At 45.9% G+C, this 144179-nt stretch overlaps 1 protein-coding gene across 2 annotated transcripts; it reads right to left on the bottom strand.

The window, feature by feature from the left end:
* Positions 1-71849: 71849 nt before the first annotated feature.
* LOC143171941 (uncharacterized protein KIAA1958-like) lies at positions 71850-117018 on the bottom strand. 2 transcript variants are annotated; one of them, XM_076361128.1, is made up of 4 exons: positions 115848-117018; positions 91583-91603; positions 88957-88974; positions 71850-72969 (listed from the first exon to the last, which is right to left on the bottom strand). In XM_076361128.1, exons 1-4 carry the CDS (start codon positions 117016-117018, stop codon positions 71924-71926), a joined length of 2256 nt encoding a protein of 751 aa, XP_076217243.1. In that variant the 3' UTR covers positions 71850-71923. The 2 variants fall into 2 exon arrangements, with proteins under 2 accessions (XP_076217243.1, XP_076217241.1); XM_076361126.1 differs by lacking the exons at positions 88957-88974; positions 91583-91603.
* Between the last annotated feature and the right edge of the window lie 27161 nt (positions 117019-144179).

Here is a 144179-nt window from a genome sequence, read left to right on the forward strand (position 1 = left end):
AACACACCCACAGGTCAAGAAGACCCTTGCCCAGGTGAAGACCCTTCCCCTGCACAAGCGTAGTAACAGAAGAGAATGACATAACCGATATTATAATTATATGTAAATCATTAACCAATCATTGTAATTGGGAGTGTACTACCTTATAATTTTTGTGTATAAATGTAATGGTGATCTAGCCATAGGTGTGCTTGATTTGTGGAATTCCACCTTGCACCCGGTGCCGTAATAAAGAATGCCTGCTTTCTAAAACTCCAAATTGAGTCTTAGACAGTTCATCATCTGCCGATTTACGGTAACAGCCTGATTACCTTGTATAAACAATGCATGCCTTACAATGACTATGCCCTTGAAGAAGAACTAGAAGACTGATAAAAGGGGAACATCCTGCCCTAGAAGGCGTCAGAGGCTAGATGATTGCCAAAAAAACAAGAAATCAGCAAAAAACTGCAGTAACTAGGGGAAAGGTAAAGGCGTCAGGGGGAGATCACAACCACCAACTCAGTTCAAGACTGGAAAGACTTGCCCCCCCACACACCTGCAAGTAGCATGCGTGCTAATTTACATGGCAAGCAAGGCTAATTTGAACACAACTAACCAATGAGCATGAACTTAGGCGGGCTTTTACTAATCATGTAACAATATAAATACGCTGTAGTTCTTTTGTGTGGTGTGCTAGCTTTGTGGAATTACCACCTAGCATCCATCTTTGCGCAAACATGAGCTAAATAAATATCTTGGCTCTGTGTGTAAGATTGGCTTATTGCACACCGGGTACCGGACCTCGTTTGTGGGACAACAATGCCACCAACTTTGCCAACTGGCTCAGCTTTTGGCTGTGGTGGGGCCATTGTGGAGCTGGCTGGAACCAGCTGTATCCGGTACAGGGCAGCCTCTGCTACCAAAACCTTGCCGCATACATCCAAGACAGAGGCTCATATAAACAACTTCCTTTATAACCAATTTGCATTATTATATTTCAGCTGAACGATAGGTAAAGTCCAGGTTTTTCTGCTTACAGAAACCAGATGGTTTTAAAGCAAAACATTAATCACAGTTATTCTACAGTGACAGTGCATATTTAAAGAATGCATCTTTGCTTTCTTTTTTAAATATTTATTGTAGTAGACAACTGTTAGTGACCCTCAGGAGCCATTCAGAGAGTCAGATTCAGAATCCAAACTTGGTGAGGAAAGCAAATGTCTGTTCTGATAGGTCCCCTGAAAATAGTGAATGATCCTATAAGGGCATCATCAGTGAGGGAAGGAAAGGTAGGGCCAATTCAAGAATTAAGTAAATAAGTGGGTGTTGTTTTGGGAGTTCTTTCTGAAATTAAACATGCTTATTTGGTTTGTGACCCACCAGAGTATAAGGTTATTTCATGGTATCTTTAAATGGTTCTGAAATGTCTTATGTCTGTTTAGTAATCTATTAGACAGCACAGATGCCCAAATACTATGCATTATCCCCCTGCTAAGACATTCTTGATTATTATGTTTTTATTTAGGAGGAAAAGGTTATTATACTCTCATTCTTATCATCAAGAACATTTAATAGTTAGATTTAATCCCTTATGTCTAGACTAGAAGGCCTGTCAGTTGACAGTGTATCTCAAATTCTTGACTATGTTCTAAGGACCCAACACTGGCAACAGCTATGAAGGAATGAGAGGGTTGGGAGTGAGGTAGGAGGAAGCATAAAAAGATTTTAATGTTAGGAGATTGCAAAGTTTAATGCCCTTACCGAGGTGAATGATAATATTCATTCAACTATTCAGCTGTTACTGAGAATTATTCAACTTTTTCTGACTGGTATTTGCCTTTAGGGAAGCACATCTTTTCTTTCCCCCTTCTCCTTTCCTTCTCCATGCTGCTTTGGATATGGAAGGAATGGGTGTGGTGCTTCCTCTAATGTACATTAGTCTGCTAAGCACCACATGAAGGATTTAGGAACTAGTAATTTATCAAGTCAGATAGATACGGAAAACTTAAGCAACATGGGTGATGTCAGTTTCCCCAAGAGATACTGTTGCAGTTCTGTCATCAGCTTAAGAAATATGCAAGAGAAGGAGTAAGTAAATTGGTGGAAAAAGATTCATCTCCATGGCAATATGTTGATATTTTCTGCTTGTACAATTTGTTTTTGAATAGCCTACTAAGACTACCTGCTCATATTTAAAAAGAAAAAAAATCACATTATGAATTAATCTGGGCAGCGTTTTGCTGAGTGATTGAACAATTGTCTTGTTGTCTTGTTTTTTTTGTTATTCTGCTTGAAAATCATGCTTCTAGGCTGTAGTCTTCACTAGAGTAAATAATGTTACCAAAAACATACTATTTAAATTGTGTGGTGGGTGCCAAAAGTTAGATGTTAAAACCTGAGTGGGAAACTGTAAACATTTGTTATGCAAATGGATTTGGCTTCAATTAGGCAAGCATAAGTTTGGCTTTACCAAAGTGATTTCCTGAATGAGATATCTTTAGGAAATAGTAAATTCCACGTTTTTTGCATTACTTTTCTATGAAAGGCGCTTTTATTTTATAGCAAGAGATGTGCTCAGCAGGGGTACAACCTGAGTCACCATGGTCTTCACCATGGGCTGCAGGGGAATCTCTGCTCTGGCACCTGGGGCACCTGCTCCCCCTCCTTCTTCACTGACCTTGGTGTCTGCATAGCTGTTTCTCTCACATATTCTCACTCCTCTCTCCCAGATGCTGTTGCGCAGCGGGTTTTACCCCTTCTTAAATATGTTATCACAGAGGCACCACCAATGTCACTGATTGGCTCAGCTTTGGCCAGCGGTGGGTCTGTCTGTCTTGGAGCCAGCTGGAACTGGCTCTGTCCGACATCGGGGCAGCTTCTGGTGTCTTCTCTCAGAAGCCACCCCTGCAGCCCCCCCCCCCAACCTTGCAATGTAAACCCAATACAAACTGACAGAAGCCATGAAAAGTCAACCATACAAAGTTGATCCAACCAGCCACCCGCATTAGAACCAGTGCCACTAGAAAAGCACATAAGGAATTGGTAACTGGAGATTCCTTACTGAGAGGCACTGAAGCACCCATTTGCCTACCAGGAGCTTACATTCATAGAATCATAGAATCATAGAATCATTAAGGTTGGAAAAGACCTCTAAGATCATCGAGTCCAACCGTCAACCCAACACCACCATGCCCACTAAACCATGTCCCTAAGCGCCTCATCTACACGTCTTTTAAATACCTCCAGGGATGGGGACTCCACCACTTCCCTGGGCAGCCTGTTCCAATGTTTCACCACTCTTTCAGTAAAGAAATTTTTCCTCACATCCAATCTAAACCTCCCCTGGCGCAACTTGAGGCCATTTCCTCTCGTCCTATCGCTAGTTACTTGGGAGAAGAGACCGACACCCACCTCGCTACAACCTCCTTTCAGGTAGTTGTAGAGAGCGATGAGGTCTCCCCTCAGCCTCCTCTTCTCCAGGCTAAACAGTCCCAGTTCCCTCAGCCGCTCCTCATAAGACTTGTTCTCCAGACCCCTCACCAGCCTCGTTGCCCTTCTCTGGACACGCTCCAGCACCTCAACATCCTTCTTGTAGTGAGGGGCCCAAAACTGAACACAGTATTCGAGGTGCGGCCTCACCAGTGCCGAGTACAGGGGCACGATCACTTCCCTACTCCTGCTGGCCACACTATTTCTGATACAGGCCAGGATGCCATTGGCCTTCTTGGCCGCCTGGGTACGCTGCCGGCTCATGTTCAGCCGGCTGTCAACCAGCACCCCCAGGTCCTTTTCCGACAGGCAGCTTTCCAGCCACTCTTCCCCAAGCCTGTAGCGCTGCATGGGGTTGTTGTGGCCGAAGTGCAGGACCCGGCACTTGGCCTTGTTGAATCTCATACAGTTGGCCTCGGCCCATCGATCCAGCCTGTCCAGGTCCCTCTGCAGAGCCTTCCTACCCTCGAGCAGATCAACACTCCCGCCCAACTTGGCGTCACCTGCAAACTTCCTGAGGGTGCACTCGATCCCCTCATCCACATCATTGATAAAGATATTGAACAAGACCGGCCCCAAAACTGAGCCCTGGGGAACACTGCTCGTGACCGGCCGCCAACTGGATTGAACTCCATTCACCACAACTCTCTGGGCCCGGCCATCCAGCCAGTTTTTTACCCAGCAAAGAGTATACCTGTCTAAGCCGTGAGCCACCAGCTTCTCTAGGAGAATGCTGTGGGAGATGGTGTCAAAGGCCTTGCTGAAGTCCAGGTAGACCACATCCACAGCCTTTCCCTCATCCACTAGGCGGGTCACCTGGTCATAGAAGGAGATCAGGTTGGTCAAGCAGGACCTGCCTCTCATGAACCCGTGCTGGCTGGGCCTGATGCCCTGGTTGTCCCGCTCATGCCTTGTGAGCGCCCTCAAGATGAACCGCTCCATAATCTTCCCCAGCACCGAGGTCAGGCTGACAGGCCTGTAGTTCCCCGGATCCTCCTTCCGGCCCTTCTTGTAGATGGGCGTCACATTGGCAAGCCTCCAGTTGTCTGGGACCTCCCCCGTTAACCAGGACTGCTGATAAATGATGGAGAGCGGCTTGGCAAGCTCCTCCGCCAGCTCCCTCAGCACTCTCGGGTGGATCCCATCCGGCCCCATAGACTTGTGAGTGTCCAGGTGGCATAGCAGGTCATTGACTGCTTCCTCTTGGATTATGGGGGGTTTATCCTGCTCGCTGTCCCTATCTTCCAGCTCAGGGGGCTACTGAAAGGCTGCCAAGCCTGGTGAACCCTATAGATTATCATATGCTCCTACTATTCCACGTAGGGTCTAATGATACTGCAACGAGGCAACAAAACCATCAAAAGAGACTATATGTCCCTTAGAGCAATGTTAAAAGGATCTGGAGCACAGGTGGTTTCTATCTTCCCAGTCAGAAGAAGGGGTTCAGGAAGGAGGAGGAGGAGAATTGTTAAAAAATTGTTAAAAGGTAAAGGATACTTCATAACCAGAGCCTGGATAGCATCAAATCACCTGCATATTGCACAAACCCCCACAAACCTGCAGTAAAATAAAGTCAGTAAGACTGTAAGGTTATGTGCTCAAAGTCGGGAAAAGCAGGATTTAAAGTAGTCTGTGGCTATGATTAAAGGCAGTATCATAATTAATAACAGGAGAACTCATTACCTTTGCAGTATATCTCCAATATTGAAGAAGCTCTTCTGATACAGTTCAGGTGTGGGAAAAAAGCAAGCTTAAAGTATGATATCATATCTCCATGGGACATGAGTCATCACAAGAATTAAGACCTTTTGAATTACTTAACATCCTGCCTTGCCATTGGAGCTAAGAACAGAACTGATAGAAGCAGGCAAACTACTACTATGTTTTCAGCAACAGAGCAGACTGAAATAGTAGATTTTACAAATACTTGCTAACAGGAGAGGAGTAGTGCATCCTCAGTTCTGTTTGAGGTTCCAGAGGAATGTATTCCACATAACACAGTACTTTCTACCCAGTCTTCAACTCTTCTGTTCTTTTCCCTCTAATTTATTCTCTGTCTTCCTACCATCTTTGTCATGACAATTTCTTTCACTATTCACAGTATCCATGTCCAGTTTCCATATTTCCTTTCCAAACTGTTCCTTATTTCCATTTTGCCTGGCCACTCTCAATTTATCTCATGTCCTCATTACTTCTTTTTCTCTTCCTGACCTGCACTCATCGCAAATGGCCCTCGTTTACTGTCTCTTCTTCTAAATATCTGTGCTCCATGGTTTGATTTCTAATTCAGCTAAGCCCAGCTCTTTCCATATGCTTCAGATCCTTATAAGCTCTTTCTCTTATTCTTTATCACATTGGATCCCAATCTTCCTGTTTTTCAGTTCAAGGGTTGTTTCACCTTTTCCACTGCTCATCACCTAATCCTTTTTCACCCACTAATTTCCAACTTCTCCTATGTCCCGTTCACCATTTTCCCCCTGCCCAGTTTCCATCTCAGTCCCCTCCTCCCTAGGCCCCTTATCAACACTTCCAGTTCTTGCATTTTCACTTCAACATCCAATTCAAGCAGTTTCTGCCATACTGTTGGAGTACATCAAGACATCAAGGAAGCACAGAAGAAGTCTTCTTTATTGTATATAGTTTCCAACCAATTCCCACTATGCAGCAGATTACAAATTAAATTGTAAGGGAAGTCCTGCCAAAATCTGGGCTTAAACACATTCAGCATGGGCAAAAATCTTCATCACTTCCAGAGTTCTAGTAATAATCTCTTATAATTAAAGATTTTCAAGAGCACATACATCATAAAAGGGGCTTGTGCTACCAGCACTCAAGTTCCTGGAACTTCTCAAAGAAAAGTTGCCAGAATTCCTTCTAACAAGAACAAAATAATGTACTTTTGTCCATTCTTGTTTTCTGAAAAAAACAGGCATTTTCCTCATAATTACATTTAGACTGAGGCACACATCTCACCTGGAAAGCTTAAGTTCAAATGATTAACATTCAGCAAAGTTTAAAGCAACAGGGAACTGAAAACAGGCTCTTACAGTGAAAATGTCAGACACCCTCAATAGTTAGTGCAACTAGTCTCACCTTCATGTGAGATCATGTATTTTGCTTTTTACTTTTAGACCAAGATTCTGTATGTTGGAAATAAAACATAATTCACAGAACTACCAAGATTTGAGCATATCATCTGAACCCACTGTAAAAGCCATGCAGAGATGTTGTATGTTCTCTCCTGAATGCATTATATCTCAGTTTTCCAGAAACATTTTGCTTGTCTGGAAATAGTGTTTTTCATGGACAATATATAAGGCTGGTGTCCTTTGTGTCTTTTATGCCACATCCTCTGCTGTTCAAAAGAATGGAAGCTGACACTGAACTCTCAAGGCCAAATAGTGCCTTATTTAGATTAACTGAATCTCTGGTATTCTTTTACAAAAATATAAAGATGGGAATGGCATAGTTTTTTAAAAACAGTACAAGGGAAAGAAATAGCACCACCTTACCAGTCTCATTCCTTCTTATCTCTGACAACATGTGCAAGAGGGTGCACCATAGTATCAGAGAAATGGAAGGTGATTATTGTATTAAGACTATTTATACCGTGGAGAGCAGAAAAAGATATCATAATAAGCTGCTAATGGATTGTCTTTTGGATTACCAAGGTCTGTAAGCTCAACTTAAAACCCCTGCCATCAGGCCTGCCCCTTGGCAAGTTTAATATATCATGACTGTTTGCTATGAGAAAAGCCTGTCAAAGCAAAAGGCCTTCACTACTAAATTCCTATAATTTATGATAAACATCATCTTGCCAAAGTATCCTTGAAAATAAAGAGTTCTAGCAAACAGAGCCAAAAGAAGTGAAAACATATTCGCCATTTTCATCTTTCTTGTATTTTGCAATATGCTCTGGCAGCACCTGACTTCCTACCATTATAAGGATTTGATCTGACAAGGTACTACATGCTTTGGTCCCAATCAAGGAAATCACTTTCCCATTAACTCCAAATGTAAACACATGTTCAAGCTATGTATAAAATCAAAGCTCTCAGTTTTTGGCAAAAATCAAAGTCCAAATGTCAGTTTTCCTCTGAGATTATAAGTAATGTCCTGTGAATAACAACAGCCTGATTTTCAGAATGGATCAAACAGTAGTTCATGTTAACACAAATGAGAGCTATAGTTCCAAGCTCCTTTAGTAATGTGGAAATAAAGAACAAGAAAATAAAATCAAAGCTGGAGAATTAGACAATGTACATAATGAATAAGAGAGAAGTCTTTGCTTTTCAAAAAACGTGAGTTCTAGATCAATGACATTCTATTAATGACTACAGTATTCCGCAGTCTTATGTTTATTTTTATTAATTTAAAGTAGTTTCCCAGAATCACATTAAAAAAAAATAAATTCAGAGTTACTTCTTTAAATAGATTCTGTTCTTCCATATATTCTCAATGAGAATCCATCAGAATAATTCTCTGAATAGAAACAAGATTTTTGATGCATGCAAAATACAAGTTTATTATTTGCTGTATCTGGATTTATTTTCATTGCAAGCAATAGTCATCAAAGATTAATTTAAATGCAAAACTCCCATGGACTTAAATGTCTTGTATTTCTGAACACTTAAATCTCAAGAAAGTAAAGTACTGTCTCCTTCCAGATGATGTGGCAATTACAGAAAATTCAGAAGTCAGGTTCTGCCCCTTTTTTCCCCAAAACAAATTATGAGTACTATCCTATCAACTAGAAATCTAAAACGCCATGCTGCTGCTGTTAGAAATATTTTGGGTTGTGATCATGTGGAAACAGAACAGAACTTCTCACGCTAATGGAAACAAACACTATAAATCAAACACTTAAATCCATATAGCAGTCTTCAAATTAATCAGATAGTATTAAGTACATTTTTATTGCAAGATTTCTCATCTCTAAGAAAATATAGTAGAATTTAGTAGGGAGAAAACAAATAAGGTTCTATACTGTTATTCTGAACATCTATAGATTTACAGAAAATGTAACATTGTATGAATTTTTGAACCACTTATACAAGAATATTTAAATCTGCTATAAAATTGCTGAAATACTAGAAAAATATAATAGAATTTTTCCAAAGAGAGCTTCAAGTTGCTTCATGAGGAAAACATTACTGTATAGATGCTCTATCAACTTAAGCATCATCAACTTAAGGCTGCTCAAGTGTAGTCAGAATTCATTGCATTTTCAATCTATTCTGTTTGCCAAAGTGTTAAAATATGGAACAAATCAATATTAGTGTTACCAGTTTTTTTATATGAGGTGATTTTTTGAACTAGACAGAATTATAGAGAAAATTCCAGAGACAGATGAAGCTTTTATAAAAAGTGATTCTTGGGGGTAAAGACAGGTGAATTAATATCTTGGAGAACAGATCTGAGCCTTGTACTAATTCAGGCTTACACCTCTATCATGAGATATTATAGCAGCAATCTCAAAATAGTTATCAGGTACTATTTTAGATCATTTATATACTATAAAATTATGCATATCATTTAGAAAAGTGCCAAAACATATATTTTCTATCATTTTCTGATCCTCAAGGATGCCAGAAGACAAATCAAGGTAATTTGTATTGTCTCTTTTGTATTAGCAATGGACTGCTGAACTCAATGCTTTTACCATGCTATGATTTCATAGAATCATAGAATCATAGAATCATTGAGGTTGGAAAAGACCTCTAAGATCGAGTCCAACCGTCAACCCAACACCACCATGTCCACTAAACCATGTCCCTAAGTGCCTCATCTACTCGTCTTTTAAATACCTCCAGGGATGGGGACTCCACCACTTCCCTGGGCAGCCTGTTCCAATGTTTCACCACTCTTTCAGTAAAGAAATTTTTCCTCACATCCAATCTAAACCTCCCCTGGTGCAACTTGAGGCCATTTCCTCTCGTCCTATCGCTAGTTACTTGGGAGAAGAGACCGACACCCACCTCGCTACAACCTCCTTTCAGGTAGTTGTAGAGAGCGATGAGGTCTCCCCTCAGCCGCCTCTTCTCCAGGCTAAACAGTCCCAGTTCCCTCAGCCGCTCCTCATAAGACTTGTTCTCCAGACCCTTCACCAGCTTCGTTGCCCTTCTCTGGACACGCTCCAGCACCTCAATGTCCTTCTTGTAGTGAGGGGCCCAAAACTGAACACAGTAGTCGAGGTGCAGCCTCACCAGGGCCGAGTACAGGGGCACGATCACTTCCCTACTCCTGCTGGCCACACTATTTCTGATACAGGCCAGGATGCCATTGGCCTTCTTGGCCACCTGGGCACACTGCCGGCTCATGTTCAGCCGGCTGTCGACCAGCACCCCCAGGTCCTTCTCTGCTGGGCAGCTTTCCAGCCACTCTTCCCCAAGCCTGTAGCGCTGCATGGGGTTGTTGTGACCCAAGTGCAGGACCCGGCACTTGGCCTTGTTGAATCTCATACAATTGGCCTCGGCCCATCGATCCAGCCTGTCCAGGTCCCTCTGCAGAACCTTCCTACCCTCGAGCAGATCAACACTCCCGCCCAACTTGGTGTCGTCTGCAAACTTACTGAGGGTGCACTCAATCCCCTCATCCAGATCATCGATAAAGATATTAAAGATATTAAACAAGACCGGCCCCCAGTACTGAGCCCTGGGGAACACTGCTCGTGACCGGCCGCCAACTGGATTGAACTCCATTCACCACAACTCTCTGGGCCCGGCCGTCCAGCCAGTTTTTACACCTGTCTAAGCCATGAGTCGCCAGCTTCTCTAGGAGAATGCTGTGGGAGACGGTGTCAAAGGCCTTGCTGAAGTCCAGGTAGACCACATCCACAGCCTTTCCCTCATCCACTAGGCGGGTCACCTGGTCATAGAAGGAGATCAGGTTGGTCAAGCAGGACCTGCCTTTCATGAATCCGTGCTGGCTGGGCCGGATCCCCTGGTTGTCCCGCTCATGCCTTGTGAGCGCCCTCAAGATGAACCGCTCCATAATCTTCCCCGGCACCGAGGTCAGGCTGACAGGCCTGTAGTTCCCCGATCCTCCTTCCAGCCCTTCTTGTAGATGGGCGTCACATTGGCAAGCCTCCAGTTGTCTGGGACCTCCCCCGTTAACCAGGACTGCTGATAAATGATGGAGAGCGGCTTGGCGAGCACCTCCGCCAGCTCCCTCAGCACTCTCGGGTGGATCCCATCCGGCCCCATAGACTTGTGAGCGTCCAGGTGGCATAGCAGGTCGTTAACTGCTTCCTCTTGGATTACGGGGGGTTCATCCTGCTCGCCGTCCCTGTCTTCCAGCTCAGTGGGCCGAGTACCCTGAGGATAACTGGTCTGCCTGTTAAAGACTGAGGCAAATAAGGCATTGAGTACCTCAGCCTTTTCCTCATCCTCAGTGACAGTGTTCCCCCCTGCATCCAATAAAGGATGGAGATTTTCCTTGGCTCTCTTCTTGTCATTAATATATTTGTAAAAACTTTTTTTGTTGTCTTTAACAACAGCGGCCAGATTTATGCTCTAGTATCTATTGATTACCAGTGCATAAACCCACTGAAATTAGAAATGTTCTTTAAAATTTTAATTTAACTAAGGGTCTTATTTCCCAAATAACTTCTCCTACTGTTTAAAGAAAAAAGGTGAAATTGAACAAAACAGCTTGATTTTCATGAATTAGGCTGAATTTCCAAGTTGCACAGATAGGACATTTTCAGCTTTTTTTCCCCCTGATTGTTTAATTGCAAATTCGGCAATACAATTCATAAACAGCACTGAAAGATGATAAAGACAGAAACCACAACTTCATTTTCACTTTGAACTTCAGAGAGTAGAGCTGGAAGGACTTATTAAGCTGGCAATCTTCCATACAGATTTCACTGTATTTACTCAAGATTCTGAGATAAAACTGCCAGAACAGAGTTTCTTCCTTTGCTCTTTGAAACTTCATATTATGTTGAGTCCCTTCATGAGGAAGACTGTGGTATATAATATTTGATGCTCAGAAATTTATCTCTATAAACACAAATTTATACAAGTGACTGTAGTTCCTGGAAAGGGATCAAATCATATGCAGTAAAGTAGCAAAAGCACTTCCTGATGTTTTATTAAGACTCAGTAGTAGAATAAGAGCAATTGGTTCAGAACTGTATTCCGAGGATGCATCTCCCACCAGCTGAAAAGTCCTCCATTGTTTTTTATTCGACAAGAAGATCAAAACCCAATTTTAAACTGATTCTAAAAAAATGAACTACGATCACATTTTAACACATTATAATGTTGGATCACCCTGGTTCTGTCTATCTGGATTTCAACATTAAATTTCTTGGGTTAGCAAAAACAACAATATCCTTCCTTCCTCCCACCTTAAAAAAAATGCTGTCACTTAAAAACAACCACCATGTGAAAAACCCTTTTGGGAGGGAGGAATTCTGGTAAAATTTAGGTCAACATTTCATCTTGATTCAATCTGAAATCTTTTCCCAGGATATGAAACTAACTACCTCTCTTCTTCTATTGAACAAACTCACAAAGAGCCTAATTGTAAAAATATTATCTTTTAAACTTTTTTAGTGACTCAGAATGGACTGAATTCCACTCTTTAGTATGTAATATATGACTCCCATTGAGGTAATGAGCATGCATACCCAAGAAAATGTTAACGAAAATGTTGGTGAAAGAAATGGTTTATAGGATTTACAACACTAGTGCATTTCATCCTTTACCGAAGCCCAAAAGAGTCTTTAGGATCATTGTCATTTCTGCTAAATCACTTCTACTGACAATACCAAATGAACACATTAGGAAACTCCCTCACCCCCATCCCCCCAGCTTTGGGCAGGAAAAACAATTTGTCTTCCTGCACATTTTAACTTACCTAACTTGGTATTTCTTAGCTGAAAGTAAGGCATGCAAGTAGAAAATGGCAATCCATTCCTTCCTGACTGTTGCCTAATCCTAGCTGTGGCCAAGCTACCTGATCTCTCACTGTTGGATAGTTTCCTTCACTAGACAACAGGGTTCTACTTCTCTGCATGCAGCTGTCTGAGCAACCCCATGTCTGGCTCATACCTGTAGAGACTATGCAGAAAAAGACCCAAGTATCTGAAGATTTTGAAGGGACCTGAAACTCACCCAAAGGATTAGGATCTTCATAACATGCATGTACATTCGTTTATTTTATAAAATGAAACAGAAAATAGCATCCAAACTTTACAAGAAAGGGGTTAGCTAGCAAATAAACTAGGGTTCAACACCTTCTTTTAGCCTGAGGGCATTTAGTCCTTTCTCAGCTTCTTAGAAAGCCCTCTGATCATTAGGTTACAGACAAGAGAGATGAATGTAGGAGTAGGGATCAGAACCAAGAACATCTTTCCAGGAGTGTGCTAGCCATTGGGCTGCAAAGCTATCTGCCCAGAGAGCATAAGGGGAAACACTGATCTTGCATTTTCTGCTGCAGAGTGGTAAAACACTAGAGATTAGAAAGTGTGTCTAGCCAGAATAGCCAATAGGGGTGGAGGAGAGGGAACATGACTGCAAACCCCTCTGGCTGAGGAAAGAACTGAACTGATAGCTCAAGTTCCTGGAGAAATTTTCAAATGTAAACACCCCAACACATAAAATTATGAGCCCTTTGAAAAAAAACAGCAGGTAGGCTAATTTCAGGATAAAATGTCAGGACACCGACAGCAGAGAAACCTTATGTCAGATCCAACAGTGGAGTAGTTTGCTTGGGGAAAGTCTGACTGATTTTGAACCTAAATTTGTTCAGAACAGAACCAAAGATCATTTCCTCCTTCTCCCCAACCTATTATTTTTATGTCTTAAGTCATTCATGAAAGAGAAATATATGAAGCATAAAACGATAGGAAGAAACAGGGAAGCAATCACACTAATTTCATGGTAAATTGAGTAGTATCATAAATGCTTTAATTTCATGCCTTCACACTTGAACTAACAAGTCATCAGTAATGCAAGATGATCTGAGAAGACAAAGAAAGTGCAAAGTGGTGAAAAGGAAACTTTCAGGCTTAACCCTTTTGGATAAAATATGGACTAGATCACTAAAGTGACTACAGTGGGTTGACTTTGGCTAATCACCAGGTGCCCACGAAGCCCCTCTTCAACAGGACAGGGGGAGAAAATATAATGAAAAGCTACGTGGGTTGAGATAAGGACAAGGAGATCATTCAGCAATTACCGTCACAGGCAAAACAGATTCGCCTTGGGGAAGATTAATTTAATTTATTGCCAATTAAACAGAGTAGGATAATGAGAAATAAGAACAAATCTAAAAGCACCTTCCTCCCACTCCTCCCTTCTTCCCAGGCTCAAGTTCACTTGAAACTCTTCTACCTCCTTCCCCCGAGCGGCACAAGGGGATGGGGAATGGGGGTTGCGGTCAGTTCATAACAGTTTATCTCTGCCACTCGTTCCTCCTCACGCTCTTCCCCTGCTCCAGCATGGGGTCCTTTGCACTGGATACAGTCATTAATTAACTTCTCCAATGCAGGTCCTTCGAACAAGCTGCAGTTCTTCAAGAAATTTTCCAGCATGTGTCCTTTCCATGGGGTGCAGTCCTTCAGGAATGGACTGCACCAGCGTGGGTCCCCCACAGGCCACAGTTCCTGCCAGAAGCCTGCTCCTATGTAGGCTCTCCACAGGCTGCAGCTTCCTTCAGGGCACACCCACCTGCTCTGGCATGGGGTCCTCCACGGGTTGCAGGGTGGATATCTGCTCCACCATGGACCTCCATGGGCTGCAGGGGGACGACGTGTTTCACCATGGTGTCCTGGTTTCGGCAGGGATAGAGTTAATTTCCTTCCTAGTAGCTGGTACAATGCTGTGTTTTGGATTTAGGATGAGAACAATGTTGATAACGCACTGATGTTTTAGTTGTTGCTAGGTAATGCTTACACTAGCCAAGGACTTTTCAGCTTCCCATGCTCTACCGACTGAGAAGGCTGCAGGTGCACAAGAAGCTGGGAGGGGGCACAGCCAAACTGGCCAAAGGGACATTCCATACCATGTGACGTCATGCTCAGTACATAAACTGGGGAAAGCTGGCCGGGGGGACCGCTGCTCAGGGACTGGCTGGGCATCGGTCAGCGGGTGGTGAGCAATTGTACTGTGCATCACTTGTTTTGTGTATTATTATTATTATTATTATTATATTATTATCATCATCATTTTATTTCAATTATTAAACTGTTTTTATCTCAACCCATGAGTTTTTCTCACTTGTGCTCTTCCAATTCTCTCCCCCATCCCACTGGGGTCAGGGGGGAGTGAGCGAGCGGCTGCGTGGTACTCAGCTGCCGACTGAGGTTAAACCATGACAGTCCTTTTTGGCGCCCAACGTGGGGCTCGAAGGGTTTGAGATAACAACAGATTAACCGGAGTGTATTAAAGAACTTATATCGGTTAACAGTTGTGGGTCACAATGTTGGTTTCTCTGTTCTCGATATTGATTTGTATAATCTGCATCGTGCTCGTTTTTTTGCTGTACATGTTAAAGATTGGTGTTGGTTTTTGCAGTTTGCTGTGGTCTGCAGTGAATAGTAATGTCTCGCTTGTGAGGTTTGTTTTTAGAACATTGACCTTGACGATAGTGTGGTATGTAAGTTTCGCAATGAAGCCGTTACTGTACCACGGAGACCATTTTGTGGAGACAACTAGCAATTACAGTGACTTTTCTGAGAGTTTTTTTACGGAGGAAATACAGAATGGCAGTGTCACTACCTTCTTCTATGATGTTTCCTCCTTCATTACAGTAATTTTTCAGTATTTTGAACATCCTTGGGTAGTTAAGATACTTCTATTAATACTTCTTGGGAATATTGTTTTGGTTTTGTCTAAAGTTGGTAAGCAATTTAAGAATATCATCCAGACATCTGCCTCAAGGCTGGATAGTTATGAGTGGCAGGGTGTGTGGGATAGGATTGGCAAGTACCTAGGCCAATGGGCACCCCCAGTGTTTTGGAACTTCACCCCTGAGCAAGTGCAGAATCCTGAAAAGTTAGTAGAACATTTGGACAAAGTATGCTGTCACCCTGGCAACTCCAGAGAGATGCAGCTCATTGCAACGTGCTGGGGCCTGGCCCATGCCTACCGAGCCCTGTTCAACACCATTCAGTACCCTCAAAGGGAAGAGAAGGTCTCTGGATCTGGCGGTAAAACGATACGCACTGCTGCCACTCAGACCCCGGCGACACGCCCTGCGGCCACTCAGACCCCAGTGACACGCCCTGTGGCTGAACCAAAGAACCAGCCTGTGCCGGTATCAGTCGCCCCTGTACACAAGAAGAAATCTTGGAAGCAGAAGTCGGCTCGTTTAGTAAGGGAGGAAGAAACTTCTTCTAGAAGGGAGCCGGAGGAAGAACTGTACGAGGCTGACTACCCTGGAGAAGGGTATCCAGTTTCTGAGAGAATTAGCTGTGCTGGAGGTGATTTATGATGACCTGAACAATGAACAACTATCCAAAGATCCAGATGAAGTCAAGTGCACACATCCCATGTGGCGGAAGTTTATAAGGAGCTCACCATCGTCATACGCCAATTCATTGGCAGTGATAACCTGGAAAGATGGAGAGGAACAAACAGTGGATGAATTGGCTGGTCAACTCCGGCAATATGAGGAAAGTCTCTCTTCCTCCCTCGTCTCGGCTGTGGAGAAACTGTCCCGGGAGATCCAGCAACTCAGAGAGGATAGGTCCTACTCCTCACCTGTATGGACCATTATCTCGGCTATTAGGAATCAGCGTTCTTTTGCTCAAGAGAGAGAATATAAAGGGTACACACCACGGGGCACCCTATGGTTTTACCTGCATGACCACGGAGAGGACATGAGGAAGTGGGATGGGAAACCTACCTCAGCCCTAGGGGCACGGGTACGTGAATTGCAAGGGAAAACAATCACAGAAAGGGGGTTCTTCCAGGAAAATTGCTGCTCCAGTTTCCAGCGGGCAGTTCCCCAGACAGAGTAGAAAGGCTGATCTTAGTTCCAATCTTAATAAAGGGACTTCTGATTTGCATTTACAAGAAGAGAGTAATGGATACTATGATGAGGATTAGAGGGGCCCTGCCTCCAGCCAGGGGGAGGAAAGGGACAACCGGGTTTACTGGACTGTGTGGATTCGGTAGCCTGCCACATCAGACCCACAGGAGTATAAGGCACTAGTGGACAACGGTGCACAATGTACCTTAATGCCATCATGTTACAAAGGGGCAGAACCCATCTGTATTTCTGGGGTGACGGGGGGATCCCAACAGCTAACTGTATTGGAGGCTGAAGTGAGCCTAACTGGGAATGGGTGGCAGAAGCACCCCATTGTGACTGGCCCATATGCTCCGTGCATCCTTGGCATAGACTACCTCAGGAGAGGGTATTTCAAGGACCCAAAAGGGTACCGGTGGGCTTCTGGTATAGCTGCCTTGGAGATGGAGGAAATTAAACAGCTGTCCACCTTGCCTGGTCTCTCGGAGGACCCCTCTGTTGTGGGGTTGCTGAAGGTCGAATACCAACAGGTGCCAATCGCTACCACCACGGTGCACCGGCGGCAATATCGCACCAACCGAGACTCCCTGATTCCCATTCATGAGCTGATTCGTCGACTGGAAAGCCAAGAAGTGGTCAGCAAGACCCGCTCACCCTTTAACAGTCCCATATGGCCAGTGCGGAAGTCTAATGGAGAGTGGAGACTGACAGTAGACTATCGTGGCCTAAATGAAGTCACGCCACCGCTGAGTGCTGCTGTGCCGGACATGCTAGAACTTCAATACGAACTGGAGTCAAAGGCAGCCAAGTGGTATGCCACAATTGATATTGCTAATGCATTTTTCTCAATCCTTTTGGCAGCAGAGTGCAGGCCACAGCTTGCTTTCACTTGGAGGGGTGTCCAGTACACCTGGAACCGACTGCCCCAGGGGTGGAAACACAGCCCCACCATTTGCCATGGACTGATCCAGACTGCACTGGAAGAGGGTGAGGCTCCAGAAAACCTGCAATATATCGATGACATCATCGTGTGGGGCAACACAGCAGGAGAATTTTTTGAAAAAGGGAAGAAAACAGTCCAAATCCTGCTGAAGGCCGGTTTTGCCATAAAACAAAGTAAGGTCAAGGGACCTGCGCAGGAGATCCAGTTTTTAGGAATAAAAAATGCAAGATGGACGTCGACAGATGCCAATGGATGTGATCAACAAAATAACAGCCATGTCTCCACCAACTAGCAAAAAGGAAACACAAGCTTTCTTAGGCATCGTGGGTTTCTGTAGAATGCATATTCCAAATTACAGTCTGATCGTAAACCCTCTCTATCAAGTGACCCGGAAGAAGAACAATTTCAAATGGGGCCCTGAGCAACGACAAGCCTTTGAACAAATTAAAGAGGAGATAGTTCATGCAGTAGCCCTGGGACCAGTCCGGGCAGGGCAAGAGGTAAAAAATGTGCTCTACGCCACAGCCGGGGAGAATGGCCCTACCTGGAGCCTCTGGCAGAAAGCACCAGGGGAGACTCGAGGTCGACCCCTAGGGTTTTGGAGTCGGGGATACAGAGGATCCGAGGCCCGCTATACTCCAACTGAAAAAGAGATATTGGCATCATATGAAGGGGTTCGAGCTGCTTCGGAAGTGATTGGCACTGAAGCACAGCTCCACCTGGCACCCCGACTGCCGGTGCTGGGCTGGATGTTCAGAGGGAGGGTCCCCTGTACACATCATGCAACTGATGCTATGTGGAGTAAGTGGGTCGCACTGATCACACAACGGGCTCGAATAGGAAACCCCAGTCGCCCAGGAATCCTGGAAGTGATCATGGATTGGACAGAGGGCAAAGATTTTGGAATATCGCCAGAGGAGGAGGTGACGTGTGCTGAGGAGGCCCCAATGTATAATGAACTACCAGAAAATGAGAAGCAATATGCCCTGTTCACTGATGGGTCCTGTCGTCTTGTGGTAAAGCATCGGAGGTGGAAAGATGCTGTATGGAGTCCTATGCGACAAGTTGTAGAAACTGCTAAAGGAGAAGGTGAATCAAGCCAATTTGCCGGAGTAAAGGCCATCCAGCTGGCTTTAGACATTGCTGACCGAGAAAAGTGGCCAGCGCTCTGTCTCTATACTGACTCATGGATGGTGGCAAATGCCCTGTGGGGGTGGTTGCAGCAATGGAAGCGGAGCAACTGGCAGCGCAGAGGCAAACCCATCTGGGCTGCCGCATTGTGGCAAGATATTGCTGCCCGGGTGGAGAACCTGGTTGTAAAAGTCCATCACGTAGATGCTCACGTACCCAAGAGTCGGGGCACTGAAGAACATCAAAACAACCAGCAGGTGGATCAGGCTGCTAAGATTGAAGTGGCTCAGGTGGATCTGGACTGGCAACATAAGGGTGAATTATTTATAGCTCGGTGGGCCCATGACACCTCAGGGTGCCATCAAGGAAGAGATGCAACATACAGATGGGCTCGTGATCGAGGGGTGGACTTGACCATGGACACTATTGCGCAGGTTATCCATGAATGCGAAACACGTGCTGCAATCAAGCAAGCCAAGCAGTTAAAGCCCCTCTGGTATGGAGGACGATGGCTGAAATACAAATATGGGGAGGCCTGGCAGATCGATTATATATCACACTCCCACAAACCAAAAGCGCCATGTGCTTACAATGGTGGAAGCAACCACCAGATGGCTGGAAACATATCCCGTGCCCCATGCCACTGCCCGGAACACTATCCTGGGCCTTGAAAAGCAAGTCCTATGGCGACATGGCACCCCAGAAAGAATTGAGTCAGACAACGGGACTCATTTCTGAAACAACCTCATAGACACCTGGGCCAAAGAGCATGGCATTGAGTGGGTATATCACATCCCCTATCATGCACCAGCCTCCAGGAAAATTGAACGATACAATGGACTGTTAAAGACTACACTGAGAGCAATGGGTGGTGGGACATCCAAACATTGGGATACACATTTAGCAAAGGCCCCCTGGTTAGTCAACACTCGGGGATCTGCCAATCGAGCTGGCCCTGCCCAGTCAAAACTTTTATGTACTGTAGATGGGAATAAAGTTCCTGTAGTGCACATAAAAAATATGCTGGGGAAGACAGTCTGGATTATTCCTGCCTTGGGCAAAGGCAAACCCATCCGTGGGATTGCTTTTGCTCAAGGACCTGGGTGCACTTGGTGGGTGATGCGGAAGGATGGGGCAGTCCGATGTGTACCTCAAGGGAGTTTGATTTTTTGGGTGAGAATAGCCAATGATCTGAATTATGTGATGTGAAGTACTACATAATATTATATGCCATACTAATGATATTACAATAAGAATCACCCAGACTAATGAAGAATAACTTCAATGGAACCAAGCAAAGCACAGTGATGATGGTACCAGAACTGACTTCAACATGAAACAATCCAACACCACATGCCATCTCCATCTTTCCTGCCCTGGATGATTATTACGACAGATGGAGCCCAAGTCATGGACTAAATGAACTAAATTAATAGTTTAGAGGGATGGCCCATAGACTAACTGAATGATATCTGTGTATATATATATATCAAAAGACAGGAAAAGGGGTGGTGATTAATGGAAATGTATTGGAAAGTGGGGGACCTGGGCATGACGTAGATGGTATAGAATAAGGGGTGGATACTGTCCTGATTTCGGCTGGGATAGAGTTATTTTTCTTCCAAGTAGCTGGTACAGTGCTGTGTTTTGGATTTAGTATGAGAATAATGTTGGTAACGCACCAATGTTTTAGTTGTTGCTAGGTAATGCCTACACTAGCCAAGGACTTTTTAGTCTCCCATGCTGTACCGACTGAGAAGGCTGGAGGTGCACAAGAAGCTGGGAGGGGGCACAGCCAAACTGGCCAAAGAAACATTCCATACCATGTGACGTCATGCTCAGTACATAAACTGGGGAAAGCTAGCCGGGGGTGGCCGCTGCTCGGGGACTGGCTGGGCATCGGTCAGCGGGTGGTGAGCAATTGTACTGTGCATCACTTGCTTTGTGTATTGTCCTTATTATTATTATTACATTATTATTATTATTTCAATTATTAAACTGTTTTTATCTCAACCCACGAGTTTTTCTCACTTGTGCTCTTCCAATTCTCTCCCCCATCCCACCGGGGATGTCAGATGGGAATGCTGAACTTCCTTATAACAAGCTGTGGTTAGTGCTTTTTAATACCTGTGTCCTGCTCACAGTTAGCACTACAAATCTGAAATGAATTGTATACATATATGGAGAAGCAGTGAGAGCCTCTAACTATTTTACAGATAGCAGGACTGTAAAGCATAGTGGCCATAAACAATGTAGTTCCCACACAATCTTCTTGCGCTGGAAAGTTTCTATTACATGATAAGATAATCCTCATGAATCTCATTTGCTTTCAGCTACATCATAAAAAAAAATATTTCCAGGAAAGAGAAGAAAAAAACTGAATGCCATACTTAGATTAAAAAAAAACCCCAACAAACTAAAGACTTCATATAGTCCCTATTTACAGGTGTACTGCCCCACTGAATTCAGCAATGTTGCTGACTCTGGGGTGGCATATTGTATAGCTCAATGAAAAGATAAAGGAATCCAGACATTCTTGCTGTATATTTCTAATTAAACAAGACCACCACCAAATAAATAATGGCTTAAAAGAACTATGTCTAAGGACATTGTTATCACACCAGCATCTTAAAGGACCAAGTAAGCTCTGCTGTGCAAACACAACTGAGTACAGAACCTGACCAATCTATTTACCTGGTCATGTTCTAATTGCTCTTATAGTAACCATCTGCAACCTATAACTGAGGAACTGCAATACAAAAATAAACTTCTAATAGTGAATACTTAAAGGCCATTCAGAAATGCATATCAGAAGCAGAAATATTTCTTAATAAGCCGTCTGACAGAAGTTAATTGAATGATCCGAGGTTGTAAAGCACAAAAAGGTCAGCATATTCATAATTTGATCAAACATTTCTTTGACTGCCTGGTATTCCATCTTTACCTCACCAGCTTGTGCCTCTATCTGTTGCCTAAAGAGAATGGGATGATGGGTCAAAACAAGTTCTCAGTTAAACCCCTGCAATCCCATTGACCTCATGCGCTTGGCATTGTATGGGTATAACTGAGAACAGAATATGATCCATTATATGCTGCACACCAAAAAGGTCAGAATCCAGCTCAGGATTATGGAAATTAAGCCAAGCAAAGGTGAATAAGCAACAAGGCTTTAATGCTTTTCTTTTATTTAGAAAAAAAAAAAAAGCTAGCATGAATGAATGTTCATCTTCTGGCAAGTCTAGGATAAAACTTACTTCTAAAGATATATGCTGCTTTCTCTCTTTTATAGATTTCATGTTCATAGTGAACACATTTGTAGTGCTAAAATTGAGAAATTTTAAACCCATTTGTCACAAAAAGTTAAAGACAAAGGAATTTGGAAGATAATTCTGTATTTACCAATGTGTCACTAACTTTTTTTTGTGAACTAATGTATTACATACAAGCTAGGATTTTTTCACTGAACAAGGGTATATCAGACATACAGGATGTAATCTGAAAAAGTCTCTGGGCCAGCTGCATGCCAAAGTCAACATTCAAACATAAAATTGACATCAGCATTAGTTTTCAAAGGACAACTTGTATATTTTAATGTGGCTTGACTTTTATTTAAAATGACAATACAAGCCACTACTAAAACATTTGGTGGTGCAACTTTCAATTAATGAACATACAGGGCAGGTACATTGGAACTTTCTCATTTTCATTTTTATTTTAACTGCTGAAAGAGACTGGGGAGCAAGGGGAGCAGAAAAGTTTGAATTATTCCCCACATCTATGTTCCAGTAGCCACTGAATGAAAAAAACACAAAAACTGACAAGTTTCAGTTTTCCTTGAAGAACACTCTTTGTATTTGAAGGGAGGAGTTGAATACATTAAACAGACACTGGCCATGTCTATACAACACAATGCAGTACAGTTGAACCACAATGCAGCACATCTGAAGCACAATACAAAAGTCCTGAAACTAGCTTGAAATACATTTCCATGCCTGCTAAGAAGCATTAGCTTGAAACCACTTTTTGCCAAAAGTGTTTTGGCAAAGGTATGATTCCATTCAGGTAAATGAGTTCTTGACAGAATAAATCAGACATGTAGAGAAAAGCTTTTAAAGATAGCTTGAAGGTCCGAGTACTGGCTTTCACTTAGTTATAGAAGACGTTCTCCAACTTGGGAGTAGAAGGCAACAGTTAAGCAACAAGAAGCTGAATACTTCAAATTGAAGGGTACTTTGACATTAGGAAAAAAGTAATGTTAGGCAATGCCAGAAAACACTAATTCCAGAAACAAGCCAAACTTATTTGACAGTTTTAACTGACATGTTGGAGATTAGATACATCTTGGAGTATTAGGCCTTATTCTTTGCATGAGTGATTAAAGCAATATTTGACTCTGTTCAAAGACCAGAGAATCGCCTAAGTTGTTTCCTGCTTCAAAACTCCCCTAGAAGAATGAGGAGAATTCAAAAAGACTAGATACCTTGTTGTACTATCAAAAACTAGGTGGTATAAACACTGTCCACAATGCTCCACAATGACAAACTGATAGGAAAAGTGCTGAAAGGATCCTCCCTCTTATATATGAATGTGACAGAGTACACTAGTGGTGCTGTACTAGCGGTACAGCATTTAATTTGCTTTTACTGGCAGCTTGGCATCTCATCGCAGGCACCATCTTCTTCCTCAGGTCTCCTGTTCTAAAATGTTAACACTAATAAAATTCACAGCTTACCTTTAATTGATTTTCCTAATTTCTCTATGCTGATATGGTAATAGGGAACTATTCACATCTACTATGCATACTGACACTGTGTTCACCACGGTCAGTGTCAGAACTGCCTTTCACAAATAGAGGAAGAGAGAAAGTGACAATTGTTAATAAATTTCCTGGACAGATTTATCTTACCTGTTGATACTTTGAGAAAAAACTAAATCCTCATACTTTAAAATCCAACTGTGTCTGTGGGACATGACCAATTTGCATTAAATCATGAAGTCTTAGTCCAACTAGAAGACAATAATCACAATTTGTGTTTATGAAAATTGGTAAAGTCATTTGGTTTATTAGTGCTGTGGTTTAATCTCAGTCGGCAACTAAGCACCACGCAGCCGCTCGCTCACTCCCCCCCGACCCCGGTGGGATGGGGGAGAGAATTGGAAGAGCACAAGTGAGAAAAAAAACTCGTGGGTTGAGATAAAAAACAGTTTAATAATTGAAATAAAATGATAATAATAATAATAAAATGATAATACTAATAATACACAAAACAAGTGATGCACAGTACAATTGCTCACCACCCGCCGACCGATGCCCAGCCAGTCCCCGAGCAGCGGCCCCCCCGGCCAGCTTTCCCCAGTTTATGTACTGAGCATGACGTCACATGGTATAGAATGTCCCTTTGGCCAGTTTGGCTGTGCCCCCCTCCCAGCTTCTTGTGCACCTGCAGCCTTCTCAGTCGGTAGAGCATGGGAAGCTGAAAAGTCCTTGGCTAGTGTAAGCATTACCTAGCAACAACTAAAACATCGGTGCGTTATCAACTTTGTTCTCATCCTAAATCCAAAACACTGTACCAGCTACTAGAAAGGAAATTAACTCTATCCCTGCCGAAACCAGGACAATTAGTAACAAATGTTTAAGAATTCAGGCTTCTCAAAGACCCTTCTGTATTCTCTCTAGGAGGGTTTCAGTTTGTGCTGCCACTGTGCCTTAAAGAAAAACTGCATGAATCATATACAATACTATAGTATTCCTGACTTGTGTCCCACTTGAAAACCTGAGTGCTTTCTTACACTCAATATTTTGCACTCAAGCTTTTTCTTTTTCATGTGGAGATTCTCACATATAAAGTTTAAATCAGCTCAATACAAAGGCAAAGTGTTTCTATTAAACAAGTGATCAGGCTCTCTAATGAACCATGGTCTTCACCATAAATTCAACATTACCACACAGTAAAGCCCAGTGTACAACAGTTATTTCCTACATCACATATAAGGAAAAAATATGCTGTATCAAGTCATGCTGTGAAATGGCAATTATTACCAATTATTAATTCCTTAATATAAGTCATGGTATGTATCTAATAATTGTGCCATGGTGGTAATCTATGAAATATTTAAAAATCTTTATAAAATCTTAATTATAAGAAAAGAAGAATTACAAGAAAACAGCAAACATCTAAATGGAGACATTCCCCCTCAGATAACTCCATCTCTCAGAGCACCTCAAAACTGAGGAAACCACAGTGAACCTTTTTGATAGGCCTCGCATCCTAAATTAAATTTCTTCTTAATCAAATTGAAATGAAGCTTTGTTTTGATTTGTTATTTTGTTTAATCCATCTAGCCAATTCCCAATTAATAAATATCAATCAATAAAGATATAAATAATATTTTAAATTTAATGGGTCTTTCTGCTGTCAATAGTTTACTATCAAAAGTGTTGTAACAAAAGTGTGGCAGGAGATACAAATAGCTGTTCTCCTTGAGTTCAAGTGCACAAGGAGATCTGAGAAATCAGTAAGCATTTTCTTTCAAATTATTTTCAATGTTATTCCAAACAGTGTTGGGAAAGGGAAAAAAATCCTTATAAATTTGAGGGAAAAAATGGATTGATGGTGTCTTTTTACATGTTACTATTACCACTAGCCTGATGCAAGGGAGGGCAAAACATTCTGGCACCTTGTTCTAATAAATCTTCTTCAGATTTCTCCTGGACATGGTACACTGCCATTTAGAAACTTGGAAGGGAGGAAGTCCAAGTGCAACATCTTCAAAAGACTGTGGCTTTAGTGAAAATATAAGCGAACGAACTTGCTTGAGTACAAATAAGAAATTAATTCCTGGACCAAAGAGCTACAACATTAGCTTAACCTTAACACCAGCTGTGCTTGTCCAGAAGTCTGAAGACTTTTGTTTTGTTTTAATGTATGAGATCAAAAAGACCCAGTAGGTGGAAGCAATATCTCAAATAGCTTTGCTTCTAGTGTAAAATAATTACTTTCAGTGTTAGATGTTTCTAGGTTTAGCATCTTTGGGAATTGCTTATCACCTTGTAGGACTGGATCAAAAAGGATTACAGTGATTAAGGAAAGACATGTTTGATCAGTATATAGTAGAGTAATTCTTAGAGGGACATAGTGTAAGTAAATAAAATGAAATACCATTCCCACTGTACACTGAAAAACAGATATTCTTTTTTTTCCCTTTCCCAATATCACCTTATTTTATGGCCTTTGAGTCTTTTGCAGCTTGCCACAGTCATAAACATAGCAACTGGATAGATATTGCCCAGGGTGGGGATTTCCAGTTTGGAGGACAGTTAAAACTGCTGCTTTTGATCCTCTTCAGACTTTCCTGGGGTCTCATTTCCATTTTGAGGAATAGCAGGAGAGCCTCTTCGGCTTTCTCTCTGTAGAATAATGAATACTCAGTGATCTCTGCCTCCTTTTTGCAGTCTAGCAGAGATGTAATGGGATTTCAGTAAGTACCTCCTTATCTGCCCTCTGACCATAAGGCTATAGTAAACAGAAATGTAAAAGTGGGGGGAAGGGAGGGAAGACTTGTATAAGAGGAGTTTATTGATGCTGACTGTATGATCACAAATTGTCTTGTCATCAGAGGCTGACCACAGAAAATGTGGATTCCTCCAAATTCTGGGATATTTGGGAGGTAATGTTTAGATGTTCAGTTATTCTCACATCACGTACTCTAAAAAAGGGAGATGCAGTGAATACACTGCTTAGCATAGTATGGCCTATAAATTTCATTTACCATTTTCTTCCTTTGGTTTTGTGTTGGGGTGAATACATTTACTAAGATACATTTGGTTTTAAGTATATGCATGAAAGAGGGGATACTAACTTTATATTGGTATAGCTATTTGCAAAATATATCATAGAATCATAGAATCATAGAATAGTTTGGGTTGGAAGGGACCTTAAAGATCATCCAGTTCCAACCCCCCTGCCATGGGCAGGGACACCTTCCACTAGACCAGGTTTCTCAAAGCCCCATCCAACCTGGCCTTGAACACTTCCAGGGATGGGGCATCTACAACCTCTCTGGGCAACCTGTTCCAGTGTCTCACCACCCTCAGCGTAAAAAATTTCTTCCTTATATCTAGTCCAAATCTACCCTCTTTCAGTTTAAAACCATTACCCCTTGTCCTGTCACTACATGCCCTTGTAAAAAGTCCCTCTCCAGCTTTCTTGTAGGCCCCCTTCAGGTACTGGAAGGCCGCTATAAGGTCTCCCCTGAGCTTTCTCTTCTCCAAGCTGAACAACCCCAACTCCCTCAGCCTTTCCTCATAGGAGAGGTGCTCCAGCCCTCTGATCATCTTTGTGGCCCTCCTCTGGAGTTGCTCCAACAGGTCTATGTCTTTCTTATACTGGGGGCCCCAGAGCTGGATGCAGTACTCCAGGTGGGGTCTCACCAGAGTAGAGGGGGAGAATCACCTCCCTCGACCTGCTAGCCACGCTTCTTTTGATGCAGCCCAGGATACAATTGGCCTTCTGGGCTGCAAGCGCACATTGCTGGGTCATGTTGAGCTTCGCATCAACCAACACCCCCAAGTCCTTCTCCTCAGGGTTGCTCTCAATCCATTTTCCGCCCAGCCTGTATTCGTGCTTGGGATTGCCCCGACCCAGGTGCAGGACCTTGCACTTGGCCTTGTTGAACTTCATGAGGTTCGCACGGGCCCAACTCTCAAGCCTGTCAAGGTCCCTCTGGATAGCATCCCTTCCCTCCAGCATGTCGACCGCACCACACAGCTTGGTGTTGTCGACAAACTTGCTGAGGGTGCACTCAATCCCACTGTCCATGTCCCCGACAAAGATGTTAAACAGCGTCGGTCCCAATATCGAACCCTGAGGAACGCCACTCATCACTGGTCTCCACCCGGACATCGAGCAGTTGACCACAATTCTTTGAGTGTGACCATCCAGCCAATTCCTTATCCACCGAGTGGTCCATCCATCAAATCCATGTCTCTCCAATTTAGAGACAAGGATGTCGTGCAGGACAATGTCAAATGTGTTGCACAAATCCAGATAAATGATGTCAGTTGCTCTTCCCTTATACACCAACGCTGTAACCCCACCGCAGAAGGCCACCAAATTTGTCAGGCACAATTTGCCCTTCGTGAAGCCATATTGGCTGTCACCAATCACCTCCTTATGTTCTGTGTGCCTTAGCATAGTTTCCAGGAGGATCTGCTCCATGATCTTGCCGGACACAGAGGTGAGACTGACTGGCCTGTAGTTCCCCGGGTCTTCCTTTTTTTCCTTTTTGAAAATGGGGGTTATGTTTCCCCTTTTCCAGCGTCGTGGTTTAACCCCAGTAGGCAACCAAGCACCACACAGCCACTTGCTCACCATCCCCGCTGCTCTGGTGGGATGGGGGAGAGAATAGGAAGAGCAAAAGTAAGAAAAATCGTGGGTTGAGATAAGAATAGTTTAATACTTGCAATAAAATAAAATAATAATAATAAATTGTAATGAAATGGAAAACAACAAAAGAGAGAGAGAGAGGAACAAAACCCAGGAAAAACAAGTGATTCAACCGCTCACCACCTACTGACCGATGCCCAGCCAGTCCCCGAGCAGTGATCACTGTCCCCCAGCCAACTCCTCCCAGTTTATATACTGAGCATGATGTCATATGGTATGGAATATCCCTTTGGCCAGTTTGGATCACCTATCCTGGCTATGGTCCCTCCCAGCTTCTTGTGCACCTCCAGCCTTCTCAGTCGGTAGAGCATGGGAAGCTGAAAAGTCCATGAATAGTGTAAGCACTACTTAGCAACAACTAAAACATCGGTGTGTTATCAACATTATGCTCACCCTAAATCCAAAACACAGCACTATACCAGCTACTAGGAAGAAAATTAACTCTATGCCAGCTGGAACCAGGACAGTATCCACCCCTTATTCTATACCATCTATGTCATGCCCAGGTCTCCACACTTTCCAATACATTCCCATTAATCACCACCCCTTTTCCTGTCTTTTGATATATACACACAGATATCATTCCCTTAGTCTATGGGCCATCCCTCTAAAATGGGCATGAGGAAAAATTTATTTACTGAAAGAGTGGTCAAACATTGGAACAGGCTGCCCAGGGAAGTGGTTGAGTCCCCATCCCTGGAAGTATTTAAAAGACGTGTAGATGAGGCGCTTAGGGACATGGTTTAGTGGGCATGGTGGTGTTGGGTTGACGGTTGGACTCGATGATCTTAGAGGTCTTTTCCAACCTTAATGATTCTATGATTCTATGTTCGTTGAGTTCATTTAGTCCATGACTTTGGGCTCCATCTGTCATAACAGTCCTTCAGGGCAGGAGACATGGTGTGTGGTGTTGGATTGTTGCATGCTGAAGTTAGTTCTGGTCCCATCACCGCCACACTTGTCCGGTTCTATCATCACTGCACTTTGCTCATTTTCATCAAAGTTCATTCTTCATTAATCTGGGTGATTCTTACTGTAATACCATTGATATGGCATATAGCCACCACAGAAGTGATTATATAAATTATTACATAGCAATTAACATCATACAGTTCAAATCATGGGCTATTCTCACCCAAAATCAAATCCCCTTGAGGTACACATTGGACTTCCCCATCCTCCCGCATCACCCACCAAGTGCAACCAGGCCCTTGAGCAAAAGCAATCCCACGGATGGGTTTGCCTTTGCCCAAGGCAGGAATAACCCAGACTGTCTTCCCCAACATATTTTTTATGTGCACTACAGGGACTTTATTCCCTTCTACATTACGTAAAAGTTCTGACTGGGCAGGGCCTGCTCGATTGGCAGATCCCCGAGTGTTGACTAACCAGGGGGCCTTTGCTAAATGCGTATCCCAATGTTTGAATGTCCCGCCACCCATTGCTCTCAGTGTAGTCTTTAACAGTCCATTGTATCGTTCAATTTTCCCAGAAGCTGGTGCATGACAGCGAATGTGATATACCCACTCAATGCCGTGCTCTTTGGCCCAGGTGTCTATGAGGTTGTTTCGGAAATGAGTCCCATTGTCTGACTCAATTCTTTCTGGGGTGCCATGTCGCCATAGGACTTGCTTTTCAAGGCCCAGGAGAGTGTTCCGGGCAGTGGCATGGGGCACGGGATATGTTTCCAGCCATCTGGTGGTTGCCGCCACCATTGTAAGCACATGGTGCTTGCCTTGGTGAGTTTGTGGGAGTGTGATATAATCAATCATAGAATCATAGAATCATAGAATCATAGAACCATAGAATCATTAAGGTTGGAAGAGACCTCTAAGATCATCGAGTCCAACCGTCAACCCAACACCACCATGCCCACTAAACCATGTCCCTAGGCGCCTCATCTACACGTCTTTTAAATACTTCCAGGGATGGGGACTCAACCACTTCCCTGGGCAGCCTGTTCCAATGTTTAACCACTCTTTCAGTAAAGAAATTTTTCCTCACGTCCAATCTAAACCTCCCCTGGCGCCACTTGAGGCCATTTCCTCTCGTCCTATCGCTAGTTACTTGGGAGAAGAGACCGACACCCACCTCACTACAACCTCCTTTCAGGTAGTTGTAGAGAGCGACGAATCAATATGCCAGGCCTCCCCATATTTTTATTTCAGCTATCGTCCTCCATACCAGAGGGGTTTTAACCGCTTGGCTTGCTTGATTGCAGCACGTGTTTCGCATTCATGGATAACCTGCGCAATAGTGTCCATGGTCAAGTCCACCCCTCGATCACGAGCCCATCTGTATGTTGCATCTCTTCCTTGATGGCACCCTGAGGTGTCATGGGCCCACCGAGCTATAAATAATTCACCCTTATGTTGCCAGTCCAGATCCACCTGAGCCACTTCAATCTTAGCAGCCTGACCCACCTGCTGGTTGTTTTGATGTTCTTCAGGGGCCCGACTCTTGGGTCCGTGAGCATCTACGTGACGGACTTTTACAACCAGGTTCTCCACCCGGGCAGCAATATCTTGCCACAATGCGGCAGCCCAGATGGGTTTGCCTCTGCGCTGCCAGTTGCTCTGCTTCCGTTGCTGCAACCATCCCCACAGGGCATTTGCCACCATCCATGAGTCAGTATAGAGATAGAGCACTGGCCACTTTTCTCGGTCAGCAATGTCTAAAGCCAGCTGGATGGCCTTTACTCCGGCAAATTGGCTTGATTCACCTTCTCCTTCAGCAGTTTCTGCAACTTGTCGCATAGGACTCCATACAGCATCTTTCCACCTCCGATGCTTTCCCACAAGACGACAGGACCCATCAGTGAACAGGGCATATTGCTTCTCATTTTCTGGTAGTTCATTATACAGTGGGGCCTCCTCAGCACGCGTCACCTCCTCCTCTGGCAATATTCCAAAATCTTTGCCCTCTGGCCAATCCATGATCACTTCCAGGATTCCTGGGCGACTGGGGTTTCCTATTCGAGCCCGTTGTGTGATCAGTGCGACCCACTTACTCCACATAGCATCAGTTGCATGATGTGTACAGGGGACCCTCCCTCTGAACATCCAGCCCAGCACCAGCAGTCAGGGTGCCAGGAGGAGCTGTGCTTCAGTGCCAATCACTTCCGAAGCAGCTCGAACCCCTTCATATGATGCCAATATCTCTTTTTCAGTTGGAGTATAGCGGGCCTCGGATCCTCTGTATCCCCGACTCCAAACCCCTAGGGGTCGACCTCGAGTCGCAGCTCTGTCAGGGACAGGGATTGGGTGGTTACCATCTCATTTATCGGTTCTGCCTCTGGTCTTGTTCTCGTGATGGCCCTGGTTCATCTTCATCCCTTACTGAAGGAGTTGACTTTCTTGTGTATTTCTTCTTGTGTATATGGACCACTGATACCGGCATGGGTTGGTTCTCCGGTTCAGCCACAATACCTGTCGCCGGGGTTTGAGTAGCCGCAGTGCCTGTCACCAGGGTTTGAGTAGCCACGCTGCTTATCGTAGAGATTCATCTCTGGATGGTGTTCTCAAATAATTGGTTAACCTTAAACAAGACCTGAACCACTTTCAGGAGACAGAGCAATAGGACCATGCCGGTTTGAACATCCCAAGGATATTCAAAATTCTCAGGAGCTGTTGCAACTAGCCTGGAGGAGAAGGGGAAGATGAAGGAGCGGGGGAAAGTGTCCCCCATTGTCTTCCCCATAAATTGGCTCTCAGAGGGGAAAAGGTAAAGAGTGTAATTATTAATAGTTTCCGAAAAGTGACTACCAAGGTATGGAGATGATGGCAATACTGAGTACAAATACAAAGTAGAAATACAAAAATTAAATCTCATGACCAAAAATTTTATCACATCATAAACCAGCAGTGTTACACAGTGCAGCAAAATGATATCCTTGATCCAGCTCCCAGAGGTGATAGACAGCAAACCAGGGAACATATACAGCAAGCAAGGTGTTACATAACACAACTTTGAGAGGAAGTGTGACAACGTTGAGAGTAAATTAATCAACATTGTGACCAGCGACTGTTAAACCAATATGATGAATGCTTAAAATAAATTTGCCTTAACACGGTCTGGTCAGATGTGTCGTTATCTCAACCCTTTGTGCTGCATGTTGGGCGCGAAAAGGACTGTTGTGGTTTAACCCGGCAGGCAGCTAAACACCACACAGCTGTTTGCTCACTCCCGCCCTCACCCCCAGTGGGATGGGGGAGAGAATCGGAAAAAAAAAAGTAAAATTATTTGGTTGAGAAAAAGACAGTTTAATAGGACAGAAAAGGAAGGGGAAATAATAATAATAATAATGATAAAAGAATATACAGAACAAGTGATGCACGATGCAATTACTCACCACCCGCCGACCAATGCCCAGCCAGTTCCCGAGCAGCGGTCACCCCTCCCCCGGCTAACTCCCCCCAAGTTTATATACTGAGCATGACGTCATATGGTACGGAATATCCCTTTGGCCAGTTTGGGTCAGCTGTCCTGGCTGTGCCCCCTCCCAGCTTCTTGCTGGCAGGGCATGAGAAGCTGAAAAGTCCTTGACTAGTGTAAGCACTACTTAGCAACAACTAAAACATCAGTGTGTTATCAACATTAATCTCATCCTAAATCCAAAACAGCACTGTACCAGCTACTCGGAAGAAAATTAACTCTATCCCAGCCGAAACCAGGACAGTGGGGTTCCTATTCGAGCCCGTTGTGTGATCAGTGCGACCCACTTACTCCACATAGCATCAGTTGCATGATGTGTACAGGGGACCCTCCCTCTGAACATCCAGCCCAGCACCGGCAGTCGGGGTGCCAGGTGGAGCTGTGCTTCAGTGCCGATCACTTCCGAAGCAGCTCGAACCCCTTCATATGCTGCCAATATCTCTTTTTCAGTTGGAGTATAGCGGGCCTTGGATCCTCTGTATCCCCGACTCCAAACCCCTAGGGGTCGACCTCGAGTCTCCCCTGGTGCTTTCTGCCAGAGGCTCCAGGTAGGGCCATTCTCCCCGGCTGCGGTGTAGAGCACATTTTTTACATCTTGCCCTGCCCGGACTGGTCCCAGGGCTATTGCATGAACTATCTCCTCTTTAATTTGTTCAAAGGCTTGTCGTTGCTCAGGGCCCCGTTTGAAATCGTTCTTCTTTCGGGTCACTTGATAGAGAGGGTTTACGATCAGACTGTAATTTGGAATGTGCATTCTCCAGAAACCCACGATGCCTAAGAAAGCTTGTGTTTCCTTTTTGCTAGTTGGTGGAGACATGGCTGTTATTTTATTGATCACATCCATTGGGATCTGACGATGTCCATCTTGCCATTTTATTCCTAAAAACTGGATCTCCTGTGCAGGTCCCTTGACCTTACTTTGTTTTATGGCAAATCCGGCCTTCAGCAGGATTTGGACTGTTTTCTTCCCTTTTTCAAAAACTTCCCCTGCTGTGTTGCCCCACACAATGATGTCATCGATGTATAGCAGGTGTTCTGGAGCCTCACCCTCTTCCAGTGCAGTCTGGATCAGTCCATGGCAAACGGTGGGGCTGTGTTTCCACCCCTGGGGCAGTCGGTTCCAGGTGTACTGGACGCCCCTCCAAGTGAAAGCAAACTGTGGCCTGCACTCTGCTGCCAAAGGGATTGAGAAAAATGCATTAGCGATATCAATTGTGGCATACCACTTGGCTGCCTTTGACTCCAGTTCACATTGGAGCTCTAACATGTCTGGCACAGCAGCACTCAGCGGTGGCGTGACTTCATTTAGGCCACGATAGTCTACTGTTAGTCTCCACTCTCCATTAGACTTCCGCACTGGCCATATGGGACTGTTAAAGGGTGAGCGAGTCTTGCTGATCACTCCTTGGCTTTCTAGTCAACGAATTTTTAATTTCCTCAGTCTCCAAGGCAGCTATACCAGAAGCCCACCGGTACCCTTTTGGGTCCTTGAAATACCCTCTCCTGAGGTAGTCTATGCCAAGGATGCACGGAGCATCTGGGCCAGTCACAATGGGGTGCTTCTGCCACCCATTCCCAGTTAGGCTCACTTCAGCCTCCAATACAGTTAGCTGTTGGGATCCCCCCATCACCCCAGAAATACAGATGGGTTCTGCCCCTTTGTAACATGATGGCATTAAGGTACACTGTGCACCGTTGTCCACTAGTGCCTTATACTCCTGTGGGTCTGATGTGGCAGGCTACCGAATCCACACAGTCCAGTAAACCCGGTTGTCCCTTTCCTCCCCCTGGCTGGAGGCAGGGCCCCTCTAATCCTCATCATAGTATCCATTACTCTCTTCTTGTAAATGCAAATCAGAAGTCCCTTTATTAAGATTGGAACTAAGATCAGCCTTTCTACTCTGTCTGGGGAACTGCCCGCTGGAAACTGGAGCAGCAATTTTCCTGGGAGAACCCCTTTCTGTGATTGTTTTCCCTTGCAATTCACGTACCCGTGCCCCTAGGGCTGAGGTAGGTTTCCCATCCCACTTCCTCATGTCCTCTCCGTGGTCATGCAGGTAAAACCATAGGGTGCCCCGTGGTGTGTACCCTTTATATTCTCTCTCTTGAGCAAAAGAACGCTGATTCCTAATAGCCAAGATACTGGTCCATACAGGTGAGGAGTAGGACCTATCCTCTCTGAGTTGCTGGATCTCCCGGGACAGTTTCTCCACAGCTGAGACAAGGGAGGAAGAGAGACTTTCCTCGTATTGCCGGAGTTGACTAGCCAATTCATCCACTGTTTGTTCCTCTCCGTCTTTCCAGGTCATCACTGCCAATGAATAGGCATATGATAATGGTGCGCTCCATACAAACTTCCGCCACATGGGTCGTGTGCACTTGACTTCATCTGGATCTTTGGATATCTGCTCATTGTCCAGGTCACCATAAATCACCTCCAGCACAGCTAATTCTCTCAGAAACTGGATACCCTTCTCCATGGTGATCCACTTGCCTGGGCGACATATAACATCTTCCTTGAAGGGATAGCTTTCCTTCATGCCTGACAGGAGTCGCCTCCAGAGGCTGAGGACTCGTGTCCCTTTTCCAATTGCTTTGTCAATGCCCCCTTCCCTAGAAAGGGATCCCAGCTGCTTTGCTTCTTTATCCTCTAATTCCAGGCTACTGGCCCCATTATCGCAACATCAGAGCAGCCATGTTATAACGTGGTCGCCTGGGCAACAACTGAAATCTTTTCACATGTCTCGCAGATTATTCAGGGTTAGGGATCGGGTGGTTACCGCCTCCTTTTTGAGTTCTGTCTCATCCTCCTCCTGTTCTCATGATGGCCCTGCTTTGGAGTAGTCTGCCTCGTCCACTTCTTCCTTTAGCAGGGGAAGAGTTTCTTCCCTTACTAAATGAGCTGACTTTCGCTTCCAACTTTTCTTCTTGTGTATAGGGGGTGACTGATACCGGCACGGGTTGGTTCTCTGGTTCAGCTGCAGTGCCTGTTGCGGGGGTTGGCATAGCTGCAGTGCCTCTCATGGGAGTTGGAATAACCACAGTGCCTGCCACCGGGGTTGGAGTAGCTGCAATGCCTGTTGCGGGGCTTGGAGTAACCGCAGTGCCTGACGCTGGGGTTGGAATAGCTGCAATGCCTGTCACGGGCGTTGGAGTAGCCGCAGTGCCTGACGCTGGGGTTGGAGTAGCTGCAATGCCTGTCACGGGCGTTGGAGTAGCCGCAGTGCTTGTCACTTTTTGTCAGAGCCAGAGACCTTCTCTTCCCTTTGAGGGTACTGAATAGTGCTGAACAGGGCTCAGTAAGCATGGGCCAGGCTCCAACACGTTGCAGTGATTTGTGTCTCTCTGGAATTGCCAGGGTGACAGCATACTTTGTCCAAATACTTTACTAGTTTTTCAGGATTCTGCACTTGTTCAAGGGTGAAGTTCCAAAACACTGGGGGTGCCCACTGTCCTAGGTACTTGCCCATACTATCCCACACACCCTGCCACTCATAACTATCCAGCCTCGGGGCAGATCTCTGGGTGGTATTCTTAAATAGTTGTTTAACCTTGAACAAGACCTGAAACACATTCAGGAGACGTGGAAATAGGAACATGCCACTTTGAACATCCCAAGGATATTCAAAATTCTCAAGAGCTATTGTAACTAGCCTGGAGGAGAAGGGGAAGGTGAAGGAGCGGGGGAAAGTGTCCCCCATTGTCTTCCCCATAAATTGGCTTTCCGAGGAGAAAAGGTAAAGAGTATAATTATTAAGTTTCTAAGACATGGTTCCCGAAGTACGGAGATGATGGCAATGCTGAGTACAAATACCAGATTAGTCTCACAACCAGTAATTTTATCATATCATAAGCCAGTGTGACACAGTACAGCAAAATCATAAACTTAATCCAGCCCTCAGAGGTGATAAACAGCACAACAGGGAACATATACAGCAAGTGAGGTGTTACATAACACAACTCTGAGAACAAGCACAACAACTCTAAGAGCAAATAAATCAACATTGTGACCAGCGACTATTAACCTAATATAATGAATGCTTATAAAAAATTTGTTTTAACATGCTCTGGTCAGATCTGTGGTTATCTCAACCCTTTGAGCCCCACATTGGGCGTCACAAAGGACGGTTGTGGTTTAACCCAGCAAGCAGCTAAAAACCACACAGCCGTTCGCTCACTCCCCCCCACAGTGAGATGGGGGAGAAAATCGGAAAAAAAAGTAAAACTCGTGGGTTGAGATAAAGACAATTTAATAGGACAGAAAAGAAAGGGAAAATAATAATAATAATAATAATAATGATGATAAAAGAATATACAAAACAAGTGATGCACAATGCAATTGCTCACCACCCACTGCCCAACGCCCAGCCAGTTCCCGAGCAGCAGACCCCCCGGCCAGCTTTTCCCCTAGTTTATGCATATGAGCATGATGTCATATGATATGGAATATCCCTTTGGACAGTTTGGGACAGGTGTCCCAGCCGTGTCCCCTCCCAGCTTCTTGTGCACTCCCAGCCTACTCGCTGGTGGAGCAGTGTGAGAAGCAGGAAAAGTCCTTGACTTAGTGTAAGCACTGCTCAGCAGTAGCTAAAACATCAGTGTGTTATCAACATTATTCTCATCCTAAATCCAAAACACAGCACTATACCAGCTACTAGGAAGGAAATTAACTCTATCCCAGCCAAAACCAGGATACATGCTTAAGCTAATTAGTTTTACTTAACAGAATTGTAGTTCCCTATGCAGAAGTGTGTGGATAAAAGACTATAACAACCTTATTGTTTTTCTAGCCTGTATAGCTCAAAACAATGAAATATCTTAATTGTGCATTATTATTTAGATGTTAAAAAATGATGATTTTATATGACTTAAACTTATCCCGTGTTCTCTCTTACCCGTTTCATGTCTGTTTCCACAAGGTACATTTGCTTGCTTTGTATTCAGACTAGTTTCTTAGAGTAGGGGCTACTGCATTGAATAAACCAGGGATTCATTGAATGTTATAATACTAAACAATACTTATTATTAATAACAACAAGCATATCTCAGAAAAATGTTCAAGGAAAGCCAAAACTCTGGTGCTATTGCCAGGGTTTTGGCTTTCGTGATCATGGGATGCTCTCTGATGACTATAACCTGATAAGGAGAGATGGGTTCCACCTGACTAGAAAAGGCAAAGGAACCTTTGCCAACAGGCTAGCAAACTTGGTGAAGCGAGCTTTAAACTGACAAGCCTAGGGGATGGGGTCCATAGTGGTGACACCTGTGAAGTTGAAAGCAACAGTGTAAAAAGCCAAGCCAATCAGAGCAGCAATGAATGCTCCTTAGCCATCTCAGTGGGGTTAGGGGATGGAGATCCATGCGGCAGCAAAGATGCAAGGGTTGTTGATGTGTTAGAAACCATGGAAGCACCTGAGAACAGTCACATAGGAATTAGGGCTTCTCCCCCAAAAAGGTGGCAGGATCAATAGCCCAAATGAAGTGCATCTACACCAATGCACGAAGCATGGGCAACAAACAGGAGGAGTTAGAAGCCATTGTGCAGCTGGAAAACTATGATATAGTTGCAATCACGGAAACATGGTGGGATGACTTGCACAACTGGAGTGCTGCAATGGATGGCTATAAACTCTTCAGAAGGGATAGGCAAGGAAGGAGAGGCGATGGGGTAGCCCCGTACGTTAGAGAGTGTTTTGACTGTCTAGACCTTAATGATGGTGATGAAAGGGTTGAGTGTTTATGGGTAAGAATCAGGGAAAGGCCAACAATGCAGATATCATGGTGGGAGTCTGTTACAGACCACCCAACCAGGATGAAGAGGCAGATGAAATATCCTATAAGCAGCTGGGCAGGGAGAAGTCTCACGATCGCTAGCCCTTGTTCTCGTGGGGGACTTCAACTTACCAGATGTCTGCTGGAAATACAATACAGCGGAGAGGAAACAGTCTAGGAGGTTCCTGGAGTGTGTGGAAGACAACTTCCTGACACAGCTGGTGAGTGAGCCAACTAGAGAAGGGGCCCCACTGGACCTGTTGTTTGTGAACAGAGAAGGACTTGTGGGTGATGTGGTGGTTGGAGGCCGTCTTGGGCATAGTGATCACAAAAGGATAGAGTTTTCAATTCTCGGAGAAGTAAGGAGAGGGGTTAGCAGAACTGCCACCTTGGACTTCCGGAGGGCGGATTTTGGCCTGTTCAGGACATTGGTTGAGAGAGTCCCTTGGGAGGCAGTCCTGAAGGGCAAAGGGGTCCAGGAAGGCTGGACATTCTTCAAGAAGGAAATCTTAAAGGCGCAGGAGCAGGCTGTCCCCATGTGCCGAAAGACGAGCCGGCGGGGAAGAAGACTGGCCTGGCTGAACGGGGAGCTCTTGCTGGGACTCAGGAAAAAAAGGAGAGTTTATGACCTTTGGAAGAAGGGGCAGGCAACTCAGGAAGACTACAAAAATGTCGTGAGGTTATGCAGGGAGAAAATTAGAAGGGCCAAAGCCCAACTAGAAATTAATCTGGCTACTGCTGTAAAATGCAATAAAAAATGTTTCTATAAATACATTAGCAACAAAAGGAGGGCTAAGGAGAATCTCCATCCTTTATTGGATGCAGGGGGAAACATAATGACAAAGGCTGAGGAAAAGGCTGATGTACTTAATGCCTTCTTTGCCTCAGTCTTTAATAGTCAGACCAGTTGTTCTCGGGGTACCCAGCCCCCTGAGCTGGAAGACAGGGATGGGGAAGCAGAATGAAGCCCCCATAATCCAAGGGGAAATGGTTAGCGACCTGCTACACCACTTAGACACACACAAGTCTATGGGGCCAGATGGGATCTACCCAAGGGTACTGAGGGAGCTGGCAGAAGTGCTCACCAAGCCACTTTCAACCCTTTATCAGCAGTCCTGGTTAATGGGGGAGGTCCCAGTTGACTGGAGGGTAGCAAATATGACGCCCATCTACAAGAAGGGCCGGAAGGAGGATCCGGGGAACTACAGGCCGGTCAGCCTGACCTTGGTACTGGAGAAGGTTATGGAGCAGATCATCTTGAGTGCCATCATGCGGCACGTACAGGACAGCCAGGTGATCAGGCCCAGTCAGCATGGGTTTATGAAAGGCAGGTCCTGCTTGACCAACCTGATCTCCTTCTATGACAAGATGACCCTCTTAGTGGATGAGGGAAAGGCTGTGGATACTGTTTACCTGGACTTTAGTAAAGCCTTTGACACCATTTCCCACAGCATTCTCCTGGAGGAACTGGCTGCTCATGGCTTGGATGGGTGTACTCTTCGCTGGGTAAAAAACTGGCTGGATGGCCGGGCCCAAAGAGTTGTGGTGAATGGAGTCAAATCCGGTTGGCGGCCGGTCACGAGCGGTGTTCCCCAGGGCTCAGTACTGGGGGCCGGTCTTGTTTAATATCTTTATCGATGATCTGGACGAGGGGATGGAGTGCACCCTCAGTAAGTTTGCAGATGACACCAAGTTGGGCAGGAGTGTTGATCTGCTCGAGGGTAGGAAGGCTCTGCAGAGGGACCTGGACAGGCTGGATCGATGGGCCGAGGCCAACTGTATGAGGTTCAACAAGGCCAAGTGCCGGGTCCTGCACTTGGGTCACAACAACCCCATGCAGCGCTACAGGCTTGGGGAAGAGTGGCTGGAAAGCTGCCTGTCGGAAAAGGACCTGGGGGTGCTGGTTGACAGCCGGCTGAACATGAGCCGGCAGTGTGCCCAGGCGGCCAAGAAGGCCAATGGCATCCTGGCCTGTATCAGAAATAGTGCGGCCAGCAGGAGTAGGGAAGTGATCGTGCCCCTGTACTCGGCACTGGTGAGGCCGCACCTCGACTACTGTGTTCAGTTTTGGGCCCCTCACTACAAGAAGGACGTCGAGGTGCTGGAGCGTGTCCAGAGAAGGGCAACGAAGCTGGTGAGGGGTCTGGAGAACAAGTCTTATGAGGAGCGGCTGAGGGAACTGGGACTGTTTAGCCTGGAGAAGAGGAGGCTGAGGGGAGACCTCATCGCGCTCTACAACTACCTGAAAGGAGGTTGTAGCGAGGTGGGTGTCGGTCTCTTCTCCCAAGTAACTAGCGATAGGACGAGAGGAAATGGCCTCAAGTTGCGCCAGGGGAGGTTTAGATTGGACGTGAGGAAAAATTTCTTTACTGAAAGAGTGGTTAAACATTGGAACAGGCTGCCCAGGGAAGTGGTTGAGTCCCCATCCCTGGAGGTATTTAAAAGATGTGTAGATGTGGTGCTTAGGGACATGGCTTAGTGGTGGACTTGGCAGTGTTAGGTTTACGGTTGGGGTTGATGATCTTAAGGGTCTTTTCCAACCTAAATGATTCTATGTCTCAACTGCATCAGAAAAATATATAAGAACATCCCAGTTGCTAAGTCCATGATTCTATCCAACAGTAACAGCCAAAGTCCAGACTGAAATCCTTGCATACAGTGAGGAGCATATAAGCTTATTAGAAGTTCTACTGAAATCAAGGTGGTGGCTAAGGTTGTTTCAAACCAAAGGAAAAAAGCATCACTTGAGAGAAGAACTGTAGCTCCTAGGGTCACAAGTGCTTCTTTGGTTCCCTCCTTGTTTTATGGAGGAGATATACTGTCACTACTTACTGTAAGACTACTAGTAATAATAACAAATGGGAACATTCACATTCCTTTTTTCATTAACTAGTATTCTGGAGGATGAGAGAGGGTATGAATCCCTTTTCCTCCATCCCTTTTTCTCACCAGCTACAGGCCTAGATATTAAAAGCTTATTTTAGAAGTTGGAGAGAAGCAGCCTCTTACAGCACATGATAGGTTTTATTAATCCTTCACAACTAAACTATACACTTTCAAGGGCCACCTACAGCCAGCCTCTCAGGCAACAATTTACAAATATACAGAATTAGAGTAGTCTTTCAATAACACACATGCAATTTGGTGATGTTGCCCAACAAATGAAGGGATGTATTAAGGCCCCTTTATTTTCTTGTTTTGCCACAATATCAAATGCAATTTTCTCTGTAAGCCACACAGTCCTTCTATATGATTTCAAAGAGGATTCAGAGAAGAAACATTTTGATGAACAATGTGCTATCACATACATTTATGAATTTTAAATAACTAACTCACATAAAGCCACAGTAAGTTGCAAAAGCCTATAAAAATATCATTCTCTAACCACCACCTCTGGTATACCTTAAAATTCTACATAACACTATGATAAAGCAAAAACATCTCATCCCTGCTATGAACAATGCATAAGAAAATAATACTGTTATGCAAAACTTTTCTATTTATATATCTACTTTTCATAAATAGTAGTTATTTATAAAGTGTAGCATAAAATGATTAATGCTAATTAATACAAACAACTTACATAAAATAAATGGAACTTGAATAGATGATGTTGAACTTGAAACAGCTATTGTAAAAATTTCTGCTATGCTTGAAGTTATCCAAAATGCTACCGTAAAGGCTTTAAAAGATTTACAATCTGAAATTGACTTGCTTTCACAATTAGCCATTCAAAATCATTGGGCTTTAGATCATCTTTTAGCATTACAAGGAGGTGCATGCGTACTGTTAAACACCACTTGGTGTTTTTATGCTAACAAATCTAAACAAATTGAATATGACATAAACATCATTCAACAACGTTTGTACTTTTCACCAAATAACTCAGAAGCGACCCTTATTAGAAGGTCTATCAGCTGACTGGTCTTGGCTCTGGTCCTGGCTACCTGACTTCAAATCATGGGCCCATCATATTTTATTAATATTAACTCTGGTTATAGCTGTGGGAATTATGCTATTTTGTGTTATATCATGTTTCAAATCTTTGTGTATATCAGCTGCTAGAATCAACGTTTTGTACTCTACTCTCCCCTCAGATGAACAGACTTTGGACAACGCGTGGCCCAGTGTTGCCATGGGGTCCTCTTTATGACCCCATTACTAAGCTGTAGGCTGTGAGCAAGAGGTGACAGTAGCACCACCACTGGCATCCTTCCCTGTTCCTGACTGTGTCAAGGAGTGGGGCGTGACTGGTACCCCCTGCTCCTGACACTTGGTATAGCATTGTTGCCAGGATATGGTGACACCTGTTATGGAACAGGGAAGCATAACAGCACATGAGAGATTCTGGACGGCAAAACCCATGATCCCCCAGTGGTCAGGGATGCCTCTTGTGACTGTCCACTCAACTCCTGCTCAGATTTTGGCTAACACAGCTCATGCTAAGGCCTGATGTATGCTGGGAGCAGCACCATTAGGTCAAAGCGAGAGCAACATGTAGGCAGGACGCAATGGACAGGAAGAGATAAAGGTCATTATGCAGCCATTATCACCTGCAGCCAAAATTCTTGCATATTGATTGTCTGGCAGCCCCTACAGAATCCACTAACTTATGAAAATGGTAAAGACCAAACTCCCAAACTGAGATGTATAAATACATCAGCTTATCCAAAATTATTGCAATCTATATTAAATATCTATTTAGGCAAATTCAGAAACCTACTACAATTAAGCCTAGTTTATTATAGGTTTCTATAAGATAACTGAATCATGAGAATTGTTATCATCTGCATCTAATAGTGTTTAAATAAGATGGTTCTTTTTCTAATGCTGGGCAGTTTGAACAGGTATATATGTGATTTCTATTCAAGTCTATTCTAAATACATTGCCTTATTACTCTCATTACTAGAGCACCCGGAGCAAGCCTGGTTATGCTTTAAACAACAGGAGTAGCATCTCTCCTGTTCTAATTTTTCTCATTCTGTCTCCAGGGAAGAGCGTGTGTAGTAGAGTATTTCTGTTAGAAAAGGGAAAGTTAAAGGTATGGCTCTAACACTTAGAGCAGAAAGTGTTGAGGCTTATTAAGGTCCTTGATTCATTCCACATTCGTGGGCTAATCCCTGATCACTGCGTCTTGCATTTTGCCTTTGCCAGCTGTCAGTCTGGACACACAGCCTGAATAAATGAGAATGCAAATAGAGGAGTGCAATCCTATAAGAATTTTTATACAAGAGTCACAGACCTTCTCCTAAACACAAAAAAAATCCCAAGCAAATAACAACAACAACAACAAAAATCAGGACATTCAAAGCTAGGACAACCTTAACATTCCCTCTAGGTCATATTCAGGATGGAAAATTACATTGTTATGTGGCCAATTAACATGTAATAACTTAATATATTACCAAGACTGTTTTTAAATATAATTTTAAAAATAGCTCAATGGATTCAACTTTATAGGAATGTAGGGAGCAACTGGATATTTTCTTTGTCATATGAGATAGAGAAAAAAGGTTTATTTTTCTACCAGGATAACAATAAAGCTATACAGTCCAGAAACAGTATATATGTTTATATTCCCAGTAGCCAAACAGCAGCATTTCATAACCCGCAACATCAGTACTTCATCTCAAGCTACCTGGTGTATAATGCCTCACAGCCCTTGTCCCATTGCTATCCCAGGAGTGATTCTGGAGTGACGTAGAGCAGAGTAGCAGTCACCGCACAGCTTCACATTTGCAGCTGAGATCACAGATAATTGCAACACTGATGTTAGCATTATGGTAAATACAGCTTTAGCTACAAGGAGTTAGTGATGTTTCTGCTCTCGTATTTTACAGTACAAGCCAGAAGGTGTGTTTATAACATTTAATACTAAAAGGTAGACCATCAGACAGTAAAGCTAGGACTGAAAAGAAAGAAGCAGCTGGTATTTTAGTCCATTTCAATACAGCCTTTATCAGGGGGTAGCATAAAGCAACAGACAGCATAGAGTCAAGCAGTATTTAACAGAAACCTGAGAGGGATTACAGATTTCCTCCATACCATGACATATTTCAATTTAAGACATGGAATAAATGAGTAGACAGTATGGAGTTGGAACACAGAAAAGTCAGTAATAAACTTGGAGGATAGTCAGAGATGCTTGAAAACATGGGGCTAGACCCTGCCTTTCAATTGAATTAGGTTCAAGTGGGTACTGCACAGCACTAAGGAGAACTAGCAAAAACATGAGTGTTGGTAGTTTCCAGGCAATGTTGTCATTTAGGTTATGGTCTTCATTCTTTCCCATCCATCTCCCTTCTTGAAGTAATATATGCTGTAGGATAAGGGTACCAGTAAGGGCAACAAGCATATAAAGGAATCAGTCTTTGCATTTGATCCCTACTTTGGAAATTTGTGGCACCCTTGTAGTCTAACCCTAACACCATCTGGCTATTGCTGCATAATAGCCAGCACTGGAAATCATTGACCTTTTACAATAAGCTTGTAACTTAATAGTATCAACTTACAAATGTAGGCAGAGTTTCACACTATTGTTGTAAATGAGCTAGTATAATCATTTTGTGGATGGAAAAAAACCCACAAAATTGGAGAACTTAATATCTAAAGAAAATATGCCTGCTATCTCCCTCTTCTGACAGATTCAAGATGCCATCAGGTTTGCGTCTGAACTCAAACTTTTAGCACAGAATTATTTGCTTTTGACACAAATAGTCTTGCTGACCCCAGAGTAGGGTGGACAGAACTGGACTCTTCTGTGGAACCATAGCCAGTCTCCATGCCATTTCTGTTCAAGCTGGAGATCTGGAATTTATTTTTGTGATAACATTTGAAGACCAGGAGTTGAGGAACTATTTTTAGTTCCTTCACAGGGTTTATAGCTCCAGCTATTGATCTGCTTTGCATGAAGAAAAAAGAAAAAAAAAAGATTGACAGAGTTACGTAGCTATTTTGATGCATGTTTTTTTCTCTGATTAGAACTAGAACATTATACGACTAATACTTTCCATTTCTGAGGAATTTTGTGAGTGACATTTGTTGCAGAACAATGTATCTAACTTTAACTTCAATAAATTATTCAGGAAGACTTATTCAGACATGCCCATCCTACTCCAGAAGTCTGACCGTGGCCCAGGAAAGGCATGCTCTAATGTTTATTGGGAAATCAGGGCTGGTCCACAAGCAGAAAGTGTAGCACATCTCAGAGTACTCTCCAGCTTTGTATTCCACCTTGTTCTGTACTGCATTTCTGTGCTTCAGAAGAAGACTCCCAAATTCAGGTGAGGTAGCTCATGGTGTCATGAGCCAAAGAAGCAAAATTTGGGATGTGGTAAAAACTTGACTAATTGATGTAACTCTTATTTTCTGTGCCATTCGTGATTTTGCACTACTGCTTTTCCCAATTTTTTAATATATAAAAATTGGTATTGTATCTTAGTTATAAAAATTAGGATTTTGGACAGGGTACAGGATGGAACAATTAGGGACACTAGATTATCCTGTTATTCTATTTAGGATCACCCATCAATTCAAATATCCCTCCAGAAATGTGTTAGGAGACATGACTAGTTTCTTTCATGGAGGTATCAATGTCTTTCATCCTTTTTTGAAGAAAACAAACAGATGTACCTCTCAGTACCTCAGGCAGCATTTTCAGTGTTCTTTTTCTTTTAAAACTATTAGCTCTATGTCAAGAAGGCCATCTCAAAGAAATGCGCCTTGCTATTAGAGTAGAAGGGCTGAGACTGGAATGTCCCTAGTCTTTAACTGATCTCAGGGTGTTAGTAGACCAGAAAGGATTTCCTGAAGGCGGGATAAAATTCTGAGTTATTTGGGGGCAGGTGGAGCAGTGACCTCTGAGTCTCTGTTTTTTCACTCAATGGAAAAGGATGATGTTTTCTAATGACCAGCCCTTTCCACCTCTCCTGTTGCTGTGTGAGGGCAGCCTGCAGCCCATCCCCACACAGATGAGCTTTCTGCTTCCAGGAGAAAGTTTAACTAGGCCAAAGAAGTTGATTTCTCTGTAATAGTCCTCATCCTGGAGCTACCACATGTATTTGAGGATAATGCTCATCTCTGCTGTATCTGTGAAGGAGAGAGAGCAAGGAATGCAAAATTCAAGTCTGAAAAGAACTAAGTCCTACAAAACATAACAAAGATATTTCTCTCAGTACATAACAGCATGGATCTCACAATAAGTGTTCGTGTAACTGATCTGCATACAAGACAACCAATTCTTTACAACCAAAATCCATTCAGATCATGAATCCATCATACTTATTACATTGACATAAACCAGTTCCTTCTTTCAACCATCGGCAGCAGGCTGCAAACCAGGTGGCAAACATTGTTACTTACTAACCCAAATTAAAGCTTTCAAAAATTTATGATAAACTTTGGAATCACATCCATTCTCCTGTTTTGAGTGCATGGATTGCACCTCTTCTTCAGGCTCTGTTAGGGCAGATTCACATCTTACCCATTCACGTCTTACTAATTCTGGCAGTGTCCCATATTTTGAGCAAATACACTAATTGAGTGAATACTCAGTAGAATCATAGAATCATAGAATCATTGAGGTTGGAAAAGACCTCTAAGATCATCGAGTCCAACCATCGACCCAACACCACCATGCCCACTAAACCACGTCCCTAAGTGCCTCATCTACTCGTCTTTTAAATACCTCCAGGGATGGGGACTCAACCACTTCCCTGGGCAGCCTGTTCCAATGTTTAACCACTCTTTCATTAAAGAAATTTTTCCTCACGTCCAAAATGCAGTAAATGCAAAATACATCAGCCCTGGAAGAAACCAGCTAGATTTCTTCTGATGGACAGGCAAATATTTCCTAGTTAGCCATTGAACAGGCAAATTACTCCAAAGATCGCCAAAAAATCAACACTAGCTTTCATGTCAGTCTCGGCCTCAGCACTGAAGCCAGCATGGGACGGTAGCTGAATTGCAGTTGGCTTGGTTTTTATAATCTTGGTTGGGAGTATAAAGAGATAGGGGTTCCTCTAGCAGACACTGAGAAAAACCCAGCTTCCATACATGACTGATTGTCACCCGACACTAAAAGGACAGACAGGTTCTTTTAGGGATCCTTGGCAGAATGATGATGGCACTAATTGTAGTTACAGTTAAAGCTTTATTTTCTTAACAGGATATTATGATTAGTATAGCACAGAATTTATGATTAGAATGGCACAGGATTTCTACAAGCAGAATCAATATAGTACAATCTATTAGTAGCGTAATACAGAATTTATAATACAACTTAACTTATGATTTCTAATCACCTAGATCCTAACTTAACTTATGATTTCTAATCACCTAAGTAATACAGAATTTTTAATACCTCTTAACTTATGATTTCGAATCACCTGGACCCTCTGCAGATCAGGTCAGATCTTAATACATGGTTTGCTGTATGAATATAACAATCATAATCTAGACTCGAAAATCATATAAAAGAATATGAGTCACTCAGTCTTCGAAGGAAGCAGATGACGGTGGAGGTGTCCCTGGCCACCGGGGATTCATGGGTCCCACTGTCCAGCAGCAGTTCCAGTCCAAGTTCCCCACTTAGGACTTGTAACTGCTTGATTTTATAGACAGTGCTCTGTGTGCTGTTATGCTTCCCTGTTCTGTAACGGGGTCATCAACAACACCTTGTTGGCCGGGTGCCTGGGACCTTCAAGGCCGGCAAGGAAGGGAGTAATCGGCCTGGCGCCCAGGAATCTTGAGGCCGGTAGGAAGGGGACGAAGAAATCTGTTTGGTTTGTCTACTTGGTTCACAGGACCTTCAGGGCCTGATAATGAGGGGAAAGGGAATGAATACGTGACCCGCTCAGTCACAGAGACTGGCTGCTTGCCTTATAAAATGGCGTTAGTTATGCTAACCATGTTACCAGGGGTTGGGAGCAGGGGGTACCAGTCACACCGATACACTGCCTTCAACATATCAAAGATTTAGTTATCATAGGCACTGATTTTTAAAAGAAAGGCCAGATTAATAGCTTCGTTCTAAGTATATTCTCTTTTTTTTCCCCAGCACAGCTCATTTCCAAGGGACTCATGTTATACTGAACGTAAATAAAAATGTTATTAAAACTAGGTCATTCCTAAATATATAGTGTCTGGGAGATTTCCAATATGCAGGATGAAACAGATAGAGTTGAGTCTAGCCTGTTTACTCACCATAAGGATTATAAACAACCCATAAGGGTCAGACTAGGGTCAATTGAAAGATTTTATAAAGACACTACTATTCATATTAATAATTTCAGGCCTGCAAACATTTCTTGGATAACTGTCACATCATGAAAGAGGAATAAATTACACACAAAACTAGGGTTCACTTGCAAAATTGTTTTTTGCTTAATACATTTCTCATTTTTCTTGTGATAAATGGAGACGTTTTCCTATAAAATATTTGGGAAGTGTATATTAATATTCTGAATGCCTCAGACCTGCTGTTTGTTGAGGCATTAGATGCTAATTGAAATTCAAGGTCTTGTGATCAAAATCTGCTGAAACAGATATCTTCACACTACAACAATTATTAATACATTATTCCACGTGGATTAGAAAACAAGTGAGAAATACGGGCTTGCAATTCCATCCTTTCCATTACACAACTTTGACATATTTTTTATTTTTTAACTAGTTATTTTAGAAGGCTATTTAACCTTGTGAAATAGAATACTTAACATATTAGACCTGCAGTAGTTATGACAAAATAAATGGACTGCAGCTGCAGGACCTGTGGAGAGGTACATCATGCCTTTTCAAATGAATCAGATCGATCCCAGTTCTGCAACAAGTTGAGATACATAAATATATATAGATACAGTAGATGCAGTAGGATCCTGGAGTTCATTAAAGGTAGAACACCCCCCACAACCCCCAAGAAACTGAACCAAAAAACTAAATAAATTTCTGAGGAGAGGGCAAGATCCTTAAGTCTGTAATCAAGAGCTACTCAGCCAAAGGAAGTATCTAAAAACTATTAGGAGCAAAGTTTCTAGAACAACTGATATGTCATCATACATAAAGGAAAGACCAGTCCTGATCTCATTCAGATATTTAGAAACATTTATTTCATCAGTCCTTTAGCTTATAAACACACTTTTTCATATAGCCTACGCCACCTTGGGATTTGTCATCCTTTTTAGAGCAAAACTTCTAACTTGTTTCCTTAGAAAAAGAGACATGCTCTGTAAAAATAGGACATTCTCAGAAATCACTGTCAGACATGTGAGTCTGAAAGGAACCAAAATGAAACTTCTGTCAGTTTTGCTTAAGGAAGTAGATGAGAGGGCAGCAACCAAAAAAAAAAAGGAAAAAAAAAGGATTGATTAACTTGAAGAGATCGTATAATGCTTTCAGACAGATTTCCAGACAGTGATGCATATGCTCAACTATTTATAAAGAATGAGTTTATTTTTTAACAAAAATGATAGTAGCACGAACACTGGATTTACTATGAATGGGTTAGATTTTGGGGATTTTTTTTCAGTTTCAGGGAACTGGCCAAAGCTCAGCCAATCAGTGACACTGGTAGCGCCTCTGTGATAACATATTTAAGAAAGGGTAAAAAAACACTGTGCAACAGCAGCTGGGAGAGAGGAGTGAGAATATGTGAGAGAAACAACTCTGTAGACACCAAGGTCAGTGAAGAAGGAGGGGGAGGAGGTGCTCCAGGCGCCGGAGCAGAGATTCCTCTGCACCCATGGTGAAGACCAGGGTGAAGAAGGTTGTCCCCTTGCAGCACATGGAGGTCCACAGTAGAGCAGATATGCACCCCACAGCCCATGGAGGACCCCACACCAGAGCAGGTGGATATGCCCTGAAGGAAGCTGCAGCCCATGGAGAGACGACACAGCGGAAGACTCCTGGCAGGAACTGCGGCATGTGGAGAGGAGCCCACGCAGGAGCAGGTTTTCTGGCAGGACCTGTGACCCCATGGGGGACCCACACTGAAGCAGTCAGTTCCTGAAAGACTGTACCCCATGGGAAGGACCCATGCTGTAGCAGTTCATGAATCATAGATTCATAGAATAGTTTGGGTTGGAAGGGACCTCTAAAGGTCATCTAGTCCAACCCCCCTGCAATGAGCAGGGACATCTTCAACTAGATCAGGTTGCTCAGTAGATTACTAACTGCCACAATTCTAAGAAGGAATCAAACAGTAAATAATGTGACAATATGGAGAGATGGCTCTTAGCGGAGCCTATAGGAGTGGCACACCCAGTATTATCTTAGCTCAGAAGTGGGAAACAATCACAGACTGTTAGCTTTTAGTCAAAAGGAATATTCTTTTAGTTAGGATAAACTTCTTAGCCAGACCTCTCAAATCTTAAATATTAATAATTTTACTACCACAAATGGAAGTGGAGGTCAACCCAGTTAGCAAGAAAGGAAGAAGCTCCTCCAGAGAGGGAGCAGGAGGAAAAATCAGAAGAGGCAGCCTATTCTGCAGCAGGACAGCCACAAAAACAGGAGAGGGAAGAGACAGAAATCATAAACGAGGCAGAAGCTACTCAGTCCCTGGCCATGGATCCTGTTGATCTGGCCCCTGAGCTGTCAGCTGACCTCCTGGTCTGACCCTGGACTTGCCTTGTTGCTATGGACTTGCTTGGAGATAGTGGACTGGACCTGATTACCCTCAGTGCACGTGATCCTGATTTCCTGATATGCATTCCTGGCTTGACCTTAGACCATTCCTGGCCTCATCACCATGAACTTCCCTGATGATCTGGACTCTTGCCTGAACCTGGCTACCACCCCTGGGTCTGCCCTCCTCACCTCACTCCAGTACTGTGGGGCTGGGTCCTGTCTGGGAAGGCCCCTGCCCGTCTGGCCTTGTTATCATGCTTGGCTCCCTGTCCCTTGCTGCCCCCTGACACATTCCTGTAATTCATGTGGAAGTTGCTCTCTCGATCTGAGGCCACACAAACAGACACTGAGAAGGTCCCTCGATCTGAGAGCACACAAATGGACACTGTGGCTAAACCAGAGACCCAACCCTCAACTATAATAGTTGCTCTGGTAATCAAGAAGAAACAATGGAAGTGGAGGTCGACCTCGTTAGTAAGAGAGGAAGGAGCTTCTCCTCAGAGGGAGCAGGAGGAAGAATCAGAAGAGGCATCCTGTTCTGCAGCAGGACAACCTCAAGAACAGGAGAGGGAAGAGACAGAAATCATAAACGAGGTGGAATCTACCCGGTCCCTTTCCCTGAGCAAGCTGCGGGATATGCGGAAAGATTACGGCCGTCAGCCAGGTGAACGAATTGCTACCTGGTTACTCCGATGCTGGGATACTGGGGTCAGCTGTCTGGAACTGGAGGGCAAGGAAGCCCAGCAGCTGGGGTCCCTCTCCAGGGAACATGGAATTGCATGGAATTGACAAAGGGATTGGAAGAGGGGCAGCCATCCACAGCCTCTGGAGGCGGCTCCTATCAAGCGTGAAGGCAAGGTATCCCCCAAGGAAGAACTTGTAAACTACTGAGGCAAGTGGACTACTGCAGAGGAAGGTATCCAGTATCTGAGGGAATTAGCGGAGGTGGAGGTGATCTACAGCCACCTGGACAACAACCAGGCCTCCAAAGATCCGGATGAAGTCCAGTGCATGCGGTCTATGTGGCAGACGTCTGTATGAAATGATGACATATGCCAACACCCTGGCAATAATGGACTGGGCAGACATCGAGACACCAACTGTGTATAGACTGGCCTGCCAGATCTGGTGATTCAAAGAGAATCTCTCTTCCCCCTCCCCCTCGACCCTACAGCCTGCATCTCAGCTGTGAATTGGTCCTGCCAATTCCAGCGACCTGAAGAGAATATGGAGAATATCTCTTCTTCTTTGCCCCTACAGGCCAGGGTCTCAGTTATCAAGAGTGCCGTATGGAGTCAGCCTTTCCCTGCTGAAAGGAAAGGGAACTGTTGGCGCACTCCACGTTCCACCCTGTGGTTCTATCTGCGCAACCATGGGGAGGACATGAGGAAGTGGGTTGGTGCACCTACTTCGGACCTGGAAGCCCATGTACGTGAATTGCAGGGGAAAAACAATGGTTAAAAAGGGTCCATCTAGGAAGATAACTGCTCCGGTTGCTGTCGAGCAATTCCCCAGACACAGTAGAAGGGCTGAGGATGCCCCTCCTCCTTCTGATAGTGATCCAATGGACGTATGTCCATGTGGGTTCGAACCCCATTCCTGGAACCATGATGAAAAGACTTCTGGTTTGCAATTACAAGAGTCAGGTAATGAATGCTCTGATCAGGAATATGGGGGTCCTGTCTCCGGCCAGGCATCAGAAAGGGACAATCCGGGTTTACTGGACTGTATGGATTCGATGGACTGGCAAATCAGACCAACGGAAATATAAGGCTTTGGTGTACACCGGTGCACAGTCTACTGGGGTACAAGGGGGCAGAAAACATCTGGATTTCTGGACTGATGGGGGAATTCCCAAAAGTTGTCTGTGTTGGAGGCTGGGGTGAGCCTGACAGGAAACAAGTGGCAGAAGCATCCTAATGTGACCGTCCCGGAGGCCCTGTGAATCCTTGGCATTGACTATCTCAAAAGAGGGTACTTTAAGAATCCAAAAGGGTACCGGTGTTGCCACCTTGGATGCAGAGAAGATTAAACAGCTGTCTACCTTGCCTGGCCTCTCGGAAGATGTCGTGGTTTAAAACCATATAAAATGAGCTATAAATAGCTCACCCTTATGTTCCCAGTCCAGATCCACCTGAGCCACTTCAATTCTAGCAACCTGGTCCACCTGCTCATTGTTTCGATGTTCTTCAGTGGCGCGATGTCCTGGGATAGAGTTAATTTCCTTCCTAGTAGCTGGTACAGTGCTGTGTTTTGGATTTAGGGTGAGAACAATGTTGATAACACACCGATGTTTTAGTTGTTGCTAGGTAGTGTTTACACTAGTCAAGGACTTTTCAGCTTCCCATGCTCTACCGACTGAGAAGGCTGCAGGTGCACAAGAAGCTGGGAGGGGACACAGCCAGGACAGCTGACCCAAGCTGGCCAAAGGGATATTCCATACCATGTGACGTCATGCTCGGTATATAAAGCCGGGGGAAGAAGAAGGAAGGGGGGGACGTTTGGAGTGATGGCGTTTGTCTTCCCAAGTAACCGTTACGCGTGATGGAGCCCTGCTTTCCTGGAGATGGCTGAACACCTGCCTGCCGATGGGAAGTAGTGAATGAATTCCTTGTTTTGCTTTGCTTGCGTGCGCGGCTTTTGCTTTCCCTATTAAACTGTCTTTATCTCAACCCATGAGTTTTCTCACTTTTACCCTTCCGATTCTCTCCCCCATCCCATTGTGGGGGGAGTGAGCGAGCGGCTGCGTGGTGCTCAGTTGCCGACTGAGGTTAAACCACGACACCCGACTCTTGGGTACGTGGAGCATCTACGTGACGTACTTTTACAACCAGGTTCTCCACCCGGGCAGCAATATCTTGCCATAATTCAGCAGCCCAGATGGGTTTACCTCTGCGCTGCCAGTTGCTCTGCTTCCATTGCTGTAGCCACCCCCAGAGAGCATTTACCACCATCCAGGAGTCAGTACAGAGATAAAGTACTGGCCATTTTTCTCGTTCAGCAATATCTAAAGCCAGCTGGATGACTTTCACTTCTGATTCTTTCTGCTGCTCCCTCTTAGGAGAAGCTTCTTCATCCCTTACTAAACGAGCTGACTTCCGCTTCCATTGTTTCTTTTTAGTTATAGGGGTGACTGATATAGTGTCTGGTTTAGCCATAGTGTCTGTTGGTATGTTTTCCCTCTCTTCTCCCTGAGGGTGCTGCATAATATCGAGCAGTGTTTGGTAGATGCTGGCCAGGGCCCAGCACAGTGCAGCAAGTTGTGCCTCTTTGGAATAGCCACAGCATTTTTTTTCCAAACATTCTATCATTTCATCAGGACCCTGCAGTTGTTTGGGAGTGAAGTTCCAGACAACTGGAGGTGAGAAGTTCTCTAGATACCTGCCCATATTCTCCCACATGCCTTGCCACCCATGACCATACTCTCGCGGAGCCTGGGTCATATTCCTAAATTGCTTGTTAACCTTAGACAAAACCGAAGCAATATTTCTAAGAAATACCAATAGAAGTATTTTAACTACCCGAGGATGTTCAAGATACTGAGAAGTTATTGTAACGAGGGAGAAAACATCACAGAAGAAGGTAGCGAAGGTGCCATTCTGTATTTTCTCCACAAAAAACCCTCTCAGAGGGAGAAGTATAATTGTTAATTGTCTCCATGAGATGGCACCCGAAGTACAGTAATGGCTTCGGTACAGAGCCCAAATACCAGATTAAGCTCAAGGTCAGTGTTTTAATAACAAATCTCCCAGGCAAAACATCACTAAGCACCACTCTTGAATCTTCAATCTTCTATATGAAGCACCACTAACACCAATCTTCAATATGTACAGCAAAAAAAAAAGAGCACGGTGCAGATCAGATAAACTAGTATCGAGAACAGATGAATCAATATCGTGACCCGCAACTTTTAACAGATGTAAACCCCTTCTAATACGCTCTGGTCAATCTGTTATTACCTCAAACCCTTCGAGCCCCACGTTGGGCGCCAAAAAGGACTGTCGTGGTTTAACCCCAGCCGGCAACTAAGCACCTCACAGCCCCAGCGGGATAGGGGGAGAGAATCGGAAGGGTAAAAGTGAGAAAACTCATGGGTTGAGATAAAAACAGTTTAATAACTGAAAACAAGCAAACAAAATAATAATAATAATAATAATAATAATAATAATAATAAGTTGTAAGGAAAAGGAAAATAACAGAGAGAGAGAAATAAAACCCAAGAAAGACAAGTGATGCAAATGAAAACAATTGCTCACCACCAACTGACCGATGCCCAGCCAGTCCCCGAGCAGCCACCCCCCTGCCAACCTTCCCCCTAGTTTTATTGCTGAGCATGACGTCATATGGTATGGAATATCCCTTTGGTCAGTTGGGGTCAGCTGTCCGGGCTGTGTCCCCTCCCAACTTCTTGTGCACCCCCAGCCTACTCGCTGGCGGGGCGGTATGAGGAGCAGAAAAGGCCTTGACTCTGTGTAAGCAAGCACTGCTCAGCAGTAACTAAAACATCCCTGTATTATCAACACTGTTTCCAGCACAAATCCAAAACATAGCCCCATACTAGCTGCTATGAAGAAAATTATCCCCAGCCAAAACCAGCACAGAAGATCCCTTTGTTGTGGGCTTGCTGCAGGTCGAAGAACAGCAGGTGTCGATTGCTACCATGATGGTGCACCGGCGCCAAATGTCACACCAACCGAGGCTCCCTGGCTCCCATCCAGGAGCTGATTCGTCGACTGGAGAGCCAAAGAGTGATCAGCAAGACTCGATCACCCTTTAATAGTCCCATGTGGCCAGCGCGAAAGTCTGACGGAGGATGGAGGCTAACAGTGGCCTGAATGAAGCCATGCCACCATTGAGTGCTGCCATACTGGACATGCTTTGAACTCCAATACAACTGGAGTTGAAGGCAGCCGAGTGGTATGCCACAACTGATATTGCCAATGCGTTTTTCTCAATCCCTTTGGCAGCAGGGTGCAGGCCACAGTTTGCTTTCACACAGAGCCATGTCCAATACATCTGGAAACACAGTCCTACCATTTGATATGGACTGATCCAGACTGCACTGGAACAGGGTGCAGCCCCTGAACACCTGCAATACAATGATGACATCATCATGTGGGGCAACACAGCAGCAGAAGTGTTTGAGGAGGTGAAAAGAATAATCCAGATCCTTCTGAAAGCTAATTTCGCCATAACACAAAGCAAGATCAAAGTACCTTCATGAGAGATACAGGTTTTGGGAATGCAATGGCAAGATGGGCATCATCATATCCCAATGGATGTGGTCAATAAGATAATAACCATGTCCCCACCAATTAACAAAAAAAGAAAGTCAAGCTCTCCTAGGCTTTTGGGGTTTCTGGTAGAGTGCATATTCCAGGTTACAGTCATCTTGTGAGCCCTCTCTATTGAGTGACCGGAAAGAAGAACTACTTTGAGTGGGGTCCTGAGCAGCAACAAACAGATCAAACAGGAGATGGCTTGTGCAGTAGCCCTTTGGCCAGTCCATACAGGACCATATGTGTGAAATATGCTCTACACCACACCCGGGGAGCATGGCCTCACCTGGAGCCTCTGGCGGAAAGCACACAGAGAGACCTGAGGTCGACCTCTAGGGTTTTGGAGACGGGGTTATCAAGGATCCGAGTCCTGCTACACCCCAATTGAAAAAGAGGTATTAGCAGCATATGAGGGGGTTCAAGCTGCTTCAGAAGTTGTTGGCACAGGAGCACAGCTCCTCTTGGCACGGCAATTGCCTGTGCTGCACTGGATCCCCTCTACCCATCATGGAACAGACGATATGTGGAGTAAGTGGGTAGCACTGATTATGCAACAGGCCCAAATGGGGAACCCCAACCACCCTGGAGTCCTGGATGAGATCATGGACTGGCCAGAAGGCAGAGATTTTGGAGCATCGCGTGAGGAGGTGAGCCATGCCGAGGAGGCCCCACTGTATAATAAATTACCAGATAATCAAAGAATCATAGAATAGTTTGGGTTGGAAGGGACCTCTAAAGGTCATCTAGTCCAAGCCCCCTGCCGTGGGCAGGGACATCTTCAACTAGATCAGGTTGCTCAGAGCCCCGTCCAACCTGACCTTGAATGATTCCAGGGATGGGGCATCCACCACCTCTCTGGGCAACCTGTTCCAGTGTTTCACCACCCTCAGCGTAAAAAATTTCTTCCTTATATCTAGTCTAAATCTACCCCCCTTTAGTTTAAAGCCATTCCCCCTTGTCCTGTCGCAACAGGCCCTGCTAAAAAGCTTGCCGCCATCTTTTTCATAAGCCCCCTTTAAGTACTGACAGGCTGCAATAAGGTCTCCCCGAAGCCTTCTCTTCTCTAGGCTGAACAACCCCAACTCTCTCAGCCTTTCCTCATAGGAGAGGTGTTCCATCCCCCTGATCATTTTCATGGCCCTCTTCTGGACCCGCTCCAACAAGTCCGTGTCTTTCTTATGCTGAGGGCTCCAGAGCTGGACGCAGTACTCCAGGTGGGGACTCACCAGAGCAGAGCAGAGGGGCAGAATCACCTCCCTCGACCTGCTGGCCACGCTTCTTTTGATGCAGCCCAGGATACGGTTGGCCTTCTGGGCTGCGAGCGCACATTGCTGGCTCATGTCCAGCTTTTCATCCACCAGTACCCCCAAGTCCTTCTCGGCAGGGCTGCTCTCAATCCCTTCATCCCTCAGCCTGTATTGATACCGGGGGTTGCCCCGACCCAGGGGCAGGACCTCACACTTGGCCTTGTTAAACCTCATGAGGTTCACACAGGCCCACTTCTCGAGCTTGTCCAGGTCCCTCTGGATGGCATCCCATCCCTCTGGCATGTCGACTGCACCACTCAGCTTGGTGTCGTATGCAAACTTGCTGAGGGTGCACTCGATCCTGCTGTCTATGTCATTGATGAAGATACTAAACAGTACCAGTCCCAATACGGACCCCTGCGGGACGCCACTCGCCACCAATCTCTATCTGGACATTGACCCGTTGACCACTACCCTCTGGATGCGACCATCTAACCAATTCCTCACCCACCGGACAGTCCACCCATCAAATCCATACCTCTCCAGTTTAGAGAGAAGGATGTTGTGGGGGACTGTGTCAAAGGCCTTACAGAGGTCCAGATAGACGACATCTGTAGCCCTTCCCGAGTCCACTGATGTAGTCACTCCATCATAGAAGGCCACTAGGTTGGTCAGGCAGGACTTGCCCTTGGTGAAGCCATGCTGGCTGTCTCGAATCCCCTCCCTGTCCTCCATGTGCCTTAGCATAGCTTCCAGGAGGATCTGTTCCATGATCTTCCCAGGCACAGAAGTGAGACTGACTGGCCTGTAGTTCCCCGGGTCTTCCTTTTTTCCTTTTTTAAAAATGGGGGCTATGTTTCCCCTTTTCCAGTCAGCGGGAACTGGACTGGACTGCCATGACTTCTCAAATACGATGGATAGTGGCTTAGCAACTTCATCCGCCAGTTCCCTCAGGGCCCGCGGATGGATCTCATTGGGTCCCATGGACTTGTGCACCTTCAGGTGCCTTAGATGGTCTCGAACCTGATGTTCTCCCACAGTGGGCGGCTCTTCATTCTCCCAGTCCCCGCCTTTGCCTTCTGCGGCTTGGGCAGTGAGGCTCGAGCACTTGCCGGTGAAGACCGAGGCAAAAAAGTCATTGAGTACCTCCGCCTTCTCCGTGTCCTGGGTAACCAGGTCTCCTGTTTCGTTCCGGAGAGGGCCCGCATTTTCCCTCGTCTTCCTTTTATCCCCAACGTACCTATAGAATCTTTTCTTGTTGCCCTTGACGTCCCTGGCCAGATTTAATTCTGTCAGGGCTTTAGCTTTCCTAACCTGATCCCTGGCTGCTCGGACAATTTCTCTGTATTCCTGCCAGGCTACCTGTCCTTGCTTCCACCCTCTGTAGGCTTCCTTTTTGTGTTTGAGTTTGTCCAGGAGCTCCTTGTTCATCCACGCAGGCCTCCTGGCGTTTTTGCCGGACTTCCTCTTTGTTAGGATGCATCGCTCCTGAGCTTGAAGGAGGTGATCCTTGAATATTACCCAGCTTTCTTGGGCCCCTCTTCCCTCCAGGGCTTTGTCCCATGGCACTCTACCAAGCAGATCCCTGAAGAGGCCAAAGTCTGCTCTCCTGAAGTCCAGGGTAGTGAGCTTGCTGTGCGCCCTCCTCGGTGCCCTAAGGATCCTGAACTCCACCATCTCGTGGTCACTGCAGCCCAGGCTGCCCTTGAGCTTCACCTTCCCCACCAGCCCCTCCTTGCTGGTGAGAACAAGGTCCAGCATAGCACCTCTCCTCGTTGGCTCCTCTACCACCTGGAGAAGGAAGTTATCATCGATGCATTCCAGGAACCTCCCGGATTGCTTATGCCCTGAATGGGCATAAGCCCATAATAATGGGCAGCAATATGCTCTGTTTACGGATGGGTCCTGTCGTTTTTTGGAAAGCCACTGGAAAAGTGGAAAGCTGCTATATGCAGTCCCACACAACAAGTCACAGAAACTGTCGAAGGAAAAGGCAAATCGAGTCAATTTTCAGAAGTGAAAGACATCCAGCTGGCCCTAGAGATTGCTGAACGAGAAAAGTGGCCAGTACTCTATCTCTATACCGCGTCATGGTTGGTGGCAAATGCCCTGTGGGGGTGGCTGCAGCAATGGAAACAGATGGACTGGCAGCACAGAAGTATACCCATCTGGGCTGCTCGAGGCTCATGAGATGGGCTCGTGACCGAGGGGTGGACTTGCCCACCAATGCCATCGCACAGGTTATCCATGAATGCCAATCCGGTAAAACCTCTCCTACATGGAGGATGATGGCTGAGAGATCAGTATGGGGAGGGCTGGCAGATCGATTATAACACACTGCCATGAACATGCCTAGGCAAACGCCATGTGCTTACAATGGCGGAGGTGACTACCGGATGGTTGGAAATATACCCTGTGACCCATACCACCACCCGAAACACCATCCTGGGCGTTGAAAAGCAAGTCCTGTGGCGACATGGCACCCCAGAAAGAATTGTATCAGACAAGGGGCCTCATTTCTGAAATAACCTCATACACTCTTGGGCCACGGAACATGGCATTGATTGGGTGTATCACATCCCCTGTCATGCACTCCAGAGTGAGTGAGTGGCTTTGTGGTGCTTAGCTGCCAGCTGGGGTCAACCCGGTTCTCTCTCTCATGAGAACCAGAACACTGGTTCTCATTTTGGACTCTCTGAGCAGATTCAACTCAGTAACTGCAGAAAACCGTCTCCTCTTTTTTTCTTTTTTTTCTTTTTTTGTTTTTTTTTTCCCCTGCAATAATTTTCTGGTGGGCTAATGAGTTTAACTCACTCACTGAAGGGGTCTGATGAGCAGGGGAAAAGGGCAGGGGAAAGGTAAGGGAAAATCACTGGGGAAAGGTAGTAGAAAGAAGGGAAGGGAGCAGGACTTCCCACTTCCCCCCTTTTGGGGACAGCTACCCCCATCTTATGAAAATAACAACCTCTTCTGTGGGGCAAAAGCCTGGCTTTTACATCAGAGCAGAATTAGTCAGGAGAAGAGACAACCACCCTCAGTGTATCTCTACAAGCGATCCCAGCCAGCCACCAGCTTATATGCTGTCTGTTGGACGGGAGGAGTATGTTGTTTTGCAAGTTGCCCTTTTGATCCCATGTGAAAAGATAATGATTGTCTAGTGTAATGGTAGGAGAGCCCAGACCCTTTTTTAGACAGAGGAAAAATTAAAAGGCTTGTAGGAGTTTGCATATCTACCTTTTGACCATGCTGTTTTGCTTTATCAACAGGCAAGCTTCACACCACCATGGTGATAATGTACACTTAATTCAACAATCAAATCAACTACTGAAAAACTTGCAACTCTACTTATAGAGCAGGTTCTGATACCTTCAGTCAGGGCATAGAGAGACAATTACAGGCAACTGCATTACTGTCTGTCAACTGAGCCACAGTAACCGAGACGTTGACTCTTAGCCTCCTACCAACATGAAACAAAACCATGGAACTGTTTTAAACCAGTAGTCTCCCCTCCCAGTGGGCTAAGAGCACTCTCAGGGACTGAATAGAAACGATAATTCATTAAGCTGCGGTCACTCAATTGTTTGCAATTGTCCACATATGGAGATCTGATAATATGTTGTTCTAAATGCCCTTCAAAGCTAACAGCTCTATTTTTGGAGCATGATACTGCTTGGGTATCATATTCTGGACATATGTGCTTAATTACCTCAACAAGGAGTCTATCTGAGGCTACCCTGTCAGAACTTGCCAGGCAATCTGCCAGCAGCAACAACTGGAAGCTGGAGTTACTAGAGCTGTCATAAAGCAAAACAGAAACATCCCTTTAGAAATAAAACTCTTGCGGTAAGTATGCATATTACACAGCCTGTTCCCTAAATAAACAAGGAAAAGCTGCTGATATGCCCTGCTAAGTCAAGGTTACAAGAAACGTTACCTTTCCCAGAGCACAGGCTAAGCATTAACACAAACCGTCTAAAAGCTGTAGAAAAAGGCTGGAGGGATAGTTATGTGGGCTGAGAACCCAGAAGTAATGGAAATGCTTTTTACCCCCTCACAGATTAAAAGTGCACCTTTTCTGCCTTATAGAATCATAGAATCATAGAATCATTGAGGTTGGAAAAGACCTCTAAGATCATCGAGTCCAACCATCGACCCAACACCACCATGCCCACTAAACCATGCCCCTAAGCGCCTCATCTACACGTCTTTTAAATACCTCCAGGGATGGGGACTCAACCACTTCCCTGGGTGTCGGAGTTTCCCTTTGTTCAGTGTCGACGACGGAGCGGGAGTTGCGATTCCGGAGTAATGACAGATCTCAATATGAGTATGGTCGTTCTCCTTTATTTACACTTATAACAAGGCTTATATAGTTATCTACTATGGACACGCGCTACCTGCAGCTTGCAGATAGGTTACAGCCTTGTGTTCACGCGCATCTATGCTCTAGCAGATTGGCCCGTTCTTTCTGATCATGCGAAATGCCTTCATGGTCTTTATCTTGTTTTTCTCCTTTCAACTGCACATTCCTTTCTCCGTTATTTACTGCTTAAGTGCCTTGTCATGCCAGGTGGTGCAGTGTTTGCTCATTAAAATCAAACTCAGGAATGTCCGTTAGTGAGACTCCCATTCCCACATCTCCCCCTTTTTGTTTTACTAGAAACACTGCTGAAACCGATCTTTCAATCATTTTTCGTATACATTGCAACAAACAGGGTACACAAAACAAAAATGCATATAAATACTATTACACATATCCCTCCTAGCTTGGCTAGTCCTTTTAACCAGCCACGAGGAGGAGCTGTCTGATACCCGCAAGTCTGCAAACGCAGCAGCCAGGGGGTCTTTCTCCCCGGCCACTCCCCCATCATTCACCAGAACGGATGGGGTGGCTGGGCATGCTCTTCATAACAACCTATAATTGGTTAATCACAGCTGTCCACGCACTCACAACACCTTCGGACACGCTCTTCATAACAACATATAATTGGTTAATCACAGCTGTCCACGCACTCACAACACCCTTCTCATTGGTAGCTGCCGGCTGGTCTCGCCGATCTGTGCCTCCTCCTTATCCCGGGTGTTGTTCCGCTGTTGTTGTTCATCACGTGGCGAGGCTCCTTCTTCTGCTCAGGGAAGGATGGTCAAGGTCACCAGCCGTCTTTGTCAGCATATCCCTGCTACTGTTAAAAACATGGGTTGCTCAGGGATACTAAATTGTGCCCCTGCTGTACCAGCCACTCCTCCACAATTCCCCCTTCTTGTTTTTGAGCAACCCAGACTTGATTAACAATTTTCATAATTGCTTTCTTCACACAGCTAAAAATTATACAAGAGCATATACTTATTACTAATATAACAATTAAAATGCGTAAGCTTTCTTTTATTAAACTTATTATCCAAGATGGCAGTTCCCCAAATATATTCTTAAGCCAGGTATCGAATAACCCCTGATCTTGTTGAATATTCTTGGCGTGGTCCTTTAACCATTGTAGCTGTTTGTGGATTGACTCCCCATGGTCAGACAGATTCATACAACACATCCCTTCAAAATCCTCACACCCATGTCCTTGTGCTAATAACAGAAAGTCAATAGCAGCTCTATTCTGTAAAATCGCATGATGGAAGCTATCCTGATCTGCAAGTAATTTTTCAATAACCTCTGTTGTCACATCAGTACAGCTGCCATTACTGAACCCGGCAAAGTCACCTTCCTTATATCCAGGCATACCTAACAAACAAGTCCTAAACGGCTCAGTTGCTGAGGCGAGGGAAAGGCAAAACGCGGGCTGCCCTGTTTTATTTGCCCAGGTTACCCACATATTTTCCCTTGGGTTAATGCGATGTATAGTTGCCGACCCTGGGTTTATTAAGATTAGGCCAATTACGATCACATCTGCCTGGCTCAACATTTTCTCTTCTAGGCGAATTGCCTTTCTTTTTTTTTTTTTTTATAAACAATAATCAATTTGGCAGTGTCGTGGACTGTATTTCGTGTCCAGTGGTTATTAATATTCTATACAGCACTATTTCTTTCAGATAGTAAGTTTCACACCACCTTTGTGCGCGCGTGCACCAGGCCCAGCACTTCTTATCACAATGGTAAAACTGACACAATACCCACGGCACACACCATAAGCACTTTAAGTAATTTATCTCATCCTTCACCACTGTCTTTGGAAACACAGTGGTAAAAGACAAGATAAACTGCTCAGAGTTAAGTTTTGCAGTTACGGGTCCTCTGATTCCTGTTGTCCTGATGATAATGCAGGCTTCACAGATCTGCTGGGCACCCAGACCGGTCCATTACCTGTGGAAACACACATATATCCTCTTCCACTAAAGATTACAGGTACAGGGCCCAGCCATTGGCCTGTGGCAGGATCCCGGTAGATCACTTTTAAATTCGGAATTACAGACTGCTGATTAAATTTAAGATTCTGATGGTGAATAACAATTGGTGGCTCTTCTGTCACCCATCAAACAGAGATAATTTAAAGTAAAAAGGACCTTATTAAGCCTCATCTGGGGGTCCTGTTCATCCCCCTTCTGTTTTTGCAGGTAGTCTTTAAGCACTTGATGTGCACGTTCCACAAGACCCTGTCCTTCTGGAGAGTGCGGGATACCAGTGGTATGTTTAATGCTCCATGTCCTTAAAAAGGACCCCAACTTAGCACTGATATATGCAGGACCGTTATCCGTTTTAATATGTTCCGGTACTCCCAGAACCGCGAAACAAGCAAGGAGGTGTTTACATACATGTTGGGCTTTTTCCCCCAGCAGTGCCGTGGCCCACATTGCCTTGGAGAAGGTATCTACTGTGACGTGTACATATTTCAACCGTCCAAACTCAGCGATATGAGTCACATCCATCTGCCAGAGCTCCAAAGCCTTAAGGCCTCGCGGGTTTACTCCTAGCCCTACTCCTGGCCCATGATTGCCGCACTTGGGACAGGCATGAACAATGGAACGGGCTTCACTGTCAGACAGTCCATATTGCCTTCGCAGACTTTTTGCATTCTGATGGAATATTTCATGGGCTTGTCTGGCTTGAAGAAACCGGTCCACTGGTGGTACATGACTCACGGGACTAACAAGGTTGTCAGCTATTTGGTTACCTTGGCCCAGGCCTAAATTCCACTGATGACTGCGTATGTGCAGGACTGCACACAGAGTAGTTCTCTGTGACACAACTGACCGTAACCTAATAAATAACTTTCCTAAGCGAGGATTGCTAGCTTCCCTGATTAATGCATCTTGAATTCTTGGCACCAGCCCGACAACATATAAAGAATCAGATACCACGTTTAGTGGGAAATTTAACCAATGCTCCAATGCCCATATTACCGCGGTCAGTTCCAGCGTCTGCAAGGTGTCTCCCTCCTGTCCCACGAGAGACTGACGGTGCCACCTGCCGGCCTCATACCATACACAGACAGCTTTCTTGGACCGCTTCCCGGCATCGGTGTATGCTGTAATACCTCCTGGAATTGGCACTTCTATAACCTTAGGTTTTTCAAGCCATTGATTTTGTTTTATTAACCGCCATAATTTCCCCTGAGGTTGTTGAGAATGCACGATTCCCGCATACCCTAGTAACGCCTCTTGGATGGCTAAGGAATTACGCATCCACCATTCCAAGTCTGCTGTGTTAACGGGAATGCTGATATCGGCAGGCTCTTCTCCCGTTAATTCTAAAATCCGTAACCGCCCTTTGCGAACTAATTCACCCACTGCTTCTGGCCTCGTTTGTATGCTAGTAGGGGGTTGCACTCGTAAAAATATCCATTCCAAAATATAGAAATTGTGCTGATTTGCCAAGTGGTGTTTTTGTTTATTACGTTTGCCATTCTTGTCAATTGTGGGCCTATCTACTGTGGTCGCGTCAATGGCATCCATATCTGTACGCAACTCCCTTGCTACCCTGTCTTTGTTATGCCATTGACAAACGACCGCAAACGGGGATTCGGCTAAATTACAAACTAGAAGTGAAATTGGAAGGTTGAGGATCCGTCGGGTTGCCCAAGCTACAGAAAGTTTATCCACTATGTTTTGCAACACAGCATAATGTTTAGGTGTTAGCAAAATCTTTTCTGCAGGGTGCGACCCTCGGAGCAGTTCAATTAGTGGTCTAATATCCTCACTAGTAATTCCAGCACAGTTACGGACCCATTGAATATCTCCCAAAAGGGTTTGTATATCTGTTAATGTTTTTAATGGGGTTTTTAATGTAAGTTTCTGAGGCTGAATTTTTGATGTTTCTATGGTCCAGCCTAAATATTTCCACGGTGTAGACTGTTGAATTTTTTCTGGCGCTACTATGAGCCCCTTTTCTGCCAACAGTATAGTTAGCCATTGGATATCTTTCGCTGTAAAAGGCTGTTGTTGACAACATAAAATATCATCCATATAATGATAAATAATGGTATCAACCCACTCCTTTCTCACTGGCTGTAGCGCTGTGGCTACATAAAGTTGGCATAATGTAGGCGAATTTTTCATTCCCTGCGGCAAAACTACCCATTCATATCGGTCAGCAGGAGCTGCCTTGTTTATGGATGGAATCGAAAAGGCAAAGCGCTGAGTATCTTGAGAGTGTAAAGGAATAGTAAAAAAGCAGTCCTTAAGATCAATTATCAATATGTGCCACCCAGCTGGTAGCATGGTTGGTGATGGCATTCCAGGTTGCAATGTTCCCATAGGTAACATTTGGGCATTAATTTTCCTGAGGTCATGTAATAACCTCCATTTGCCTGATTTTTTTGGAATTACAAAAATAGGGGTATTCCACGGGCTAACAGAAGGCTTAATATGTCCTTGGGCCAATTGTTCAGCAACTAACTGTTTTGTGATTTGCAATCGCTCTTTGGTCATGGGCCACTGGTCAACCCAGATAGGATCATCAGAGATCCATGTCAGTGGGGGGTTGTGCGATTGCTCTCCAGTGCCCATAACTAAAAAAGCTTAGTTGTCAGGACGGCCCCTATCTGGCTTAGTACGTCTCGCCCAATTAAGGCTTCAAGGCTGCTGGGGAGGGACAAAACGTGTACTCGATTATTTACCCGTTGTCCCTCTGGAAAGATTATCTGTACCGGCTCACGGCTAACGTAGGTAGCTGATTGACCCCCTACCCCAGCAACCGCAGTTCCTGCAGGTTCTAGTCTCCATTGCGGGGGCCAAAGTGAATAGCTTATGATGGTAATATCTGCCCCCGTATCCATCATCGCGTTTAACCATACAGTGAGGCCCTGTTGTTGGAGGCTGACTTTTATCATCGGCCTGTGGTTTAATTTTGCCGAAAAACACACTGCCGGCCCGGTAGAGCCGAAGCCTGTATTGCCTCGCTTCCTTTCACTTGGCGGGGGATAGGTTACTGGGCTCTTAAAAGCAAGAATCTGAGCAATCCGACTTCCTTTTGGCACAAAGAGAGGTGGGTTTAGGGTATAAGCCATTATATAAATTGTTCCTTCATAATCAGCATCAATAACTCCTGGAATAATGATTAGTCCCTTTACTCCAGCAGAGGAGCGTCCCAACAAAAGTCCCCCTATCTTTTGGTCCTCAGACATCAATGGCCCACTAGCATTGCTGGGGATTTTGCAAACTTCAGAGATAATTAGCGTAACCTCTACTGCTGTTTCCAGGTCAACCCCCAGGCTCCCTGTGGTTGCTGGGATGTGGTTGTCGAGAAACCCCTCTGGTTCACGCTTGGAGAGTGCATTTGTTTCTGCACGCGCCCTCTCTTCGCACTCCCCTTCAGGTTTCCCGAACAGGCCTTTTGAGCATGAGTACCTTTTTGACATTTGTCACACCAAACTGTCGCTCTACAGTTCCGGCGGCTATGCCCCTTCTCCCCACAACGATAACAGTTCCCTTTAAAAATCTGCGGGGTCTCAGACGATCGCTGCACAGCGGCCGCTAACGGCTGCACCACTTCCCTCATGGCAGTCTGCAATGTAGCAGCCATTACTTCATTCTGTTTTCGAATTTGAGCACGCTCCATTCGCATGAGCATGTCCTCTACTCCTGCGCCTTTTGGCAGGGTGGCTAATATATTTTTTGTGGCATTATTGGCATTGTCAAAGGCCAAAATGCGAAACATTTGTTGTTTATTATCCTCCCCCAAATCTGGATGATCACGTATCGCCCCCCACAAGCGATCGACAAAATGACTATACGCTTCAGTGGCACCTTGCTGTACAGAACTAAAAGATGGAGTGGACGAACCGGGTAAGGCTAAAAAGGCGTCTAGCGCCAGTTTGGCAGACAACTGCAACAAAGCAATAGGAAAAACCAACTGAGCATTAATATCGTTAAACCTTCCCGTCCCCGTTATCATTTCCGCGGTAATCCCATAGAGGGGATCCCCCTGCGTTTGATGCTGTGCCGCAGCACTTGCCGCCCGCCGTGACCATTCCGACCCCCACAACAAATACTGCGTAGGTGACAATAAAAGCCTCATAAGGTTTTGGCAGTCAGCAGGGCACATCAGGTCAGCCGAAAAAATCCAGATTACAATTTGACGTGAAGCTTCTGATTTTATCCCATACTGGGACACAGTGTTTTTTGCTTGCTGTAGGATTTTCCAATCGTGAGGTGCCCACTTATTGCCGTTATTCTCTTGCAGCACAGGAAAAGCACTCGCCCCCAAGCTGGATACCGCTTGCCACTGCCCATCCAGCATAGCGTCTCTAGCCACTTCGCTCCAGCGTCTGGGCTGAACCATCGCTGGTGGTCCAGAGAGGCAAGGGGGTAGGGATTCCCCTGATGCCCCGGACAGGTGCTCCATCCCTCCCCTCTGGGCTGTAATTGTTAAGTCCTGTAACTGTTGCACTACCTTCTTCAGGAGCTCATTAGTCTCAGCCATACTCTGTTCTTTGCTGTCACCCTGTGGCGGAGTAGACGCACCTGAAGAGACTCCTAGAGGCGGGGCTGTTGGCCACGGAGGGGTTAACGGAGCTAGCCGCTCCTCCTCCCCGGGTCGTCGCTCTTCCGCGACCGCCTCAGGTGAAAGAGGGGTCCCGTTACCGCTAGTTTCTGCATCTTTGCAGTCCGTAAGCGGAGGGTATGTTTCAAGCAGTTCAGAAGCGCCGTCACCCCCCAGAACACTATACTTGGCTTCCAAGGCAGTTCGTTTGGGGGTACCCGACATACCTCGGACTGCAGACGGCCCAAAGAACCGAAACAGTCCAGATGTTGTATTCTTCGGTCTATCAGGCAAGGGTTCTGGGGCTAGCATTTGAGTGGCTGCACAAGCCACCTTTCTTTCAGCTTTCATGGTTTTTAAAGTCTCTAACACAGACCTCCATAGTTCCCGCACTGTTTTAATCTCCTTTGACTTTTCATCCCCCGTGATAGTCTGCTCCCACATAGTATTGCCAAGCTCTCGCCACTCAAGGTCAGAAAAAATAGTTTGACTGTCCTTAAAATGTCCCCAACGTTGTCCTAATTTAATCAAGGTACATAATTGTTTTACCGTTGTCTCGATCCCTCTCTTGGAGAGGATGCTTACGAGCAACACAGCTGCCGCCTCTATTTCCATGATAGCGGTCGCTCACTGGGAGGCAGTTGGCCAGACTGCTCCGTTATCTTATCCCCCTCCGATCATCGGGATAGTACAACTCCCAGCCGCTTTTCTCCCGCTCCCCTTCTCTCGCTGCTCTTACCGCAGTCTCGAAGAGGCGCGCCGAACCATCCTCTGCTACCAGATGTCGGAGTTTCCCTTTGTTCAGTGTCGACGACGGAGCGGGAGTTGCGATTCCGGAGTAATGACAGATCTCAATATGAGTATGGTCATTCTCCTTTATTTACACTTATAACAAGGCTTATATAGTTATCTACTATGGACACGCGCTACCTGCAGCTTGCAGATAGGTTACAGCCTTGTGTTCACGCGCATCTATGCTCTAGCAGATTGGCCCGTTCTTTCTGATCATGCGAAATGCCTTCATGGTCTTTATCTTGTTTTTCTCCTTTCAACTGCACATTCCTTTCTCCGTTATTTACTGCTTAAGTGCCTTGTCATGCCAGGTGGTGCAGTGTTTGCTCATTAAAATCAAACTCAGGAATGTCCGTTAGTGAGACTCCCATTCCCACACCTGGGCAGCCCCTTCCAACGTTTAACCACTCTTTCAGTAAAGAAATTTTTCCTCACGTCCAATCTAAACCTCCCCTGGCGCAACTTGAGGCCATTTCCTCTCGTCCTATCGCTAGCTACTTGGGAGAAGAGACCGACACCCACCTCGCTACAACCTCCTTTCAGGTAGTTGTAGAGGGCGATGAGGTCTCCCCTGAGCCTCCTTTTCTCCAGGCTAAACAACCCCAGTTCCCTCAGCCGCTCCTTATAAGCCACCCTTGAGCATCTTTGGTTCCTGTTGGATGGAGTAAAGATCTGTAGTGAGGCTCAATTACATATAGCCCTGATGTGAATCGGCATCTCCAAGCCTGCTTGTGGCACTGTACATTTGCAGCCAGTGATCTGGGGCTGATCAAGAGGACAAAGACAAGAAGGAATTTTCAGCAGGAGCCAGAAGCAGAGCCCTATCAGGAAACCGTGGGAAGAGGAGGAATTGCCACACTAAATAATAGACTAATCTGAAGCAATAGAGCTAGGTCCTACCCACATAGGTTCTGTACCAATGCCAAGTTCCAAGACTTGTAACTATGGGAGAAACAATTTGGTTAGAAGGCATGGATTTCTGCCCTGTGGGGCCTGAGGAAAGAAGCAAGGAGTCTACACCATGGGGTGGCTTCTTTTGCTCTACAAGACAAGCTCAACAGTAATTCTCCCCACCAAAGTGGGGTGGGTGGGCAGAGGAAGGAGAAAGAGGGGCACTACCATAAAGGCAAGCAGAGACCCAGCACAGGAAAACTGATGGTGGGGAACTAGGCAGATCCTGCAATAGCTGCTGTGGGGAAGCTATGGGATTAGTATAGACTGGGGAGGAGCAGAGAGCACACCTTTTCTAGCAGCTGGCTCCATGGCTGAGCTCTCACCCAGCATCACTGAAGAGCACCCTTTCTTTTCCATTAGTGATAAACTCCCCGCAGAGTTGTGGATCTAAAGAATGGAAAGTAATAGAAACAAACAAGCAAGAAGGAAAAACAAAACAAAACAGAACAGAAAAATATCCTCAATTCTAGTTTGATCCAACAGCCATCGGAATTCAGCTAAGGTTGACTCTCTCATTGACGTAAACAGGTATCAGATCACCTCAATGGATTTGTTAAAATTCTCATCTTCACAGTCCTAGGATATCTTAGTGGGGCATTTTCATCTGTAATGTTGAATAAACTCAGTCCAATTACTGGAGAAATTATCATACTTCATTTTAAAGGTAAAAAATTATAATGGTAAATTTGTTAGTGTCTTCCCTGTACTTAGAGAACAGTTATGCCGCAAAGTTGATTGGTTGAAAAGATAACAGTCATTATTTCAAGTCTTTAAGGATCACATTCTGCCATCAGATTCACATAAACAATTTCCATTGTCTCCAGTGGAAATAGGTTGTGTGCAGCTGATTTTAGCTCAATGTATTTTCCAGCACTTTAACAGTTCAGATTTTTCATTTCCCATAGTAAATATAAAATTATAATTATACTCTCTATTTTCTGTAGATTTCAAATGACAACTTAAGACATTTGATGGCACTGTGTTTTTTCTGTATGATTTGGGATAAGATTACAGATTTTTCTGCACTGTTGCATTCCCTGTGGTGTTGAAAGAGCGGCTGTGATTCTATGTTAGTAGAATTTTACATTGAATATAGCCGCAGTAACAAAATACTAATGATCAGTTCTCACTTTAAAACAGTTTAAATTATCTGTATAAATATTTTTGCCATTACACCTTCACATATTGTTAAAAACGATACTTCATAGTATAAAGACCAGTGACATTTTGATCACAGAAAATCATCAACAACAAGAATTGTTTAAAATAGTCTTTAGTTAACATTAGGATTTTTTTTTTCCAGCTGGCATAAATGAGTTTCAGGAAACAAACCAAAAAAAAAAAACAAACCCAAAACCCCCAAAAATTGTTGCAAATGATTTCACAAACTTACATCGATGCACCTCCTAGATCCTGGTCTTGCTGAACAAGAACAAGCCAACAGGTAAGAACCAGCAGCCAGTGATAAGTTTGTCTCCTCCAGTCTAGGAGGTCATGTTGTTAAAATAAGAAGTTAAACCCCCCACACACACTTTAAAATACAACTGATAATATAAACCTTCCTGGGGATTTACAGTCAATAATGTGTGCACATTAAAACTGTATTTCCAGTCTATCTTGTGCTGCCCGAGAACCATTTTTGCCTTTGTAAAAGCAGTAATTATAATACATACGTAGCTTTCATTTTTGTATTAATGCTATAAATACTATGTTAGCACTATTAAACTATTTCTATTGACTTATTTGTAGAAAGAAAAATATATTATATATTTATATATATTTATAAAGTGTATTAACACTGGAGAGGGGGTGTAGAGGAATAGTATACAGTCACAGTTTATGTGTATTATTGGGCACAAATTCAATGCTTGAAACAAAAAGGAAAAGAAAACACCGTTCAAGTTAAATCCCCCTTTCAAGCCGTGTCAGAGGAAGAGTCATAGGAAGCAGACACTATCAAGTTGCCAGTATTGGAGTGGCTTGCCACGGACTGGGCAGCTTGCTGGCTCAAGTTATTACAGATCAGCACCAGCTGATTGCTCTGTGCTTCTGACAGGGTACTACAGCTCTGGTAGACACTGAAGTTGGTCTTCCTGCCAGGGATGTTGCCTTTCTCACACATTGTCTTTACCATCTTGGCAAGCTTGTTTTTCCCCAGGGCTTGACAATTGTACCAGTGAAGTGCAGCCAAGTTGACAACTGGTTTGATGGATAGATAAAAAGGAGCATCTTCATATCGCATCACTGGGGGCCGCCGCTGTGCATATTCCTTGTAGTCTTGCACTGGGCAGGTCTGTGGGGAGTGTTGGGTGGCGTACACCCTGGAATCAGTCCCTCCTCTCTTGCTTTTGGCATTCATGTCACTGTTGTCTGGCCCCATCCACTCCAAGTATTCCAACCCAGTCTCTGTCACCCGGAGCCGGATGTCTCCCCATTTGAGGGTGGACCCATGAAAACCCGTGCAGTGTCCAAATGCCTTAGTGTTATTTAGCCAGACAAGGTTCAGCAACCCCTCAGGATTGTATCGGCTCAACAAACCTCTTTTGCGTAGGATAAGCTCATCAGCAAAGGTAAGCTTCATGGATTTGTGTGGCTTGTTTCCTTTCCCTTTACACCTTAGCTCTATCTGCTTTTGCTTCAGAGCTTCTTGGGACCTCTTGAACTCTTTATCCCTGGTAATACTGTATCCATACCTGTGCTCTTTGAGATACCGCTCCAGCCCACACTGATAGTTGGCCAAGCTGTTTGGCTCATATTCAGAACCATCCTTCTGTCTAGCATCCACAAAGAAGGAAGCAAGGTAGGCATCAAGCTCTTTGCAGGGGATGACATAGATTTCTCGGGTCTCAGAGGGGTACTTGGAAATGAGGAACTCTCGGAAGTTCCGGAGAGCTGTCTGTGTGCTGCGAATGGTCTTCTCGTTCTGCTCCCTGCTGAGCTCCGCTGCTTTCTCATCCTGGTCTGAAAGAAGGAGAAGGAAAGAAAAGCAAAGCAAACAAAAACAAAACAAAAGAAGCAGTGAGTTTGTGCAAGACATCTTCCCCAAAATAAATTTTCTTTAAAAAAATCAATTTCACAAAGAGCACTGGAAAACATTATTACATACCTGTCTTATGATTTAAAAGTCAACTTCAGTTTCACAAATGATGTTACTAGAGTATGGCAAAAACAATCAAAATGAGCTCGTGTCACTAGGGCACACTTAGGGCACAGAGATTTGTGGAAAACTCTGAGATTAGAGGCAATCTGCTTTTTAGAACAAATGCAAGATAGAATTTTTTTTTCTACGGATTCCACTGCTGTGTACAGGGCCAAATCCAAGTAATAAACCCATTCTGTATTGCTGTATTGCTTAATTTGTGAAACTAGAGGTTGTACTGGTTCCTTTTTTTTTTTTAAACAAAAATAGCTAAAGCATCATATTTATTATAGTAAAAAGTATCTTTAATTGGGTGCATTTTTAAGATTTTATTTTTGCAGAAAAATCAAAATCTGGAAACAACATTATATTACTCTACAAGGCTATTTTCATAGGTCCTTATGATCAGTGACATATCAAACCACAGTTGTGAATCAATGATCAAATGTTACCGCTAAGGTGATTCTTGTGTACCATTAATTTTCTGGCTGATCATAACATGAGAAAAGGTCTCTACAGTTAAGTGATGAGAAGAGAAAGCTTTGGAGGAACCTAAAAGCAGCCTTCTAATATCCACGTGGAAGTTACCAAGAAGGTGGAGTCAGGCTCTTCACAGTAGTGCATGGTGGGAGGACGAGAGACAATGGGCATAAACTGAAACAAGAGGGGTTAAGCCTGGGTACAAGAAAAAGCTTTTTCACCATGAGGACAGTCAAGCTTTGGCAAAGGGGTCCAGAGAGGCTGTGGCAACTCCATCCTTGGAGGTTTTCAGGACCTGACTGGACTAAGTCCTGAGCAACGTAGTCGGATCTCATAGCTGTCTTTGCTTTGAGCAGGAGGTTGGACTAGAAATCTCCCATGGTCTTTTCTGACCTGGGGTTCTATGAGTCTAAGGCCCCCAAAAGCAACAGTTCCAACTAGGGGAAGATTCCCCTAACAATGAGCGCTAAAACTACCATCTGTCATTCCCCTTTTGACAGTAGTGGAGTAGGAGCTTGCCAGGGCCAGGGATGGAAGCAAGAGAGTGTAAAAGTGGGAGTGCAGGACATCACTTCCCAGCAGCCACCTAGCTTCTCAGCCCATCCCCACTGGGCTGTGAGTTCATACGGTGCAGAACCTTTCTCTGGAGCCTTTGTGTGTTCCTCCTGTTCTACGGAAAGGAGGTGTATTCACTCTCCCTACCCAGTAAAGGAGCTCAGAATTACTCAGTTTACTATAGGCACATCTAACACATCAATGTAAGATCAGAACATCTCACCAACAGAAAAAATATTCAGCCTTGTAACTTCACTTAACATAAAGCACAAGCAGATCTGCTGGTAGGGAAGAAAGCAGGGAAGGGAAGGTGGCTCTATCTCCTCCCCTAGCCCATTTGCACCATCTCATGTGGTACACACACTTTAGGTGATAGGAGAGGGGAATAATCACACACCTGGGCAACTTCCCCTCCCACCCATCTATATAGCTGAAGAAATACAGGCAGACCAGAAAGCAGGTTTGAGCTCGGATCCCCTGGGACCAGTTCCCACATCTTCAGCACAGAGCTGTCTAGTCCGTGGAGAATATTCGGTGGAACCCACTGGGGAGGTTCTTATCCCCCTTGGAAAGTGAAAAGAACTGGAGGTCTGCAGCCCAGACCTTTAGAGGCTTCTGACGACATGAAAAAATGCTGCCAGAGCAACACTGAGGTTTGCACCAACTGTACACAAGGGGAAAAGAAAGGTAGCCAGTCTATTTCAAAAGATAACCTTAATATTGATGTCAATATCAAAGAACCCCTAGCAGCCTTCAATGTAGTCTTACGTTTTGGACAATGCATAGGATAAATCCTATTATTATGGCTAAGTACAGGCTGGAAGTAAAAAGCCAATGATGTTTGAAGTTCAGAAACAAACATTTACTCCAGTATGTTGTTCAGTGCACCTACCACTATAGCACTAGAATGTAATCAGCACTTTGACTGACAATCCACATTTTAAATACTGTTTCTGTATAAACAGCACATATAGTGGCTTGGTTTTAAACATGTCAATCACAACTTTATAGAGGATGGCCTGGGTCGTGATTTAACCCCAGTAGGCAGCTAAGCACCACACAGCCGCTCACTCACTCCCCCCACAGTGGGATGGGGGAGAGAATCGGAAGGGTAAAAGTGCAAAAACTCGTGGGTTGAGATAAAGACAGTTTAATAGGTAAAGCAAAAGCCGCGCACGCAAGCAAAGCAAAACAAGGAATTCATTCACTACTTCCCAGCGGCAGGCAGGTGTTCAGCCGTCTCCAGGAAAGCAGGGCTCCATCACGCGTAACGGTTACTTGGGAAGACAAAACGCCATAACTCTGAACATCCCCCCCTTCCTTCTTCTTCCCCCAGCTTTATATGCTGAGCATGACGTCATATGGTATGGGATATCCCTTTCGTCAGTTGGGGTCAGCTGTCCCGGCTGTGTCCCCTCCCAGCTTCTTGTGCACCCCCAGCCTACTCACTGGTGGGGCAGTGTGAGAAGCAGAAAAGGCCTTGACTCTGTGGAAGCACTGCTCAGAAATAACTAAAACATTGGTGTGTTATCAACACTGCTTCCAGCACAAATCCAAAACATAGCCCCATACTAGCTACTATGAAGAAAATTAACTCTATCCCAGCCAAAACCAGCACATTCTCCACCCCTTATTCCATACCATTGACATCATGCTCAGGTCCCACACTATCCAATACAACCTCATTAACCACCCCCTCCCTTCCCATCCTTTGATATATACACAGATATCATTCCCTTAGTCTATGGACCACCCCTGTCAAATGTCCATTAATGTCCACAAAATGTCCATTGAGTTCATTTAGTCCATGACTTTGGGCTCCATCTGTTACGGTGGTCACTCGGGACAGGAGAGGTGGTGTGTTGTGTGGAGTTATTGGGCACCAAAGCCAGCTCAGGTCAGGTCAGGTCAGGTCAGGTCACTGCTGCACTTGCACTGCTTCTTGTGAGGCTCGTCCTCCATTGGTCCGGGTGGTTCCTGCTATAGTGCTTCCTATAACATGCAACTCAAATCATGGGTTACAACAGTTTAAAGGTATATCCATTACAATCGCCACCCCTGGTCCCTTTGGACCAGGCCATAGGGTTTAACATTGCAACGAACTCCTCCCCTTGCCCCGGCTCCGGCGTGGACTTATCCACGGACCACAGTCCCTTAGGATGTTTACCTTCTCTGGCATGGACTTATTCACGGGCCACAGTCTCTTCAGGGATATACCTGCTGCAGCCTGGACTTAGCCACAGTCGCTTCGAGGTGTACCTGCTCCGGCATGGCCCCATCCATGGGCCACAGTCCCTCCTTAGGAGTGTACCTGCTGTGTCGTGGACATATCCACGGCCACAGACGCTTCAGGGTGCACCTGCTCCCACGTGGACTTATCCACAGGTCACAGTCCCTTCGACCCGAGTTCACACTGGAGTTCCAGCCAGTCCAGTACAGCAGCACAGGAACAGCAGCAATGCCCCGGCCTGACGCAGCAGTGTGGCTTGCCTGTCTGGAATGGCTGGATGCCATTGCTGTACAAAGTTATCTATATATTTGCTAATAGCCAGTATAAAGGCAAGGCCAGCCCCAGGAAATCAGTGGTCTTTATCGATGCAAAATTCGGAAGATATTTATCTGGCTCTTTGTTCTGTCATAAAGAGAACCATTTGAAAATCATTCTTGCTTCTTCCATGGAAAAGGGAGGGTGAGATAGTAAGATTGAGATACAAGTGTATCTCAGCCTACGCAAAACTACTCTGAGATTAAGAGACCATTTAATCAGAGAGAGCTCAGCACTTGTAAGATAATTCTGATACTTGTACTCCCTCACTGTCTGATAAGGGTTGACTTTGAGCAACTCCTACACACACAACACAGAAAGCCTTAAATCAAAAATATTTAATGTAATTAATTCATAACCAACAATAATCATTTATTTAGAAACTTCAGAAACTTGTTTTCCCCACCAACCCCAACAAAAAGGAAAACAATCAGATATTTTGAAGTGAAGGTCATATTTGGAACAAATAAAAACATCCTGAAACTTTAGAAACTCTTAAGACCAAATTAAGTGCAACTTTCTTTGCCATAGAATCATGTAATTATACATGTTGGAAGGAATCTCTAGAGATCTCTAGTCAGCTCCCCTGCTCAAAGCAGGGTCAACTAGATCAGGTTGCTTAGGGCCTTGTCCAGTCAAAGTTTTGATATCTCCAAGGGTGGAGATCCTAGAGACTCTTGGTGACCCTGTTTCAGTATTTGACAACCCTCACAAGGAAAAATTTTCTGCTTATATTTAATTGGAATTTCCCATGTTGCAACTTGTGTTCATTGCCTCTCTTGCTATGCCAGTGCATCTCCAAGAAGTCTGAATCCATCTTCTCTGCACCCTCCTATTAGGTATTCAATGAAAGCAATTAAATCTCCCCTTCATCTTCTCTCCTTAAGGTTGAACAAACCCAGCTCCCTCAGCTTCTCCTCATATGTCATGTGCTCCAGCCCCAAATCATATTGGCAGCCTCCACTGGACTTGCTCCACCATGTCCACATCTGTCTTGTACTCGTGCAGCAAATAGCTGAGCAGGTAAACCCAGTTTAGGGGGGGGCGGGGGGGTGGGGCACATGGAGCGGCCCAGGAATGACATTGCTGAGGTATGAGCCATTTGCCAGCGGGGTGAATGGTGGAATTGAGACCTCTGGAACTCTGGTGATGAGACATGGACAGAGGGGTTGGAGGATGAGTGCAGCAACAACATTTTCATCTGTCTGTCAGTGCTTAACAAAGCAAAGGGGCCCCTGGGGGCCTGCCAGCATACTATCTCAGTGCGCAATTACACAAAATGAGTTGCAAGATTTGGTGAAAACATAATCTGATATCCTTCTACAATAAGGTCATCCGCCTAGTGGATGAAGGGAAGGCGGTGGATGTAGTTTTTCTGGATTTTAGTAAGGCCTTTGATACTGTCCCTCACAGCATCCTTCTGGACAAGTTGTCCAACTGTGAGATGAGCAGGTTCACGGTGCGCTGGGTGAAGAACTGGCTGAATGGCAGGGCTCAAAGGGTTGTAGTGAATGGGCTACATCTGGCTGGCGGCCAGTCACTAGCGGTGTTCCTCAGGGCTCAATTCTAGGGCCAGTTCTGTTCAATATTTTTATCAATGATCTAGATGCAGGAGTTGAACGCACCGTTAGTAAGTTTGCTGATGATACTAACCTGGGAGGTGCTGTTGACTCTCTTGAGGGACAAGAGGCCTTGCAGAGGGATCTGGATAGATTGGAGCATTGGGCAATCATCACTGGCATGAAACGTTAGGAAACATTTCTTTATCAACACTGGAACAGGCTTCCTAGAGGGGTGGTCGATGCCCCATGCCTGTCAGTGTTTAAGAGGCATTTGGACAATGCCCTTAATGATATGCTTTAATCTTTGGTCAGCCCTGAAGTAGTCAGGCAGTTGGACTAGATGGTCGTTGTAGGTCCCTTCCAACTGGAACTGTTCTATTCTATTCTATAACGGCCAAAGACGGGAGAAAGGCTGGAACAGGGGTTATTGCGAGTATGGGACCTTGGAGAAGATAGTGTCCATTTAAATACTCAAGAACTAATGCGTCTGGGTACTGTACTGGGTTTATGTGGCAAGGTTTTAGTAGCGGGGGCTGCAGGGGTGGCCTCTGTGAGAAGAGACCAGGGGCTGTCCCCATGTCAGATAGAGACAGTTCCAGCCAGCTCCAAGACAGACCCACTGCTGGCCAAAGATGAGCCAATCAGCGACAGTGGTAGTGCCTCTGTGATAACATATTTAAGAAAGGGTAGAAAACCCTGCACAGCAGCTGAGGGAGAGAGGAGTGAGAAAAATGTGAGAGAAACAACGATGCGGACACCGAGGTCAGTGAAGAATGAGGGGGAGGAGGTGCTCCAGGCACTGGAGCAGGGATTCCCCTGCAGCCCATGGAGAAGACCATGGTGAAGCAGGCTGTCCCCCCTTTTTGTCCCTTTATTGCTATGGGCCAAGCCAGGTAACCATTATGCAGTATATCTTTATCTGAACCCACGAGTTTTCTCATTTTTACTCTTCCGATTCTCTCCCCCATCCCACCGGGGGGGGAGTGAGCGAGTGGCTGTGCGGTTCTTAGTTGCTGGCTGGGGTTAAACCACGACAATTGTTTATTAGAGACTTCAGACATTTCCCCCTCTATTTTATTATACTGCCTAGAGTAGTGAATCAAAAGGTGGATTTTTTTCTGTTCTGTCTGAACTATCTACTGCAGATGTAATGGGTAACATCTTAACAATGGATTACATCTTAACACCTTTTCTCCCCTTCCCCCTCTTATTTAGCAGAGTAATAGAACCCAGCCTTGCTACAAAACTTGCACTTTTATTTCTGAAATTCTGGTTGGTGATTTTCCCCAACTTGAACAATTTTCTTTCCTTTCCCCAATATGAATGAAGCAAGCTGTGCAGAACATGAACTCAGTTCAAAGAGCTCACAATTTACTACCTCATCTCATCAGTATCAGTGCACATTTTCAACACACATATATCCTTTGTTTTCACCAGTTCACAGATGAGAATCTAACAACCAGCTGTTTACAAGATTCTCAAGAAAGGGTTAAGTGTTACACTCACAGAGTTTTAAAGGTGCTTTTTTTAACCTGTTTTTCTGGCTTGAGCCTGTGCTGCCAGTCTGTCTCTCTCCTCCTCACACTCCAAAAAAATTAATGCATTTGAACTTAGCTTCAACCTTTGCAGTTATTTCTAATTCAAACACACAAAGTTATACAAGTTTGGAGAAGAATCAACAGCTGGGCAGAGGACGGAGATGTGAATGTGTCTCAACTGAGGGAAAGGCCAGAGAACTCAGGTGTGAGATACTCTGCTTGGCAGCTGCATGCATGCCCTTGTTGACCAAAGAGCACCCACGTAGCTCCAGACTAGCCACAGCATGTTCATACTTTTGTCAGCTTGGAGTGCCCCAAGGAACATGGGAGGTAACTGGGAATTCTGCACTGAAAAGAGGTTAAGAGATCAGGAACACATACTCATAGGAAATCAGACTTCATTAGTCTCTTGTTCATGGAACAACTTGTTTTTGAATGTCCTGGAATACATGTTTAAACATACTTTATTGTAATTTAATTGGATAGACTGCATTTTGCAGTCTATTCAAATAAATTCAGGACTCTCAAACTTTTTTCTAGCCATGCACAAATACATGGAATGTACACGCACCTCCCTGCTGCTCAGAATATGGCTACTATCTTTATGCTGTAATCATATGGTCAAAATTTTCCGGCCTGGTTTGTATTGTCATTTCCATAAAAATAATTTGTTCTTCCCAACAGCATATGAGTAAATGGCTTCTCCTGCCATTTACTCATATGCTATACTCTGTTATGCCATTCTGCCATACCAGAAATGACATTGACTAATTCCTGCAAGAGGTAATATGGGCTATAGTTTTATGGATGCAATTGTGGATGTATGGTTTATGTATATATCTATGGCTATTTTACTATGTACTAGAATAATAAATAGTCACATGTATTTGAGAACTATGCAAGTGATTGGTATATGGGATGGATTATCTGTCAAAGTGTAAGGTTTCTGAGGGCTGTCTGAAATCAGGAGAGAGAAAACAGACAAAAAGAAGCCTCTTTCTATGGAGAGAAAAAAGAAATGGAAATCACGAGCAAATAGCAAAACAGACACCTGCATATGGCCAAGAAAGCCGAGTCTGAATGCCAAGAAAAATTTTCCTGTCTCTTAATTTGTTTTCCTGGAGGTCTAGTCAGTAACAGAGGGCTAGTCCCAAACAATGAGTGCTATGTGGATATTTGCCTTTCTTAAGAACCAACAAGGGGGGGACAGGACTAGATACATCCATGTGACTGAAGGCATGAGCACACCACACTCAGAGGAAGAGTGCTCCAAAGTTGTGGATAGAAGGAAATTATCTGCATACAAAACTATCCCCACTTCTTTGGCTCATCCATCTAGGCCACAGTACAAAGGCAATGATTAGGCAAATATATGGAGATAGGGGAGGGATGAGAGGAGACAAAAGACTGAACCAAACGAGGCAAAGATTACTGGAACACAAGTCCTTCCAAATTTGTCACCATCTGGATCTGTGGATACCCTCATGCCCTACTTGAAATGCTTAGCAAAACAGCACATTCAGATTTTGTATTGCAGTGATGTGGCCTGTTTCAGAATAAGCTCAGAACTGAACTTCTCCCAGCTCTGAACAGAACAGAGGGCCATTCAGGAGATGCTTTCATCATGCACATCTAGCTAGTGAAAAACAAAAACAGAACACAGTGTCACTGTCAGTCTAAAACATGCCATGAATTTAATCAACAGGTAGGCATACAATATTTCTTTGTGTGTGTTCTCACTGTTAATGAGATCTGCAGATGAGGGGTTCTAGACTAAGGCAATTTATACATGAACAAATCCTGCTTCACTGCTCCCAGGAAACCAACTGACCCACCTTTGGGGAAATGTGCTAAGTTCTTACCAGTCATTGTGCCTGTGTCATATCAGGCACAAACACCACCATGTAATTCAGAAAGGTTCATCATATGTTTTCCTCTGAAAGTGAATGCGATAGCGCTACTGCAATATAGAGCACACCCATTTCACTAGGTTCATAGTGTAGTTTGCAGGGAAAACTTACATTTATTTACTTACAATGTCTATATAAAATAATTAAAAATATAACAGAGGACAGAGTAGATAGATAGTCAATCAAACTGTTTTTGTAAGATACTCTGAGGGTGCTTTCATTCTGATCAAAAGGTCAGTGCTTCGTGTCCTGATCCTGCAGTCACTTAACACTTGCTTATCTGAAGGTCATGATTATTCCACTGAAGCTCCATACCTGTGCGTGTGTATGAGTTTGGAAAATGAAAGGCCTTACCTCCAGATTCATGGAAGCATCTTTATACAAACTTGGAGTAAGTTCAACCCATTTAAATGCTTTCCTGACCTGGGATAGTGGTGACCAGCCGAGTTTACGCATCAAATAGGCAAATCACGGCATCACTGAAGCCGGTGGCAATACCATCGCAAATTCCGAGGGGAACAAGATTTGACACATGGATATAAACATGGATATAGAATACTGTTCTTCTAAGAAAATGGACTACTATAGACCTTCTTATGGACAGCGCAAGGTAGGAGTCGGTGTTGAGTCGCCAAACTTGCACGTGATAGGGAACATGGGGTATGGTGGCTTTAAGCCATGATTTTTGCCCTACCAACCCTGGGTTATTCAAGGGGTTGGAAATGCTACCAATATAAACTAAACTGAATGTATGTAAAGGGTGTGGAGGTAGAATGGCACCTTGCATGTAGAATCTCTGTTACTCAATTTGATTACTTGTCCTTCCCCAACTTTAAATTAATGCTATTGCCTATTAAATATAAACACTCCTCTCCGTAGCTTGTATTGAAATACAATATTATTAATCAAAGACAGCTTCTCAACAAAGATAGATGGTACAGAAATATTTGCAAATGAACATATAACCCATCTCAGAGGATTAGACATGTATATGCTCATCAAGTAGAGAAGCTTAATATCGTTTACCATCTATGCAAAACGTAATAGCACTAATGGGCAGAGAAATGCTAATTTCTGTAAGTAAGCCAACTGATATGCTCGAACTGTCTCTTTGGAAAATTACAACTAATTTATGGAAGGTGCCAGAGTCATTTTACATACTGGATTTGCACCATTTGTGTGCAGCTGCCAACAAACAAATGAAAAAGAAAATAACCAAACACAATTTGTCCCTTTTTTAAAACAAGAAAGAATATTCTGACATAACGCCTTGGTGACGTTCATTAAGAAACTCTTCGAATGTTTCAAGAGAAATATTCAAAGCTAATGCCTTGCGCTGTGTAAATTCCATATAATATTAGGGAAACTCAGTATAACTACAGCAATTATATCTGTAACAGGTACACAGCTCTGGGATAATTTTGCTTGTGTAACAGCATCCCTGATTAAAAATTAAAGAAAAATTTAAAAATTAGGCCCTATGTGTCAGCCTTCCAGGGAAGAATATTTTCTCTTAACAGAGCACTTACTGAATGAAATTAGTCTGTATCCAGAAATTACTTCTCTGGACCAACTGTTCTAAATAAATGCTAATTTCTTCCATGGAAAGGAAGCATTAATAGCTAACAATTTCACAACAACAAATACATTACGCAACCACCACAGACAGAGAAATAACCCCTTGATATAACAAAAAGAAGCAGCTGTGTAACTAACACACCTGAGAAGCTTCCACAGGCTCTGAGTTACAGAGGCTTCTTTGTGTTAAAACAAAAAAAGAAAGAAACTGACCATCAATAGGAGTAAGGTCAGGATTTGAGGCTCAGTGTGTGTATTTCACGACATCATGCTGTAATGACTATAGATAATGTCCAGTGTCCACATGGCGATATTAGCGCTCTCAGTTTACACACAGAAAAAAAAACCCCACATAAATATATTTGGGTTTACCCTAGACTTCTCTTTTGTGAGGATTGTAATCATCTCACTGCCCAATTTTCTGGTTTGTTTTGTTCATTTGAAATGTCTCATTCTTACTTCTCTGGTAGGCTCCTTGGCAAGATCACAGAATCACAGAATGGATCTTTCCACACTCTGAGAAGGATATTGCCTAGCACGTGATTCTGTGCGTTAGTCATGGAGGCCTGGTTCCCATTCTCCAAGCTGCCTGTCATTAGTTAGAAGCCTCTGTATTTGGAACTACTTGGATAGATTATTCTGTGCAATCTGTCTTAATGTAATCGTTATTCTAGTTTAAAATTGAGCAAAGCTTAAAATTCAATACATTTCCTATTTTTAGAATCATAGAATCATAGAACGGTTGAGGCTGGAAGGCACCTCTAGAGGTCATCTGGTCCAAACCCCCCTGCTCAAGCAGGGCCACCTAGAGCACATTGCCCAGGACCGTGTCCAGACGGCTTTTGAATATCTCCAAGGACGGAGACTCCACAACCTCCCTGGGCAACCTGTGCCAGTGCTCAGTCACCCTCACAGTGAAAAAGTGTTCCCTTATGTTCAGAGGGAACCTCCTGTGTTTCAATTTGTGCCCGTTGCCTCTGGACCTGTCACTGGGCACCACTGAAAAGAGCCTGGCTCCGTCTTCTTTGCACCCTCCCTTCAGGTATTTATATACATTGATCCCCCCTGAGCCTTCTCTTCTCCAGGCTAAACAGTCCCAGCTCCCTCAGCCTTTCCTCATAGGAGAGATGCTCCAGTCCCTTAATCATCTTCGTGGCCCTTTGCTGGACTCTCTCCAGTAGCTCTACATCTCTCTTGTACTGGGGACCCCAGAACTGGACACCGTACTCCAGGTGTGGCCTCACCAGTGCTGACTAGAGGGAAAGGATCACTTCCCTCGACCTGCCGGCAATACTTTGCCTGATGCAGCCCAGGATACCATTTGCTGCCTTTGCGGCAAGGGCACATTGCTGGCTCATATTCAGCTTGGTGTCCACCAGGGCCCCCGGGTCCTTTTCTGCCAAGCTGCTTTCCAGCTGTGCGGCCCCCAGCATGTATGAGTGCATGGGGTTCTTCCTCCCCAGATGCAGGACTTGGCACTTCCCCTTGTTGAACCTCATGAGGTTCCTGTCAGCCCATTTCTCCAGCCTGTCAGGGTCCCTCTGGATGGCAGCACGGCCCTCTGGCATATCAGCCACTCTTCCCAGTTTTGGTGCTGTCTGCAAAGTTGCTGAGGGTACACTCTTCCCCATCATCCAGCTCATTAATGACGGTCTTGATCACGACTGGACCCAGTATTGACCCCTGGGGTACACCGCTAGTCACTGTCCTCCAACTAGACTTTGCACTGCTGATCACCCTCTGGGCCCGGCCATTCAGCCAGTTGTCTGCTCATCCAGATATGTTGGGGATCCTGAGTACAGAGGTCACAAGCTTGAGCTGCACATTTATTTCCCAAAGATAGCAAGGAGTCTTGGATACCTGGATAACTCCAGGGTCACCAACCTCTGGCACCCCACGCTGGAGCAAGTGGATATTTCCTGAAGGAACTGCGGCCCGTGAAGAGCCCGTGCAGGAGCAGGTTCTCCTGACAGGAACTGTAGCCCATAGAGAGGACCCACGCTGGAGCAGGAGAAAAGTGTGAGGAGGGAGGAGTGGCAGAGAGGAACTGTTATGTACTGACCGCAACCCCCCATTCCCCATCTCCACTGCGCCACTCGGGGCAGGAGGGAGGTAGAGGAGTTGGGAATGGAAGAGTGAAGTTGAGCCTGGGAACAAGGGGTGGGGGGAAGGCGTTTTTGGTTTTGTCTTTGTTTCTCACCATCCTGCTCTATTATTTTAATTGGCAATAAATTAAATTAATTTTCCCCAGGTGCCCACCAAGCCGCTCTCTCGCTCCCCCTCCTCAGCAGGACAGGGGGAGAAAATAAGATGATAAAGCTTGTGGGTCGAGATAAGGACAGGGAGTTTGCTCACCAATTACCGTCACAGGCAAAACACGCTCAACTTGGGGAAGATTAATTTAATTTGTTGCCAATTAAAAATAGAATAGGATAGTGAGAAACAAAAACAAAACTAAAAACACCTTCCCCCCCCACCCCATCCCTTCTTCCCAGGCCCAACTTTGCTCCTTCATTCCCAACTGTTCTACCTCCTCCCCGCCCCGTGAGTGGCGCAGTGGAATGGGAAATGGGGGTTGCAGTCAGTTCATAACAGTTCATCTCTGCCGCTCCTTCCTCCTCGCACTGTTCCCCTGCTCCAGCGTGGGGTCCCTCCCACGGGATACAGTCCTTCACGAACTAATCCAACCTGAGATGGGCCAATAACTCCACATAACACACCGCCTCTCCTGTCCTGAGCAACCACCATAACAGACGGAGTCCAAATCATTGGACTAAATGAACTCAATGGACATTTTATATGGGTGGCCCATTGACTAAGGGAATGATGTCTGTGGGCGGGAATGGAGTGATGGTTAATGAGGATGTATTGGGTAGTGTGGGTCCTGAGCATGACGTAAATGGTACGGTGTCGTGGTTTAACTTCAGTCGGCAACTAAGCACCACGCAGCCGCTCGCTCACTCCCCCCCCACCCGGTGGGATGGGGGAGAGAATTGGAAGAGCACAAGTTAGAAAAACTCGTGGGTTGAGATAAAAACAGTTTAATAATTGAAATAAAATGATAATAATAATAATATGATAATAATAATAATAATACACAAAGCAAGTGATGCACAGTACAATTGCTCACCACCCGCCGACCGATGCCCAGCCAGTCCCCGAGCAGCGGCCCCCCCCGGCCAGCTTTCCCCAGTTTATGTACTGAGCATGACGTCACATGGTATGGAATGTCCCTTTGGCCAGTTTGGCTGTGCCCCCTCCCAGCTTCTTGTGCACCTCCAGCCTTCTCAGTCGGTAGAACATGGGAAGCTGAAAAGTCCTTGGCTAGTGTAAGCATTACCTAGCAACAACTAAAACATCGGTGCATTATCAACTTTGTTCTCATCCTAAATCCAAAACACTGTACCAGCTACTAGAAAAGACATTAGCTCTATCCCTGCCGAAACCAGGACAATATCCACCCCTTATTCTATACCATCTGCGTCATGCTCAAGTCTCATATTTTCCAGTACATTTTCATTAATCACCACCCCTTTATATATATATATATATATATACACACACAGAGATATCATTCCCTTCGTCTGTGGGCCATCCCTCTCAAATGTTCGGTGAGTTCATTTAGTCCATGACTTCGGGCTCCATCTGTCATAATAATCTTTCAGGGCAGGAAAAATGGAGATGGTATGTGGTGTTGGATTCTTCCATGTTGAAATCAGTTCTGGTACCATCATCACTGTGCTTTGCTTGGTTTCACTGAAGCTATTCTTCATTAGTCTGGGTGATTCTTATTGTAATAACATTAGTATGGCATATAATATTATTAGTATTATTAGTATATCTGTGTATTATTAGTATAACTATTATAACTATAATTAGTACTTAACATCACATAATTCAGATCATTGGCTATTCTCACCCAAAATCAAATCCCCTTGAGGTACACATCGGACTTCCCCATCCTCCCGCATTATCCACCAAGTGCACCCAGGTCCTTGAGCAAAAGCAATCCCATGGATGGGTTTGCCTCTGCCTGAGGCAGGGATAACCCAGACTGTCTTCCCCAGCATATTTTTTATGTGCACTACAGGGACTTTATTCCCATCTACAGTACGTAAAAGTTCTGACTGGGCAGGGCCTGCTCGATTGGCAGATCCCCTAGTGTTGACTAACCAGGTGGCCTTTGCTAAATGCGTGTCCCAATGTTTGAACGTCCCGCCACCCATTGCTCTCAGCGTAGTCTTTAACAGTCCATTGTATCGTTCAATTTTCCCAGAGGCTGGTGCATGATAGGGGATGTGATACACCCACTCAATGCCGTGCTCTTTGGCCCAGGTGTCTATGAGGTTGTTTCAGAAATGAGTCCCATTGTCTGACTCAATTCTTTCTGGGGTGCCATGTCGCCATAGGACTTGCTTTTCAAGGCCCAGGATAGTGTTCCGGGCAGTGGCATGGGGCACGGGATATGTTTCCAGCCATCCGGTGGTTGCCTCCACCATTGTAAGCACGTGGCGCTTGCCTTGGCGGGTTTGTGGGAGTGTGATATAATCGATCTGCCAGGCCTCCCCATATTTATATTTCAACCATCGTCCTCCATACCAAAAAGGCTTTAACCGCTTGGCTTGTTTGATTGCAGCACATGTTTCGCATTCATGGATAACCTGGGCTATAGTGTCCATGGTCAAGTCCACCCCTCGATCACGAGCCCATCTATATGTTGCATCTCTTCCTTGGTGGCCTGAGGTGTCATGGGCCCACCGAGCTAGAAATAATTCACCCTTATGTTGCCAGTCCAGATCCACCTGAGCCACTTCAATCTTAGCAGCCTGATCCACCTGCTGGTTATTTTGATGTTCTTCAGTGCCCCGACTCTTGGGTACGTGAGCATCTACGTGACGGACTTTTACAACCAGGTTCTCCACCCGGGCAGCAATATCTTGCCACAATGCGGCAGCCCAGATGGGTTTGCCTCTGCGCTGCCAGTTGCTCTGCTTCCATTGCTGCAACCACCCCCACAGGGCATTTGCCACCATCCATGAGTCAGTATAGAGACAGAGCACTGGCCACTTTTCTCGGTCAGCAATGTCTAAAGCCAGCTGGATGGCCTTTACTTCTGCAAATTGGCTCGATTCACCTTCTCCTTCAGCAGTTTCTACAACTTGTCGCATAGGACTCCATACAGCAGCTTTCCACCTCCGATGCTTTCCCACAAGACGACAGGACCCATCAGTGAACAGGGCATATTGCTTCTCATTTTCTGGTAGTTCATTATACATTGGGGCCTCTTCAGCACGCGTTACCTCCTCCTCTGGCAATATTCCAAAATCTTTGCCCTCTGGCCAATCCATGATCACTTCCAGGATTCCTGGGCGACTGGGGTTTCCTATTCGAGCCCGTTGTGTGATCAGTGCGACCCACTTACTCCATGTAGCATCAGTTGCATGATGTGTACAGGGGACCCTCCCTCTGAACATCCAGCCTAGCACTGGCAGTCGGGGTGCCAGGAGGAGCTGTGCTTCAGTGCCGATCACTTCTGAAGCAGCTCGAACCCCTTCATATGCTGCTAATATCTCTTTTTCAGTTGGAGTATAGCGGGCCTCGGATCCTCTGTATCCCCGACTCCAAAACCCTAGGGGTCGACCTCGAGTCTCCCCTGGTGCTTTCTGCCAGAGGCTCCAGGTAGGGCCGTTCTCCCCGGCTGCGGTATAGAGCACATTTTTTACATCTTGCCCTGCCCGGACTGGCCCCAGGGCTACTGCATGAACTATCTCCCGTTTAATTTGTTCAAAAGCTTGTCGTTGCTCAGGGCCCCATTTGAAATCGTTCTTCTTCCGGGTCACTTGATAGAGAGGGTTTACAATCAGACTGTAATTTGGAATGTGCATTCTCCAAAAACCCACGACGCCTAAGAAAGCTTGTGTTTCCTTTTTGCTAGTTGGTGGAGACATGGCTGTTATTTTGTTGATCACATCCATTGGGATCTGACGACGTCCATCTTGCCATTTTATTCCTAAAAACTGGATCTCCTGTGCAGGTCCCTTGACCTTACTTTGTTTTATGGCAAAACCGGCCTTCAGCAGGATTTGGACTATTTCCTTCCCTTTTTCAAAAACTTCTCCTGCTGTGTTGCCCCACACGATGATATCATCAATGTATTGCAGGTGTTCTGGAGCTCCACCCTGTTCTAGTGCAGTCTGGATTAGTCCATGGCAAATGGTAGGGCTGTGTTTCCACCCCTGGGGCAGTCGGTTCCAGGTGTACTGAACACCCCTCCAAGTGAAAGCAAACTGTGGCCTGCACTCTGCTGCCAAAGGGATTGAGAAAAACGCATTAGCAATATCAACTGTGGCATACCACTTGGCTGCCTTTGACTCCAGTTCGTATTGAAGTTCTAGCATGTCTGGCACAGCAGCACTCAGCGGTGGCGTGACTTCATTTAGGCCACGATAGCCTACTGTTAGTCTCCACTCTCCATTAGACTTCCGCACTGGCCATATGGGACTGTTAAAGGGTGAGCGGGTCTTGCTGATCACTCCTTGGCTCTCCAGTCGACGAATCAGCTTATGGATGGGAATCAGGGAGTCTCGGTTGGTGCGATATTGCCGCCGGTGCACTGTGGTGGTAGCAATTGGCACTTGTTGGTCTTCGACCTTCAGCAACCCCACAACAGAGGGGTCCTCCGAAAGACCAGGCAAGGTGGACAGCTGTTTAATTTCCTCCATCTCCAAGGCAGCTATACCAGAAGCCCACCGGTACCCTTTTGGGTCCTTGAAATACCCTCTCCTGAGGTAGTCTATGCCAAGGATGCACGGAGCATCTGGGCCAGTCACAATGGGGTGCTTCTGCCACCCGTTCCCAGTTAAACTCACTTCGGCTTCCAATACAGTTAGCTGTTGGGATCCCCCCGTCACCCCAGAAATACAGATGGGTTCTGCCCCTATATAGCTTGATGGCATTAGGGTACACTGTGCACCGGTGTCTACCAGAGCCTTATACTTCTGTGGGTCTGACGTGCCAGGCCACCGAATCCACACAGTCCAGTAAACCCGGTTGTCCCTTTTCTCCACCTGGCTGGAGGCAGGGCCCCTCTAATCCTCATCACAGTACTCATTTCTCATTTCTTGTACGTACGGGTCAGAAGTTTCTTCATTAAGATCAAGAGTAAGATCAGCCCTTCTACTCTCTCTGGGGAACTGCCCGCTGGAAACTGGAGCAGCAATTTTCCTGGAAGAACCTCTTTCTGTGATTGTTTTCCCTTGCAATTCGCGTACCCGTGCCCCTAGGGCTGCGGTAGGTTTTCCATCCCACTTCCTCATGTCCTCTCCGTGGTCACGCAGATAAAACCATAGGGTGCCCCGTGGTGTGTACCCTTTATATTCTCTCTCTTGAGCAAAAGAACGCTTACTTCTAATAGCCGAGATACTGGTCCGTACAGGTGAGGAGTAGGACCTATCCTCTCTGAGTTGCTGGATCTCCCGGGACAGTTTTTCGGACAGTTTCTCCACAGCCGAGACGATGGAGGAAGAAAGACTTTCCTCGTATTGCCGGAGTTGACCAGCCAATTCATCCACTGTTTGTTCCTCTCCATCTTTCCAGGTCATCACTGCCAATGAATTGGCGTATGACGATGGTGAGCTCCTTATAAACTTCCGCCACATGGGTCGTGTGCACTTGACTTCGTCTGGATCTTTGGATAGTTGTTCATTGTTCAGGTCACCATAAATCACCTCCAGCACAGCTAATTCTCTCAGAAACTGGATACCCTTCTCCATGGTGGCCCACTTGCTTGGGCGACATATGACATCTTCCTTAAAGGGATACCTTTCCTTCACGCTTGACAAGAGTCGCCTCCAAAGGCTGAGGATACGTGTCCCTTTTCCAATTGCTTTATCAATGCCCCCTTCCCTAGAAAGGGATCCCAGCTGCTTGGCTTCCCTACCCTCTAATTCCAGGCTACTGGCCCCATTATCCCAGCATCGGAGCAGCCAGGTGACAATATGCTCACCTGGACAACGGCTGAAATCTTTTCGTATATCTCGCAGCTCACTCAGGGATAGAGATCGGGTGGTCACTGCCTCGTTTATGAGTTCTTCCTCTTCCTCCTCCCCGATCAGCGGCCGGCTCTCCTCCTCCCGTTCTCGTGATGGCCCTTCTCCAGGGTACTCGTACAGTTCTTCCTCCGGTTCCCTTTTAGAAGAAGCTTCTTCCTCCCTTACTAAACGAGCCGACTTCCGCTTCCAAAATTTCTTCTTGTGTACAGGGGCGACTGATACCGGCACAGGCTGGTTCTTTGGTTCAGCCACAGGGCCTGTTGCCGGGGTTGGAGTGGTCGCAGTGCATGTCGCCGGGGTTGGAGTGGCCGCAGTGCAAGTGCATGTCACCAGAGTCTGAGTGGCCGCAGGGCCTGTCGCCGGGGTTGGAGTGGCCACAGTGCAAGTGCATGTCACCGGAGTCTGAGTGGCCGCAGGGCCTGTCGCCGGGGTTGGAGTGGCCACAGTGCAAGTGCATGTCACTGGAGTCTGAGTGGCCGTAGGGCCTGTTGCTGGGGTTGGAGTGGCCACAGTGCACGTGCATGTCACCGGAGTCTGAGTGGCCGCAGGGCCTGTTGCCGGGGTCTGAGTGACCGCAGTGCATGTCGCCAGGGTCTGAGTGGCCTCAGTGCATGTCGCCAGGGTCTGAGTGGCCGCAGTGCATGTCGCCGGGGTCTGAGTGGCTGCAGTGCATGTCGCCGGGATTAGCGTGGCCGCAGTGCATGTCGCCGGGGTCTGAGTGGCCGCAGTGCATGTCGCCGGGGTCTGAGTGGCTGCAGTGCATGTCGCTGGGGTTGGAGTGGCCGTAGTGCGTGTTGCCCGGGTTTGAGTGGCCGCAGGGCCTGTTGCCGGGGTCTGAGTGGCTGCACGGCCTGTCGCTGGGGTCGGAGTGGCCACAGGGCGCGTTGCCCGGGTCTGAGTGGCCGCAGTGCGTGTCGTTTTACTGTCAGAGCCAGAGACCTTCCCTTCCCTTTGAGGGCACTGAATGGTGTTGAACAGGGCTCGGTAGGCATGGGCCAGGCCCCAGCACGTTGCAATGAGCTGCATCTCTCTGGAGTTGCCAGGGTGACAGCATACTTTGTCCAAATATTCTACTAACTTTTCAGGATTCTGCAGTTGCTCAGGGGTGAAGTTCCAAAACACTGGGGGTGCCCATTGGCCTAGGTACTTGCCCATCTTGTCCCACACACCCTGCCACTCATAATTATTCAGCCTTGGGGCAGATCTCTGGATGATATTCTTAAATTGCTTACCAACTTTAGACAAAACCGAAACAGTATTCCCAAGAAGTATTAATAGAAGTATCTTAACTGCCCAAGGATGTTCAAAATACTGAAAAGTTACTGTAATGAAGGAGGAAACATTATAGAAGAAGGTAGTGACCCTGCCATTCTGTATTTCCTCCGTAAAAAAACTCTCAGAAAAGTTACTGCAATTGCTAGTTGTCTCCACGAAATGATCTCCGTGGTACAGTAACGGCTTCATTGCGAAGTTTACATACCACACTAACGTCAAGGTCAATGTTCTAAAAACAAACCTCACAAGCGAGACATTACTATTCACTGCAGACCACAGCAAACTGCAAAACCCAACACCAATCTTTAACATGTACAGCAGGAAAAAGAGCGCGATGCAGATTATACAAATCAATATCGAGAACAGAGAAACCAACATTGTGACCCACAACTACTAACAGATATAAGTTCTTTAATACGCTCCGGTTAACCTGTTATTATCTCAAACCCTTCGAGCCCCACGTTGGGCGCCAAAAAGGACTGTCGTGGTTTAACTTCAGTCGGCAACTAAGCACCACGCAGCCGCTCGCTCATTCCCCCCGCCACCCGGTGGGATGGGGGAGAGAATTGGAAGAGCACAAGTTAGAAAAACTCGTGGGTTGAGATAAAAACAGTTTAATAATTGAAATAAAATGATAATAATAATAATATGATAATAATAATAATAATAATACACAAAGCAAGTGATGCACAGTACAATTGCTCACCACCCGCCGACCGATGCCCAGCCAGTCCCCGAGCAGCGGCCCCCCCCGGCCAGCTTTCCCCAGTTTATGTACTGAGCATGACGTCACATGGTATGGAATGTCCCTTTGGCCAGTTTGGCTGTGCCCCCTCCCAGCTTCTTGTGCACCTCCAGCCTTCTCAGTCGGTAGAACATGGGAAGCTGAAAAGTCCTTGGCTAGTGTAAGCATTACCTAGCAACAACTAAAACATCGGTGCGTTATCAACTTTGTTCTCATCCTAAATCCAAAACACTGTACCAGCTACTAGAAAAGAAATTAACTCTATCCCTGCCGAAACCAGGACATACGGAATAAAGGGCAGAGATTGTTCTTGTTTTGGCTGGGATAGAGAGAATTTTCTTCATAGTAGCTTGAATGGTGCTATGTTTTGGATTTGTGATGGAAACAGTGTTGATAACACACCGATGTTTTAGCTATTACTGAACAGTGCTGGCACAGTGTCAAGGCCTTTTCTATTTCTCACTCTGCCCCACCAGCAAGTAAGCTGAGGGTGCACAAGAAGTTGGGAGGGGACAGCTGACCCCAAAATGACCAAAGGGATATTCCACACCATATGACATCACTCTCGGCAGTCAGGGAAAAGAAGGAGGAAGGGGAGACACAGCTAACAGAAGCAGAAAACAGATGTAGCAGTTTGTGCAGCAATCTCTGCATTTTTCTTTGGGAGCTTCTAGATCTTCTGGGGACAGGATCATCAGGGAACTCCTATGAAACCTCTAAGAAACTTGAGGTTTCCTGCTGCTGTCAGGTAAGGACAAGGTAAGGGGAGCTAAAAGGGTGTGGACCCAAGGAAGCTCTAGCAGCTTCTAACAAGCTTGGTCAGCCGCCCTTGACCCAGGGTGCCTGGAGCCTTTGTTGCAGCTACACCCTGATTAGGGAGGGTCAAGCACCTGCTTAGCAAGTGCCAGGCAGAGGCCTCTATAAAAGCCACGCCCAGTGCAGCAGCTTATACAAAAAGTTGCAAAGAAGGGGTTTTCCTTTTAATTCAAACCAGCGTAAGTGTTTTCACTTGTGGTGATGATACACCACAGGGCAGTTTCCCTGGCAGGTTTTGGAGCAGCTGCCCCTGCTATGGCAGAGGCTTTGATGCAGGCAGACCTTCAGATAGCGGATACAGCCCCGTGATTTCCAGGTTGCAGGGAGTGCCTGGAGCCTCTCTCTGAGGCCAGGAGAGATGGCCCTCTGTCCTGCAGGAGGTGTGCTGTCTTGGAGGAGCTGTGTTACTAAGTGGAGGAGTTATGGGAGGAAGTAAGCAGGCTGCGCAGCATCAGAGAAGATGAAAGGGAGATAGACGGGATCTTCTCTGAGACACGACAGCTTGAAGAGCCCCAGACCCTAACTGCAGTAGAGACACAGGCAGTGTCCACCCCTAGTACTAAGGTAAGTGCAACCTCTGGAGAACGGGAAGGATGGAAGCTGGGGACTTGTGGCACCAAGAGGAAGGCTTCTGCCCCACCTAAGGGCTTACAGCTACAAAATAGGTTCACCACCCTCAAAGGTGAAGAGAAGCCAGATGTGCTTTCAAGCAAAGGATCTGGGCCACCTCACCCTAAACCATGCAAGACCACCAGGAAGAAGCAGCGAGTGATAGTAGTGGGTGACTCCCTGCTGCAGGGGACAGAGGCTCCCATCTGCCTACCTGACCTATCAACAAGAGAGGTTTGCTGCTGGCTGGGGGCCTGGATCTGGGATGTTGTGGAGGGACTGCCTAAGTTTGTCTGGCCCTCTGACTACTACCCGCTGCTGTTCTTCCATGTGGGCACCAATGATACTGCCAGGGGCAACCTGGAGAGTATCAAAAGTGACTACAGAGCTCTGGAGGTGGCAGTTAAGGGCATGAGGGCCCAGGTGGCGTTCTTCTCAATCCTGCCGGTGAGGGGAAAGGGTGTGAGGAGGAGGGCACTGATAATGCATGTCAACAATTGGTTCTGGAACTGGTGTCAGCAACAGGGTTTCAGTTTCTATGACCATGGGACCCAGTTTGCAGATCAGCGTCTGCTTGGGAGAGGTGGGATCGACCTCACTAAGCGGGGCAAAGGTATCTTTGCCAGTAGGATGGCTAACCTGGTAAGGAGGGCTTTAAACTAGGAACGATGGGGGAGGGAGAGAGTTACTAGCAGCCCTGTGAGGGAGTGTCAGACAGGGTTGATAAGCAAAGGGCCTGGAGTAATGTGACAGGAAGGGATCACAAAATCAAAAAAACAGGACTCAAGCAGCGTCACGTCCAGCATTTGCACGTAAGCAAGGAAGTACCTACAAGGCACCATTATGGAGGAATCCCCAAAAGCCTTTCTGGGAAATTGGTATGCTAGGGTGCCTCTGACCTGGTAAGGAGGGCTTTAAACTAGGAATGATGGGAGAGGGGCCCTGGATCCCAGTCTCCTCAGTTGCTGGCTCCTGGACATATGAGCCCCCGAGGCCACAGCCCTACTCCAGTTGTTAGTACAAACCATTATGCATGCACAGCTGGCAGCTACTGGGCAGACCGAGTGTCTGAGCCCAGCTTCTGGAGGGATCCACCTTGTATATATGTATATATGTTCTCACTAGTGGACCTCCATCTTGCTCAGCCAGAGAGGAGAGCAGGATGAGGCCGTTGGCGCTGTCTGTGTTTGCGTGAGTGTTCTGAGTGTCTGTCTGTGTTGCTCTTTGTGGCTGGCCATGTATATATGTGTGCTCTGTGTGGGTGTGCCTGCTGGGAATACGCCTTCAGTCTCGTTACTGATTGGACCTGGGGACATGGAGCGGCAGCAGCCTCACCTCTCTCGGGCTGTTGGATCCAGCATGATATATTTTCTTCTAACACACATCATCTTAAGGATTTGACTTTATTGGTAGCCAATTACTCTTCTGAATCATAAAGCAAATCGGAGAACAAGAATTTCATATCTGGCTTTAAAAAAAAACCCTCACACACATGCACACTATTTAATACTTCGGAAGACAACATTTAAAAACCAGCAACCAAATAAACACTAAAATGAATAGGCACCAAAAGAAAGATAGCTTTCCTCTAAAGAAAGTAGCAACTAAAGTTTTCAGCTTGCAGTGGTAAGACAGTTTCCAAAAGGAAAAATTCTCTTTTACATTGTCCAATGTATAAGAGGGTTTACTTTGCTTTTAACTTTTCCAAAGGAGTTAAAAGTTCACTTTCTAATTATGAGAGATACCTGATACTTTAAGTATTTCCAAGTTGGCAAGCACTCCTTCCTAGAATAAAATCTGCATTTCCTGTATTAAATTTAAAAAATGCTTTACTTGTTTAAAGAATAAAAAATACATATCACATCCTTAAATAACCAGGAATCTGCCCATCCTCTGTTGAGAAAGTCTGAATTCCTAAATATAAAATTAATAGGAGAAAGAAAACTCCCCTTCCACATACTACTGTTAAGTTTCCCTCCACAGAACAAAATAATCCCACCACATATATGGGAGGAAAAATGAGGGGTAAGGAAAGGAGAAGGATATTGTTTATTTTTTCAAATTTTGGTTGGGGTGTGTGTGTGTGTGTGTGTGTGTAAATTCTAGTGATAAATAAGACTCCTTATATGAAGAGTACACAATGCCAGCAAACAAATGAAGAGTTTCTGTGATGTAAACACAAAACACCTGTAGTGATCCTAAATGGGTCAGGAATAAAGAGAAGACAGGTAAGGGTGATGTTCTAGTCAATGTCTGCTACAGGCTACCTGACTAGGAAGAACAAGTGGATCAGGCCCTCTACAGACAGCTAGGAGCAGCTGCATGTTCAGAGGTCCTGGTCCTTATGGGGGTCTTCAACAACCCTGATATCTGCTGGAGGGACAATACAGCAGGGCATAAGCAATCCAGGGAGGTTCCTGGACTGCGTAGATGACAACTTCCTGACCCAAGTGATAGAGGAGCCAACGAGGAGAGGTGCTTTGCTGGATGTCATACTCGCCAACAAGGAGGGGCTCGTTGGGGATCTGAAGGTTGAAGGCAGCCTTGGCTGCAGCGATCATGAGATAGCGGAGTTCAGGATCCCGAGAGGAGGGAGGAGAACAAAAAGCAGAATCACAACCCTGGATTTCAGGAGAATAGACTTTGGCATCTTCAAAGATCTGCTTGGAAGAGTCCTGTGGGAAAAGGCCCTGGAGGGAAGAGGGACCCATGAAATCTGGTTAATATTCAAGGATCACCTCCAATCTCAAGGAGTAGGAAGTCAGGCAAAAATGCCAGGAGGCCTGTGTGGATGAACGAGGAGCTCCTGGCCAAACCCAAACACAAAAAGGAAGCATACAGATGGTGGAAGCAAGGATGAGTAACCTGGGAGGAAGACAGAAACATTCTCTGAGCGTGCAGGGATGAGGTTAGGAAAGATAAAGCCCAAATGGAATTGAATCTGGCCAGGGATGTCAATGGCAACAAGAAGGGCTTCTGTAAGTACATAGGCGACAAAAGGCAGAATAGGGAAAATGTGGGCCCATTGCTGAATGGGGCAGGGGCCCTGGTGACACAGGACATGGAAAAGGCTGAGGTATGAATTTAGTATGAATTTCAGTCTTTACTGGCAAAACTGGCCTTCAGGAATCCCAGGCCCCAGAGACCAGGGGGAAAATCTGGTTTTCACTTGTGGTGATGATACACCACAGGGCAGTTTCCCTGGCAGGTTTTGGAGCAGCTGCCCCTGCTATGGCAGAGGCTTTGATGCAGGCAGACCTTCAGATAGTGGATACAGCCCTACATAAAAACTAACGTTTTCAGCACATATATTACTCACAACTCAGTTTAGGAGAAACTGATATGGGTTAGTATCTGTGGAAATCAGAACAGTTAAATAGAGGCATCTAATTATGCCTTGGGATCCTATCTTTGGTGACCCAAATTGGTAAATTATTTCCTAAAATGAATTTATTTCTGTCCAAATAAGCATCACACAGAAAAACACAATAAAGCCACAGTCCACTGATGTTAGCCAATATTAGCAGAACTGTATTGGGTCTGATTGGGATGGAGTTAACTTTTCCCATAGCAGCCCTCATAGTGCTGTGCTTTGTAGTTGTAGCTAGAAAGGTGTTGATAACACACCAATGTTTTGGCTACTGCTGAGCAGTGCTCCCACAGCATCAAGGCTGTCTCTCCAACACCGCCCCTCCCCCAAAGACCAGTAGGCTGGGGGTGGGCAAGAATTTGGGAGGGGACATAGCCAGGACAGCTGACCCAAACTGACCAAAGGGATATTCCGTACCATATGATGTCTGCTCAGCAATAAAAGCTAAGAGAAAGGAGGAGGAGAGGGGGTATTTGTTATTAAGGCATTTCTCTTCCAGAGCAACCGCTACGCGTACTGAAGCCCTACTTCCTGGGAAGTGGCTGGACATCGCCTGCTGATGGGAAGTAAAGAATAAATCTTTTCTTTTCCTTTCCTTCTGTGTGCGGCCTTTGCCTTTTCTTTATTAAACTGCCTTTATCTTGATCCACGAGTTCTTTTTCATCATATTTTCTCCCCCCTATCCTGCTGAGGAGGGGGAGTGATAGAGCAGCTTGGTGGGCACCTGGTAGGCAGCCAAGGTCAACCCACCACAGTCCTTTCTTTGTCACCCAATGTAGGGCCCGAGGCAACGGCAGTTTTTTATTAAGCGTGCTATGGCTATAGTAGTTATTAAGTTGCAAGCTTCTGTGCGGGTCACGGAGTTTCCTGAATGTACAGCTTTTCTCTGAGCTGAGCTTGGGAATATATTAGTACAAACAATGGCTGTGCGCTTTGCCCTGGCATTGATGCCCTTACTGTGCTGGGGGAGCTATCTTTTGGAGAGGATGAGGGAATACACCTCCCGCTTCCTGACCGGGACTGATATGGGTGGTTTTATTATGCAGGCTCCCGAGGTCCTTGTTCACCCTTACGTGAGCTGTTTAATACTACTAATTAACACAGTCAGCTTATTATCAAGTATGTGGAATCTGGTGTCATCCTGGCATAAGAGGAGACAACTTTTGGGTGAGGCCATACTAAATGTGCCCCGAGGCAGACAGTCCCTGGGTGGCAGGGTGTGTGGAAGGATTTGGGCAGGTGCCTAGGGCGGTTATCACCTCCCATAGCTTGGGATTTTACACCTGAACAGGCAAGTAATCCTGGTAAACTGACATTCCACGTGATAGAAGGGTGCCTTGCCTACCCCAATGAAAACCAGCAGCTTCTAGCACTGTACTGAGGCTTGGCCTGTGCCTATAGAGCCACACTTCAGTAGTATCAGAGGACTGTGGTTAAGGCAGGGACCCAAACCACCTCTGAGAAGACCTTGACTGAGACCGGGATGCAAACTGCATCTGAGGACATGATAGTAGAGACAGGGACCCAAACTGCATCTGATGACACCATGGTTGAGATAGGGACCCAAACAACAACTACAGTAATTGCCCCAGTAGTGAAAAAGAAACAGTGGACAAGGAGGTCAACGGGTCCATATCATCAATTAGTAAGGGAGGAGGAAGAAGAGGAAAGGTTTGATCAAGAAGCTGGTCCTTCGGCAAAGAAATGGGAGGAAGGAGTGAGAGAAATCAGACAGGAAGCGGAAACTACCCAGTCCCTGACCTCATCAGAACTTTGAGACATGTGGAAAGATTACAACCGCCAGCCAGGTGAGTGGATTGCTGCTTGGCTACTCCGATGCTGGGATAGCGGGGCCAACAGTCAGCAATTGGAAGATAAGGAAGCCCAACAGCTGGGATCCCTTGCTAGGAACCGGGGAATCGAGAGAGGAATTGGAAAAGAGGCAGCAGTTTGCAGTCTCTGGAGACGGCTCCTGTCAAGTGTGAGGGCAAGATATCTGTTCAAAGATATTGTGAACTACCCAGGAAATTGGTCTACCGCTGAGGAAGGCATCCAGTACCTGAGAGAATTAGCGGTGCTGGAAGACATCTACAGTGACCTAGACAACGATGAGGTCTCCAAAGGTCCGGATGACATCCTGTGCACATGGGCCATGTGAAGGAAGGTGATTCAAAATGCCCCAGCGTCATATTCTAACAGCTTGGCAACAATGTATTGCCCGGATATGGATACACCAACTGTGGAGAAAGCATCTTCCTGGTTCCAAAGCTTTGAAGAAAATCTCTGTCCCTCCTCATCCCTACGGGCCAGCGCATTGGCTGTCAGGAGTGCCCCAAGAAGTCAGTCCCGTCCTGCCTTGCTCAGAGGGAAAGGGAGCCCCAGGCGCATGCTGCATGGCACCCTCTGGTTCTTTTTGCGTGACCAGAGGGAGGATATGAGGAAGTGGGATGGTGAACCCACCTTTAAGCAGGAAGCCCGTGTATGCGAACTGAGGGGGAAGACAGCTGCTAAGAAGGGGCCACTCAAGAAGGCTGTCAGCTTAGCTGCTGTAGAGACACAAGAAGGCAATCAGTGATCTCCCAGACATAGAAGAAGGACTGAGATCACCTCCCTTCATCCTAGTGAGGAGACCTCTGGTCTGGAACTGCAAGGGTCAGACAGTGAATACTCTGACCAGGAACAGGAATAGAGGGTGCCTGCCTTCAGCCAGGAGGAGGAAAGGGATGACTGGGTGTCGTGGTTTAATTTCAGTCGGCAACTAAGCACCACGCAGCCGCTCGCTCACTCCCCCCCACCCGGTGGGATGGGGGAGAGAATTGGAAGAGCACAAGTTAGAAAAACTCGTGGGTTGAGATAAAAACAGTTTAATAATTGAAATAAAATGATAATAATAATAATATGATAATAATAATACACAAAACAAGTGATGCACAGTACAATTGCTCACCACCCGCTGACCGATGCCCAGCCAGTCCCCGAGCAGCGGCCCCCCCGGCCAGCTTTCCCCAGTTTATGTACTGAGCATGACGTCACATGGTATGGAATGTCCCTTTGGCCAGTTTGGCTGTGCCCCCTCCCAGCTTCTTGTGCACCTCCAGCCTTCTCAGTCAGTAGAGCATGGGAAACTAAAAAGTCCTTGGCTAGTGTAAGCATTACCTAGCAACAACTAAAACACCGGTGCGTTATCAACTTTGTTCTCATCCTAAATCCAAAACACTGTACCAGCTACTAGAAAGGAAATTAACTCTATCCCTGCCGAAACGAGGACACTGGGTATACTGGACTGTGTGGATTCAATGGCCTGGCACATCAGACCCACAAAAGTATAAGGCTTTGGTAGACACTGGTGCACGGTGTATGCTGGGGTCATCAGGGTAATGGGGCACGGAACCCATCTGGATCTCTGGAGTGACAGGGGGATGCCAACAGTTGTCTGTATTGGAGGCTGAGGTGAGCTTAACAGGGGACAAGTGGGAAAAGCACCCCATTGTGACCGGCCCAGAGGCCCCTTGTATGCTTGGCATAGACTACCTCAGTAGAGGGTACTTCAAGGACCCAAAGGGGTACCGATTGGCTTTTCATATAGCCACTGTGAACACAGAGAAGATCAACCAGCTGTCTACCCTGCCTGGCCCCTCGGAAGATCCCTTCATTATGGGATTGCTGCGAGTTGAAGAACAGCAGGTGCCAATTGCTACCAGGACGGTGCACCAGCGGCAATATCGCACCAACTGAGACTCCCTGGCTGCCATCCATGAGCTGATTCATCACTTGGAGAGCCAAGGAGTGATCAGCAAGACTCATTCACCCTTTAATAGTCCCATATGGCCAGTGCAAAAGTCTGACGGAGGGTGGAGGTTAACAGTAGACTATCATGGCCTGAATGAAGTCACGCCACCGCTGAGTGCTGCTGTACCAGACATGCTAGAGCTCCAATACAAACTGGAGTCAAAGGCAGCCAAGTGGTATGCTATCATTGACATTGCCAATGTGTTTTTTCCAATCCCTTTGGCAGCAGAATGCAGGCCACAGTTTGCTTTCACATGGAGGGGTGTCCAGTACACCTGGAATCGACTGCCCCAGGGGTGGAAGCAGAGTACTACCATTTGTCATGGACTGATCCAAACTGCACTGGAAAAGGGTGATGCCCCTGAACATCTGCAATACATTGATGACATCATCATGTGGGGCAACAGGGCAGAAGAAGTATCTGAGAAGGGAAAAAGAGTGATTCAGATTCTTCTGAAAGATGGTTTTGCCATAAAAAGAAGCAAGGTCAAAGGGCCTGCACAGGAGATCCAGTTTTTAGGAATAAAATGGCAAGATGGACGTCGTCATGTCCCTATGGATGTGATCAACAAGACAACAACTATGTCCCCACCAGCTAACAAGAAAGAAACTGTCCTGGTTTCGTCAGGGATAGAGTTAATTTCCTTCCTAGTAGCTGGTACAGTGTTTTGGATTTAGGATGAGAACAAAGTTGATAACGCACCGATGTTTTAGTTGTTGCTAAATAGTGGTTACACTAAGTCAAGGACTTTTCAGTTTCCTATGCACTACCTACTGAGAAGGCTGGAGGTGCACAAGAAGCTGGGAGGGGGCACAGCCAAACTGGCCAAAGGGACATTCCATACCATGTGACGTCATGCTCAGTACATAAACTGGGGAAAGCTGGCCGGGGGGGGCCGCTGCTCGGGGACTGGCTGGGCATCGGTCGGCGGGTGGTGAGCAATTGTACTGTGCATCACTTGCTTTGTGTATTATTATTATTATTGTTATTATTCTTTTATTTCAATTATTAAACTGTTTTTATCTCAACCCACGAGTTTTTCTAACTTGTGCTCTTCCAATTCTCTCCCCCATCCCACCGGGGTCAGGGGGGAGTGAGCGAGCGGCTGCATGGTACTCAGTTGCCGACTGAGGTTAAACCACAACAGTCCTTTTTGGTGCCCAACGTGGGGCACGAAGGGTTTGAGATAACAACAGATTAACCGGAGTGTATTAAGGAACTTATATCTGTTAACAGTTGTGGGTCACAATGTTGGTTTCTCTGTTCTCGATATTGATTGGTCTAATCTGCATCGTGCTCGTTTTTTTGCTGTACATGTTAAAGATTGGTGTTGGGTTTTGCAGTTTGCTGTTGTCTGCAGTGATTAGTGATGTCTCGCTTGTGAGGTTTGTTTTTAGAATATTGACCTTGGTCTTAATTTGGTATGTGAATTTCGCAATGAAGCCATTGCTTCATTGCTATGGATACATTACTATGGATACCACTTCGTGGAGATAACTAGCAATTGCAGTAACTTTTCTGAGAGATTTTACGGAGAAAATACAGAATGGCAGTGTCACTACCTTCTTCTGTGATGTTTCCTCCTTCATTACAGTAACTTTTCAGTATTTTGAACAGCCTTGGGTAGTTAAGATACTTCTATTGGTATTTCTTTAGAATATTGTTTCGGTTTTGTCTAAAGTTAATAAGCAATTTAAGAATATCATCCAGAGATCTGCCCCAAGGCTGAATAATTATGAGTGGCAGGGTGTGTGGGATAAGATGGGCAAGCACCTAGGCCAATGGGCACCCCCAGTGTTTTGGAACTTCACCCCTGAGCAACTGCAGAATCCTGAAAAGTTAGTAGAATATTTGGAAAAAGTATGCTGTCACCCTGGAAACTCCAGAGAGATGCAGATCATTGCAACGTGCTGGGGCCTGGCCCATGCCTACCGAGCCCTGTTCAACACCATTCAGTGCCCTCAAAGGGAAGAGAAGGTCTCTGGATCTGATGATAAAATGACATGCACTGCGGCCTCTCAGACCCCGGCAACAGGCCGTGCAGCCACTCAGACCCCGGCAACAGGCCCTGCGGCTGAACCAAAGAGCCAACCTGTGCCGGTATCAGTTGCCCCTATACACAAGAAGAAATCTTGGAAGCGGAAGTCGGCTCGTTTAGTAAGGGAGGAAGAAACTTCTTCTAAAAGGGAGCCAGAGGAAGAACTGTACGAATACCCTGGAGAAGGGCCATCACGAGAACGGGAGGAGGAGAGCCGGCCGCTGATCGGGGAGGAGGAAGAGGAAGAACTCATAAACGAGGCAGTGACCACCTGATCTCTATCCCTGAGTGAGCTGCGAGATATACGAAAAGATTTTAGCCGTCGTCCAGGTGAGCATATTGTCACCTGGCTGCTCCGATGCTGGGGTAATGGGGCCAGTAGCCTGGAATTAGAGGGTAGGGAAGCCAAGCAGCTGGGATCCCTTTCTAGGGAAGGGGGCATTGACAAAGCAATTGGAAAAGGGACACGAGTCCTCAGCCTTTGGAGGCGACTCTTGTCAAGCGTGAAGGAAAGGTATCCCTTTAAGGAAGATGTCATATGTCGCCCAAGCAAGTGGGCCACCATGGAGAAGGGTATCCAGTTTCTGAGAGAATTAGCTGTGCTGGAGGTGATTTATGGTGACCTGAACAATGAACAACTATCCAAAGATCCAGACGAAGTCAAGTGCACACGACCCATGTGGCGGAAGTTTATAAGGAGCTCACCATCGTCATATGCCAATTCATTGGCAGTGATGACCTGGAAAGATGGAGAGGAACAAACAGTGGATGAATTGGCTGGTCAACTCCGGCAATACGAGGAAAGTCTTTCTTCCTCCCTCGTCTCGGCTGTGGAGAAACTGTCCGAAAAACTGTCCCGGGAGATCCAGCAACTCAGAGAGGATAGGTCCTACTCCTCACCTGTACGGACCAGTATCTCGGCTATTAGAAGTAAGCGTTCTTTTGCTCAAGAGAGAGAATATAAAGGGTACACACCACGGGGCACCCTATGGTTTTACCTGCGTGACCACGGAGAGGACATGAGGAAGTGGGATGGAAAACCTACTGCAGCCCTAGGGGCACGGGTACGTGAATTGCAAGGGAAAACAATCACAGAAAGAGGTTCTTCCAGGAAAATTGCTGCTCCAGTTTCCAGCGGGCAGTTCCCCAGAGAGAGTAGAAGGGCTGATCTTACTCCTGATCTTAATGAAGAAACTTCTGACTCGTACGTACAAGAAATGAGAAATGAGTACTGTGATGAGGATTAGAGGGGCCCTGCCTCCAGCCAGGGGGAGGAAAGGGACAACCGGGTTTACTGGACTGTGTGGATTCAGTGGCCTGGCACGTCAGACCCACAGAAGTATAAGGCTCTGGTAGACACCGGTGCACAGTGTACCCTAATGCCATCAAGCTACAAAGGGGCAGAACCCATCTGTATTTCTGGGGTGACGGGGGGATCCCAACAGCTAACTGTATTGGAGGCTGAAGTGAGCCTAACTGGGAATGGGTGGCAGAAGCACCCCATTGTGACTGGCCCAGAGGCTCCGTGCATCCTTGGCATAGACTACCTCAGGAGAGGGTATTTCAAGGACCCAAAAGGGTACCGGTGGGCTTTTGGTATAGCTGCCTTGGAGACGGAAGAAATTAAACAGCTGTCCACCTTGCCTGGTCTTTCGGAGGACCCCTCTGTTGTGGGGTTACTGAAGGTCGAAGACCAACAAGTGCCAAATGCTACCACCACAGTGCACCAGCGGCAATATCGCACCAACCGAGACTCCATGGTTCCCATCCATGAGCTGATTCGTCGACTGGAGAGCCAAGGAGTAATCAGCAAGATGGGAATGATATCTCTGTGTGTGTGTGTGTATATAAAAAAAAAAACAAAACAGGAAAAGGGGTGGTGATTGTACTGGAAAGTATGAGACTTGAGCATGACGTAGATGGTATAGAATAAGGGGTGGATATTGTCCTGGTTTCGGCAGGGGTAGAGTTAATTTCCTTCTTAGTAGCTGGTACAGTGCTGTGGTTTGGATTTAGGACGAGAACAATGTTGATAACACACCAATGTTTTAGTTGTTGCTAAGTAGTGGTTACATTAAGTCAAGGACTTTTCAGCTTCCCATGCTCTACCGACTGAGAAGGCTGGAGGTGCACAAGAAGCTTGAAGGGGTGCACAGCCAAACTGGCCAAAGAAACATTCCATACCATGTGACGTCATGCTCAGTACATAAACTGGGGAAAGCTGGCTGGGGGGGCCGCTGCTTGGGTACTGGCTGGGCATCAGTTGGCGGGTGGTGAGCAATTGCACTGTGCATCACTTACTTTGTGTATTATTATTATTATTATATTATTATTGTTATTGTTATTATCATTTTATTTCAATTATTAAACTGTTTTTATCTCAACCCACGAGTTTTTCTCACTTCTACTCTTCCAATTGTCTCCCTCATCCCACTGGGGGAGGAGGGGGGGAGGAGTGAGCGAGCAGCTGTATGGTACTCAGTTGCCGACTGAGGTTAAACCACAACAGAAACAGAAGCTTTCCTAGGCCTTGTGGGATTCTGGTGAATGCATATTCCAGGTTATAGTCAGCTTGTGAGCCCTCTCCATCAAGTGACCCGAAAGAAGAACTTTTTTGAGTGGGGCCTTGAGCAGCAACAAGCCTTTGAACAGATCAAGCAGGAGATAGCTCGTGCGGTAGCTCTTGGGCCCATCTGTACAGGACCAGCTGTGCAAAATGTACTCTACACTGCAGCTGGGGAGCATGGCCTCACCTGGAGCCTCTGGCAGAAAACATCAGGAGAAACTTAATATCGACCTCTAGGTTTTGGAGCCGGGGGTATCAAGGATAACTACACGCACTACACCCTGTCTGAAAAAGTGATACTGGCAGCATATGAGGGGGTTCAAGCCACTTCAGAAGTTGTTGGTAGAGAAGCATATCTCCTCTTGGCACTGCGATTGCCCATGCTACACTGGATGTTCAAAGGAACCATCCCCTCTACACATCACGCAACCAGTGCTACATGGAGTAAGTGGGTAGCGCTGATCACGCAATGAGCTCGACTGGGGAAACCCACCCACCCAGGAATCCTGGAAGAGATCATGGACTGGCCAGAAGGCAGAGATTCTGAAGCATCGCCTGAGGAGGTGGCTCGTGCCCAAGAGGCACCACCATATAATGAGTTATCAGACGATGAAAGGCATTATGCTTTGTTTACCAATGGATCCTGTAATGCTGTAGGAAACCATAGGAAGTGGAAAGCTGCTGTGTGGAGTCCCACATGAGAAGTCGTTGAAGCCACTGAAGGAGAAGGTGAGTCAAGTCAGTTTGCAGAAGTGAAAGCCATCCAACTAGCCCTAGAGATTGCTGAACGAGAAAAGTGGCCAGTACTCTCTCTCTATACTGACTCCTGGATGGTGGCTAATGCCCTACGGGGGTGGCTACAGCAGTGGAAGAAGACCAATTGGCAGCGCAGGGGTAAACCCATCTGGGCTGCTGCATTGTGGCAGGACATCGCTGCCCGGGTAGAAAATATCGCTCTAAAGGTACGTCATGTAGGTGCTCACATGCCCAAAAGCCTCCCCGCTGAAGAACATTGAAACAATGAATAGGTGAACAAGGCTGTCAAAATTGAAGTGGCTCAGGTGGACCTGGACTCGGAGCATAAGGGTGAGCTATTTGTAGCTCAATGGGCCCATGAAACATTGGGACATCTAGGGAGAGATGCAACATACAGATGGGCTCGTGATGGAGGGGTGGACCTGACCATGGAGGCCATCACACAGGTCACTCATGAGTGTGAAACGTGCCACAGTCAAGCAAGCTACATGAGTAAAGTGTGGGGAAGTAATCGATTCCGTACTCATATGACCCTTGATTAAACAAGAAATCATTACTGATGACCCACAAGGGGATAATCCTCAGAGAAGGGATACTACTAAAGTTCGAGACTTTAGTACAGATGATTTGCAAAAACTTCAGATAACATTCCAAAAGTGACCTGGAGAGTCAATAGTTAAATGGTTGTACTGCCTCTGGCATAATAAAGCAGCAGGAATACCTCTGTCTGCCAACTTAGATTTAGGTCCTGGAATTTTTCTCACCATCAGAAGCAATGTTACCCCAACCTTATGGAATCTACAATTCCTTGGCAGGGTTTCGATGAATTGCAGGAAGCATTATTACAAGCAGCTACTGTAACCTTATTACATCCAGCCAAAGCTGCAGGTGACGAACCTAGTCCTTGGGACATTCCTGCTACATCCTCTCATTTACGACCTGTTGGGAAAGGAGCTAAAGGATCGGGGAAATTAGTCTTTATGCAAATACGCCAGGGTTTGCCTGCAGAAACTCCTTTTTCACAAGCGCTCCTACAAACTGCTACGGAAATGCAGGAACTAAGTCCTGAGTCCCCCATGCGAAGGGAGCGACACAGGGTCCCAACTGCCTTGGTCCCACCTGAAAGTCAAACCAGTACTTCACACAACCATCAGGCCAATTTGAATAAACAATCTAATGCCACTAGGAGACTTTCTAAACAAACTGAAAGTCTTAAACAAACTGAAAGTGAGCGATCTGAGTGAAACAAGTGGCGGTGTGCCTGCATAAATCTAGGGTGCAGCTGCAAATTGCTCCATGGTTTGCCTACCGAAAAACTAAAATGGCTAGTGAAAGAAAGAGGAAAGGAGAAAAAGTCATCTACATTTTTGCCTAGTGCTCCTCCTATACAGGGAAATCCCTTCCAACCACAAAAATATCCTGACTTGTCTCCTATCAAAAAACAGTATCGGGGAAACTAGACAAGGGGCTCGGACTGGCAGAGGTACAAGTGGCCCTACCTTCTGCTACCCGAGGACTGTGGGTCATAGTAAATGATAAATTAAAAACTGATTTGCTCATAGATATTGGAACACAACTGTCCACAATTAAAGCAGAATCATGTCCTGGAGCCATTCCTCTGAAACATCAGAAAATATTAGTAACTGCGGTGAATGGAGTGGTGGTTCCTTATCCAATTGTTAAAGTAAAATTGGAACTTCCTTTTGGTTGTCCCAGACAATATCAGATGCTATTAGGAAACCTAAATATACTAGGAATGGATATTCTGCAAGGCAAAAGCTGGGTACAGTGTAACACTAAATGGGCTATCGGAAAAATTGATGAAGAAACATTGCCAAAGCCCACAGCAATAAATCTTTTACAAACTGCTCCAGCTTTACCACCCTCTACCATTACTCACACTAAACAGTATTCCATACCCTCTGAGGCACACAAACCTGTAACTGCTTTAATTCAAGATCTTCTCAAACACAGTATCATAGAAGAAAAACTCGCCTTTTAATTCTCCATTATGGCCTGTTAAGAAACCTAATGGAAAGTGGCAAGTCACAAGAGACTATTGTGGCTTGAATAGCCACACAGGGCCATTAACTGCTGCAGTACCTTCAATCCTGGATATAGTTCAAGAATTAGAAAACAATGCTTTTCCCTGGATGGCTACTTTAGATGTTAAAGATGTTTTTTATGGTACCCATCGAACCTGAGGATAAGGAACGGTTTGCCTTTACTTGGAAGGATTTGCAATATACTTTTACTTGGCTCCCTCAGTGATTTAAACACTCCCCCACTATAGCTCATTCCACCCTAGCTAAAGAATTACGCAACTGCCCATTACCCCCTGATATAACTTTATTGCAGTATATCAATGATATTTCAATAGGAGACCCTACTGAAGAAACAGTCCATGAAGCTGCTACAAAAGTTTGGGAACACCTAACTCAATTAGGACTGGAAATACCATCCAAAAAATGACAGGGCCCCAGTCAGGAGATCACTTTTTTGGGGACCAGATACATAGGGGGTAGTCAGTTCCAACCTCAACACTTGATACCTTACTAAAGATGTCTTCCCCCGAAGACAAGAAATCTTTGCAAGAGTGTTTAGGCTCACTAGGGTTTTGGAGGGATCATATTCCATTGTTTGCACAAATGGCTCCATGTCGTGGTTTAACCCCAGCCGGCAACTAAGCATCGGAAGATGTAAAAATGAGAAAACTCGTGGGTTGAGATAAAGACAGTTTAATAGGTAAAGCAAAAGCCGCACACGCAAGCAAAGCAAAACAAGGAATTCATTCACTACTTCCCATTGGCAGGCAGGTATTCAGCCATCTCCAGGAAAGCAGGGCTCCATCATGCGGAACGGTTACTTGGGAAGACAAACGCCATCACTCTCAATGTCCCCCCCTTCCTTCTTCTTCCCCCAGCTTTATATGCTGAGCATGACGTCATATGGTATGGGATATCCCTTTGGTCAGTTGGGGTCAGCTGTCCCGGCTGTGTCCCCTCCCAACTTCTTGTGCACCCCCAGCCTACTTGCTGGTGGGGCAGTATGAGAAGCAGAAAAGGCCTTGACTCTGTGTAAGCACTGCTCAGAAATAACTAAAACATTGGTGTGTTATCAACACTGCTTCCAGCACAAATCCAAAGCATAGCCCCATACTAGCTACTATGAAGAAAATTAACTCTACCCCAGCCAAAACCAGCACATTCTACCACTGTATAATTTACTTAAGAAAAATCAAATCTGGGAATGGACTTCCAGTCATGAAGCCGCACTGCGCACTCTAGTGGAGGAAGTTCAGATATACCAATCATTAGGTCCCATTCATCCTACTGCTCCATTTCATTTACATCTCACAGTGGGAGAACATGGTCACGGATATGGCCTATGGCAAGAAGGTGGTGCTCAGTGCCCCTACCCTATTAAATTTGGGTCACATAGTTGGCAAGGTTCCCAACATAATTATACCTCATATGAAAAGGTGCTTATGGCTGCTTATACTGCTCTTAAGGAAACAGAAAACCTTACTATAAATCATACAGTCACTTTACATACCCCTCTTCCTATTCTTAAAGTTATTATTGAAGGATGAGAATTACCCTTGGGGGTGGCCCAGAAGTCTACCATTCAACAGTGGGCACTTTATATCCATCATCATGCCATCCTCCCAGGAAATGATTGTTCAGGAAGGGCCCTCCCTGAAACCATAACTCGAATAGGACTGTCTCAGGAATATGAGAGGGATGCACCATCCACTCCTATACAAGATGCCCCCGCTTTTGATCCCAGTAATACTTTAGGAGTATGGTTTACAGATGGAAGTTCCCATTTGAAAAATGGTATTTGGTTTGGTAAAGCTGCAGCCATTTCAGCAGATAGGAAAGCAGAGTTAACTGCAGAAATAAAAGGTTCCACCCAATTAGCTGAGTTACTAGATGTTACACGAGCTTTTGAAGCCAGAGCTAACACAGTCTATACTGATTCCTATGCTGTATGGGCTGGAGCTATCCAATGGCTTGGAAATTGGCAATGACACGACTGGCAAGTAGGGAAAAGAGAAGTTTGGGGACGCATGTATTGGGAAAAATTATACCAATATTAGCTCTGTTCCATCCCCTTCAAATAGGGCATGTATCCACCCACCAAAATGCTAACACTAAGGAATCTCAGCTCAATGCTAAAGCTGACTGACTAGCTCTAATTAATATTGCTATAGATCCTGATTCTACTAAATGGAATTGATTAGCCCACTGGCTGCATACTTCGTTAGGGCATACTGGCACAGATGATTTACTTAAACAAGCACATATGAGGGGGTGACCACTAACAACTTGACAAGCGTGTGATTTGATTTCCAGCTGTGAGATGTGTGCAGAAATCCAAAAACACTGCAAGAAAGGACAGACCTTTGCTAATCTAGGAGACGGTAAAGTCCCCTGGCAAATTGATTACATTGGACCTCTCCCTCGAACACCCGAGGGGTGGCTTTATATCCTTACTGAAGTTGAAATAATATCAGGCTTAGGGAAAGTTTTTCCTTGCAGGAAAGCTGATGGTCTTTCCACTGTGGCGGGATTTAATCGGTGGTTTGCTAATACTCCCATGCCTTCTTCTGTGCAGTCTGATGATGGCTCTCATTTCAAAAATAAAATTGTACAAGAATGGTGTGAATGTAACGGAGTCATGTGGGTTTTCCATCTGCCCTACAGACCCCAAAGCAATGGCATGGTTGAGAGATGGAACGGTTTACTAAAACGAGCTCTAGGGCAAAATTTATATACAGGAAAATGGGGTAAAGCCCTACCTGAAGCTGTTTGACACTTAAATAACTGGCAGACACTCACCAGATGCCTGATAGAACGAGCTCATTTTCCTGCTCTCCAACCCACAAAACCTTTGAAACCCTCATTGTCAACCTGTCATTTTTCTCAGGGTGACACTGTTCTTATTGACCACCCTTCGATGGGTAAAATATCTGTCACTTTACTAACTCCCCGAGAAAAGGGCGCATGGAAAACTGTTTCTAAATGGGGACTCCCTCTAACTATCACTGAGGCTTGGACAATTTCCAAGACCAGATAATTTTATTATTCTTTTAGGTAATGAACCATACCTGGACGAATTCTTCGGCCTGAATAAACCCAGAATGCACCCGAGGAATCATCACTTTACCTTTGTGGAAATTCCAACTGCAGGAAAATGATGATCACAGCACCCATTGCATTGTACTTATCCTTATTTGTACCCTGTTGTCCTGGTTCCGGCAGGGATAGAGTTAATTTCCTTCCAAGTAGCTGGTACAGTGTTTTGGATTTAGGATGAGAACAAAGTTGATAACGCACCGATGTTTTAGTTGTTGCTAGGTAATGCTTACACTAGCCAAGGACTTTTTAGTTTCCCATGCTCTACCGACTGAGAAGGCTGGAGGTGCACAAGAAGCTGGGAGGGGGCACAGCCAAACTGGCCAAAGGGACATTCCATACCATGTGACGTCATGCTCAGTACATAAACTGGGAAAGCTGGCCGGGGGGGGCCGCTGCTCGGGGACTGGCTGGGCATCGGTCGGCGGGTGGTGAGCAATTGTACTGTGCATCACTTGCTTTGTGTATTATTATTATTATCATATTATTATTATTATCATTTTATTTCAATTATTAAACTGTTTTTATCTCAACCCACGAGTTTTTTCTCACTTGTGCTCTTCCAATTCTCTCCCCCATCCCACCGGGGTCGGGGGGGAGTGAGCGAGCGGCTGCGTGGTGCTTAGTTGCCAACTGAGATTAAACCACGACACCTGTTTTTCCTTATTTCATGACTGGAACAATAATCGTGTCATTCAGTTCATGATCATTATCTCGCAAATGGGTAATGAATCAAACTGCTGTATTGTTTATACCACCCTCAATCTTCAGATACTAATTCTGGATGATTAGCTGAACCTGTTCCTGAAACACCTTGGTACCAATCTAAATTAGCATGCTCACTTCCCAACCCTCTATCTTATCAAACTCAACCTTTTAAGGCACATTCTTATGATAAAACCCCATGGTGCATACAGTGCCTGAACATACAAATTCAAACCACAGCTCTGTAATGTTCGTGCAAAGCCTGACCTTGCTTCCAGAGATCATACCATTTCTTTTTCCTCTTGATCTTCACGAGGAGTTTCCTGTTCAGCCAAGCTGGTCTTCTGCCCCGCTTGCTTGACTTTTGACACAATGGGATTGCCTGCTCCTGTGCTTCTAAAACGTGGTTCTTAAAAGCTGACCAGCACTCGTGGACTCCTAAGCCCTCAAAGGCAGATTCCCAGGGGACACTGCTAAGTAGCTCCCTGAATAGCTTAAAGTTTGCTCTCTTGAAGTCCAGGGTAGCAAGTCTGCTGACCTTTTTTCTCATTACATCAAAAAATTTTAAACTCAGCCATTTCATGATCACTGTGGCCAAGACAGCCACCTACCATCACATCCCCCACGAGTCCTTCTCTATTCACAAATAGCAAGTCTAGGAGGGCATCTTTCCTAGTTGGCTCACTGAGTACCTGTGACAAGAAGTTACCTCCCACAAACTTCAAGAATTTCCAAGACCTGCTTGTCACAGCAGTATGGTATTCCCAGTTGATGTCTGGGAAGTTGAAATCTCCCATGAGGACAAGGGCTACCGATCCAGGGAGTTCTCCTAATTGCCTATAGAATAACTCATCAGTGCTAACATCCTGGCTGGGCAATCGGTAGTAGACACCCACTACAACATCTCCTTTGTTTTCCATCCCCCTAATCCTCACCCGGAGGCTCTCCACCACATCATCGTTAACTGTAAGGGCTGTACAGTCAAACCTCTCCCTTACATACAGTGCAACTCCTCCACCTCACCTGCCCTGCCTGCTGAACAGCCTGTAGCCCTCCATCCCAGCACTCCAGTCGTGGGGCTCATTCCACCAAGTCTCACTAATACCAATGATATCGTAGCTCTGGGAGCTGACCAACACTTCCAGGTCATCCTGCTTGTTTCTCATGCCATGTGTGTTGGTGTACAAGCATTTCAGATGTGCTCCTGAGCCCTCTGTGCTCCCAGGAGCATTGTAAATGTTCCCACTAGCATTGCCACCCTCAGGCGATGCCATGCCATATAAAATGACAATCTAATGAAATTGCTATACATGAGTAATCAACCTACCCTAGTCTTTAATTGGACGTTATGTTTTAGCTGTAAGAATTTGCTGTGCAGAACTATATATTTGTAATACAGTCACTTACTAACATGAACTTGTTTGTGGCTCAAAGATTTTTTTTAATGCAAACATTTATTTCCCACAGCAGTATTCTTTGTTTAATTAAAAGATTTTACTGACATGAGTTTCAAGTTTTAGGTATATGTCAATCATTTTATCCTTGCTGAAATGCAGCTACCTCTCAAGATAGTACATAACAGCTTATTACAATACCATATCAGAGTTAGAACAGGAAATGCACAGCACTTATGTCGAACAACACAGGAAATTTAAGTATTCAAAACATAATCAACCAGATTGGAATTTAGGTAACACACTGAGATAACACCACTATCTTTGTGAGAAGCACTGGGAGATTTTTAGGATTGGTTTACACAATGGCTTTCAGCCAGAAACAAACTCACTTTGTCCTCACACTGAACTACTGGACAAGGGCTAGTTCTGGAAACAGTATAAATGTGTAAGTGTGACACTGTGTCCATCCTCATAAGACATTCAGCAGAAATAACTGCTGACCTTGTTTGGTTCCTCATTGCTGAGGAGAGCACTCTTCAAGGTAAGATGGCTATAGGTCTTTCCCCGCTGTTAAATGCTGGCAACAATAAACTGGAGATTTTTTTTTTTTTAAACTAATATCTGTTGAAAACAAAGGTAACACACATACACACAGCCAAATTCTGCCTTTTATCACAGTCACACATCCCCACTTGCAAATTTGAGATTCAGCACAGAGAATGTCATAATCTACCACTGGTATATACAACAGTAATATCCGTGTAAAAAAATTAAAGAAGCACAGAGTAAATATATTTACCAGGCAATTCAGACTGATATCTGGTATCCTGTATCTTTCAGAATTAGCCTAGAAGAATTGTGTCTAAATTATTTGGAGTTTTGTAAGGACATTTCCATGGGAGGGATGTTACACAAAAGGACTACTGTGAGGTAATGTCATGGACATAGACATGCAGAACTGAGGGTCCAAATGAGCATTTCGCTTCGCTGCTGCTAAGACGAAGTCGGCATTTTGTGTTTTATAATCCCAGTACTGACACCTAACACTTTGCAAGCCCCTTGAACCATCCTGTGACCCCCACCCAGAGCATCATAACAAGCAGTTTGAGAAACACTAAGGTGACTAGGATGGTGTTGCACTTTCTCAGCTCCAATTCGGTGTTTGGAGGGTGCTGGCTTAGAAATATGTCCCATTAGGGTGGCAGTGAAGTCCCTGGGTGTCTGTGTGTGTGTATGGGGGGGCTGGGCAGGGGCAGGTTCCAAGGAATCATACCTGGTATTGATTGTGCTGTTGCCTCAGTGGTATTTACAGGAGCAGTGTTTGGTTGCTGCTGGCTAGAGCTGACTTCTGGTTCTGCACTCACAGAAGGGGAGGATGTCACTTCACAGGCTGGGACCTGGTTTGGTACAGGTTGGAGGATTTCTTCTAAGGCAGCTTGCTCTTCTTGCCCAGGGAGCTGCAGGGCTGACAAAAGAATGCTAATCTGTTTGCTGGTATTGGAACTGCTGACCGGCATCTGAAGGGCTACCTGCTGGCTGGTTGCATTACTAGCTGACCCTCTGGCTGCGGGAGTCATAGTTACCCTGATGGGCTTCTGAAAAGCAGGCCATGACAGGACTGGTGAAGAAGCAGACATGTTCTGTAAGTCTAGATCAGCACTCGGAGGAGGTATTACAAGGGGAGTAGGCTTCAATGAGCCAATGTAGGTAGGGGCAGAATGAGCCTGAGGCTTGGGCTTTGACATCTGTGTCAAGGAGAGCACAGGCTCATCAACACTGCCAGTCAGTTCCACATTAGCAACAATATAATAATCTTCTGAGATCTCCTGTTTAATTTTCTTGGCTATCACATCATTGCTGCTTTCATTGATGACCTGGGCCTGGGAGCCTGACAGAGATGTTGAAGAGAGACCTCCTGCAGCTCTTTTCCAGGAGGTGTTTTGGGCTCTTTGGGGAGGAGGCTCAAAGTCATTGTCCTCATCAGTCACAGAAGATTCACAGACCATGTCGAAATGAGTAGTTTCATCTTCATATTCTTCCACAGCTTCACCTAGCTCTGAAGGCTCACTGCAGTAAGAGAAGTCACAGGAATCTCTGGTCCTGTTACAATCCATATTTGTTTTTTCTGGCCTTCCAGAGTACCGCTCCACCGGGCTGGTCTGCATTTCCAATGGCACACCTACCATGCTGGGACTGCCTGAATTGAAGCTTCTGTTGTCCTGGAAACACACTCTTTCCTGAGACCCAGCCCTACAAGTAGCAGTCAGTGGCCAGTGATATGCATGGCCTGCGCTACAGCCCCACATTGCTGTCAGGTTGCCATGAGAACTTTCGGAGAGCAAGTGTTTCAGGTTTGGAATAAGACTGCATATAGTCCCATGGCTGTGAGCCCAACTGACCAATTTGGAAAGGTTTTCAGAAGAGGTATGAAGGCAATCCTCCATGGTACAGGATCATCAGCTTCTTTCCTACTAAGGAAGAAATTTAAGATATGTATTAAATTACAGAATTCCAAAATTTGCAATCATATAGTACTAAGTTAATGTCTATTACCTGTCTACAAATAGAAGACAAAAAACAATTTTACATATTCCTTCAAAAAAATTACAAAGACAAATAAAACATACAAGTTTAGATAAACCATTTTACTATCATATCATGCACTCTAAAGGAGGAGCAGCAGCAGTGGCGGCAGCAAGCAGCAGTGAGGGACACACAAGGGATACACAAGGGATACACAAGGACAGGGAGAGACTGCGGCTGAATAGGGGGTGTTCCCTTTTCAGGATATCCAAGTGGGCAGGCGCATGGCAGCGGGCAGGCGTGCGACAGCATGGTGACCACCCAGCAAAAACCATGTCCACTGCTTCTCCTGAGCTTCTAGCACCCGGTAGAACCAATGCAGCCACACAGACAGAGCTCCTGTCAGAGCATGCAACCACACAGGTTTCAGGCTGCAGGGTGTTCCTGGGGCTACTCTCAGAGATGGAGGGCAGTAGCAAGCACACCTATGGGAGGTATGCCCAGGTAGATGAACTGCTCTGCCTGGTTGCCGAGCTTCAGGACGAGGTGGACAGACTGAGGAGCATCCGAGAGCCTGAGAAGGACATAGACCAATGGAGCTGGCCTCTGCCATCTCTTGTACACACAAGCCAACTCAGCATGGCCACTACGGAGGCAGGTCCAGGATCTGTTTTGTGCCTGGATGAAGGCAGTGATACGAGGGATAGAAAGGAATAGAAGTTATTGCATGGAGCTGTAAGAGGAACCCCTCCTTGCCCTCTCAGCTACCTTACAGAATAGGTATGAGAATCTGGGTATGATAGACAAAGGACATGATGAGATAGAAGAGGAGGAATCTGTGCAATTCCTTTCACCAATGTCAGGTCAACCAACCCCTCGCATCAAGAGCAGCATTAAGACCAGCTCCGAGAAGAAACAATCGTGAGTTATGGTCATAGGTGACTCCCTCCTGAGCGGAATGGAGGCACCCATCTGCAGACCAGACCCTCTTTTCAGGGAAGTTTGCTGCCTCCCTGGGGCCCAAATTAGGTATGTCACCAGAAAACTGATGAACTTAGTACAGCCTTCGGACTATTACCCACTCCTGTTCTTTCATGTGGGTACTAATGACGTTGCAACAAGAAGTCCAAGGTCAATCAAAAGAGATTTCAGGGCCCTGGGAAGAAATCTAAAGGATTCAGGAGCACAGGTAGTGTTTTCCTCAGTCCTCCCAGTAATGGGGAGAGACACTGGAAGAAACGGGTGTGCCCAAGACATCAACACCTGGCTCCAAGACTGGTGCCTCTGCCAGAACTTTGTTTTTTATAACCATGGAAGAGTCTTCAAGGCACAAGGTATGCTGGGGCCTGAAGGGATCCACCTGTCCTGATGGGGGAAAAGCTTCTTTGCTTGTAAGCTGGCAGGACTGATTGAGAGGGCTTTAAACTAGAGTTGATGGGGGAAGGGGATACCATCAGGAGAGCTGAAGGTAAGCCAAGGTAAGCCAACTTCCCAGACATCAACTGGGAATACCATACTGCTGTGACGAGCAGGTCTTGGAAATTCCTGAAGTATGTTGAAGATCATGTCTTGTCACAAGTACTCAGTGAGCCAACTAGGAAAGATGCCCTCCTAGACTTGCTATTTGTGAATAGAGAAGGACTCGTGGGGGATGTGATGGTAGGTGGCTGTCTTGGCCACAGTGATCATGAAATGGCTGAGTTTAAAATTTTTTGATGTAATGAGAAAAAAGGTCAGCAGACTTGCTACCCTGGACTTCAAGAGAGCAAACTTTAAGCTATTCAGGGAGCTACTTCGCAGTGTCCCCTGGGAATCTGCCTTTGAGGGCTTAGGAGTCCACAAGTGCTGGTCAGTCTTTAAGAACCACGTTTTAGAAGCACAGGAGCAGGCAACCCCATTGTGTCAAAAGTCAAGCAAGCGGGGCAGAAGACCAGCTTGGCTGAACAGGAAACTCCTCGTGGAGCTCAAGAGGAAAAAGAAATGGTATGATCTCTGGAAGCCAGGTCAGGCTTCGCAGGAAGATTACAGAGCTGTGGTTCGTATATGCAGGGAGAAGACACGAAAGGCCAAAGCTCAGAGTTGAAACCGGCCAGTGTTGTGTCAGACAACAAGAAAGGCTTTTTAAAATATGCTGATAGCAAGAGGAGGTCTAAGGAAAACATTGGACTGATACTTGTTGACGATGGTCACCTGACTAATAGGGATGAAGAAAAAGCAGAGGCATTCAATGCTTTTTTTGCCTCAGTCTTTAATAATACTGATAGACCTTGGGCTGCCCGGTCCCCTGAGTCGGAGGACCACGAGTGCGGGAGCAGTGACTTTCCATTTGTGGACACTGAAATTGTAAGGGACCAGCTGTATCAGCTGAATGTTCACAAGTCCATGGGGCCGGGTGGGATTCATGCCAGAGTACTGAAGGAGCTAGAGGATGTTACGGCAGGACCCCTCTCGATCATCTACCAAAGGTCTTGGGAGTCTGGGGAGGTCCCTGCTGACTGGAAGCTAGCCAATGTTATTCCACTTTACAAGAAGGGTGTGAGGGAAGACCCAGGAAACTACAGACGTGTTAGTCTAACCTCAGTACCTGGAAAAATTATGGAGAAGGTCATACTGGGTGCTATTGAAAGGCTTTTAAAGACACAGTCAACATGGGTTCACAAAGGGAAAGTCCTGTCTAACTAATTTGATATCCGTCTATGATAAGGTCACCCGCCTAGTGGATGAAGGGAAAGCGGTGGATGTAGTTTTTCAGGATCTTGATGTGGGGATGGGAATCTCACTAACGGACATTCCTGAGTTTGATTTTAATGAGCAAACACTGTACCACCTGGCATGACAATGCACTTAAGCAGAAAACAACGGAGAAAGGAATGTGCAGCTGGAAGGAGAAAAACAAGATAAAGACCATGAAGGCATTTCGCATGATCAGGAAGAACGGGCCAATCTGCTAGAGCATAGATGCACGTGAACACAAGGCTATAACCTATCTGCAAGCTGCAGGTAGCGCGTGTACACTTCTGCTTGCTGTAAAAGATGCTAACAAAAAGCAATAAAGGTCTTTGGTTGCCGTGCCTGCCGGAGTCCGTGCCGCTTTTCACCCCCACAAATGGCGCCCAACGTGGGGCGAAAATGCTGGAACAGAGCACCGGTGGGGAGCCAGCTGAACGAGTCACAGCCAGCGGGAGACAGAGCAGTCTCAGGAAAGAGCTGGAGCCGGAACTTTGAATCATCGCCTCGTTGGAGCAGAGGTGAGCAGCTGGGAAACTTAAAATGGGATCACAACTAACTAAGGAGGAGGAATCTATACTATGTATTATTAAGAAACTGTTAGAAAAGCGTGGAGTTAAGTATGATGACCATACCCTCCGCCTATTGCTTTCATGGCTAAAACGAAAGGGAATTCCCCTTGATTCGGCTACTGCTTTTAACGGCGAGCGGGAGACCCGCTACGGGGCGCGGGACTTGCTCAGTTAATGGGGGAGGACCCTGTCAATACGCCGCAACTGCAGGCACAGCTGGCGCCTGAAATTTTAAGACAATCAGCAGACCTTGCGTTTCAAGCAATGGTAAGGGTCCCTGATACAGGACGACCGGTAAAATCTTTTACTAGCATTAAGCAAGGGACCAACGAACCTTATATGGATTTTATCGACAAGCTCCAAGAAGCTATTCAAAAACAAATACAAAATCCTGAAGCCAAAGAGGCATTGCTTATGAAATTGGCTATAGAGAATGCCAATGAGGACTGTAAAAGAGTCTTACAGACATTGCGAAATCCGACCATAATAGACATGCTTGATGCGTGCAATCGCGTGGGTTCAATTACACATAAGAATGAGGTTTTTGCAGCCTGTTTAGCCGCTGCCTTGCGTCCCGGTAACAAAGCGTGTTTCCGCTGTGGAAACTCGGGGCATTTTAAACGGCAATGTCCTGAGAATCCTGTACAGAAGGGAGGATCGGAAGGAATTCAGCAGCCCCCTGGTATTTGCCCACGCTGCCGCAAGGGGAGGCACTATGTTAATCAATGCCGGTCAAAGTACGATCTCCGCGGTCGACCCTTGTCGGGAAACGGGAAGTCGAGCACGAGGTGGGGGCGCGCACCGACACAAATGCCACCCCAAAATCCCCAACCCCAAAACCCCATGAGACCACTGTCTCAGCAGGCCTGGATCACCTCAAGGCCAGAACCATCAGCAGTGCCGGAGTGGATGTCTCCACAGCCACCAATCTCTCTATAAACGATCAGACTGTGCACAGGGTGCCCCTCAATGTGAGAGGCCCCCTTGGCCAGGGGCTGAGTGCCCTATTGGTGGGGAGGTCCAGTGCTACTATGCAGGGTTTGTTTGTGTTACCTGGGGTTATCGACTCTGATTATACGGGACAGCTGCAAGCGTTGCTATGGACCCCCTCTCCTCCAGTATTTATTCCAGCTGGAAGCAGGATTGCACAGCTAGTTCCTTTTAAGAGTATGGTTCGTAATCGGGATCCTATTTCCCGGGGAGCTGGTGGATTTGGATCCACAGGTGAACCAAATATTTTTTGGACTCAGCTTGTCCAAAGAACTCAGCCCACTTTGACCTGCACTCTAAAGAATAAAGGCAGCAAACCGGAACAACTGGTAGTGAAGGGAATGATAGATACAGGGGCAGACGTTACTATCATCAGTACTGCAAAGTGGCCTGGATCATGGGAAACCATCCCGGTCAACACAGGGCTAGTGGGAATCGGAGGCCTGTCGACGTCCAGGCAGAGTGCCAACTTAATACAGATTGTAAGCCCGGAAGGACAGGTTGCAACTATTCGACCTTTTGTGGTTCCTGCGCCGTTAAACCTGTGGGGACGAGATGTCTTGAGCACTTGGGGAATAGTGATTGGCACTGCTGATCCGCATCAACATTTTTAGCGGGGGTCACTGGCGCTCGGCCCACCGTTCGACTCACATGGCTCACCGATCAGCCAGTGTGGGTGGATCAGTGGCCCCTATCACAGGAAAAGGCCGACGCGTTGCGAACGTTGGTGGACGAGCAAGTGAGTCAAGGACATCTGGTTCCCACCACCAGCGCCTGGAACACCCCAGTGTTTGTTATAAAAAAGAAAAGTGGAAAATGGAGACTTCTACATGATTTACGGCAAGTAAATGCCATGATTCAAGATATGGGGACGTTGCAACCAGGTATGCCTTCACCGACATTGATACCTCGTCAATGGGACATTGTGATTATCGATTTGAAAGACTGCTTTTTCATGATTCCCTTAGCGCCGGAAGATGCTCCCAGATTTGCCTTCTCTCTCCCAGTTGTAAACCATCAAGGGCCTAGGTTGCGATATCATTGGACGGTGTTGCCCCAGGGCATGAAAAACAGTCCCACAATATGTCAAATGTATGTTGCGCGTGCGTTGTCGCCCATAAGAAACAAATATCCTGACTTAATTTGTTATCACTACATGGACGATATTTTAATCACCGGACGAGACCCAAAGGAACTCGTCACAGTTATGAAAGATATGTTGCAGGGATTAAAGACATACGGCTTGCAAATAGCTCCTGAAAAGGTGCAAGTGCAAGCCCCGTGGAAGTACTTGGGGTGGAAGATTTTAGAACATACAATACAGCCCCAACCCATAACCTTGCAAGCTAACATTAAAACACTGAATGACTTGCAAAAACTAGTAGGGACTATCAATTGGGTACGCCCATTGCTGGGAATAGATAATGACATGTTAAACCCACTGTTCAAGTTGTTAAAGGGTAATCCTGAGTTGACATCTCCACGAGAATTAACGACAGAGGCCAAACAAGCGCTACAAAAAATATCACAGGTGCTTACCGAAAGGCAAGCACAACGCGTAATTGAAGGATTGGGAGTTAACTTGTATGTCCTGAATCAGTCCCGACAAGCAGTGGGCCTCTTAGGCCAATGGGACACCAAGGGTACCCAGGATCCCTTAGCCATCATTGAGTGGGTATTCCTGCCGCATCAAGCACCAAAAATGATAGTGACAAGGGTGGAAATGTTTTCGATGCTTGTGCGAAAGGGACGCGCGCGATGTTTGGAATTAACGGGCACAGATCTTAAAACAATTTATCTCCCACTGACTAAAGACCACCTTAATTGGTGTGAGGCTAATAGCCTAGAACTACAGATAGCGCTGGAAAACTTTAAGGGACAAATTCTAATTCACTATCCATCTCACAAATTATTCTCCCTTAATGAGGAAATTAGTATAATTCCCGAATCGTTGAGTAAGGAGGTACCTGTCGAAGGACCCACCTTATTCACCGATGGATCAGGACGAACAGGTAAGGCAGTTATAGTGTGGTGTGAAAAAGGGGAATGGAAACATCAAGTTCACCATGTTGTAGGAAGTCCTCAGCTGGTGGAAATATACGCAGTAATTCAGGTCTTTCGCCAATGGGAGATGCCATTAAATTTGGTTACTGATTCTCAGTACGTCGCCAATGTTGTCAGGCGCTTGGAAAAGGCTTGGCTCAAAGAAGTTGATAACGAACCAGTGTTTTTAATGTTCAAACAGGTATGGGACTTGTTGAATCGCCGCGTAAACCCGTATTACGTGCTCCACGTGAGGAGTCATGCCTCTCTCCCAGGGTTTATATCAGAAGGGAATGCGCGAGCTGATCGTCTCGCTGCCCCCGTATGGACAATCCCTGTACCAGACGTTTCTACACAAGCCCGATTGTCGCACGAGTTTTTCCATCAATCTGCCCGAATGCTGCGTCGACAATTTGGGTTGACTTGGGATACGGCACAAAGTATCGTACAAATGTGTCCTGACTGTCAGCAATTAGTTCCCATACCCCAAACGGGTAAATCCCTGAGGAGAAAAGGCCCTACAGATTTGGCAATCCGATGTTACTCATATCGGAGAATTTGGCAAACAAAAATATGTGCATGTTTCCATCGATACGTTCTCCGGAGCTCTATGGGCGACCGCAGAGACCGGAGAAAAAAGCAAAGATATTTTACGGCACTGGAAAGGGGCCTTTGCTGCTCTAGGGGTTCCACACCAGATCAAAACGGACAATGGGCCCGGGTACATAAGCGCAAAAACGCAGGCCTTTTTGGCACAATGGGGCATTCGACATATCACTGGTATCCCTTATTCCCCTCAGAGCCAGGGTATCGTTGAGCGGGCTCATCTCACTCTCAAGCAGCTACTACAAAAACAAAAAGGGGGAATGCTAGGGGAATCACCGCAAGCCCGCCTCCATAAAGCAATATATGTGTTAAATCATCTTACAATAAGGGAAGACAGGACATCAGTTGGCAGCCCTAACACGGTAATAGCGAGACACTTTACATCTTGTAACTCAGCTTCTCCAGCAGGAGAAAGGGCTCGGGTGTGGGTCAAGTCATTGGAAAATAGCCAATGGGAAGGCCCTTATGATCTTATAACATGGGGGAGAGGATATGCTTGTGTTTCCACAGATCGTGGACCCCGGTGGATACCTGCCTGCTGCGTTCGACCGTATCTGGACAAGGAGCCCAAGGAGCCCACGGATGCATCAATGGTTTGAAGTAGATTACTGGGACTTACACAAAGTATCTCATTCGATATTTGGGGAACTACCTAGTGGGCCAGGCCGTGCCGGGGTATATAGGGGACCAAGTGGGTTGCCATTAGCCGTGGACTGGGAACACCAGGCGGCAGAGAACAGTCAACTGGATAATCGAGAGGTGACAGGAATTCCCTGCCTCCAGTGTCCCGGATCAACACATCACGCATGGACTTTGTGCAAATGCGACAATTGCAAAAGAAACTGGTATTGTCACTCTCAGTTCCGGGCGGGAAGGTGCACAAGGTGTAAAGGGAATACCACCGGGAACGCCGAACCACAGAATCTACAGCTAGTGTGTGGGAGATCACATTGTGTCCCCCAGCTGTGGACTGTGTGGGAAACGGACTGGGAAAGTACCAAACGACAGTGTGACAAACGACTTGGGTGGAAACGGAACAAAAAGAGAACGTAAACCATGACGCCAGTATGGGGGGGTGTCTTGTGGCTAGTATCACTGTGTGCGGTTGCTGCGTTATGGGCACCCTCACAGCCGAAGGAAAATATTTGGGTGACTCTGGCCAATCAGACAGGACAGGATTCCATCTGCCTGTCGCTATCTTCCCCCGGTAACCCTTTTCTACCTGCCTAGTGGGGCTTCCTTTAGATAATTGGGACTTGGGCCTGATTAGTCCTTTCAAGGAGGCCTGCGGGGGGGGACGACACACCACTGACAATTGGGATGGATGCCTACCACATCTTAATCACTTGCCAATAGAACCTCAGGAACTCGAGCTATTAGGGTCCATAAAAATGGATTGGTGTTTGTATTTCAATTATTCAGGGGCCAATGTTTCCCGAGCCTGGCCTGGCATTCCCTCTCATATTAAAGGTGGGCCGTGTTCGTTGGGAAGATTAACTCTACTAATGCCAAACACATCTATGATCCTAGACCACAGAAGGAGCACCCCTAAGACGCGCAGTAAGCGCAGAGCACATGCCTACACTTCACAATGTGATGATGCTGTCGGCCTATGGAACCGGAACACTATAGCTGTGGTTGCAATCTTGGCTACAGGTGTCGCAGCAGCAAAGAGTTTGGTCACATTAAATAAATTAGGATGTTGGCTAGCGAAACAATCAAATGCAACCTCTGAAGCACTAACGGGATTACTAATGGATGTAGATTCTATACGACATGCTACTTTGCAAAATAGAGCAGCGATAGATTTTTTGCTTTTAGCGCAAGGCCATGGGTGTGAAGAGTTGGAGGGAATGTGTTGTATGAACCTATCTGATCATTCGGAATCAATTCACCGCAGCATTCAGATGTTGAAGGAAGGAGTACAGAAGCTAAGAGTGGAAGACGCCTGGGACTGTGTCCTGGTTTCGGCAGGGATAGAGTTAATTTCTTTTCTAGTAGCTGGTACAGTGTTTTGGATTTAGGATGAGAACAAAGTTGATAACGCACCGATGTTTTAGTTGTTGCTAGGTAATGCTTACACTAGCCAAGGACTTTTCAGCTTCCCATGTTCTACCGACTGAGAAGGCTGAAGGTGCACAAGAAGCTGGGAGGGGGCACAGCCAAACTGGCCAAAGGGACATTCCATACCATGTGACGTCATGCTCAGTACATAAACTGGGGAAAGCTGGCCGGGGGGGGCCGCTGCTCGGGGACTGGCTGGGCATCGGTCGGCGGGTGGTGAGCAATTGTACTGTGCATCACTTGCTTTGTGTATTATTATTATTATTATTATCATATTATTATTATTATCATTTTATTTCAATTATTAAACTGTTTTTATCTCAACCCACGAGTTTTTCTAACTTGTGCTCTTCCAATTCTCTCCCCCATCCCACCGGGTGGGGGGGAGTGAGCGAGCGGCTGCGTGGTGCTTAGTTACCGACTGAAGTTAAACCACGACAGTCCTTTTTGGCGCCCAACGTGGGGCTCGAAGGGTTTGAGATAATAACAGGTTAACCGGAGTGTATTAAAGAACTTATATCTGTTAGTAGTTGTGGGTCACAATGTTGGTTTCTCTGTTCTCGATTTTAATTTGTATAATCTGCATCGCGCTCTTTTTCCTGCTGTACATGTTAAAGATTGGTGTTGGGTTTTGCAGTTTGCTGTGGTCTGCAGTGAATAGTAATGTCTCGCTTGTGAGGTTTGTTTTTAGAACATTGACCTTGACGTTAGTGTGGTATGTAAACTTCGCAATGAAGCCGTTACTGTACCACGGAGATCATTTCGTGGAGACAACTAGCAATTGCAGTAACTTTTCTGAGAGTTTTTTTACGGAGGAAATACAGAATGGCAGGGTCACTACCTTCTTCTATAATGTTTCCTCCTTCATTACAGTAATTTTTCAGTATTTTGAACATCCTTGGGCAGTTAAGATACTTCTATTAATACTTCTTGGGAATACTGTTTCGGTTTTGTCTAAAGTTGGTAAGCAATTTAAAAATATCATCCAGAGATCTGCCCCAAGGCTGAATAATTATGAGTGGCAGGGTGTGTGGGACAAGATGGGCAAGTACCTAGGCCAATGGGCACCCCCAGTGTTTTGGAACTTCACCCCTGAGCAAGTGCAGAATCCTGAAGAGTTAGTAGAATATTTGGAAAAAGTATGCTGTCACCCTGGCAACTCCAGAGAGATGCAGCTCATGCAACGTGCTGGGGCCTGGCCCATGCCTACCGAGCCCTGTTCAACACCATTCAGTGCCCTCAAAGGGAAGGGAAGGTCTCTGGCTCTGACAGTAAAACGACACGCACTGCGGCCACTCAGACCCGGGCAACGCGCCCTGCGGCCACTCCGACCCCAGCGACAGGCTGTGCAGCCACTCAGACCCCGGCAACAGGCCCTGCGGCCACTCAAACCCGGGCAACACGCACTACGGCTACTCCAACCCCAGCGACGTGCACTGCAGCCACTCAGACCCTGGCGACATGCACTGCGGCCACTCTAATCCTGGCGACATGCACTGCAGCCACTCAGACCCCGGCGACATGCACTGCGGCCACGCCAATCCCGGCGACATGCACTGCAGCCACTCAGACCCCGGCGACATGCACTGCGGCCACTCAGACCCCAGCGACATGCACTGCGGCCACTCCAATCCCGGCGACATGCACTGAGGCCACTCAGACCCCGGCAACAGGCCCTGCGGCCACTCAGACTCCGGTGACATGCACTTGCACTGTGGCCACTCCAACCCCGGCGACAGGCCCTGCGGCCACTCAGACTCCGGTGACATGCACTTGCACTGTGGCCACTCCAATCCCGGCAACAGGCCCTGCGGCCACTCAGACTCCGGTGACATGCACTTGCACTGTGGCCACTCCAATCCCGGCAACAGGCCCTGCGGCCACTCAGACTCCGGTGACATGCACTTGCACTGTGGCCACTCCAACCCCGGCGACAGGCCCTGCAGCCACTCAGACTCCGGTGACATGCACTTGCACTGCGGCCACTCCAACCCCGGCGACATGCACTGCGACCACTCCAACCCCGGCAACAGGCCCTGAGGCTGAACCAAAGAACCAGCCTGTGCCGGTATCAGTCGCCCCTGTACACAAGAAGAAATCTTGGAAGCGGAAGTCGGCTCGTTTAGTAAGGGAGGAAGAAGCTTCTTCTAAAAGGGAACAGGAGGAAGAACTGTACGAGTACCCTGGAGAAGGGCCATCACGAGAACGGGAGGAGGAGAGCCGGCCGCTGATCGGGGAGGAGGAAGAGGAAGAACTCATAAACGAGGCAGTGACCACCCGATCTCTATCCCTGAGTGAGCTGTGAGATATACGAAAAGATTTCAGCCGTTGTCCAGGTGAGCATATTGTCACCTGGCTGCTCCGATGCTGGGATAATGGGGCCAGTAGCCTGGAATTAGAGGGTAGGGAAGCCAAGCAGCTGGGATCCCTTTCTAGGGAAGGGGGCATTGATAAAGCAATTGGAAAAGGGACACGTATCCTCAGCCTTTGGAGGCGACTCTTGTCAAGCGTGAAGGAAAGGTATCCCTTTAAGGAAGATGTCATATGTCGCCCAAGCAAGTGGGCCACCATGGAGAAGGGTATCCAGTTTCTGAGAGAATTAGCTGTGCTGGAGGTGATTTATGATGACCTGAACAATGAACAACTACTTAAAGATCCAGACGAAGTCAAGTGCACACGACCCATGTGGTGGAAGTTTATAAGGAGCTCACCATCGTCATACGCCAATTCATTGGCAGTGATAACCTGGAAAGATGGAGAGGAACAAACAGTGGATGAATTGGCTAGTCAGCTCCGGCAATACGAGGAAAGTCTTTCTTCCTCCATCGTCTCGGCTGTGGAGAAATTGTCCGAAAAACTGTCCCGGGAGATCCAGCAACTCAGAGAGGATAGGTCCTACTCCTCACCTGTACGGACCAGTATCTCGGCTATTAGAAGTAAGCGTTCTTTTGCTCAAGAGAGAGAATATAAAGGGTACACACCACGGGGCACCCTATGGTTTTATCTGCGTGACCACGGAGAGGACATGAGGAAGTGGGATGGGAAACCTACCGCAGCCCTAGGGGCACGGGTACGCGAATTGCAAGGGAAAACAATCACAGAAAGAGGTTCTTCCAGGAAAATTGCTGCTCCAGTTTCCAGCGGGCAGTTCCCCAGAGAGAGTAGAAGGGCTGATCTTACTCTTGATCTTAATGAAGAAACTTCTGACCCGTACGTACAAGAAATGAGAAATGAGTACTGTGATGAGGATTAGAGGGGCCCTGCCTCCAGCCAGGGGGAGGAAAGGGACAACCGGGTTTACTGGACTGTGTGGATTCGGTGGCCTGGCACGTCAGACCCACAGAAGTATAAGGCTCTGGTAGACACCGGTGCACAGTGTACCCTAATGCCATCAAGCTATATAGGGGCAGAACCCATCTGTATTTCTGGGGTGACGGGGGGATCCCAACAGCTAACTGTATTGGAAGCCGAAGTGAGTTTAACTGGGAACGGGTGGCAGAAGCACCCCATTGTGACTGGCCCAGATGCTCCGTGCATCCTTGGCATAGACTACCTCAGGAGAGGGTATTTCAAGGACCCAAAAGGGTACCGGTGGGCTTTTGGTATAGCTGCCTTGGAGATGGAGGAAATTAAACAGCTGTCCACCTTGCCTGGTCTTTCGGAGGACCCCTCTGTTGTGGGGTTGCTGAAGGTCGAAGACCAACAAGTGCCAATCGCTACCACCACGGTGCACCGGCGGCAATATCGCACCAACCGAGACTCCCTGATTCCCATCCATAAGCTGATTCGTCGACTGGAGAGCCAAGGAGTGATCAGCAAGACCCGCTCACCCTTTAACAGTCCCATATGGCCAGTGCGGAAGTCTAATGGAGAGTGGAGACTAACAGTAGGCTATCGTGGCCTAAATGAAGTCACGCCACCGCTGAGTGCTGCTGTGCCAGACATGCTAGAACTTCAATACGAACTGGAGTCAAAGGCAGCCAAGTGGTATGCCACAGTTGATATTGCTAATGCGTTTTTCTCAATCCCTTTGGCAGCGGAGTGCAGGCCACAGTTTGCTTTCACTTGGAGGGGTGTTCAGTACACCTGGAACCGACTGCCCCAGGGGTGGAAACACAGCCCTACCATTTGCCATGGACTAATCCAGACTGCACTAGAACAGGGTGGAGCTCCAGAACACCTGCAATACATTGATGACATCATCGTGTGGGGCAACACAGCAGGAGAAGTTTTTGAAAAAGGGAAGGAAATAGTCCAAATCCTGCTGAAGGCCGGTTTTGCCATAAAACAAAGTAAGGTCAAGGGACCTGCACAGGAGATCCAATTTTTAGGAATAAAATGGCAAGATGGACGTCGTCAGATCCCAATGGATGTGATCAACAAAATAACAGCCATGTCTCCACCAACTAGCAAAAAGGAAACACAAGCTTTCTTAGGCGTCGTGGGTTTTTGGAGAATGCACATTCCAAATTACAGTCTGATTGTAAACCCTCTCTATCAAGTGACCCGGAAGAAGAACGATTTCAAATGGGGCCCTGAGCAACGACAAGCTTTTGAACAAATTAAACGGGAGATAGTTCATGCAGTAGCCCTGGGGCCAGTCCGGGCAGGGCAAGAGGTAAAAAATGTGCTCTACACCGTAGCCGGGGAGAATGGCCCTACCTGGAGCCTCTGGCAAAAAGCACCAGGGGAGACTCGAGGTCGACCCCTAGGGTTTTGGAGTCGGGGATACAGAGGATCCGAGGCCCGCTATACTCCAACTGAAAAAGAGATATTAGCAGCATATGAAGGGGTTCGAGCTGCTTCAGAAGTGATCGGCACTGAAGCACAGCTCCTCCTGGCACCCCGACTGCCGGTGCTAGGCTGGATGTTCAGAGGGAGGGTCCCCTGTACACATCATGCAACTGATGCTACATGGAGTAAGTGGGTCGCACTGATCACACAACGGGCTCGAATAGGAAACCCCAGTCGCCCAGGAATCCTGGAAGTGATCATGGATTGGCAAGAGGGCAAAGATTTTGGAATATTGCCAGAGGAGGAGGTAACGCGTGCTGAAGAGGCCCCAATGTATAATGAACTACCAGAAAATGAGAAGCAATATGCCCTGTTCACTGATGGGTCCTGTCGTCTTGTGGGAAAGCATCGGAGGTGGAAAGCTCCTGTATGGAGTCCTATGCGACAAGTTGTAGAAACTGCTGAAGGAGAAGGTGAATCGAGCCAATTTGCAGAAGTAAAGGCCATCCAGCTGGCTTTAGACATTGCTGACCGAGAAAAGTGGCCAGTGCTCTATCTCTATACTGACTCATGGATGGTGGCAAATGCCCTGTGGGGATGGTTGCAGCAATGGAAGCAGAGCAACTGGCAGCGCAGAGGCAAACCCATCTGGGCTGCCGCATTGTGGCAAGATATTGCTGCCCGGGTGGAGAACCTGGTTGTAAAAGTCCGTCACGTAGATGCTCACGTACCCAAGAGTCGGGCCACTGAAGAACATCAAAACAACCAGCAGGTGGGTCAGGCTGCTAAGATTGAAGTGGCTCAGGTGGATCTGGACTGGCAACATAAGGGTGAATTATTTCTAGCTCGGTGGGGCCATGACACCTCAGGCCACCAAGGAAGAGATGCAACATACAGATGGGCTCGTGATCGAGGGGTGGACTTGACCATGGACACTATAGCCCAGGTTATCCATGAATGCGAAACATGCGCTGCAATCAAACAAGCCAAGCGGTTAAAGCCTTTTTGGTATGGAGGACGATGGTTGAAATATAAATATGGGGAGGCCTGGCAGATCGATTATATCACACTCCCACAAACCCGCCAAGGCAAGCGCCACGTGCTTACAATGGTGGAGGCAACCACCGGATGGCTGGAAACATATCCCGTGCCCCATGCCACTGCCCGGAACACTATCCTGGGCCTTGAAAAGCAAGTCCTATGGCGACATGGCACCCCAGAAAGAATTGAGTCAGACAACGGGACTCATTTCCGAAACAACCTCATAGACACCTGGGCCAAAGAGCACGGCATTGAGTGGGTGTATCACATCCCCTATCATAGAATCATAGAATCATAGAATCATTGAGGTTGGAAAAGACCTCTAAGATCATCGAGTCCAACCGTCAACCCAACACCACCATGCCCACTAAACCATGTCCCTAAGCGCCTCATCTACACGTCTTTTAAAAACCTCCAGTGATGGGGACTCCACCACTTCCCTGGGCAGCCTGTTCCAATGTTTCACCACTCTTTCAGTAAAGAAATTTTTCCTTACATCCAATCTAAACCTCCCCTGCCGCAACTTGAGGCCATTTCCTCTCGTCCTATCGCTTGTTACTTCGGACAAAAGACCAACACCCACCTCGCTACAACCTCCTTTCAGGTAGTTGTAGAGAGCGATGAGGTCTCCCCTCAGCCTCCTTTTCTCCAGGCTGAACAGTCCCAGTTCCCTCAGCCGCTCCTCATAAGACTTGTTCTCCAGACCCCTCACCAGCCTCGTTGCCCTTCTCTGGACACGTTCCAGCACCTCAACGTCCTTCTTGTAGTGAGGGGCCCAAAACTGAACACAGTAGTTGAGGTGCGGCCTCACCAGTGCCGAGTACAGGGGCACGATCACTTCCCTACTCCTACTGGCCACACTATTTCTGATACAGGCCAGGATGCCATTGGCCTTCTTGGCCGCCTGGGCACACTGCCGGCTCATGTTCAGCCGGCTGTCGACCAACACCCCCAGGTCCTTTTCCAACAGGCAGCTTTCCAGCCACTCTTCCCCAAGCCTGTAGCGCTGCATGGGGTTGTTGTGGCCGAAGTGCAGGACCCGGCACTTGGCCTTGTTGAACCTCATACAGTTGGCCTCGGCCCATCGATCCAGCCTGTCCAGGTCCCTCTGCAGAACCTTCCTACCCTCGAGCAGATCAACACTCCCACCCAACTTGGTGTCGTCTGCAAACTTACTGAGGGTGCACTCAATCCCCTCATCCATATCATTGATAAAGATATTGAACAAGACCGGCCCCAAAACTGAGCCCTGGGGAACACCGCTCGTGACCGGCCGCCAACTGGATGTAACTCCATTCACCACAACTCTCTGGGCCCGGCCATCCAGCCAGTTTTTGACCCAGTGCAGAGTCCACCTGTCTAAGCCGTGAGCCGCCAGCTTCTCGAGGAGAATGCTGTGGGAGACAGTGTCAAAGGCCTTACTGAAGTCCAGGTAGACCACATCCACAGCCTTTCCCTCATCCACTAGGCGGGTCACCTGGTCATAGAAGGAGATCAGGTTGGTCAAGCAGGACCCGCCTCTCATGAATCCATGCTGGCTAGGCCGGATCCCCTGGTTGTCCCGCTCATGACTTGTGAGCGCCCTCAAGATGAGCCGCTCCATAATCTTCCCCGGCACCGAGGTCAGGCTGACAGGCCTGTAGTTCCCCGGATACTCCTTCCGGCCCTTCTTGTGGATGGGCGTCACATTGGCAAGCCTCCAGTCTTCCGGGACTTCCCCATGCATCATCATGCACCAGCCTCTGGGAAAATTGAACGATACAATGTACTGTTAAAGACTACACTGAGAGCAATGGGTGGCGGGACGTTCAAACATTGGGATACGCATTTAGCAAAGGCCACCTGGTTAGTCAACATGAGGGGATCTGCCAATCGAGCAGGCCCTGCCCAGTCAGAACTTTTACGTACTGTAGATGGGAATAAAGTTCCTGTAGTGCACATAAAAAATATGCTGGGGAAGACAGTCTGGGTTATTCCTGCCTCAGGCAGAGGCAGACCCATCCATGGGATTGCTTTTGCTCAAGGACCTGGGTGCACTTGGTGGATAATGCGGAAGGATGGGGAAGTCCGATGTGTGCCTCAAGGGGATTTGATTTTGGGTGAGAATAGCCAATGATCTGAATTATGTGATGTTAAGTACTAATTATAGTTATAATAGTTATACTAATAATACACAGATATACTAATAATACTAATAATATTATATGCCATACTAATGTTATTACAATAAGAATCACCCAGACTAATGAAGAATAACTTCAGTGAAACCAAGCAAAGCACAGTGATGATGGTACCAGAACTGACTTCAACATGGAACAATCCAACACCACATGCCATCTCCATTTTTCCTGCCCTGAAAGATTATTATGACAGATGGAGCCCGAAGTCATGGACTAAATGAACTCACCGAACATTTTAGAGGGATGGCCCACAGACGAAGGGAATGATATCTCTGTGTGTGTGTATATATATATATATATATATAAAGGGGTGGTGATTAATGAAAATGTACTGGAAAATATGAGACTTGAGCATGACGCAGATGGTATAGAATAAGGGGTGGATATTGTCCTGGTTTCGGCAGGGATAGAGCTAACGTCTTTTCTAGTAGCTGGTACAGTGTTTTGGATTTAGGATGAGAACAAAGTTGATAACGCACCGATGTTTTAGTTGTTGCTAGGTAATGCTTACACTAGCCAAGGACTTTTCAGCTTCCCATGTTCTACCGACTGAGAAGGCTGAAGGTGCACAAGAAGCTGGGAGGGGGCACAGCCAAACTGGCCAAAGGGACATTCCATACCATGTGACGTCATGCTCAGTACATAAACTGGGGAAAGCTGGCCGGGGGGGCCGCTGCTCGGGGACTGGCTGGGCATCGGTCGGCGGGTGGTGAGCAATTGCACTGTGCATCACTTGCTTTGTGTATTATCATTATTATTTTCATATTATTATTATTATCATTTTATTTCAATTATTAAACTGTTTTTATCTCAACCCATGAGTTTTTCTAACTTGTGCTCTTCCAATTCTCTCCCCCATCCCACTGGGTGGGGGGGAGTGAGCGAGCGGCTGCGTGGTGCTTAGTTGCCGACTGAAGTTAAACCACGACAGGGGACAACTTTCATTCACAGCTGCTCAGAAGAATGTACCAAATCTGAGCTGAACTGTTTGCAGTGTCCCTGATGCAGACCAGCATTGAGAAAAGGCTGTTTATTGAGGTGCCTCCACTTTCTGCTATTGCAGAGTCTGTACTTCTGGACGTTTTCATAGCTGGGAATGGGGAAGATGACATAGATAAAAGCAACACTCTGCTGTACCTTTGCTCAAGATTGTAAAAGCTGACAGGTCCAACCTCAGTGCCAATGAGGCCCTGGGCCTTGTGAATTACCCACTGGCCTCTATTTTCAGCAAGCTGGAGGTTACTTTTGGGGACTTACTGATAAGCCAGAGCAACAACTACTACCCCTACCAGTCCTTCATTGAGTTGCTTCTTACTTATAGCCATAACATGCTGTCCATGCACTTCACAGGGCTGTTCTACAGAGACACAGTGGGGCAGCAGGAAGTGGTCACACTGGATGGTGTTGTTAATCAGGGGTTTTGGCAATACTTGGTTCTGACAGCCCAGAGCAGGAGGACTGAACTGCTGGGACCCCTCCACAGCGATCTGTTCTTTCAAGACAAGCTTTTGTTGAATGGCAGGAACGTAAAACTTAAGCTGACATGCCGCAAAGACAGCTTTTGTTTGATGAGCTCCCCAGTGGCAGGAGCCTGCAAGCTGGTTATTACTTATGCCTTGTTGTTTGTGAAGAAAGTACGGGTGACACCCAGGGTGCATCTGGGACATGCTGAGGCATTACTTATGGCCAACACTAAATACCCAGTGGACTGGATGGGCATGAAAATATTCAGCATACCAACTGGAAGTTGTGTCAGCAACCAGGAAAATTTGTTTCTGGGACAGCTACCTAAGCTTGTTGTTATTGGTTTTGGAGATAATGATGCTTTTAGTGGCAAATATGCTAAGAACTCTTTCAACTTTAAACATTATGATATAAGCTTTGTGGCCCTGTATGTAGATGGTGAACAAATGCCAGAAAAACTGCTGCAGCCTGATTTTGAGAATGGCTGCTGTGTGAGAGGATACATGCAGCTCGTTCAGACAATCGGCAGCCATTTTCCAAAGGCAGGACAAGGGAGGGGTTTAGGTGATTTGGGGAGGAACAAGTGTGGGTGAAGGGCTCTCTATTCTGCCTGCATGTGTGTGTATGGAGGTGTGACTGCCAGCAACTAGAGTCAGACCACAAGTCAGAGGACCCATGTGTCCATGGTGCCAGCAACTGGAGCAAGTGCAGGTATGCAAGTGAGTGTGTGATCACTAGTGAAGATCAAGCCGGACTAGCTGGTAAATAGGTGAAGTGGCCTAGGAGCAGGGGGGTGAGTGGGTCTCTAATGGACAGCTGCAGGTATGATAGCACCTGTGCATCTCTAAGGGCGAGAACACAGGGGGTCAGCTATTGGTACCTGGGAAGTCCTGGCCAGCTGTGAATATGTGTGCACGATGTGTACCAGCAACTGTAGTGGGGTTGCAGCCTCGGGGGCTCGTATGTCCAGGTGCCAGCAACTGGGGAGAATGGGATCCAACAGCCAGCTACTGGGCAGACTGTCTGAGCCCAACTGCTGGAGGGATCCACCTTGTACATATGTACATAGATATATTCTCACTAGTTGACCTCCATCCTGCTCAGCCAGAGAGGAGAGCAGCATGAGGCCATTGGTGATGTCTGTGTTTGTGTGAGCGCTCTGAGTGCCTGTGATCTGTGTGGCTGGCCATGTATATATGTAGTGTATATGTGTGCTCTGTGTGCATGTGCCTGCTGGGAATGTATCTTCAGTCTTGCTACTGGTTGGACCTGGGGACATGGACCAGCAGCAACCTCACCTCTCTCGAGCTTTTGCATCTGGCATGATATATTTTCCTCTAACACATAACAGCCTGTATGATGCTGTGCTTTGCATTTGTGGCTAGAATGGTGTTGATGATACACCAATGTTTTGGCTATTGCTGAACAGTGCTTGCACAGCGTCAAGACTTTCTCTCTTTCCCACTCTGCCCTGGCTCCCACCCCCAGCAAGTAGGCTGGGGGTGGGCAAGAGGTTGGGAGGGGACGTATCCAGGACAGCTGACCAGAATTGACCAAAGGGATATTCCATACCATATGATGTCATGCTCAACAATAAAAGCTCAGGGAAAGGGGGAGGAAGGGGGGGACATTCGTGGTTATGGCATTTATCTTCCCAAGCAACCATTATGTGTGCTGAGGCCCTCCTTTCCAGGAAGTGTCTGGACATCTGCCTGCTGATGGGAAGTAGTGAATGAATTCCACTTTTTGCTTTGCTTGCATGTGCAGCTGTTGCTTTCCTTATTAAACTGTCATTCTCTTAACCCACAAGTCTTTTCATCTTCCTTCTATTTTGTCCCCATCCCTTGGGAGAGAGGAGTGAGTGAATGGCCGTGTGGGTGTCTTCTTGTTGGTGTCAGCCCACCACAGACAGACAGGAAGAAAGCAGTGTGCTTTCTTTTGATAAAAAACGAGGCTAAAAATGGCATAAGATTCAAATTTGTTTTTATCATTTCTAATGGCTCAAGTCATAGTGTATGTATACAGCACAACTGTTATAATAACTCAACTCAAATTCCAACCTCTTTTATTGTATCTATGTAAGCATTGATCCAGCTCTCCTTGCAAAACTCCTTGCAATACCAGCACCTATATGCTGGTAAACCCGATAAGGTTCCAGCCTTGCAAGCCTTGTCAGACACAGACGAGTGTTCTCTTTTTTAAAGATACAATTCATATACTGTCAAATTCCACTTGTGTCAAAATCCCCAGGACACCTGCATTTCTGTTGACTGGTATTTGCAAAGTTTTGGGCATACCCCACAACAGGAGAAACACCAAAATTGGAGGAGCATCACAGTATCCACACAAGTTGGACAGGTCATTCTAAAAGTGAACAGGGAAACAGTCATCAACTACATCAGTGCGAAGTCATGGAAAAGCATGGAGCTGCCCAATCATGGGAAGAAAAGGAATGTATCTTTGAAACATGGTAAGCCCAGTTTGGCTGAAGAACTTTTATACCCAATAGGAAAAGAAGACAGCTGAATTATCAGAGCCCAGCTTGAGCATGTGGAGCTGAAAATCAAAAGAAAACATCTTTTATTCAGAAAATATATCTTTGTCTCAGAAATTGCAGCAGGAGTTGACAATGCCACTTTTCCAGAGCATATGCATGCTACGGAAGACCCGATGTATAGCTAGCAAACCCATCATGGCCTGCCTGGCTGATCAGAGATCCCTTCATTGTAGGGGTGTAGAAACAACAAGCACTAAAATAATCCTGAAACTACAGTGACCTGCAAAACAATCCCTTCTTCTTCCATTCCTGACTCTTCTGGTTCAGCAGAGGAAAAAGCTTTGACCCAGGAAATTTATTAATAAGGAAAGGGAGAGGTGATTATACTGAGTTGTCATTAAAAGATCAAAAGTATTGGCTTCTGGAAGGGTGAGCTTTTCCAGTCACTCAGCTTGTTGCTGGTTGACAGTCCACTCTTATTTGCTAAATCACATTTTAAAGGTTATCTAAGTCTTTCATTCAGACTGACAGGATTCATTAAAATGACTCATGCTTAATAGCCTGCTCCCCCGAGTACTTGGAAATCATACAATGGTTGGCAAAACTGAACTATATCTTCAGTGTGAATAACTGGTATTTTAACTGCATTAAAGATGGCAATGCATTATTCTTCCAAAGGGCTTTCCTGCTGGTTAGAGCTTAGCAACATCTAATCCAGTGTGAATCATCTCTAGGTGCTGCAAATTCACTACAACTATCTGGACCCTAAATTAAGAATCAGATTTGATGGATTGAAATGTTTAGCTTTTACAGCCTCATTTACAACCCACTGCTCCAGTGATGAATGTGTGCAGAGCACATGCTATGCCAGTGTTACTATTGCAAACCCATTCCTTAAGACATGTAAATATATTAACTGAAACATCATTTGATTTGGCAGCCCTAATATGTCCTGTATCAACAATTAGGATTTTGCCATAAGAGATCTACTTAGTGACCAAACTGTAATGAATAATAAGAACCTTTAAAATTCTTCTTTCCTGTTATAATGATGTGGGACATGGCTTAGTAAGTTTCATGCAGGCAAAATTTTTGCTCATTTTCCATACAGCAATAGGAACAGGCCTTAAGTTATGAACACTAGAGGAAGCCCTGACCCTATGCCAATCCCAGAAACTCCACAAACCACTTTATCCCTCGTAGAGAAGGAATGAACATCAATAAACCTGGGGAACAAAGATGGCCACCTCTGCTCCCTCACTTTCCTTTCCCTGCTTGTGCATGAGATTTGTTCCCACTAGTGTTTTGTGACACTGTGGAGCTCATGGGAGGTTCTTCACAAAATAGGGAAATCTCTGAGATGTCTCCACTGGAAACATGCCAGTGGAGGTAAGGAGGCAGTGAAGAAGCCTAAGGGCTAATACACAAAAACAGGAAGCATCTGAGATTAGTGGTGGGAAACTGAAACGAGGTATTCCTGTTCCATCAGCACCTTCTACATACTGGAACATGTTTTTTGATGAAACATAGCCAAACCCACAGCTCAGGGGCAAAGATGGGCACTGCCATGGCCTCCAGTGACTCCTTTGATGATGACTGACATCTTTCCAGCCAGGGTGGAAAGGAGCAGAGTGTATTGAGCTCCTGTGTCCACCAAGGTTTGATGTTCTGCGTGTCAATGTGTGCCAGGCCACCAGACCCACAGAGTCTAGTAAATATGGTTATCTTCTTTATCCTCTTCATCATCCTTTTCTCCTACCTGGCTGGGGGCAGGGCCTCCCTATGGGAGGTTTACCAGAGCCAGTTGTTCTAGGATGGGGGCATAGGGGGAATCTTCTGCTGGTGGGGCTGACAGTGTGAGGCCTTAACAATGGAATGTGCAGTTTGAGCCACATCCAAGAGGGTGCTGGCTGCTATGTGCAGATGAAGGCCAGAGGATTTTATATACACCTGATGAAAGAAGGGACCCCTGACGGACTTTCTGAACACCTACCTGGAAGCCACTGGCATATCAATATGACCCATGATATGCTTGAAGGCCCAGCTGCCATTCAGAGAGACCTAGACAGGAACCTCATGAAATTCAAAAAGGACAACTGCCAAATCCTGCCCCTGGGAAGGAAGAACCCTTGGAAACGATACAGGCTGGGGACTGGCTGAGGAGCAGCTCTGCTGAAAAGGACCTGGAAGGCAGAAAGCTGAATATTAGCCAGCAGTGTGCCCTGGAAGCAAAGAAGGCTAATAGCATCCTGAGCTGTATGAACAGGAGCGTAGCTAGTAGGTTAATGGAAGTGATTATCTCCCTCTACCCAGCACTCATTAGACCACTTCTGTATTGGGAGCCTTGTGGAAGACATTGTATTCAAGGAGTTAGTGATCTTTAACAGGCCCTGTCTGCTCTATTGAGCTTTGTACTTAAGGCTTAATAAGCCTGTATGTTATAATGAAAATTAATGCCTTGGGGGGGGGGAGCAGAAGAACCTGCTTGTGAAATCTCTTTGATATTACAATTGGATTCCTACCCACCTTTTATGGCAAAAGTGTGGGTAACTAACTACCTGAATATATTATTGGGCATGATTTGTTGGCAGGCAAAACTTTCATGATGATGGGGAGCAAATACTCTTTCCGGGTTCATACAATCATTGCGGGAAAAGTGATTATGGCTCCTGTTGTTTTGGACCCTCCCCCCAAATCGCTTGCATCCAAACAGTACAGGCTCCCTGGAGGCTATGCAGAGATCACCCAGATGATTAAATGGCTATTGGAGGCTGGAACTATTTGGAGAAATCATTCCCCCTTCAATAGCCCCATCTGGCCATGAAAAAGCCTGAGGGCTCCTGGAGAATAACAGTTGATTATCAATTGTTAAATAAAGCAGCCCCCCGCCCCCTCTGCAGCTGTAGTGCCTTTGTCACTCTCCTGGAGGGAACTGAATCTGCAGCTGGGCCGTGGCATACTGTTGTGGTTTAACCCAGCAGGCAGCTAAACACCACACAGCCATTTGCTCACTCCCCACCCACCCACAGTGGGATGGGGGAGAGAATTGGGGGAAAAAAAAAAAGTAAAATTCACGGGTTGAGATAAAGACAGTTTAATAAGACAGAAAAGGAAAGGAAAATAATAATAATAATGATAAAAGAATATACAAAATAAGTGATGCACAATGCAATTGCTCACCACCTGCCCACCGATGCCCAGCCAGTTCCCAAGCAGCGGTCACCCCTCCCCCGGCTAACTCCCCCCAGTTTATAGACTGAGCATGACGCCATATGGTATGGAATAGCCCTTTGGCCAGTTTGGGTCAGCTGTCCTGGCTGTGCCCCCTCCCAGCTGCTTGTGCACCTCCAGCCTTCTCAGTCGGTAGAGCATGAGAAGATGAAAAGTCCTTGACTAGTGTAAACACTACTTAGCAACAACTAAAACATCGGTGTGTTATCAACATTGTTCTCACCCTAAATCCAAAACACAGCACTGTACCAGCTACTAGGAAGGAAATTAACTCTATCCCTGCCGAAACCAGGACAACCCTCCCATGAGAATTCAAATTGCTCCTGTGATTCCTTAGCAATTGGAATGCTGAAAAAAGCATTAGCTAAATCTAACACAGTATGTGTCCTGGTTTTGGCTGGGATAGAGTTAATTTCCTTCCTAGTAGCTGGTACAGTGCTGTGTTTTGGATTTAGGGTGAGAACAATGTTGATAACACACCGATGTTTTAGTTGTTGCTAAGTAGTGTTTACACTAGTCAAGGACTTTTTAGTTTCCCATGCTCTGGGACTTCCCATGCTTCCCATGCGACTGAGAAGGCTGCAGGTGCACAAGAAGCTGGGAGGGGGCACAGCCAGGACAGCTGACCCAAGCTGGCCAAAGGGATATTCCATACCATGTGACGTCATGCTCAGCATATAAAGCTGGGGGAAGAAGAAGGAAGGGGGGGGGACGTTTGGAGTGATGGCGTTTGTCTTCCCGAGTAACCGTTACGCGTGATGGAGCCCTGCTTTCCTGGAGATGGCTGAACACCTGCCTGCCGATGGGAAGGAGTGAATGAATTCCTTGTTTTGCTTTGCTTGCATGAGTGGCTTTTGCTTTACCTATTAAACTGTCTTTATCTCAACCCACGAGTTTTCTCACTTCTACCCTTCCGATTCTCTCCCCCATCCCATTGTGGGGGGAGTGAGCGAGCGGCTGTGTGGTGCTTAGTTGCCAGCTGAGGTTAAACCAGGACAGAGGGTCAGCAGTATACCTCCATGGTTCTGCCCCAGGGGTATCTACACAGCCCTACAATTTGCCATGGGCTGGTAGCCCAGGATTCAGAAGACTGCAATATTTCCCCACACTGTAAATTGTTCCACTACGTGGATGATGTTATGATCACTGATCCCTGCTGAGATTCTAGCTCAAGGGCCAGGGGCTACATTCTTAATTTTGAACACTGCTGATATCCCTAAGTATGTTCCGTAACATTTGATTTATAGAAAATAGTGAATTCAATTTGTTTTGCAGAATGTAGATATTGATATCCTACCTGATAAGTCTCTGTCCTGGTTTCGGCTGGGATAGAGAACAGGAAGTTGTACTAGAGACCAAGGGACTAGAGGTCCCTTCCAACCTGAATGGTTCTGTGAATTTTCTGTTACACTTAACCATCTTTCTCTGCTTGTTTTTCATTTTTCTGGCTTCTTTCATCACTCCTGATTTGTCTCTTTGACAAGGCAAGTTTGAGGTGGGTTATATTTTTAATGCTTACACTGATTGCTCATTGCCAAATATATTCTAAAATGACCTTATTGAAGGAAATGCAATCATTTAAGAAGTGTTTCCAATGTATATTATCTGGAGCTTACTAAAAATATATAATCTGATTATAGAATTCTGCTCCTGAATTAATCAACAATTGGGGAAAAAAATAAAGCCATTTAAATAATGCATCCATATAACCATATCTGCAGCTGCAACCTTACATTGAAGTAAATGCATGACTGATTATACTCTGAAAATAATCAGCTAAATCCAATTTAAGCACTAATAGTTTCTACATATGTTCAAAGTACCACAATTAGTATTATATCTCCAGAGAGTATTAATCTCCAGAGAGAAGTTATCTTTTGTCCTAATAAAAACATATCTAGACTTTTTCCTGATACACGGATACCTGTGTCTACTTCTAAACATAGACAATTATAAGTTTGCTAGCTTTCACTTAAATAAACAAGTTATGCAAACATGAGAGGTGAGTGGGAGCAGTGAGTTGGAAGGTCATTGTACATCCTCAAAGAAAGAGCCAAATGCAAAACTTGTTTCCAAAACAAGCCCGTCAAAAGCAAACAAAACCCGAGAAGTCCAGCCCATCCAAAAGCAAAGCAGCCTCCCCTCGCTGTTCTGGAATCTCAGCCTAGAGACTCTGGTCTGACTTCTGCCAGCAAGCCCAGCCTGGGATGGGTTTGATACCAAACACCCGTTCCAGTGCCCAGACTCACAGAGAAACAGGCAGCTCCTCCTTCCTCTCTCCCTCCTTCCTCCCTTAGAAACAATAAATAATACACAAGAGGAGTAAATGCACGTGTGTAAGTAAGTAAGGGTAACAGAACGCACTCAAAAATAAGTAAGAAAAAGCCAATTTCCAACCTCGCCATCTCTAGCTCCCCCACAGTTACTCCCGCTTGGGAAAGAAAAAGACTGGGATAGAAACTCTTCCTCCTCACACATACTCCGCCCCCCTTCTTTTTTTTTTTTTTTAGCTCAGAGAGTCAACAATACAGGGTGGTGGGAGGTGTTTTTTCAGGAGGACGTGACCAGGAAAATAAATCCGTTTCCAGTAGTTTGCGAATCCATCTCATACACACAGAGAAACCACCTCTGTCCCTTTAATTACACGCATGCGCAACCCTCTGTTCAACCACACCTTTCCCCAACAAAACACACACACAGATCCCTCTCCCCACTTAACCATTTCTCCATTAAAACACAACTTTTCCATGTAACATGTGTATTTGCTCCTCATACAACTATTCCTCTCCCTCAAGACAGACACACACCTCTGCACAGTTAATGCCCCCCCCCATTGTTAGCAATACACACACTTTCCACCCCACCCCACGCACACACACGCTGCCGCTCCAAACACAGACCGGAAGACGGGACAGAAAGGTGAGTTCAGCTCC

This window comes from Aptenodytes patagonicus, chromosome W (genome assembly GCF_965638725.1).
Source record: "Aptenodytes patagonicus chromosome W, bAptPat1.pri.cur, whole genome shotgun sequence".
In the NCBI taxonomy this organism is placed as follows: Eukaryota; Metazoa; Chordata; class Aves; order Sphenisciformes; family Spheniscidae; genus Aptenodytes; species Aptenodytes patagonicus.

Excerpts from the sequence above, each read along its gene's own strand:
- LOC143171941 (XM_076361128.1), bottom strand. The coding sequence starts at position 117,018 with ATGGAGGATTGCCTTCATACCTCTTCTGAAAACCTTTCCAAATTGGTC. Across the intron at positions 91,604-115,847 it reads AACAGCACAATCAATACCAG|AACCAGCCTGTGCCGGTATC; the intron begins GTATGATTCCTT and ends GCTGAACCAAAG.